This window comes from Talpa europaea (assembly GCF_964194135.1).
Source record: "Talpa europaea genome assembly, chromosome: 11".
NCBI lineage: Eukaryota > Metazoa > Chordata > Mammalia > Eulipotyphla > Talpidae > Talpa > Talpa europaea.
In genome coordinates this window covers 5,741,113-5,885,291 of record NC_140078.1, presented here as the reverse complement: position 1 = coordinate 5,885,291, position 144,179 = coordinate 5,741,113, and the positions used below count along the sequence as shown (strand labels likewise).

At 46.7% G+C, this 144,179-nt stretch overlaps 1 protein-coding gene across 4 annotated transcripts; it reads right to left on the bottom strand.

Moving 5' to 3' along the window:
* Positions 1-40,598: 40,598 nt before the first annotated feature.
* Positions 40,599-106,679, bottom strand: ZFP64 (ZFP64 zinc finger protein; the record flags this gene model as incomplete). Of its 4 annotated transcripts, XM_084247044.1 has the most annotated exons (9): positions 40,599-41,308; positions 42,516-42,767; positions 51,190-51,252; positions 51,409-51,564; positions 87,815-88,066; positions 91,161-91,223; positions 92,237-92,398; positions 103,542-103,781; positions 106,634-106,679. In XM_084247044.1, the coding sequence occupies 9 exons, from the start codon at positions 106,677-106,679 to the stop codon at positions 40,599-40,601; spliced, it is 1,944 nt and encodes a 647-aa protein (XP_084103170.1). The 4 variants fall into 4 exon arrangements, with proteins under 4 accessions (XP_084103170.1, XP_084103168.1, XP_084103169.1 ...); XM_084247042.1 differs by lacking the exons at positions 40,599-41,308; positions 42,516-42,767; positions 51,190-51,252; positions 51,409-51,564 and adding an exon at positions 80,443-81,722; XM_084247043.1 differs by lacking the exons at positions 40,599-41,308; positions 42,516-42,767; positions 51,190-51,252; positions 51,409-51,564 and adding an exon at positions 80,443-81,722 and having other exon boundaries at positions 103,542-103,775.
* Positions 106,680-144,179: the final 37,500 nt, after the last annotated feature.

Here is a 144,179-nt window from a genome sequence, read left to right as displayed (position 1 = left end):
TAGTTTTAGTAAGTCTTACAATTTTTAGATCAGATTTTAATTACACCAGCAACACATGAATCCCCTTTGTACAGTACAACATTCACACTTGAGACAGACAGAAAGCTACAAGATCTTGATCTTGACCCTAAACGCTGTTCTCATCTCCCTTTGGGATATGTGTGGCTGTCTGTTTGTTATACACAACCACAGGCCTTTAATTCCTGGCCTGGACATCCATATCTCTCTCTATATATTTTTTAAAGATTTATTTATTTATGCATATAAGAACTGGGGTACAGGCCAGAGATGCAGGGGGTGAGAGGATTCACCAGAGACAGAGTGGGGAGCAGAACAGGCAGATCTACCAAAATACACTGCTGAGGGGAGCAGCGGGGAGACAGAAGAGGTCTGCTGCTCCCGCCAGGGATCGAACTCATGCGGCAGAGGCTGCAGATTGCTTCATAGTGTGGTGCTTAACCCCTTGTGCCACCAGGGAGGCCCCATATCTATATATATATTTTTCCATATCTATATTTTTGACCACACTTTTAAATCCTTCCTAGAATCAGAAATGGGCACTTTAATACCTACTGCCTGATGGAGAAACTAGTAACACATTTCCAGGAGCTTCGAACACAAAGTATTAATGTACTGATTTATAAGAGCTTAGTACATAAAATCTAGCCAGCTGCACGCATCCAATTGGCAGGTGCACCCAAGAGAATCGCTTCTGCTTCTTTTGCAAGACACATTTTGAACATGACACTGAACAGCAACATGTTAGGGAACAATGTTGAAAATGACAATTCTCACCTCCAGCCTGAAAACTTAGATTTCTAAAAGTGTCTATGAAGGTTGGATGAAAATGTATTTTCCTAAAGCAGAGAGTCCCATCCACCTTTACGGCTCCCGGGGATAACATTTTGCATTATTTTGCTATTCTTCTCCCCTCCCTATTTATCAAACATATTGAAGAGAAGCTGGAGCTGCAATGAGATACTTCTCAACCATTGTGTATTAAGTTTCCCAGTGAAAAATAAAAAAGGCTCTCACTGGCTGATTTTTGTCTGGTGCATTTGGGGACGCTTCCCCGAGCTCATTATTTTTGCTGACTCTACATAGATTCTGCTGGTTTTTAAGTGACACTGGCACTTGTTAAGTTCCTGTTCCCTCCATGGAGACGTGATCAAGGATGTAAACCAGTCAAATGGAAATGCTTTTGATATTAAAAAAGCATCAGGAACCAGAATTCACATAAAAATATAAAGGTGGGGCCTCCCTGGTGGTGCAGCGGGGTGAGCGCCACGCTGTGAAGCTGTCCGCAGCCTCTGCAGTGAGGGTTCGACTCCCAGCTGACCAGGGAGAAACCCACATGGCTCGGCAACCTCTCCTGTCTTGCCCACTGTTCTCCTCAGCAGTGTCTTCGTTCCATCCGCCTGTTCTGTTCCCTGCTCTGTCTCTGGTGAATCCTCTCACCCTCCTGTGCCTCTGGCCTGTACCCCAGTTCTTTTATAAATAAATAAATTTTAAAAAGTCTACTCTTAAAAAAAATATATATATATATATATATAAAGGGGATGATTACCACAAATCTCTACCTGCCCATCTGTCCTGCACACCAGGCAAGGCTTTACAAGTATGAGCTCATTTCTTTCCAAAACAACCCTGTGAGGCAGGTGCTGCTATAGAAACGCCAGGGAAGGCCAAGTCCGAGCGCTGGGAGAACTGGACAGACCCACGCCCTCCTCTGGGAGAAGCTGACACTTCGGGGGGCAAATACAGATGAATTAACAAGAAAACAAACAAAACAAATCCTTTCAAAGGGCGACGCGTGCTATGAGGGTCGACTGTCACGGCAGGTACCTGCCATCCAAAGGTACGATTTCACTCCCTGATTCTCCCTCCACGCCTGTAATTGTGGGTTCTGACCCCTGAGATGGAGAGAGTGGTGCTGAGGGGGGCAGGGTCACACAGGTGACTGCAGGCTGAGTTCAAAATAGCACCTAGGAGCCTGGGACTTTCCCGTGCATCTTAATAAAAATACAGCCTAATCACTGCTGGAGCCTTCCCCCACCCCCATGGAAGACAGAATAAAGGAATTCTAACCCACCAATATCTTTGATATTTTTATCAAAGAGAAAGGGATCACTGAGGGTCAATCACTCCCTGGTGGTGCAAGGAGTTAAGACGCAACCTACGAAGCTCTCCACAGCCTCTGTAGCACGAGTTCGGTCCCCAGGCAGGGAGCTACCCACACGGTGCAGCAGACCTCTCCTGACTCGCCCGCTGCTCCCCTCAGCAGTGTATTTCAGTCAATCTGCCTGTTCTGTTCCCCACTCAGTCTCTGGTGAATCCTCTCACCCCCCACACCTCTGGCCTGGTACCCCAGTTCTTGTATCCATAAATAAATAAATCTTTTTAAAAAAATCACTAAACAATATTCACACACCTGTGTGCTGAGTTACAGGGATGGGACCGTCATCCTCTCTTATTTGTGGTTTTGTTTTCTGTGGTTTCAGTTACCCACGGTCAGCCTCAGTCTGACGAGATTGTGTACAATGACACATCAAGACAGAAAGAGAAAGACAGACAGGGGCCACATCGATATCACTCCTGTTACAGCAGATTATTCATTAGTCATCGCTGTGCTTCTCTTACTGAGTCTAATTAGTAAATTCAACTTGGTCATGTCTTTATATGCGCCCAGGGAAAAGCAGAGATCGGAGAGTCTCCATGGACTTGGCTTGGTACTAGCTGTGGTTTCAGGCAGGTCCCGGGGATAAGAGGAGACAACTGCTTAGTAACCTGGGCAGACACACAGACAGCCTAGAAGGAATGTGGGCAATGAACTGGAGAATAAAGAAATCGCACATAGAATCGCACCCATCGTAGTGTCTGATAAAGCAGACCCGCTCTTGGGTGGAAAATGACTCTGAGGGTGTGTGGCTGGGGAGGGTTTTTGTCAACAAAAACTTCTTAAAAGCAAAGTGGCAGCACATTCTAGGCTGGGGCGCACAGCCTGGCATCTTCCGGGGAAGCGAGCAGGGAGGCTAGGCCGAGGGAATGGGGCAGCTCTAAACCACCCGGACGCCCCCTAAGTACTTGGGAAGCTGTGGGAGGCATCTATAAAATCTAGCGAATGAAACTCGTGGTACAACACATAGTTGTGCAGGTGAAACCCCAAGACCTGGCCCCCCAGCATGTTCGGGGGGGACGGAGCAATCATGCAAATTAAACATCTGGGCAGCAGTCTCCCTCCTACCCCATCCCCGCCGGGGGTGACATCAGGCTTGTGCCCAAACCCCCCTTGTGGGCTATGCCTTCCCTGTCTGTCCCTGGGGTGCATCTGTGACGTCCATCTTACAGGGGCTCACGCATGCAAGCAAAAAAAGAAAAAAGTAAAAAGTAAAGAAAATTTTGGCAGTAGGGCAGAACATTAGGAATGTATCGGGTTGCTCAGAATTCAGCTTTTGTTGGTAAAGGACACTGTTTGAGGTGGAAATCAAATATTAGAAATCAAGACACTGAAAAGGGGAAACCTCCATTACATGTGACAGAGCCTCTGGGGAGATTTCCACGTGGGTTGCATGTCAGGGCACATGCTCTTTGGCTAGACCCACTGTGTAAATCCCCCACAAACTACTGGCTTCGTGGAAGCCAGGAACGGGAGACCCAGGGAGGACATTCCACTTTTTTCCCCTTTTTGTGCCTTTTAAATTCTGTAACATGACACTCTATGACCCCGTTCAAAACCACCCGGATGTTAGATAAATAAATACATTGACTAATCATGTTTTATCAGTTAAATAGGCTGAACTTTTAACTGGTAAGTTTTCTGCAATGTATCTAAAGTTGGTTAAACATTTCTTTTTTAGGTTTTGAAACACACTCTCCTAATGTCTTCTTGGCATTATAATACCACCATCGGATGCCTACTCAGCACAGCCTCGTTGCTAAATTCTTTTGTCCAACAAAAACTTCTTAAAAGCAAAGTGGGAAGAAAGCAAATAACACCCAAGTCAAACCCTCAGTTGATTATGCACCATGTCTAATCTATTATGTCCTTAATGGGTGTTTTTGTTGTTGTTTAGAGAGAGTATATGAAATCACACTGCGGGCGCACTGACTCGGAGTGATTTATTCGGGTGGGGGGTAGACCAGATGTTTGGGGTGGCTGATAACGCATGAAAAGCTGCATTCTTTGCTGTTTGTTTGCTCAGGGTGGGTTAGGAGATGATGATAAATATTAAGGTCCCACCTTAAGCTGCCTCACTGATATGCCTGTGACTGATCTTTTTTATCAGTTAGTTGAAAAAACACAAAGAAAGAAAATTAAATAATAAGGCCAACATGTGTGCATAGTTCAAGAAGTTAATTCAAATTTAGATTGCTCACTCACCCGCTGTGCCTTAAAACAAAAACCCCACGTGGCCATAGTGCAAACACACACACACACACGCTCACACTCACCATGCACACGCACACTCACACGCTCATACAGTCTAGCAGGAATGTTTCTGAAGTGCCACCATTGGGGCAGGGAATAAAAAAACACCACACTGTGGTCGTTTGGTTTGAGTAAGTCCTACAACGGCTATTTGTATATTTAAAAAATTCCAAATCTTATTCAATTAGATAAGTGAGCTCCCACAAAGGTGCAGAAACAAGTGAACCCCTTGTGTGGCTAATTTCAGAAATTTAAAGAAAACACCAATGCGGGAGTGTCACGGAGCATGCTTGGAAGGCAAAGGGCAGGCGGGGATGGCCTGGGCCTTGGCTTAGCTGCGCTCCTTGAATCTGGGTGATGCAACTGGATCACATTTCACTGTGCTGAGTCCCTGGAAACTGAGTTCGAAGACCCTGGCTCCCCAAGCTGGGGGTTTCATGGTGAAGGAATGAAGCCCCCACCCACTCTTAGGCTGGAGTCGGGGCGCTGCGTGGCTTGCTGTGGGCGTCTGCACCCGAGCAGGCCCTGGACATCACCAGTGACCTGAAATGAGACCATCTTTCTGGATTCAGAGGTAGTAGCTTCCCCACCCTTTTGAGTTGAACTTTTTGATTTCTAGTACCAGAAATAGAACACAGCGGGCAGAGCACCAGACTTGACCAAAGCCCGGCTCTCTGACTGCGGGCCTTCTGATGAAAGGTTCCCAAGAGACAAAGGGGCGGTATTGTGAGTGTGGGGTGGCCGCCTCGGGCAGCAGCCAGAGGCCCGGGTCACACAGATCACACTGTTTTTACTGTGGGGTGACCTGGCGCACTCTTTTGGATCCCGGGGGGCAGACCGGGTCCTCTTTGCCTCTTTGAATGAGCCGGAGGACTTTTCTGGCTCCAGGACTTGGCTGTCCGGGGCCCACTCGCCTCAAAGGCAGGACTGGGGCTGTGTCAACAGGACTAAAAATAGTCGAAAGGTGAAAGATTCAGTTAGTCAACACCTAGGGCTTGGTGGAGGGAGGGACATGCAGCCAGCACCTCAGCTCCAACAGGCTTCTCGTCTGAATGAATTCATTACTGTTATTTAAAAATCAACTGTCCTGCCAACCAGTCCCGCCGCGCTCTGGCCGCTGCGAAGGTCTTTACAGACTGACTCGGTCAGATCCTCCCAGACTTTTCTTGCCCCGTCTTAGCAAGGGAGGAACAGAGGCAGGAGGAGAGCTGCAAGCTGCTGGCCGCTGCCCGGCCTCCAGCCCACAGATGGATTTTATCTGACTTGCAAAGAATTTGAAAGTTTGGTAAATTCACCTGAAATTCAAGCTTCTGCCTTTTCTTGAAGAAAGTGTAAAGCTTGGGTGACTTTGGCCACATTTCTGCATGGAGACCGTGACTGGAGTGCAGGGTGAGGGGGGTTTGTGGGCAGATGACCACGGGGGTTCAGGGGAGACGCCTGTCGTTGCCAGCAGAGTTTGCTCCCCGTTACCCCCCACCCAGCCTCCAGGCATTTCTGACCTGTGCCTGAACCCTGAGCTCACTGGAGTCAGCGACTTCTGTGTTACAAAATGTTAGGATTTTATGGAAAGGGGCAGATCATTGATGGTGGTGGGAGGGAGGGTTGGGGAAGGAGAGAAGAAATAAAGTATCTTGAAATAATGACTGGGGGGCCTCCCCTGGTGGCGCAGCGGCTGGGCACTGTACTGGGCTGCGAAGCTGCCCGCAGCCTCTGCAGTGCCGGTTCGATCCCCGGCCACCGGCGAGGGTCCCACATGGCGCGCAGACCTCTCCTGCCGCCCGCTGCTCCCCTCAGCAGTGTACTTTGGTCCTTCTGCCTGCTCTGCTCCCCGCTCTGGCTCTGGTGAATTCTCTCACCCTCCTGCGCTCCTGACTGTACCCAGTGCTTGTATAAATGAATAAATAAATCTTTAAAAATAATAATAATAATGACTGGGGTCTCCAGGCTTAAAATGAGCTTTCCGGATGGCAAGGACAGAGTTAGAATGTTTTCCTTAGGAGAAAATAATGAGAAATGCCTTATCGTCGTCTACAGTAGACGCCTGGAGCTGAGCTGCCTAGGTTCAAACTCTCTGATTAGCAGCTGCAAGTGGTCCCTGGGCTCAGGTGTGAAGTGGAGCGAAGCGGGTGAGCCATCAGCGGAGCAGAGAAGCCCGCTTTGGGATTATCTTGCTGGCTGCCGCAGAGAGGTGGGGTGAAGTCCAGAGATCAGACCAACTGGTTTGGATCTCAGTGGCCCAGTCACCACTTGTGTGACCCCAAGAAAATCACTTCCACATGCCGAGCTTTAGTTCTTCTTCTGTGTGACGGGCACAGTGAATAGGCTCCTGAAAACTTAAGCCATTCGCAGCAACATGGATGGCGCTGGAAGGGATCATGCTCAGTGAAATAAGCCAGCAAGAAAAAGAAAAATACCGGATGGTTTCACTTATAGGTGGAATGTAGAGGATCCAAATAAGGGATCAGGGGGGACAAAAGTAATTATAATAAAGTGAACATCAAAATCAACAGGCAACTATAAACCAGAGACATTCTGCAGGGGAGAGAAGGGAGTAGGATCAAAACAGGGGTGGGAAGAGCACAGGGGACTGTGGTGATGGTACCCGGGTGAACTGGTGGTGGGGATTTCACAGGGCCTATAACCGAGAGGAGAAAGCACATTGTACAAAAATGAAGAATGATGTAAAAAATATATAAAATAAAAATTTAAAATAAATAATCAATCAATCAATAATAAGAAAATGCTCCTGAGACATGACTTAGCAGGCAGTCAAACCTACTGAAAACACCCAGTAAGTGCCATTGCCGAGCATCTCCATGGTCCTTTTTGTCTGGCTAACCATTTGCCATATTATTATCCCCCAAACAAATCAGAAAGCATGATTTAGGTAGAGACCAAGATAGATGTGCTAGATCCGTGAAGCTCGTTTCAGGGCCCTTTCCACGACTCTGGGAGTGTCTCAGAAACGTATTCACGCGTGCTGGGAAAGTCTGCAAACAGAAGATGTTTTTAGAGTCCTTTTTAGAAGAATCCCACCCTGCCCCCCAATCACAAAGGTTCAGGTCCCACAAGATCTAGCTCCGCCCTGGGCTGAGGAGGGCGTGGCCACCACAGGCTCCCAAGAACTGTTTTTCTTTGCCTGGCCTGGAACTCAAGGCCGAATGCGCTAGGTCTGGGACTCAAACCTCTGACTCCTGACTCTCCCCCTCGCTCCCCCGAGCCAGCTCCATCTGTAACATGAGAATCACTCAAGATGGTGCACCACCAACCGGTTAATTTTTTTAAACCATAACTGACCTTTGTCATAATGGGATTCTGCCTATAAAGTTGAAACAAGGCCTTATTCTCAGGCAGCTGCCTTTTTAACCACGGCTGAGAGACCCACTGGGTCATACCCTGCAGCTTGCTTACCTTCAGATACCCAGGGACAATGCCCTGAATGGGACAATAACTGCTACCGCTCAAGAGGATCCCAAACCAAGGGTGCCTAATCAGAAACACTGGAATGCGAGCTCGGTGGGGGCAGGAGCCCCGAGTAGGTGCTCGGTGAATAGTCAAGGGACTGGAATAGACCTTGAGCCGAGCAGAAACCACAAAGACCGTTCATTTCATCCCTTAGATCCAGACTCCACAGCCTCGGAACCTCTGAACCCGTTGCTTAAAATCAGGCCTCAGTTTCCCATCTGTAAAATGAGGAGTGTCATGTACATATCTTATATGAAACGACACACGCAAAGCTTTTAGCCGGTGCCTGGTACTCAGCACAGGCTCAGCAAACATCAGCTGTGGTACCCACCCCAACAGGAAGCGCCTGTTTCCCCATCTCTTGACAGCCTGCTCTAATGAGCCTGTAACCTGCGTAGGCCCGGCGTGTGGGTACATGTCCACCTATGTGTGCACACATGTTACCTACCGATTCTATTTCTCAACAGCCTTAGGTTCAGGTTTCTGGAGACTTTTGGTCCCATTTTGGTGACGTTTCATTTGGGAAGTAGTTATTTTTGCCAAGTGCTCACCCTTTCGGGCACAGTACTTTTCATGGTATTAAACCTCAATTATTCCTGCCTTTCTCTTCCCCCCATCGTGGAGCCTGGAGAGGCCTGCAGGGGACAGGACTCCCTGGATGGCTGTGGAGACAGGACTCCCTTTTGCTGGCTACAAGTTGGGTCTCTGGAACCAGAGGGAGCACACAGCTCTTCTTACAACGAAGTCGTTCATGCTCAAGACGAAACTGAATTCTACTTGGACAAGAGGTGCGCTTCTGTGCAAAAAGCGAAGAACAACACAGTGACTCCTGGTGGCCAGCTCTGACCTGTCCCAGGACCCCAGGGGCCATGGTCAGAGACCCACTCTGGTTAGAAGGGCGGCCACAAGGAGGCGGTATTCCCCCAGGTGTCCCGCATGCCACCCGGTGCACCTGAGCTGGGAGTGCCCACCCCACTGCTCCCATCTTGGGGCCAAGGGCTCCTCTCCCCCATGCAGGAAGTATTACGTTCTGTGTGCAAAAACCAAAACAGAAAAACAAAATCAAAGAATATGAAAAAGAGAAGACAGCAATGTGAAGATACGTATATACTTGACGATATAAATACATATTCCTATCTAGCTCCCTACCTGTCTATCCAACCATCTATCCCGCATGTACATCGCAGAAGCCAAGGGTTGCAAACAACTTCAGCGCCCATCAACAGACGCGATGAATAGAGAAGATGTGGCATATAAATGGAATACTATTCAGCTCTAAAGGTGATGAAACCTTGCCATTGGCAATAATAAGGACGGAACAAGAAGGCATTATGCTTAATGAAATAAGTCAAACAGAGCAAGACAAGCACCATATGATTTCACTCCTATGTGGCACATAAAGAAAGAAAACAAATGAATTAGCCAAATAAAACCAAACAAACTTCTAGACTATAAGACCAAAGTAGTGTCTACCAGAGAGAACAGGTAGGAGGCTGTATCCGGTAAAAGGCATTGGTTGTCTGGTGAAATATGGAATTGGGCTTTTGGTGATGAGCACAACGTAATACAGACAAATACTGATGTAGAATCGTGCACACCTGAAACCTATGTAAAGTGACAATGCAATGTTATTTCAATTAAAAAAACAAAACGGTGTACCAGAACCCACACTACCCCTTGCCTCACAGGATGCTGTGAAAAGGTGACTATGCATCTAAGATGCTGATTAAGATTATTAGCATGCATAGCACATGCTTGATAAATGTAAACTCCTATTACTGTCTTCATGGCTCATTTTTATCATCTGTGACGTGGGTCCAGGAAAGGATTGAATCCGGCCCTTTGTGTATGGTCCCCGTGCATGCGTGTCCCTGGTGCTCTGAATTATTATTCCTTGGGTGCTTGATCTGTTTGCCATCAGTTACATAAGTCACATCTGTGCCTGGGCGGGCGGGCGGGAGGGAGCCTCGGCTTCCTCAAGGTCCTGGCACATTCCTCTCCAGGATCAGCTACAGAACCTGCCTGTCCATTGCAAAATGAAATCGTGGCATCTCTTGTTCAGTCTTACAAAGAATTTCAAGAATGGCAACTGCGTGCGTCAACCAAGGTGGGCCCTTCCGAGCCTGGGTGCAGGGCACACGTCCCTGAGGCTGGCCCGTCCTCTCTCCTCTCCCAAGGTCACCTGGGCCGAGAGCTGGGCTTCAGGTCTCAGAGGATGCTTTTTATAAAGATCTCCTTCCCCGCCCCTTCCCACAAGTGCATTCTCCATTTTTTTCTAACTGATTCCAGAACTTTGGAATTCCATCTGACCCCTAAGGCTGCTCCTAATGCAATCAGGGGATACCAGATCCTGAGTCAGCCCCCAAATCAAAGCCTAGGACCAAACTTGGATAAATTACAGCTGCTCTAAAGAAGCCACCTTTCACCTTGTTCTCATGTTCCTTGGGTTAGTTGCCAGGACTCCGCGAAGCCAGCACATTTGCCATTGATAAACCCGGCTGGATAAGCAGCCCCAGAAAGTGACAGGTCCCAAATCGGGGGCTGAACACACTTTGAAACAGGCAGCACGCTTTTTAAAAGCACATGATGGTTTACAGTGGTGCAGCTAGGAGGGACATTTTCCCACAGGACATTATTTAATAAACTCACAAGTCCAAGGCTGTGCCTGAAGACGAACCTCAATGAAAAGCGAGGACCATCTCTGCTGGAGCCCCCTCTAGTCCTGAGTGAGGGAAACCAGCCCCGCCCCACTGTGGGGCCACCAACCGACTGCCTCCAGTGCCAGCCACGGCGGGGCCCTGCCAGGATTATCTCCCCTGGTTCTCCCAACCTCTCCAAGGCTAGGAAGTTGTTCGAGTTCATTTACAAAGGGGGTGAGCAGGTAGTCAACCTCCCGTGGGACCACAGACCATGTCCTCAGCCCAACAGAGAGAAATGTGGACCAGCAAGAGGGAGGAGGAACAGGGTGACAGCAGTCTGTGTGTCTTAGTGGCAGCTGTGCTAAGGCCTTTGCACCCATCACTACACCCCTGCCTGGTGATGGTTTGCAAGGAAGACACCCTGATTATTATCCCCTCCCGACAGGGGAGGAAGCTGAGGCCTGGGGAGGCTGTGTACAAAGGCTGCCTGAACTGTTGTCTTCGGCAGCTCAGGCTGCTACAGACTGAAGCTAAAGACTGGGCAGTGACTCAAAGAAGACATTTCGTGCTCATGGTTCTGGAGACCAGGATGTCCACGGGCGAGGTGCTGGCTTGCCTGGCATGTGAGAAGAGCCTTCTCCCTGCTGGGCAGACCGCTGCTTTTCTGACCTGCACATGGAGAGCAGAGAGTGAAGCCTGGTCACCTAGTCCCAAAGGCCTGGTCACCCAGTCCCAAAGGTCCCAGCTCCAAATACTGTCACACTGGGAATTAGGGTTTCAACATATAAACTGGGGAGGGGGTACACATGGGTTCCACAGCGACATCTAGAGCTTTTTTAAAAAAAGATTTATTTATTTATGCATACAAGAGCTGGGGTGTAGGCCAGCGGTAACGGAGGGTGAGAGGATTCACCAGAGACAGTGGGGAGCAGAACAGGCAGATCTACTGAAATCCACTGCTGAGGGGAGCAGCGGGTGAGACAGGAGAGGTCTGCTGCGCCATGTGGGTCAGCTCCCTGGCCAGGGATCTAACTCAGGCTGCAGTAGCTTGAGAGAGCTTCATAGTGCTGAGACTTTAACCCTTGTGCCACCAAGGAGGCCCTCATAGCTGCTTTAAATAGTTTTCAAATTAAAATTTTTTTAAAGAACTATCAAAGGAAAAAAAGACACCTTTGTCATCCCGTCCTCAGAGATGTCTGTCCTCACGTTCCCTGCAGCCTCCTGTGGGGCAGCCTGAAGGAGGAGGGATGGATCACATCCCTGCCGTGTTCACTGCAACCTTTTCTGGGGAGGAGATGCTGGCTCAGCATTCTGAGGCTGACAGCCAAGGGCGTGTGTGACTCTCCCACCCCAGCATCAGGCCACCTCTTTATCTTTTCTTGTGGTTTCAGGCTGTGGAGGCCTTGCACACCCTGTAGCTCCCACCATATTGTGCCATCTTGAGGATAAAAAGGAGTAAAAATTTAAAAATCAGCAGCATGATTCTCCATTGTTGCCAAGAAAATAAAGTCCTCTTTCCTGATTTCTAAAGCTCTAGGTGTCAGAGGGCCTTCCTGGTGGCATAGGGGTTAAAGACAGCTCTATAAGCAAGCCACTGCAGCACAAGTTCCATCCCCGGCCTGTCAGGGAGCTGACCCACATGGTGAGGCAGACCTCTGCTGCCTCGCCTGCTGCTCCCTCAGCAGTGTATTTCAGTAGATCTGCCTGTTTTGCTCCCCACTCTCTCTGGTGAATCCTCTTACCTCCCGCACCTCTGGCTTGCACCCCGAATTTTGTATGTAAGACCTTATGTTAACTGGTCCTCACCCCTACCCTCCTGTGGCTCCCATGTTCTCCCCAGACCTGAGTGTCCCAACATGATGGCCATGGCCACTGGTGGTGTCCACACTTGAGATGCGGCTGCTGCAACTGGATTTCTTTGCTCATGTCATTTTTATTTAAAGTGAAATTTCAAAACTGATACTACACTCAGTTACTAAAACCTTTTACAAAGATACGATTTGGATATAGATCTAGCCTTATTGCTGAAAACCTTATGAAATTTAAATTCAAATTACATTTTTTTTTCATGAAAATTAGGCCCAAATTGAACTTTATCTGTTATCATGAAACACAGATCAGGTTGCCACGCACTATATATATGGTCAAAATCTCATTTCTTATTCTTTCCAAAAATCGTTTTGAAATGATACTTTGGATCCACAGAATTAAATAAAAATCAAACATATTTTTTAAAAACTAGTCTCACCTGTCTGTTTTTAACCTTTTAAAATTTGGCTACTAGAAAATTAACATTACATATGGGAGTAAATATAACAAAAACATATTAAATAATTTAAAAGTGAATAAGCCCCGAATAAAAATAAATCCAAGGTAAGAAGCTTCAAAAACAAAAAAAAGATAAAAATTATACTAAAATTATAATAAAACAAAATCATGACAGAGAAAACAATTTATAATAATATAATCAATTATAATGACACCATTTATAATGAAACAAGACACATGAATCATTAACATAAAATCTTATTTCCACCTATTTCTCTTTATCTTTCAAACTCTGGCTACTAGAAAAAATGCAGCGCCAACTGGGGCATTTCAGCATCTTTGCACGGATGGCGCTGACCTAATTCTTCCCGGGACGGGCTCCTAATCAGATCTTTGCTTTAATCACCAGAATGAGGCCTGTCCTAGCAAACTTGGGCATCGCAGGCTCCTGCACAGTCAGCTCCAGGCCTTTGCCTTGTCTTACGTCCCTGCCACTTGGGAACTTCTTTGTTTTTCTCCACTCTGGACCCTAAACACAGCCATGCCCCTCTTAGCAACAGGGACAGGCTCGGAGCCACGCGATGGCAGGTACTTTTGTGACTGTGCAAGTCACTTTGTCATGATGTGTAGCCACACAAATCTCTGCAGAACAAGCTCCCAGGTGCGCGCCCTGACGCTGCTCAGGGTCCACCCGGGGGATGTGCCCCTAAGTGCTTTCTCAGTGGGGTTTTCTCTCTCGCTCAGGCCAGTCTGCTGCGCCCTGGAACAGCCTCGGGCCTCACTGGAAAAGCTTATAAATATGTGGCATCACCCACCCCGATCCTGTCTCCCGAACATTTCTGAGAATCTACAAGACACCTCACGCGTTTGCCCAGCCACCAGCCCTGGACCGGTTCCCTTGAGATCTGCCATGCAGAGACATCGGTTCCTATTGGGATTCCAGGCGCAATTCCATGCAATTATTTTTAATTTGTCACCCAGCCTTCCCAAGAGGTAAAATGCGAGGCGGCATGGCATGGAGGGAAGGACACAACCCGCATTCAGGCAGCTCGCCCGTGTGCCTGCAGCTTGATAAAAGATCACGGAGGAGCAGCACAAAAAATCAATCCATCATTCTTTTCTTGCTGGCTATTTTAAATATTTAGCTGAAATCGTCCTCATCTGGGTGTCAGCTGTTTTCTCTGCAAACACCCTGCGCCCCTGCGCTCACACACAATGCTGGGGGGCTGGGCCCCCAGCTGCAAGGCACCTTTTGTGCTTTCCATTTAAAGCCCCGGCTTGACAGTTCCCATGAACGTGGAGAGAAATATACAACTTGCGAGTTGAGAAAGCAGTTTTTACTCATAAAATCCTTTGATAGTTTAGCCATCTGGACAGAGTGAAGCCCCGCATAAAAGAGGCCCAAACAAGGTTAAAGGGCGGCGACCCGCAGGGTCAAGGGGTAGAGCGGAGCCTGCGCTCCTGGACGCCAGTAAAAGGGCGCCTGACAAATTATTGCGCATTCCATAGCTTTTTGCGTAAGTATTTGATTACAGTGGGCAGGAATGTTGTTGATATTTTCAAACTGAGTCAGCGAGCAGGGGTGGACGGAGCCCTGGTCACGCAGGCTGCTGGCGGCCGTCGGGTGCCCGCGCCCCCAGCCTCCCGGCCCACAGGCAGGCGCAGGCCGAGTGTTGGCTCCAGGGCCTTGGCGCAGCGCTGCGCGCACCCGAAGCCTCAGACCTGACCGGGGTGGAGGGGGGTTGAGGGAGATTGAGGGGGATTTTCCTTCCCCTTGGGTGCGAGGAGCGGGCAACCTGGAGAGGAAACGCATTGCGCTGCCCTGAAGTGCCAGGAAAGTTCCCCTGTTATTTTTTGGTGCTGTTTGGTAATAAAACAGGAAAGGAAGCTGCAGTACTTGGAACTCGGAGCCCTTTGCATTGGGACTGTCCACAGACTAAAGATAGTGGTGGCTTTGTTTCTTGGAGGGGGTCACAGATAGAAGGGAATTCGGGGTGATGAAGGGGCGCGCGCTCCAGGCCAGAAGCTGAGGCAGTTACGGGGTGGTGGGGCGTCCTTGGTGACCCCAGTGCGCTAAGCAGCGGCTCCTCCAACAGCTCGACCGTGCCAGGCGCATCCTCCGGTCCCTGCAAACTTTATGTGCGAACATGCTTCGTGGTGTGGTTTTGGACCCGACGGTCGCGATGCGCCAGCGGACAGTTCCTTCCTGCCCCGACACAGGCCCATGACAGGCTAGTGGGGGTGTTTGCCATCTTTTTCTGCACCACAGCACGGTGAGCCTCCTGACCCTGTGACATGGCTGGGGTGTGTGCCCAGGTTGTGGGGTGTGTGCCCAGGTTGTGCGGTGTGGCCTTGGGGACATAGGCATGGTCATCCCCCAAAGCAGCACAGAGAAACTCAGTCCCCCTCCACTGGGGGACCCGCGTGTCGCACTTCTAACACACCCCGATTCTTCCCCCAGCCTAGGTGATCCCGCTAACCTGAAGGGTGAGTAGGGCCTAGGGCGGGTAGGATTGGGGTGCATGCCCCCCCTTGCTGCTTTGCTCAAAACTAGTACTTCTCAAGGTTTTTGATCTCCAGACACCAACTTAGAAATAAAAAACAAAGAAAATTTTAAAAACTTTTGCTTATTGATTCATTAAAACAACTTCATAACATATTAATAAGCGTAAATCATTTTTATGAACTGTGTTACGAACAACAATGTCCTCAAGTCAATCAGGGATTTTGTTTTCACAGAGGCGGAGGGAAATGGTTGGAATAAGGGCCTTCCCTGCCACTGGTACCTGCCATGTGCCAGATAGAAAACAGCCTATTAATGCATCAGCTTATGCCGGGAGATAAGGTACATTTTTCATTCGCTTATATGCAATTCATTCAAAGCCCCTGCTGGACGGCTATTTGAACAAACAATGAGGTATGAGACACTCCAGTGATAGAAACACAAAGCAGAAGAAATTGTTATCCAACAAGAGAAATAGCTGGTTGGTGGGAGGAGTTTAGGCTCAACAAGTAAATAAAAAGCTATCACAAAATTTTTTCTAAAAGGTGCATTTAAGTTCTAGTTATAAAGAATCTCACTCTACTTTTCTATAGAGCCATGAGAAATGGAAAGCAGCTAAAACATCCAGCTATTGTCAAAATCAGGGAAGGCTTACAGTTAACAAGCTATAAGGTAATCATTGTAATCAGCATTTGCTTATTATCACTTATTTTATGCCAAAACTGCACCAGAGCTTTACAGATGTTAACCAAGGTAATCCCTACAATAGCCCTCTCATGTATACTCAGATAATTACCCTTTCCCCATTTTACAGAAGAGGAAACTGAGGTACAGAAAGGTAGTGCGCTCCAGCTCACCCAGGCTCTAAGTGGCAGAACTGGGATTTGAACACAGAATCCAAGCTTTGGCCCACTGACTCACTGACAAATGTTTGACTGAGTTCCTCTCATGCTTGCCAGTGTGTTCCAAGTGCTTGGGGTACCACCTTGTGGAATCAAATCCTAATCGGGGGGTAGATATTCAGATAATGAATAGCAGATAGAACAATCATTGACTTCATAACATATGCCAGAAGGGTATATGCTAAGGGGAAAAAAATCAAGCAATGTAAGGGGGATTCAGGGTCCAGTGGGGTGGAGGGTGTTTAAAATAGAGGGTCAGAACTGTTATTGGGAAAGTGACATCTGAAGGTGAGGCCACCCACAAGGATTCTTGCAGGAAGGCCACGAAGGCAGAGGGAACAGCCAGTGCGAAGAGTTTGAGACAGGAGGATGTCTGAGATTTCGGAAGAATGGCAAGGAGGCCAGTGTGGCTGGAGTAGCGCGGCTATGCGGGGAGAGCAATAAAAATGAACAGAACTTTAAGGTGGGTTGCGGGGAGAGGACTGGTTATCAGCAGGATCTCCAGGTTGCTGTGAAGACTTTGGCTTTGACTTTGAAAGAACTAAGAACTCGTGCGGTTTTTGAGATAAGGAGGGTTCCCTCTGCTCTAGGTTTTAACAGAATCTCCCCCTCCCCAGTGCAGAGTGAAAACTAGACTGCAGGGGCCAAGCATGGCACCAGAGACTGGAGGGATTTAATATGAGGAATGATGTTCACATTTGAGTACGAATGACTTTAGAATAGATATCGTATAGATGATGTATTACAGTCATGTCAACCATGACCTCCGGGGAAGCTAGGGAAAAGGCAGGCAGGACCTCTCTCTGCTCTCTGCAATGTCCCCTGAGTCTATAATTATTTACAAATAAAAAAATAGATTAAATAATATGCCTAAGATGATGCCACTTTCTGTTTTAAAAACACATGCGCAAAGAGTTAACACTGAAGTCCTGGGTGGTTTTTTCTGGGTGGTGGGATAAAGGGTAACATTTTCCATATATATTTTTTGACCAAGTTCACTTACTACTTCTGTAACTTAAAGAACAAGTTTTATAAAGATCAATTCAAACTCAGCCTCCCTGGTGGCACATGGGGTTAAGCACCACACTACGAAGTAATCCGCAGCCTCTGCAGCACGAGTTCCATCCCCGGCCAGCCAGGGAGCAACCCACATGGAGAGGCAGACCTCTCCCGTCTTGCCTGCCGCTCCCCTCAGCAGTGTATTTCGGTCAGTCTGCTTTTTCTGCTCCCCACTCTGTCTCTGGTGAATCTTCTTACTCCCCGAATTCCTGGCCTGTACCCCAGCTCTTGTATGCATAAAATAAATAAATCTTAAAAAAAAAGATCAATTCAAACTCAGGGTCTGCACACAGACGTCAGGAAATGAGCATGAGGTGGCTCAGGAGAAGGATGCTTTCCGCAGAGGCCGCCCCGAGAGTAAGTGATTTGACAGATCTAGAGCCTGACCTGACCCAGTGATGGCAACTTTGGACACCCCCCGATTTATGGGTGAGGCATTAGCACCCTGCGTCCAGCCCCCAGTCATCACATGTCATGCTCGCTGTGGAAGAGCCTGTCACCCCCCTGGTGGCTCCATTTGTCACCAGAAGCTGACATGTTTGGATAACACGCCAGCCCTCCCTCTGCTGCCCAGCGCCCCCGGCTCCCCGCCTGTCCTCCCTGGTTCGCAGCTTCCCCTCCAGCAGGTGAGCTGCTCGCAGGCAGAATGGGGTTTCTCTGGGGTCCCCTAAGACCGGTTGTGTAATCTGCCCCCAAAATGACTTTATCCTTTGCTTGTGCAGAGAGTGACAACTCACATTTGTCAGTCCTGCTAATTCTCTTTTTTTAGTGGTTAAAAATATCAGCTGTGTTTTGGATGCTCTGTGCAAGGGCCAGCATTTTACACAGATAATCACTCACTGCACAGTCCCACGAGCAGATCTGCACTTTCACAAAGGTGCTCCCTAAATCCTTGCTATTTTGGGTTACGACCCCCCATCCCTGACCGTCCAGCAATGCAAACAATGCAAGCTGCTGCCACCACAGCCCTGCAAGTGAGGAAAAGGAGACTCTGTACCCCTTTTGTGAAAGGCCCTTGGCCCTTCTTAACCATGATTTAATATAAATTTAGCTTGATGGTCCTCATTTGGGCTAGTTCTCTTAAGGCAGGCACTGGCTTTCAAAATTTGCCCTCAAGGCAATAACTAACTCCCCTGAGACCACAATGGGCCACTTGCCTTAGCGCTTCCTACTGACCACTGACCGGGGACCTCCCGAGCCGCGCCCCCCACCCCCCGCAGAGAGCCCCATGTGCTGCTTAACATTTCTTCCAAAGAAAGAGCTCTGGATATAATTTTCCCCTCTTTTCCCTCTCTCTCCCTCTTCCTCCTTCTTCTTTTTATCTGGCAAATAGGTACAGATCACCTTTTGTTCTAGAACATGTGCCAAGCAATGTAGTACAGTGATGAACAAGAAAAACATGGCCCTGGGCACGCCCCACCCCCAGCCTTCAGGGTCAGAAGCCATCCAGGATAGAGATGTGGGCAACTACTGGGTGCTGGCGCCCAAGAGGGATGTTCTCTGCAGGGCGAGAGGACAGCTGCACCCTCACCTGGACTTGAGAATGGGGCTGGCAGGGGGCCTTCCCCAAAGAAGTGTTTGTATTTTCTTTTTTTGCGTACAAGAACTGGGGTGCAGGCCAGGGCTGCAGGGGCTGCAGAGACAGAAGTGGGGAGCAGAACAGGTGGATCCACTGAAATACACTGCTGAGGGGGGGGCAGTGGCAAGTCAGGAGAGGTCTGCTGAGCCATGTGGGTAGCTCCCTGGCTGGGGATCAAATTCAGGCCACAGTGGTGACAGCACTGAGACTTAACCCCTGGGCCACCAGGGAGCCCTGAGTTTGTGTTTTCTGCATAAAAGTGTTAATATTTACTTTTACGTGCAAACGCTTGGAATTTCTAAGCCAAAGAGATCATGAAAACATCTGCCGATGATGTCAACAGACAAGGGTGACCTGGATTTAGGACCAACTCATGAAAGCAACAGAAAGAGCAGGGGAGGACCAAGGTGTCTGTGAACACAATCACAATGACAGGGGGAGCAAACAGGCCACACTGACTTGTGTCAGATCGGAGAAAATGCAGATTAACTTCATTAACATCGAGATGACGGGTCAGACAAATGACAGGTGCAGAAGGCTGTGGGCCAGTGTACCAGGGAGCCAGTGACATTTGGGGGCTGCTGTGGTTCTGCAGGCAGGCTCCTCCTGTAATGCCTGGGCCGCATCCACCCTTCCGGGTCGCATCCCCCCAGCAGTGGGCTCTGGGTCTGCAGGGGGAGGCCCCTAAGGGGCAGTCGTGATGGGGCAGGTGACTGTCTGATAGACGAGGTCAGGAGCCCACCCAAGCCGGGAGGAGGTCCTCTCCCCACAGCCTCATTTCCTGGGCTGGGTCTCCGGTCTGGCTGGCTTGATATTTGGGGACCGTCCTGGGCATGCAGGGATCTTAGGATTGACAGAGGCTGATGTGTGTGGTGCAGAGTGGGCTGGAAGGGTGTTAAGAGATGAGTTTGGGGGAGGTGGGCTGGGCCCAGTTCAGTGGACTTTATTCAAAGGGATGGGTTAGAATTTCATTCATTCTATGTGGGATAAGAATCCCTAAAGAACTTACATGCAGGGAGATCCTTTAAAAAAGTTCCCTCCAGAAAGAGAAAGAAAAATACTGGATAGTCTCACTCATAGCAAGAATTTAGAAAACCTAAATAAGGGACCAGGAAAAAGACTAATCATAATAAAGTAAAAATCAAAATCAACAAACCAGAGACACACTAGGGTGGGGAGGAGGCGGAATTAAGGTCAAAACAAGGGGGTGGGAATTGTATGGGGACGATAACCAAGATGAAAATGCATACATTGTGCAAAAATGAAAAATGATGTAAAAAAATAAAATAAAATAAAACCTATAAAGATGAAAAAAAAAAAAGCTCCCTCTGGGGATGGGTTGGGGCCTGAGAACAAAGGGAGAGGGAACCCCATGGGCAGCAGTGGAGGACGGTGGGGCCATGGGTGGTAACTTTGATCTGCAGAGGTGTGAGCCTAGGGGGTCTAGCTTCATCGCTCTTGGGTTGGGGGTTACCACACCACACCCACCACCAAACACCCACTGTCTTCTACCAACGTCCATGATCCCCGCCCCTTGCTTCAGGCCTCTTCTAAATAAGTCACACACATGCAAGCAACAAAACCAACAGTAAAATATCTCCAGTGTCAAAGCCACACAGGGTTGCCAGAGATCTCCTTTAAGACACCTTAGGGGATGAAGCCTTCCTAAAGGAATTCCCTTGCACAATCCAGTGTCTTCCCCGGGTTAGCCGTTGGCCACGATCTTCCCGGCTCCATTCTGAGCTCTGGTCTGAGCCCACAAATTACAGATTTCCCTGCTGCCCCTGCCTGTGGATATTTACCTGACTTACTTTTTGCTTCCTTGTGCCTCTTTTGGTATTTTCCAAGATTTTGACGCTACATGTGATTTTGGCATCTCAGGGTGGGAAAAAGCAATGGTCTTTAAAATTAGCATGATGACAAATAGGTCCCCACAAGAAGAGACAAAAAAGTCCTTCACAACAACCACAAAAGAAATAAAAGGCGACTTCTGCCTGCCTATTGAGACGGTGAGCCTTCTTTTCTTTCTTAGAAATATTAAGCTCCCAACAAGTAGATTAAAAACTTTACTCTCCATTAAATCCTAAAACAGTGAAAGTGAATGACCCAGCGCCACAGTGTCATATTTCCGGAGGGGACAATGATTATGAATGTCTCTTGGCTCTGCACGCTCCATTAAGCCCTGCTAGGAAGGCCACTTTCAAGCTCCCGAGACAATATCTTCTGGCCACAGTGCTCTTGAATAGACACTGGGATTTTAATTACATGGAGCCGAAAGTAATACTCTCTAGGGTTGGTTAAAAACCCTCTTCGGAAGTAAAGTTGGGGGTCATAAAAACGAGGGATGACTTCAGTTAGTCATTGTAACAGGTAGTGGGTTGTGTTTTAACTCCCTGGAATTCGGGCGCTTTTAGGAGGCGGGCGGGAGGGTGGGCGAGGCGGTTATGAATGGTTCCAGGGCCGTGCATTGGTCAATACCCTCGGAATTTACGGTGAGAAGGGACATAACGTCAGGATTAACCTTTGATGCGTTTTGAGTAAACCGCTCTCATTGTTTACCCAGCATACTCCTCATTCTTGTGGGAAATGTAAATATCTCACCAAAGTTGGGAAGAAGAACAAGAAAACAGTCTCGCGGCTCAGACTGACTTGCCTGGTCCAGCCCTGTGTCTCTTAACCAGGGTGGTTTTGTCTCCCAGGAGACATTTTTGCTTTTCACAACTGGGGGTGGCTGTGTGCTGCTGGCATCTAACGGGCCAAGGGTCAGGGGTGCTGCAACTATCCTACAATGCCCAGAGCCACCCCTCCCCCCAGCACGTTATCCAGCCCTGTGCCCCCAGCTGTGGCGAGGAAGACTGGCCCGGAGCTTGGTGGAGAGGTGTTCTGGAGGCCTCTCCGCTTCCATCCAACATGACAAGCGTACAGAGCAAGCCTTCCTTTGCAGGACAGGGTCTCGCCAGTGATCTGTTGCGGTGTTTGGGGTGCCATTAGAACCCAGAGCCACGAAGAGCCACACATACCGTGGGGTTCTCTTGGCAAGCAAGAAACATGTCATCTGTTACCACAACAGACAGCATGTACCCCATCACTTAGGAAACAGCAGAGAAGGCATGGAAAACAGGCCTAAGATGTTAGTTCTTCCTTTTGGTGGGAAGGGGTGTAGCAAAGTCAGAAGCTAAGTGGAAAGAAGTTTGGCCTGGTGGTGATCTCTTGAGCTGGAGCAGTTGGAATGGGGAGTGGGGGGAGCTGACAGTTCCCTCCTTAAAATTAAATGTCAAATATAGTTTATGTGTGCAGAAGGGCTGTAGCATGCATAAGGTTCTTGGGGGCTCTGAACCCCTATAAGATGAAGACCCGTACCACAAGAAGTTCCAAATACCACTTGCAGCTAAACATGCTTATTTTCTATTTTTGAACAAAGCCATGCTTGCGTGTGGTGAAAATAAAAATCAAGCTCTATGAATGTGTAACCGGATCAAGGCTGAATTGAGGAGATCCCAAATGCCTCGTGGGTACAATTTTTTTTTCTTGAAGATTTATTTATTTATTTATGCATACAAGAACTGGGGTACAGGCTAGAGGTGCGGAGGGTGAGGGGATTCACCAGAGACAGAGTGGGGAACAGAACAGGCAGACTGACCGAAATACACTGCTGAGGGGAGCAGCAGGCGCGGCAGGAGAGGTCTGCGTGCCATGTGGGTAGCTCCCTGGCTGGCTGGGAATCAAACTCGTGCTGCAGAGGCTGTGGATTGCTTCATAGTATGGTGCTTAGTCCCTTGCACCACCAGGGAGGCTCTCATGGGTACCACGCTTAAGTGGGTCACCCCGAAACTCAGTCCTTGAGATACATATGCTTGTAACACAATATTAAACAAACTCCAAATGAATAAAAATGGAAAAGTTCATGGGAAAGAAAATTCAGGATGAACAAAACATCACAATTTTAAATAAAAAACAGGGTCTGGATGACTGATTTTTCCTTTCGCCTCAAGCTCAGTGTGCTTGGGACGGGCATTGTTAGCCAGCAGGACGTTGAAGGTTTCTCGTGTTTTCTTCCAGAGATATATATTTTTTAAAGATTTATTTATTTATTTATTTATTTATTTATTTATTTATTTATTTATTTATTTATTTATACAAGCACTGGGTACAGTCAGAAGCGCAGGAGGGTGAGAAAATCCACCAGAGCCAGAGCGGGGAGCAGAGCAGGCAGAAGGACCAAAGTACACTGCTGAGGGGAGCAGCAGGCGGCAGGAGAGGTCTGCGCGCCATGTGGGACCCTCGCCAGCAGCTGGCGATCGAACCGGTGCTGCAGAGGCTCCGGGCAGCTTTGCAGCCCAGCACTCAACCGCTGTGACACCAGGGGAAGCCCTTCCAGAGAGATTCTACGTACCTGTAAGTGAATCCGTGTCCTCCACCACCCACCTGTGCTTTCCGGTACAGTGTCCACACCCTCCTATACCTCGAATTGTTCATTTCTGTGTCCGAGATTGTCGAATGGATCCGACACGTATGTCATAAATATGTTTCATATATATAATGATTCTAACCAACTACTTTATATAATTAATTTCCTTCTGCAAAGCACAGATTTTTCTGCCAAAATCCACTCCTCTAACTCCGGACACGACATTTATTTGCCAGGTCACATCATATAAAAACTCCTCCAGAGAACCACACTTAATTAGTTCTCTATTTTTCAAAACCAAGTAAATGCCTCCTTCTGTCCTTCCTCACAGGGGCTGGGAAAGCTTCTCGAAAGGCCTAGAATGACCTGGTGAGACTTCCAGGTAAGTTGAGTGTCCTGAAGGGGCTTGTCGACCTCCTCAAGTTACTGGGTCGCTGCTAATTAGTTTAGCGTATAAACCCTTCATATTCTCAAATTCCGTTTCCAAAGAAACAGGAGGCTTAAGTCGCCACAGATGCGAATGATGTCACCGAGAGGGACCCCAGGAGCTGCAGCCAGAAGCCACGCAGAGCAGGCGAGGCCTCTGCTAATAGAACTCAGCCGCACAAGAGCCACACAGCTCGTCCCTGGCCTCTAGTAAATTCTGAGGAAAACAGGTCCTTGCTTCCGTTCAAGCTTAAGCGAAAATAAATGGCACCATAAAGGCTGGAAATAGGTGTTTTGTCGGAAATTTGACCAGTATGTTGTCCAGGTTTTTTCCTTATGCTATTAGGCTGGCGATTTAATAAAACTTATTTGCTAAAAGCCTCTTTTCACTTTGCATTGCTTTTCTGCTGTCACACTCACTATCTGCAATAATTCAACACACATTTATGAAGGGGTTACTTTGTGCCTGGTCGCCTCCAGGCCTGCAGATACAGGATAAAAAAGCGAGAACCAGAAAAACCAAATCCTAAAATATGTTCCACAGGAAGACTCAGAGCCACCCGCACCAGGGATGATGGATTCCTCCACCTTTTTTCCTTCTCTGCGTGTGTTAACATGTTATATTTTACAGCGTGGGGATTCCCTGTGGTATCTGTACATAGAGATTCACAGATGGAGATTCTCAATGACATTGAGGAGGGAATCTCCCCCAAAATGATTTAAAAACACTTCCTGATTATCTTTAAATTTTACCCAATTATCCCTAAAATTGCTTAAACTGTGAGCCATGCTTTAAATTTAAAGAAATATTCTACCTTTGATGGTGACTTAATGTTGCACACTTATGTGATAACAATTGTCCTAGAGAGAAAATGATTCACATTTTAGGTCTGGTTAAAGACATTCTAAAGCATGCTTTTTAGGCGTGGCCCTGGAAGAAGGGGTGGTACACCCCCAAGTGGAGATGGGTGGGGGGCACTCAGACAAGTACTCAGCGGGTTCCATAGAGATGGGCTTAGTACCCAAGCCCAGCACAGGGGACAACACCCACAAAACCTGTACCCCTGCACCAAGCATCTGTACTCGAGGAAGCCCTCGCTGGAGGGTGACTGTCCCTGAGCCAGGTCCCTGCTCCACCCTGTAAGAGGGGACTATGGAACTTGAGGTCCCAGCCTTGGAGACTAAGCCAGATGGTGCATGTTAAAAAAAAAAGTTTGTAAATTTTGTAGTGTTTTTAAATCTTATTACTAGTCCATCTCCTGTTTTTAAAAAGATGGTCTCATATTATTTTGTTGTTGAAGTGAATTTCACATGACATAAAATCAACCCCTCGAAAAGGCTTTTTGTGCATCCACAAAGTTGCACAACCAACAAACTAAGTCACCATCACCCACATATAGATGTGTACACGACACCGACACCTTTGGGCCTGAGGGACGTCACTGCTTCATCCTCTAGTAACTGAGTGCCAGCCTCCCCAAGGACAGGAGGTTCCAGCTTGAACCTCCCAGTCTTGAAGCCAGTTAGCTCTTACGGGTTTCCGGTCTGTTTGCAATCTTGCCATGGACTTTCAAAGCTTTACATCCTCACTCAACAGATTGTGGTGGGTTTTCATTCATAGTCTTTTTGATACGTATCTGGTTTGCAGAGCAAGTGAAACATCAGTTTCTCTGATTCGGTGCACAGCCCCCAATAATTCAGGGAACAGTAGAAAATTTTCATTATGATCCAACTTGGTGATCACCACTCTCCACCTACCCCACCCCGCCCCCAAATACTTACTATCTTTACACAAACTGAAATTCTCCAGCAGTTGTCAGTCATTTGGTTTGGGTAGACTCACTGCTTTGGCTGACATTTTCTAGAAATGAAAGCAGGGTTCCATATTTAATCTCTAGAAAAATATATTGGAATATGGAAGCTCCTTTGCAGCCTTTTTGGTATCTGTCAATAAGCTATTCCTTCTTTTTCACGGCAAATAAGTAATTTGGGGTATTATTAGAAACAAAATAGGCATTTTTACAGAGCACACAAGAGGATTCCTTTTAGAAAAGAGGGCTCCTCAGGGACCAGCCCTGTTTCAATTTTCACATGGGTAGTTTTATAGATTCACAAATAAAAGAGAGAGACCTCGGCTGTTTGTGTGAAGCCACAAACAAGCCTCTAGTTTCCGTAAATGTCAGGCAGTTTGTGATCACACCAGCAGCAGCACCTGGTTCAAAGGGAGGCAAGAACTGGTTTAACAATGCAAGAATTTCCAAAAGTCCAAACGTCTCTGGCCATGCCGCTCCCACAAATGGAAATGGTATCAGATCAGCATCATAATTGATCCACCAGATTTCCACCCACAAAAAGGATGCGGTCATAAGAACACACAGCACCAGGGCCAACGGAGAAGTCTTCTGGCAAACTCTGCCCTCCCTCCACCCGCCGAGTGTGGGGACCGACATCCATTTCAGCATAATCGCTCCAGATACAATCAGGGTCGGTGGCGGCGTATGACATGCTCCCGAGAGCAGGGGACCAGCACATCTGTTTGAGATTGTGAACTGCTGAGAAATACCCAGGCAGAGTTCCCCCCATCATTCTTTGATTCTTCAAAAGCAAAGTCGTTTGAGGAGTCAAAGTATTTTGCCCCCGCCTGTCCCAAAAGGGGGGAGGGGAAGAAAAAGAAGGTGAAAATGAGGGAGAGGACGAGGGAAAAAATGGATACAGATAAAAGAAATGCAGCGAGCCATAAAGTCTGAGCTTTATTTTAACGGGGTTCCACAGCCCCGCTGTGCAGCCCGTAATCCATGCTGAGAGATGGGGCCCTGCTGGGTGGCTAATTAAAACAATTATAAATACAAAGAAGGTATCTAAGGCATCCCAAGAGCCAAACAAAGAGATAAAGCATGGAAGATGTCCATTGTCCACGCCGCAGCGCTGCTGGGGAAGCACAGCCTCCTTGGCGCGCTGACTCGGGGCTGGAGACCTGGGCGTCCTCCTGCTGCTGTCCTGTGGCCATCAAATATGTCAGGGATGGAGGCGAGGGGAGTTCCCGCCCAGGGGCGAGCAGACTTCATTTCCAGGTATGTTAGGAGAGAGGGTCTGAGTTTAAAAAATGAAATCCCCTGTGGGATTCTTGTGGGGATGGATACTTGGAAGAAGCTGACCACAGAAGAGCTCTTCAGACGGTTTTGCCCCAACTCAAAGGGGCGGAATGGAAGTCAGAGTAAGATGTGACCAGGCCGGTGCTAGCAAGTCCTGTGGGCCATTTTCAGGATGTTGAAAAAGCTGTGGGGGGGCTAGAGCGCGTTGTCAAGGTATTTTTTTTTTTTTTCCCCAAAACGAGGGTGCAGACTTGGATTTATTACCCAAAACAAATGGCAATCTTTCCTAATTTCTTAGTCGAAACATCCCCGGCCCAACACACCTCTCTGGCTTTTGCTGACTCCATAAAGGAAAGCGCACACTCATCATAAGCTGGAATTGCAAAATTAGTTCTCTGATGAGGACAAAGATTCCTCAAAGGTGTGAAACTGCAGCTACAGGCACGACCAGGAAAACACCCGCCGGCTTGGAGCCGTTCCCAGGGCGGGACCCAGAGCGTGCAAACCCGGGTCGAGGTGTGGGCAGCGCCTTGCGCCCCAGTTCTTTCACCAGAAGCAATCGCCCTTGCAGGGAGCCACCCCGGATGCCACCTGAGGGACCCGAGCCCAGACACTGCTCTGCAAATTTATCTGATCGCGCTGTGAGGGGCTGCAGCTTGGGGAGGCAAGCTGGCTGCCCTGGGGTGCAGGCGCGGGGGGGGGGGGGGGGGGGGAGCCCTGGGGAAGGTGGTGCCTCTGCTCTCAGGAGCGCAGTGCGCCCCAGAGTCTGCACTCGGGGGCGCTGGTGCTTTAGGACAAAGGACTCGAAAGCTCCGGGGCACCCAAGCCCCCCTCAACCGGAGCAGCTTCTTTCCCTACAGAGTCCTGAGGGTGCGAGGAGGGCGGTTAAGGCCGAGCGCCTCAGAACCTGCTGGGGGGCCAGAGGGGCACGGGATGGGGACCTAGAAGCATCCTTTCCCTTCTCTTCCCCTACCCCCCTGCTTTTCTTAGAAAGTGACAAATTCCCAAAGACTTTATTTTTGGGGGAGCACCATGGCCACCCTCTTTTATTTCTTTATGTTCTTTCTTCTCTTCCATCAAAAATCTGTCAGCTCAAGGTCCAAGCATCCCTCAGAAGAGGATTTGATCACATTTCCCCCTGGGATCAGAAGGTTGTCTCATGAGCACCTTTGCTGTTTTATGTACGTTTAAAAAAGATGATGTACCCCGAGTATTCACAGGAGGCGCAGAAACTCCTCTGGTCAGGAAGGGTCAGAAATGTTCTTGGTTTGAGCAAAACTCCAGGCAGAAGCAAAAGCGCCAAGAGGGGGCGATGATCAGATGTCACTTAAAATTTCGGGTGCAGGCAAAAGAGAAACTGATCCAGGGGCAGAAGGAGACACAGGGGCAGGGGTGTTCCCAGACAAGTGTGACCCCGCCCGCATAGGTGTCCTGGGGGCGAAAGGTCACAACTCAGGCTTAACAAAATTTAAGTAAAACACTGGATCCGCCTACTTTGACAAGTTTTACTTTCATCAGGACAGAAGCAAAGCGAGTCAAGTTATTGTTGAGGATTGAAAGTGAGAAAACTGTCAGAGATGAGAGAATCGTCTCCTCGACACACACACACAAGTTTGGGGGTTCTGTCGATTGTAGTATGAGCAGCAGGGCTCATTCATAAACATTATATTTCTGTCCCATAACACTACTTTTTGTTGCTTCCATTTGGGTAAAATCATAACATCACTGAATATGTATTTACTGTCACGTTCTTACATAATTTATGTTCTATTGGCCAAAGGTGAGGGAAATATTTTTGTAAAGAACCAGATTGTGTTTTAAGCATTGATCCCTCCAGGTACTTCCTCTCATCTCTGCTTTTTTGTTTGTTTTGTTTAAAAATATAAAACTAGGACCTCCCTGGTGGCACAGGGGTTAAAATTTCAGGGCTATCAAGCCATCCCCAGCCACTGCTGCATGAGTGCCATCCCTGGCCAGGGAGCTACCCACATGGCACCACAGACCTCTCCTGTCTCCCCGCTGCTCCCCTCAGCAGTGGATTTCTGTCAATCTGCCTGTTCTGTTCCCCGCTCTGTCTCTGGTGAATCCTCTCACCCCCCCGCACCTCTGGCCTGGACCCCAGTTCTTGCATGCATAAATAAATAAAATAAATCTTTAAAAAAATATACAAAACCATTCTTGACTCATAGGCTAAATATAGTCCTAGGCTATTAGATATAAAATCCTGCCATTTGCAACTTCTGCCATTGACAATAATCATCTAAAAGATGAAAAAAAATTATATTCATGTTCTAAAAACATGAACATATATTCTTTAAAAATCGAAACTTGGGCCTCCCTGGTGGCGCAGCGGTTGAGCGCTGGGTTGCGAAGCTGCCCGCAGCCTCTGCAGCGCTGGTTCGATCCCGGCTGCTCCCCGGCTACCAGACGAGGGTCCCACATGGCGCGCAGACCTCTCCTGCCACCCGCTGCTCCCCTCAGCAGTGTACTTCGGTCCTTCTGCCTGCTCTGCTCCCTTCTCTGGCTCTGGTGAATTCTCTCACCCTCCCGCGCTTCTGACTGTACCCAGTGCTTGTATAAATACATAAATTAATAAATAAATCTTAAAAAAAATCAAAACTTAAAACAGACTACTTCATGCATTTTCCTCTTAATATTTTTATTTTTTTTAATTTTTTTTTTTTTTATAGGGGCATGCTTTTATTTATTTGTTTGCTGGTTTGTTTGTTTGTTTTGTTTATACATGCACTGGGTACAGTCAGAAGCGCGGGAGGGTGAGAGAATTCACCAGAGCCAGAGCGGGGAGCAGAGCAGGCAGAAGGACCGAAGTACACTGCTGAGGGGAGCAGCGGGCGGCAGGAGAGGTCTGCGCGCCATGTGGGACCCTCCTCCGGTGACCGGGGAGCAGCCGGGGATCGAACCGGCGCCGCAGAGGCCGCGCGCAGTTTCGCAACCCAGCGCTCAACCGCTGCGCCACCGGGGAGGCCCTCCTCTTAATATTTTTAAGAGGACTGATATTTTTAAGAGGATTGATATTCTTAAGAGGGTTAATATGAATATTCTTAATATTCCTTAATATTCAAAATTACTTAAGATGAAAAGACAAAATACAAATATAACTGATATCAAGCTTTATATCAAAATTATTTCGACCAAAATAGAGTACATTTAACTTTAAAAATGTATATTTAATGATTTTATCTAATATTAATATTTATAGTTTTATAAACATAAACCCATTTTCAATTCCAGCACTCAATGGTCACTATGCTGCCATGCTAAGGATTTAAGCATGTTACATCCATGCAACATAGGAGCAGTTTTAGGAGAAATGTGGATCAACATCACAAATCCTCCTCAGCTGCCAAGTGCCACTGAGAGAACCACACCTTTGGGACAGCCACAGGGACAAGGAGGTGCAGGGAGGGGTGCAGGGTCCCGTGCATTGCCACTGGGAGAGAAGGATTTAGGGTTAAGCCAGTAGTCTTTGCGCCTCCCTGGGGACTCCCCCTGCTCACACCCTCTCTCCTGTGGGGCAGGGTGCGTCCGATGTTGCAGCAGGACAACCTCAAACAGTTCATTTTGGGTTTGCAGCCAGGACCACAGATGCGGAGAAGGGTTTCCTGGGGGCCTGAAGTGTTTGTCAGCTACCAGAGCGCTGCTTAGCAATTACTGACATGTAGGAAAGTGACCAGGTGATGCTGGACCATCTGCTTTTTTTTTTTTTTAGATTTGTTTTTATTTATTTATGCATACAAGAACTGCAGTGTAGGCTAGAGTTGTGGGGGGTGATTCACCAGAGACAGAGTGGGGAGCAAAACAGGTGAATCTGCTGAAATACACTGCTGAGGGGAGCAGTGGTTGAGACAGGAGAGTAGACCATCTGATTTCTCAAGAGAATGTCAAATTTGGGGTTTTCATGTAAAAATGGATATTGATAAATAATTCAAATTAGAAAACTGAAAGGCACATTTGTAAGGATCCTATCAGCTGAGATTTGTTCCCAGTGCCGTCAGCAGCCTCTGGTTGACTGCTTCTGCTTATTTTTGAAGCACCATCATGTATTCCTCATTTTGGATCACAATGAGAGCAATAAGGAGGGGTCAAAATGTGGAAGAGGAGGCAGAATATTACAAAAATATTACAAAAAAATAAGTGAAAGAATATTACAAAAATAAGTGAAATATTACAAAAGTAAGTGAAAGTCCTGCACTGATGTGTACACCAGGGTTACATGTATGGACATGTTGACTCAACAGAATATGGATGCAGCAAAATCCTGTTGATAAGGACAGAAGCTTCCATACTGGGACATGGACATTTGTTATTTGCTGGTAGTGTTTTTCTCTGCATCATATCATGGCCGAAGGGACTTAACCATCTGTCACCCTGGGTTTGGATGGCTGAGTTAAATTAGTAGTTGATTTTCAAGTATTGAACCAACCTTGAATTTCTAGAATAATCCAACTCAGTCATGATGGGTAGTGGGGATGTGACACCTTGATGAAACCTCAATCTCAGGCTCCTGTTCTTCTCTCTGGGCTTTAGACAGACACGAGCTTCCATATAAAGGGCATAATAACTCCCTGAGACTTGGAAATAAACACCAGGTCTTCTAGAGTATTTCTAGAATGTAACAATCTTCAATATTTCCTAGAATAATTTATAAAAGAATGTATGTCCTCACATGTCGTATGGTAGATATTGAAAATGTTTCCATATATTTAAATAGCTTGAAAGGATTTAGGATATTTTATTTGTTACATCATTTTTTCAAATACATAAATAAGTTGTTCTTTAATAGTTAAACTTTTATGTCACTATTTAAGGAGTTTTTCTTGTACTTCAATTCCACTTTCCCATGGAATTTTATGCTCATGTAATAGATTTTTTGGCTTAGAAGTCTTTTATTGATTCCCTTATAAAACTTCTCAGAAATTTATATGTCCATTAACATTTTTAGCTTCCTTTGATCAGAATTGAGCTCCAGCAAAATTGTTATTTTTATGTAATTGATGAAAACAAGGTAAATGTGCTATAAAGTCAGAATTACAGAGGCTGGTAATTGTTGGAGCTGGGTCATGGGTGCAGATAGGATCATTATGACTTAACTCCAAAGTATGTTTGACATTTTCCGTAATAAGATCTTTTAAAGTTGCATCAAATGATAAGTATGCCATAAAATCTGGATAAAAATTCCTAAACAAAAAGCCCGCAGAATTTCATTTGCAACATTTTAATGAGACAGGTGGTACTGGAAAGATCTCTTTTGTTGGTGCCAATTAAGTAGCAACCACTACAATAGGTTCTTATGTAACTTCAGGCTATCCTGGAGGGAGATGTGAATAAACACTTCTATGAACTTCCTCATGTCAACAGTGGTGGATCACATTCACATTCTGCACTCTACCTTTTGGTCCATGTACCTTCTCATCTGACCATGTCATATCAATGAATACATATATGTACATATATTACACATATAATACACACAATGCATGTCATATGGGTGTATATGTACACAAGCATAAGAACATTAAACGGTTTCTAATCTTTTTCCTTTACAATCAGTGATGGAACAAGTAACCCTTACCAAGCTTGTTTGCCCATCTCTGATTTTATCTTTGAAAAAAACAAAAAAGGCCATTTTTAAGAGAAAAAAAATGCCTCCATGCAACAGCTTAAGAAATACCTTTCATCAATTAAAAAACTGATCATATGTGCTATTTTTGGCCCACTTCCATGTGGGAACCTTGTCTCCTCCTTGCTTTTCTAATTTGAAATAGCCAGCTTCAGTGACCGAGTACAAATCTCAGTTCTCTGTATCATTTCTCAAATATTTAAGGGCAGCTGAGTTTTTCCTTTTTTTTTTTTTTTAAGATTTATTTTGTTTATGCATCCAAGAGCTGGAGTATAGGCTAGAGGTGGGTGTGTTGGGGGCGTGTATGAGAGAGGATTCACCAGAGACAGAGTGGGGAGCAGAACAGGTGGATCTACTGAAATACACTGCTGAGGGGAGCAGCGGGCAAGACAGGAGAGGTCTGCTGCGCCATGTGGGTCAGCTCCCTGGTCAGGCATTGAACTCGTGCTGCAGTGGCTGTGGATAGCTTGTTAGTGCTGTGTCTTAACCCCTTGCGCCATTAGGGAGGCCCTGAATTTCTCCTTTTGGAGAATATATATGATGTGCAGGTCCCAGACCAGGAGATGTGTCACATGAGATCTCCTATCTCATGGGGTTCTCACGACAACCCACAAAGTGGACACTGTTTATAAAAAACACTGAACCTCTGAGCGGTTAAGTCATTTGCCCAAAGCCACACAGCTGGTACGTGGTGGGGATGGAGATTTATTCCAAGCTCTGTGCGATTCCAGAGATTGATTTAGTCACTACTTCTGGAGCCTCACAACACATCCACACCACACAAGCCAACACTGTCCTGCACACTTTTAAAACTGCCTTTAGATTTATGGAAATGTTCTCCTAATTAACAAACTACGGAATAGCATCGGTATAACATGATGAACTAGACATTGTTTGTATTTCTCCAATTTTCCCATGAATACCCTTTTTTTCTGCCCTGGGATCCAATCCAGAACACGCTGCCTGTCAGGTTTTCTTTGACTTTTAATTGCAGCTTTCCTGTAGGTCTCAGCTCCCTGCTGCTTCTTGGGAGCAGAAATATTAAAGGACATTCCAGATCATCCTTGTGCCACAGCGGGTCAGCCACCCGGAGCCATGCTTCGTCGGCCTTGGTCTAATTTATTAAGGTTCTGGCTGTCGAAGAGAAGGGACGTTTCCAAGGCTCTGGAGTATCCGATGTGCTAATGAACGCTCCAAAGGCGGGAAGGTGGCTGCGTGTCTGTGAGTGTACGCGCGCGTGCGCACACATCAGCACCTTGTCACCTTGACTGCCGGGCGCTGGAGGAAGTGGGAGATTTGTTCGTAACACCAGGTCATTTCCTCCCTTTCCACCCTGACCTCCCAGTTCTTTCAGCAACTGCCAGCGGAAGCCGCGGCCAAGTCACTTAGTGACATCTTAAGGTGAAGCTGAGAATGACAGCGTGTGCAGCAAGGCGGACCTTCCAAACCCAGGGTCCCTGGATGGGTTGGTTGCCACAGAGAACTAGGGACAGTCTCCACGTTGAACGGACATCAGAAGATACATAAGAAAATTTTGCCGTCCATGGTTCTCGGTACCTACAATTCCTGATTTGTAATATTGTGTGTGTGTGTGAATGTGTGGCATTCATTTATTCATTCATTCATTTAACAAATATTTACTGAATGTCTGCAGTGCTCCAGGCACAATTTTAGGATCTAGATATAAGCAGTAAATGATGGCGTCCTATTCCCTGCCTTCAAAGAGCTGTGCGGACACAGGAAGCCGATAATCAATCATCAATCAACATAGTAAATAGGAAGTGAAATGTTAACCGATTGTGATAAGTGTTACATCGATTTCCTGAGTCTCTGAGCACTTCGTCTGCCAGGCGCTGTTATAAATCCTGGAGATGTAAGAAAAACAACCTCTTAACTTTGAGACAATAAGACAGATAAAAGGGAGACTATTTTAAATAGGGAAGTCAGGAAGGTTTTTCCAAGAGAATACCCTTTAATTAGGGATCTAGAAGATTAAAAAAGAATTAGCTGTGGGAAGGGGACCAAAAGAACATTCCAATTAAATGCAGCAGCACATGCAAGAGGCCTGAAGTAGAAAAGAAATCAGCTGGTTTGAGGACCAGAGAGAGACACGGGGAAGAGTGAGCAGTGAGGAGAGTAGTGGTGGTTAAGGAGCCAATTTTAGTCCATAGGAGGAGCTCCCTGGTGGTGCAGCTGTGTGGAGCTATCTGTAGCTACTGCAGCATGAGTTCGATCCCCGGCCAGGGAGCTACCCACATGGTGCAGCAGACCTCTCCTGACTCCCTGCTGCTCCCCTCAGCAGTGTATTTCAGTGGATCTTCCTGTTTTGCTCCCCACTCTGTCCCTGTCTCTGGTGAATCCTCTCACCCCCCCCACCCATGCCTCTGGCCTATACCCCAGCTCTTGTATACATAAATAAATCTTTAAAAAAATAAGGCTGAAATCTTTCAAAATTTATCATTACTCTTTAAATAAGAAATACAATTGCTTAAAAGGAATAACATCATATATTGATGTCTCTCTGGCTTCTCCCAATGTCTTGCACGATGCCAGGCTGAGGAAGTGCTTAGTATGTCTAAGCTGAGGGTACCACCTTCCCTGGGTGGTACCACCTTCCCTGCTGCTGGGCAGCAGCCTTTTAACGGTATTCTGGGTAATGCAATCTTCATCGTAGCTGTAGCATCATTGCCAACATGTTGGGGTAAGATCATAATAGTCAAAGTTTTGTTCTCCTACTACCATTTCCCCCCATGTAGATATGAATCCCATTCTACAGACCAGTAGTGCTGGGTGCCAGGAGACTCTGTTTTTAAAAAGGAAACCAACAAGCCCTATCTAATCTTCATGCCCTCTTAGGCCCTTTATCAGTGACAGTCATAACACACCTTTCCTGCTTTGAGGGAGGGAAGAAAGAATGGAGGGATAAGATCTGACATCCCTGGATTGCTGGGGAGCTCCCCAGTTTCCCAGGCCCAGAAAGGATTTTTTTTTTTTTTTTAGCAATTATGAAACTGAGCTACTTTGTAGCAATCCTGAATCTTTCCCCAAATAATTAAATGAGGTTTTGGAAATGAGAGCAGGAAGCATGGTGCTGCTGGATGCTACATAAGCATTTCTGCTTCCTTCCCTGCCTTTAAATATGTCGAGTTTAAGGAATCAATGGGGGCGGGTTGCTCCCTCTACCCCCCAGGCTCTCATTCATTCTCTGACATCGGAGCTTTGTCAGCTGCCGCAAATTTCCACCTCTTGGGCTGCCCTCAGAGTTCCTGAAAATCCGGCAAAGCCGAACATTTATCTTATTCCGTGCCCACCCCAAACCCTTTCCCTGACCACTGCTTTGTTCTGCTATCAAGAGTCACATTCAAATACAGGGATGGAAACAGTCTGGGAGGCTATTAGCAATGAAAGATAATCGATTGGAAATGGTTCCCTGCTGGGCGATTTTCAAGCCCAGTTATCACCCCAAATCTACGGTGCCAGCAGCTTCTGGTCATTTGAACATTGCCATCCAATTAGAACTTACAGCTCTGCTGAGCCCTGATTTATATACACACATTTAATCTTAAGTAAACCGATGGAATAAAGTTCTAAAATTCTTGGGGCAAAACGTCCAGACTTTTAAATGATTTCCCTTTTTGCTATTACTAGAGTAATTGTGAGCTAAATAAAGTGGAATTGTAGGCTTTACTTGTTCTAATGTAATATGCAATATGAGCTTCAGAAATTATTCCTAATAAAGTCAATCAATATGTAAGTTATGTAATTAGGATATCATGTCATTCATTCCAAAGTCACGTGTGATTTGGGGGTTAGGGAAACCGCTGCACGTGGCAGTAGGAGACAGATAATTGAGAAATGTTGGCAGTGGAGGCTCACTGACAAATACGCATTCTAATCAGCCAACTGTTGAGCAGGACTTACTGTGTGCCAGGCCCTGTTCTAGCTCTTCACATGACTAGAGGAATCTTCACCACTCCGTGACACAGGCAGCATGATCACTCCACTTTATGGATGAAAAAAAAGAGGTGTGGACCTATTTCTCTAAATCATTTACCAATGTTACCTCAATCAAGAAAAAGTAATTTCAAAAGGCAATGAGAAAAAGAGGCACAGAGGTCTTGACAGCACCAAGGTCATACAACGAAATGACAGAATTCACAGCAGACCCCCTGACCGAAGCCTCTGGGCTCTCGAGTCCCAGGTTACGGTCTGGGCTGATCTTTAGGAAGGAAGGACGCAGCCCAGCATTCTCTGCTGTTTCTCACCACAGCATCGCGAAGGGCACTCCCTTGGTTTGGAGAGGGAGGCCCCACTATCCAGGCGTTGCAATGGCTGGGCTGTAAGTTTTTGATTTTGCTTTTCTGCATTTTCTCCAGCAACCGCATCTTGCTTTTGTCATAGAAAACAAAGTCACCTTAACATGTCACCAGTTCTTGAAGTCAGACCACCTTCAGTACCAGACTGAGGCTCACCTGCCAGGCTATCATCCATGTGCCCTACTCCCAGCCACTCTGCCTCAGGAGGGTCGTCACATCAAACCACAGATGCAGAGGCAGCTTCAAAATGGTGCATAGTAGTGTGAATCACAGGGCAGACTCGAGCATCCAGGTCTGCATCCCCAGTGGAGCTCAGCACTCAGGGGATGGGATGTGCAAAGAGGCAGCAAACCAGACTGGCTCCCTCCACCCCCCAATGGGATGACAGCTGCCCTGGGAAGGAGGCAAGGAATCCTGGCTGGGGCAGGATGAAGAGGTGGCTTTTGAAACAGGTTTTAATGAAGTAAATTCCAACAGCGATGATGAAGTCCCATTATGTGTTCAGGGACCGTTGGTGTATTTACATGCTTTTCTTAAATTTATCTGCTGGCCAGTACACGGGGCACTTAAAATCCACTGCCCCCAATGTCATGGGTGTAAGGTCGAGGCCAGGGCAGAGATGGGTTTCAGGGGGGTAACTTGAAACTGCTGCCACCCGCATACTGGGAGCCGGCTCTGCCCGGTTTGCAATGGGCCCTGATAAGCAGCATTGAAAGAACAACCAGTTCTGAGAGAAAAAACTTCTTTGAAAAGCAACTTTGACTCCGCATTCTCCATCTCCCTCCAACGCCAGACCCTGCCCTATAAAAGCTTGCCCTTATCCCCCAACAGGTGAGACTGCTCCGAACTCAGTGGGGGTTGGCGAACCTCGCCCGGGAGCGCAATAAATTTCCTACCTGTGAGAAATTGGCCTGGCTCTCCTTTTCTTTATTGCACCAATCCTTTCAATGGGCATATAGGGAAGGGATCAGGAAGAACTCAGGGTGAACACTGCAGGGTCTCGGGCTGGGTTGTTTGGGTTCGAAGCCAGAACCCACCACTCATTGCCTACGTGACCCCAGGCAAGTGCTGTGGTCTCAGCTGACCTGTGTGTGAAACTCTGTCTCAGAAAGTTTCTTCACCTTCAAGCTTTATTTCCACCTTTGAACAAGAGGCAGGGACACAGGGAAGCAATCCCTCCACACACATCTCATCCAATAAGGCAAATATTTTCATAGTTTTCCCCAAACCTAATGTAATGCAAGAAGCCACCCTGAAGAAAATGTGAGAATTTTAAACATAAGATCCAGCCTGCCTCTCCCACGGCCCTGCCTGAATCCCAGGTCAGCTTCTCCGTCCTCAATGGCACCCAGGAGGAGTGAGTACACACAGGGGACACCCTTAGTAGAGGGCAGTGTGGAGGGAGGACTCTGGTCACCAAGTTGATGGGCACTTCAGGCAAGAAACTGTAGGAACAAATTCACACTCTATAATTCTTAGAAGGCAAGGACTCTTACAGAGATACAGAGATGCTGCTTTGATTTCCAGACTCTTCACTGGAAATCTTATAGCTGATCTCAATAAGGATCAAAAGCACCCATTTTCCCGTCTCCAGCATCTATGTTGCTGGAAGCACCACCTTCCTTGAACCAGTGCAGGAAGCTCAGTATTTCTCTTCCTGCAAGATCCCCACTGACCAATCGCCCTGTTGCTTGAGCTCAGGCCTCCACCATCATGGCCTGCTTTTTTGTAAATCAAGCTTTATTGGTGCAGTTTATTTACTGTTAAAACATCTAGAAAGTACACCGCCCCGTGGCCCAGGGCCTGCAAACATTGTTTCCCCGTGCAGATGTCAGGACGCCGCAGAGGCTGGTGGTGAATCTCGGCTTCTCTTGCACTGTGTCAGCTTCACTCTACAGCGGCTTCCCAGTTTTATTTGGGAACTTCCTGCACCTTAAGTCTCGTCTCCCAGCCGAGGTTAGCAGTGGGCGCCCTACTTCCTGAGCAATTTAAGTTGTACTGGAATATGAACACATTTGCTTTTCCTTAGTCTCTGGCTGCTTTTGGGCTAGAACTAGAGTAGTCCCTAAGGAGCAATAGCCCCCCAATGTAGCCTTGAATATTTAATATCTGGTGTGAAACTTTGTGCTGATCTTTGTTCAACAGGGATCTAAGATCCTTGAAGTCCATACAGCTGCTAAAAATGCCTCCTGACAAGGCGGCGATCTCTCCTGTTACCCCCAGGACTGTACCAACACAGGCACAAGACATTTGTACCAATTCCAGCTATGGGTTACCACTTGGAAGGTCAACAACCCTTTGGTACCAACCCAGAAATGTTGACAAGATGAATGATATAGGTAGGGGTGACACTAGGATCTGTACAACCCACAGGCACCCAGCAGCCAATTTCCTGATCAAAAGTGATACTTGCTGGGGCCTCCCTGGTGGTGCATGGTCTCAGCACTATGAAGCTATCGGCTGCAAGTTCGATCCCCGGCCAGGGAGCTGACCCACATGGCGCAGCAGACCTCTCCTGACTCGCCTGCTGCTCCCCTCAGCAGTGTATTTCAGTAGATCCGCCTGTTCTGCTTGCCACTCTTGTCTCTGGTGAATCTTGTCACCTCCCGCACCTCTGGCCTACACCCCTGCTCTTGTATACATAAATAAATCTTAAAGAAAAAAGTGATACTTGCAAAGCTGCAACTAATTCCATCACGGGTCTCTGCTTTCATTTTCACCTTGTCTTCTTACGACAAAGAGACCTAACAGTGTCATCACCCCCTGGAAGTCAACATTAAATGGAGTCAAATTTGTTCACACAGCAAAATACATGTTTTAAGGTAGGTGTCTCTGGCTATTTCTTCCATAAATGAAATACTCTCTTGTATATGATCTACAAAAAAATTTTCACTTCCTTTTCTAGCGTACCAAAACAATGAATCTCTGGAATCCATTTTAAAAGCACAGATACTTAGAATGTGTTGAGGGCACACAAGAATTTGTATTCAACAAACGATGTATTTGAAGAAAAGATGCCAAAGTAGAACAAACAAAGCCACTTGGGATAAATTATATCCCCACTGGCATTCCATTGCCTAAGTCTTGATCAACTAAAATGTACATTCACAAGAGGTGTGGGCTCTCATTTGTGTTTGTTGGCTCAGCAAACACCAATTCTTAGTGGGGTGAAGGCGCTGGCCTCCCACATCCCGTGTCCCAGAAGCCGGGGCGGGTGGGGACCCGGGTCCTGTTTGTGCAGAAATTTCACGACGTTGTTGCAGGCTGAGCCGGCGTTAGCTTAATCTTTGGCGCCACCTGCAGACCAAACCTGGCAGCACAGGCTCTAAACGCCCGACTCTGCAGGCAGGGATGGAGGCTCTGCAGGCAGGGACGGAGGAAACTCCCAGGCCGTGACCTGCGAGCGTCCCTCCTGTATCATTCCACAAACGAGCGCGCCTTCTTATCATAAGACAACAGATAAAAGGAACCACACAAAAATGTGTAAGACAAATGCTCTTCCCCCCACCCAGGTTTGCAACAGACCTTGTCGGTGCCCCCAGGCCCTGGGTGCGGGGAGCCCCCAATTTGGTGGGGTCTCCCCTGTGGCTTCATTCCAGCAGAGACGCTCAGTTTTGGAAATGGATGGGGTCCACAGGGAGCGATCCTTTCTGGATAAAGGGGTCGCCAAGGAAATCCCCGTCCTGCAAACCGGAGGGACTATGTCCCCTTGGAGACGGCTGTCCTGTGCCCTGTGCCTGTGGCCACCGCCCCAGAGGATGCACCAGGCGCAGCGCCCTGGAGGCGGCCACGAGTCCGGCCTGGCGCCTCCCCAGAGGGGCAGTAAGGTCATCTGCCCACAGTTCCCCACAGCGCCAGGGCTCCGGCTGAGCTAGAGGCACTGGCTGGGCTCCAGGGATGCCTCCAGCTGCCCCACGGAGATCAGGGGGCCCAGCTGCGCGGGGGCGCTGCTTTCGGGGGGGAAAGTGACCAGGTCCGAGTTCTTGCTCTCGCTCTGGTCACTGTGCTGCTTCTTATGGCAACGCAGAGAGTCGTCCCTGACGAAGGAGGCGCCGCAGATGTCACAGCGGAAGGCCCGCTGGGTCACAATTTTGGCCACGTGCTGGGAGCCTCCCTCCCGCGGCCCTTCTCTGCCCTGCGGGGCCCGGTTCTCCGTTTTGGCCTCGTCCTTGTGCACCTTGTCAATGTGCTTGGCCAGGCTGCTGGGCCGCTTGGTGTCGAAGCTGCAGAAGTCGCACTTGAACGGGCGGTCCTTGCAGTGCACCCGGCTGTGCACACGCAGCGCGGCTGCGCTGGAGCAGGAGTAGCTGCACTCCGGGCACTTCTCCGGGTGGTCGGCCTGGTGCAGCCGGCTGTGCTCCAGCAGGTCGGCGCGGTCCTGGCCCTGGAAGGTGCAGTGCAGGCACTTGAAGGTGTGCTTGATGCGGATGTGAGACTTGAGGTTCGCCTTCATGGTGCAGCGCACGTCACAGAACTCGCACTTGAAGGGCTTCTCCCCCGAGTGCACGATCATGTGCCTTTTCAAGTCCGAGCTGATTTTGAACTTGGCGCTACAGAGCCAGCACTGGAAGGGGGTGTCCCCTAGCAACGGAAGGTGCATTTCTATTAGAGCAGGCAGGCAAAACAGAAGGCACCCCCACACCCCAACATGCAGCAGAACACCCGCCTTGGCGACACTGCCCATGTCCTCCCAACAACCAACACCAGCTATATCTGACCCAGCCCTCACCAGCCCCTGAGTGGGCACTGCTACCCTCATTTTACAGATGGGGTAACTGAGGCTCTAAGTCAAGTAAGGATTTGAACCCAGGCATTGTGACACCCAAGTCCACCTATGAGGAGACACCTCAGGTTTGAATCTGAGCTCTTCACTTGACAGCACAACACTGAACAGGGAAGAAAGAGAGACGTGATTTAAGTGACTTACAACGGTTCCAAATCAAGCCAAGACAACATGGCGGCAGGGAACAAATAATGAAAAGCCACAGCCTTCTCGGCACCCTGGGAGGCACTTTTAGTTCTTCTGGAACTAAAATGGTCCCAAAGGGTGTTTTGTTCTTTTGGAAGCTACTGGTTTAAACAATGTCCGTTGACGACAAGCCGAGAATCTCACCCCATACCTCCATCGAAGTCCAGAGCTCCCAGCAGCCAGACACTGGGTGGAAAGGGCGGCTCCCCACTCCGCTTGCCTGCCCTGTGTCTGCTGCAGCGCAGCTTTCTTAGTTTCAAATGTCAGTATATTTCCAATTACTTGCCATCTTCTCGGTGAATTCATGGAATTCTCGTTTCGTGAACTTCCTCGTGAGCCTCCCAGCCCCGACCTGTCTGTGCCACGATGGGTGGGTTCTATCATTATTTCTCTCAAACAGGGAAGGAAAAGCTCTTGGCTAAGCTAATTGCTAGAACTAGAGGTTTGTGATTTGCAATTACGTGCTGCTGGTTTTGCAGTGGGCTTTGGAACTGAGGCAGGCAGTAGGGGTTTACGTTAAATGACCAAAACACCTAATTATGCATCAGACTTTTATTTGAGAATCAGCTTTTGCTTTTTGACTGCGGCAGTGGGGGCTCCTCCCCACCTGGGGGCTACACAGTCAAGTAGGAAAACCAGCTGTCAGACTTTCACCTTGTAGGGGAAGCTGCTGTCCTGACCAAAGGCAGCGCCAGTGCCCTGTGCCACCCCAGGCAAAGGTCTCGACTCACCCACCAGGGCACTTACGCTGTATGTGCTTGTGAGTTGACGGAGGCTAAGGGAGCAGAGGACACGAGGGCATGGGCGGCGCAGGCTCACCTGTGTGCGAGCGGAGGTGGACGGTGAGCTGGCTGGAGTTGCGGCTGGCATAGGGGCACAGCTGGCACTTGTACGGCCGCTCATCCGAGTGGATCCGCAGGTGCTTCTTGAGGCTGCTGCTGTCCACGGCCGCGTAGTCACACAGGTGGCACTTGTGGGGCTTCACGCTGGTGTGGCACCGCATGTGCATCGTCAGGTTGTCCTTCCGGCTGAAGCACTTGTCACAGAACTCACATTTGTGTGGTTTGTCGCCTTGAAACACACAAGGAGGATTCCAAGTTTTAGGGGCTTCCTCGACTAAGATGACTGCAGAGATGTGGCTGGGAAAGCAGCCCGGGCACACGGCCTGCCCCTCCTTCTGTCCAAATACCCAGAGGTAGAAAGAGACAGCAGCCTTTGGGAAGTGAGAAGGTGTGCCATTCATCGATGGCTCAGAAACGCTGACGAATCCTAAGGGACAGACTAGATCAAGGCAGACTGGTGGAGTAAGTCATCGGCCAAAGCCTTTTGGGAAAAATAGGAGGGTTACAGAGGGATTCGGGACTAGAGGGGGCAGGTGCAGCCATCTTGGAATAGTCTTCTAGCTCATTGTTGCATGAACCACTAAAAGAACATCAGGTCAATTCCGCCCCTCCCTTGTACCAAACAGCAACAGCGCGTGCCCCCAGGCTGCTGGGGAAGGAGGGGGCCTTATGCCAAGGAAATGCTGCTGCAAGGGCCCCAGGTAGCTAGAGATGCCTGGAGACAGAGAGCCCCCCCCCCCCCCCCCCCGCTCAGAACACCCACTCCAGGCAGTGTACTCCATCTCCCCTATTGAACTCCAGACTGATGATGTCCAAATAAAAATTCATCTACCTGATAATCGAATGCTGGGGCTAAGGCAGCACCAGGAAGGCATGTCCAAGCCAAGCACCTGAAGTTATCATAGCAAACGCGCAAATGGACATTATGGAAATGAAAGCTGTAGCGGTCAAAATCACACTTCCAGGAAGTACGCAGCCCAAGGGGAACCTAGCCTTGGAAGAGACATAGTCAGAGAGTCTCCCAGAACACTCACCAAAAGAAAAAAGGGAAAGCAAGAGGCAAGTTGGGGCATGGAGCTACTTCTAGCCATGCAGGACTGAGCAGAGAAAGTACTAGTTTGCAACACTAAAGCTGTGGTCCCCAGGTGGGCTGTCGAGAGGCAGGACAATTTCAGGAGCCTAAGAATGAAGAGATCTTATAACTAAGAAAAATGCACAGAACCTTCGAGACGACACGGGATGCTGGCAAGATTAGGACAGCAGTTCCCGAGTTCTATAGAAATTATTTTAATAGAATTTTACCCTTGAACTATCATTCCCTGGGAAAATAGTTGACAGCTGACTCAGGCTATCACATTTGAAACACACAACATCAGAGAGCAAGTGGGTAAGACACAACACAAGGAATAAAATGGAAGACTTATTCCCAATGCAGGAGAGAACCACCCACCAAAAAAAAAGGGTCACAGGATAAAAATCAAACGAAAAGCTAGCACAACAAGTGCATTAAATTCGCCTGTTAAGAACTTAAATTACATTTAAAAAAAGCTTAGGGCCTCCCCTGGTAGAGCAGCGGTTGAGCGCTGGGTTACGAAGCTGCCCGCAGCCTCTGCAGCGCCTGTTTGATCCTGGCTGCTGGCGAGGGTCCCACATGGCGCGCAGACCTCTCCTGCCACCGGCTGCTCCCCTCGGCAGTGTATTTCATCAGTCTGCCTGTTCTGCTCCCCGCTCTGGCTCTGGTGGATTCTCTCACCCTCCCGCGCTTCTGACTGTACCCAGTGCTTGTATAAATAAATAAATAAATCTAAAAAAATAATAAAAAATAAAAAAAGCTTAAAGTTTTTAAAATAAACAGATAAAAATGACAGTCACAAGTAAAAGCAGCAAAGTCAATTTTATGATTAGGTAAAACTGGAATCACGATGAAAAATTTTATACTGAAAAAGAGATGAAACTTACCAAGTAGATGTGAACTAAACTTTTCCGTGTTTTACAGAAGGGATTTTCAAAGACAGCTGGAAAGTTTCAGCACGTATTTTCAAACTTTTTTTGGTTCAAGAATCAAAACCAGATTATGGACACCCCAGAGATGGACAGTGAGGGCACTGTATGGCCAGGCCTTGAGCTTGTCGAGGTTTTCAGGTGAAAGTTCAGAGATTTAACTTCATTTTACTTATTTATTCATTTATTAAAGATTTATTTATTTATTTATACATGCACTGGGTACAGTCAGAAGCGCGGGAGGGTGAGAGAATTCACCAGAGCCAGAGCAGAGAGCAGAACAGGCAGACTGATGAAATACACTGTTGAGGGGAGCAGCGGGCGGCAGGAGAGGTCTGTTGTGCCATGTGGGACCCTCGCCTGGCGGCCGGGGATCGAACCGGCGCTGCAGAGGCTGCAGGCAGCCTCGCAACCCAGTGCTCAACCGCTGCGCCATCCAGGGAGGCCGATTTAACTTCATTTTAAATTAAAGGACGAAAGCAAGCAACGTGCAGCCTGAGAAAATGCAAGGAAGAAAGGAAGATCTTCAGAAACTAACGAACAAAAACAACACAGAAGGGAAGATATAAAATCACATCACTCTCAGGGTATTTGCTGTCCTCTTTCCCACGACGACAGCACCTCTGGATCCCTCACTTCAGGCTTGGACACGTACCTTGCTCTGCCCGTGAAATACGATCAAAACTGAGTCACCCCTGGGCAACTGCTTGGCGAGCTCACGTGTGTGGCACTCACATCGCCCATAACATTCTAGAACGGGGGTTCTTTACTTGGGGATTGAGATAAAATTTAGGGGGGAGGTCCAAAATCTTTATTGGAATTATATTTCGATTTCCACAACCTCTGAAATTTAGCATTTCTTCCAATTACAAAAGCAATCAACAACCCACATTTAGGGGACTCCCTGGTTTCCTAGGGATTAAGTCTCAGTGCTGTCACCACTAAGGCCTGAGTTCCATTCCCAGCCAGGGAGATGACCCACAGGGCACAGCAGACCTCTCCTGATTCTCCCGCTGCTCCCTTCAGCTGTGCGTTTCAGTCAGCCTGCCTGTTCTGTTCCCTGCTCTGTCTCTGGTGAATCCTCTTACCCCATGCACCTCTGGCCACGCCCTAGTTCTTCTATGCCAAAAACAAAACCAAAAACAAAACCAAAAAACCCCACACTTAGAAAGGTATTAGACCCTCATCCACACACAGGGGTCAAGTTCACGCCACATCACATCCTTCCTCCCTGGAGCTACTTCACAGTCTAGAAGGGTCACCAGGTCCTGACACAAAGGGCAGGGCTTCTCGTCACCACTGTGTGGCCTAGTCACTGGGTGAGGAGGGTCTCATTAAAAGGCAGATCTCTTAGTCTTGACAGAATTGACACCAGGTTGTCTAAGTACAATGTGATGATGTAACACACATATGTATTGAGAAACGATTATTATAATAAGGCTGTTTAATACCCACCACCTCTGATAATTGTGTGTGTGGTGGGAACAGTCAAGTCTCCTCCCATAGCTACTTTCAATTCTGTAACACACGATTGTTAATACCGCCCAGGACAGCCCTTAGATGCCAGGACCTGTTCTTGTAACTGGACCATTTGACCAACATCTCCCCACTTCCCAAGACGAGCTCACAGAAGTAACAAAACGCGGTGTCTGGTCCAGTGGGTCTGGGGTGAGGCCTGAGAACTTGCATTTCTAAGATGACCCCAGGTGAAGCTGGCATGTCTGGTCTTTAATCACACCTTGGGTTGCAAGGACTGGTGTACTAAAATATCACACTCTCAACATTTTGATAGCAAATGTCCTGAAATACTTTCTAAAAACATGCTTTTATTATATTCTAGAGCATTCTGGGACATGAGCTTCACAAAATTGCCAGGAGTCCTCAGCAGGGGACAGGTCGAGAGTGGCTTTATCGGGAGTGTCCAGACAGAGGCCACGCTGCCGGCTGGGCCAGGAGAGGTGACCAAAAAGTTCAGGGCTGGGACTGACCCTGGGGGACACAGAGCAGCCTTCAGGAACCCCGGAGATGGACACACAGCTTCACCTGTGCCGTTCCTCCCCTTTCTCTGAAAAAGTGCTGCGGGCTTGTTTAATCCAACTTTCAATGAACTGCCTAGTAGCAAAGGCAGTTTGCATGCCTAACTCCATGACTGATTAATCCCGACCACACCAAATGAAAAACCACAAGCCTGTAAGTTCACGTCACATCACATCCTTCCTCGTTTAGAAAGCTCATTTAGAAAGCCTGACGGCACAGGGTCATCTTGAAAAGACACTTGAAATTCAACCGCCATTCTTGATGGAGGAAAAAAGTTCAAAACCAGAGAAAAGACAAAACCATTAAACCCCACACCGACTGTATAAAGCTAGAAGAAACCTTTTGGATCTCTGGGGTCTCGACGCACAGATAATAACAGTGAAACGAAAGCATCCCCTTAGAGTCAGAAGGGACTGGTTTTCCTTCAGTGCTGGGCTTCCTCCCAAGGCCAAGATCAAGCAGAAAGCGAGACAGAGGAAAACACATTCGTAGGAGATACTGAGACAATCCCAAAGCATCAACTTGAACCCCCGGGACAAACAAGCTACGATGCCACCCCCTTGCTCCCCCACCCCAGTCTTCTCAAGATTAGCACCCCTGTCTCCCTGAAACGCGAGATGGGAAGGAAGGGAGTGGTGAAGGTCACATTAAATTTCAGTTGACGCATGGGATTTCGCGACTCACTATCTTAACACAGTACCTTCCCCCTAGCCCGACGAGGAAAACACGGCATTTGCACTTTATTGCTTCTGGGCTTTCCACGAGAGTATTAACATTTTATTTCTTAGGTGGCTGCCTGCTCAGATCCTTTCCACGGGCGTTAATTATCTTGATTTGTAGGCTCTGAAATTTCTGCCCTGTGTTGCAAGTTCCTTCTTGTGGGACACTTGTGATAAGCTCTAACTTTGATTTACTTGTATTTAATCTCTCTTCCCTTTTGTGGTCTGATGCCAACTGTTTTCTTCTCCCTCAACCAGTATCTATCTGTCTACATTTGCTAATGGTGACACTTTTTTTTAAATGTATTTTTGCATAGAAGAACTGCGGTGTAGGGCAGAGGTGTGGGGGTGAGAGACTCACCAGAGATAGAGTGGGGAACAGAACAGGCAGATCTACTGAAATACACTGCTGAGGGGAGCAGTGGGCGAGGTAGGAGAGGTCTGCTGTGCCATGTGGGTAGCTCCCTGGCCGGGGATTGAACCCAGGTCCTGGCAGTGATAGTGCTGAGACTTAACCCCTTGGCCACCAGGGAGGCCCCAGTGGTGAGACTTTAATACTGATCTTAATATATCGGAATTTGTGGAAAGGTGAGGTGAAGGCTTGAAGGCCTTTGCCCTAACAGGCCGAATGTCCCAGCCTATTACATTTGTCACCTGCTCACCTGGCCCACCTCCCCATGGCCTGAAAGCCTCCCCATTGGGTACTGAATGTGTGCACCCAGGTCTGCTTTATTCAGCTCCCTTCCAGTTCTGCTATCAGAATGTTTGACTGACAGCTACAGGGTATTTTAGGTTCCGATAAAGCAAGAGTTGGGGCTACTTTTGTGCTTTCACTCTTCTGAATGAACTTTATTATCCAGAAGGCAGGGGTCAGTGGTGGAGGCAGGGGTGAGAGGCAGGTCACCCGTCATCAGAAACACCAACAATGGGATTTATTCATCTTTTACTATAATGATTAGAAAACATGAAAGTCAAATATTCAAGGTATAAAAGGAGAAAGTAGTTGATATTTTTATATTTTTAAACCCTCTATCCAGAATGGACTGTGATTTTTCTTTTGGCTGAAGATTTTACATAGGAAAAACAGGAATAAAGTATTTCTATTCTACTCTTTCTCCTATGCCCCACTTATATTTTCTATTGTGTATTTAAAACTTGGTGTGTCCTGAATGGGAGGAAGAAAAAAAATGAGCATATTGAAAACACAACAGAGGTTTAGTCCAAGCGGAAGGCCTGATTTTCCCAGGCTTCTCCAATGGAATCACAGCTCATCTCCTACCTTCCCCCACCAGGTGCTCGGAAGCCTGCCTGGGGCTGCTCCAGACAATTCTGGCTGAGTCTACACAAGGCTTTTCATGACACTATGCAAATGTTTACCTTTTGCGTCTGTCATGAAATGCCAGCTCTGACGTTTGCACTGATGTGGGTGTGATGTTAGGCGGTCCTGCGCAGGGCTTCACCCCAGGGCCTGCATGCGCACCCTGGGAAAATTGCCAGTGATACAAAGAGATGTCCTGATATGCAGCAGGAACTACCACTTGGATTAGTTCTGCCCCTGCACGAGCCCTTCTAAAGTGCTGCTTGGTGAGGCCCGAGGACGCGCAAGGTACTGGGGTGCAGGCAGAGCGCACGGGCTCGGGGAGGAGGGCCCGCAGCAGCGCTGCTGGGAGAAAAGCCACTTAATCTGAGAACACCATTTAGACCTCAGTGGGGAAAGTGCCCCCCTTTTCTTAGTGCCCCCCCCCCCACCAGAATTGGTTATGGGGCAAACACTTTCTTGCAAATGATGTCATCTTGCCATTTCCAGGAAAGTCACCAAGTCTGTAACGCTGTCATTGGAGCTCTAATTTCAGAGCTCGCATCTACCATTCTGTGCCTGCAGTTCCCAGTGTTTAGAGTTTTCTGATGAGATCGATGTGAATGAAAGCGATTGTTTTCCTGTGGCATGATGACCCGGGCAACATTTAGAAGAAATACCTAAGGTGGCAAGCCAGGGTTTTGCAAATGACCAGTGTGATGTGTGAAGAACCAGGCTCGGGAGGAGCTTCTCAAAGTACAAACAGACCAACGGGTTTTAGTTAAGCAATTTGAAAAGTTGGTGGGTGCCATGGATCCCTGCAGCAGATCCAGAATCCCTGCAGCAACTAATCCAAGAGATTACCACTGGTTGTCTTTTGGTATAGTATGAGAGAAAAATATTATGTGGAAAGGCTGTCAGAACAGGTCCCACTTCCCATCACACCTAAAGCAGATTTACTTCATCTACTTCAAGGAAAACACATGGTCATGGGCGGAGGGAGACAGGCGTGGGATCCACCTAACCATGAAGCCAAGCACGTTGGCAAAGCCATAAATATTGCCTCTGGTTCCTGTTGTTTTTGAAAATTATTTCCCATAAAAATGTTAATATGGAAGAGGCTGTTACTTTTAAGTGACTATTTGAAAGTTTTGCTTTTAATTTTAACTGTCATAACTACAAAGTCTCCACGGGTCCTCAACTTTTAAATGCAAAAGTATCTGGAAATAGGGGTTTGAGAACCACTGCTTTACCTCTTTGGCAAAGGTCCAGCTCAAGTCCAACATACATACGTGGTCACCCCACCTCCTGCTCATGCCTGGGGTAGAGAAGCCATTTGGCTCATGGAGTAGTTCTCCCCTCCCCCTCGGTAATAAAACCTCCTCTTCGGGGCTGCACATGAGCACAGATTCACACCTCCTGTCCAGGGCTAAGAGTGGCCTGTGACCAACTTCTGGACACATGGGTGGGAACCCAAGCGAACTTCTAGGATATGCCTTGAAGTGGCAATGTGCCAGCTCAGACCATGCCAATGAGAGCTACAGCCTTGGGACATCAAAGCAACAAAGTAAGGGCCAGAGTCCCTGAAACCATGGGGTCGCCTGCCACCCCAGCCTGGACCACTTTATCATGGAAATATTTCCACTTTAAATCACCATTAGTTGGGTCTCACTATTCTGCTAATCACAGGGACGCTACCTCCGGCGCATGCCCCAGGAAAGGGATGCTCTGCATTGCTCCCATAAGACATAAGAGACAGGCCCCTGCCTTTCCCTCTCTAGGTCAACCATGGCTCCGACTGACACCCGCTAATTCTTCATTGTAGGGGCTGCCAGGAGCATAGGGCTTGGCAGCACTGTGGCCCCCACCCACCAGGTGGCAGCGGCACCATCAAGTGGTGTGACTCCTTGTAGCACCGGTCAGCACTTTGAAGTTGCCTCAACCTGCCCTGTCCTTAGGACCTCCATCCTTGTTCCAGAGGCTCCTGCAGCCTTCTCCTCCAAGGCTCAGGGGGGAGCCTAAAATTCCCTCACTTAGAGGCTTTTTGGGGAGCCATCCTTCCCAGGTGCTACTGCTATAGCAAGTTGTCCACTTCCAGCAGACTACTAACTGTCCAGGAAGCTGCCCACTTCATGATGAAGTGCAAGAATTTTACCTGGGCTTGTGGTTGTCCTGCTGGAAACTTTCCAGCAGCCCCTGCTTGAGGTACTCATGGCTAAGTTGTAGTCCAGGGAGGATGTTATATTAAAACAGCTGGTGACCCCAGCAAGTGACCTTCAAGAAGCTTATTTTGCTAATGTAAGATGACCAAGCCAGGGGGCCTCTGTGGAGCCCCCCAACATCCTCACATATCCAGCTTACACCCCCTCACGGCTGTGCTCTTGCCCTTCCCACTGTCTGGGAAGCGTCCTGCTCTTGTCTGGCCACTCTACTTAGCTACCTTGCAGGGTCCTTCTGGAAAGCCTTTCACCTCCAGCCTACACGGAATCCCCCAACTACAGGTTCTTCCTGCCATGGTCCCAGGCACCCTCGTAGACTAGCTTTCATGCGGCGCCATCCACCCACCTTAGGGGTGCGTGTGTATGTCCTTTACCTACCCGTGTGGATCCGCAGGTGGCGGTCGAGATCTTTCATGCCATGGACAGTTTTGAAGTGACAACCTACGAGATTAAAAAACAGCTCTTAAAAAATATATAACTTAAGAAGGAAGCGACTGTGATTCTGAAGTTCTGGTGAGTCCCCAGTGGGCTCCGGAGGCCACACGACAGCTAGACCCACAGGGGCGCTCGGGTCACAGTCATGGGCTGATGCTTTACCTGGGTAGCAACAGTTGAATGTCCTCTCTCCAAGGGTTGCTGTTGGTTCCCTGGATTCCGAGGAAGGAGCCGTGATGGGGGCTTTCTGGGTGTCACTGCCAGCCGTGGGGGGACAAGGTGGTTTTGGTTTTGGAACATCGTTATCGAGTTCTGAGGCTGAAAGCAAGACATGAAGAGTTAATTTCTCAAGTATCAACACCACGGTTCAGGCTTAGAGCAGGTTTGGGCTTGCTTGAACTTCCTTCACCATTTTGCAAGAAAAGAAAGTACATGACAGCCTTGTCCCACCCTAGACTCATTAACGTTCTCCTCTTACCAGAGGCTTCTGGGAAACGCAGGAGCCACGAACATGTGACACGATAGACGCAAAACGTGGCAGCCAGGCACCTCAAAGGACATAGAGATCTGCTTTGCAAAACAATGTCCCAACCCCATCACGTGCCAACATTTTTGTAAAATACAACAATTAGGAGAAAAGTAAACGAAGGCAAAAATGCAAGCTCAAATATTATGATGAGCTGATAAGAGCCGGAGGCCGTGGCAATGTCAAGCTGTTTTTATCTGCTCACTCCTGATTTCTGAGATTCTGTCTGTAGGGTAAGTGAAAAAGCAACAGGCTTTTCTGCCCTCCCACCATTAAGGTTGATGATGGATCCCTGCAGTCCTGAATGCATGCCTGATGGCGGGCCCCTGGAGTAGGGTGTGGGCATGCATCGATGGGATTCACCTGGGCTGAGAGACTGAGCTTATAAGGGCAGCATAATAGGGACGCCAGGGGAGCCAAGAGGAGAGCAGAACCACGAAAAGCAGAGAACCATGATAAGAACCATGATAAGAACCATGAGAGAAGCAGAGAGAAGCAGAGAGAAGCAGAGAGAACGCCAGAGAGCCAGAGTGAAGACTTGCTGGAGGCTGGGAGGCCTGCTAGCCTCCCGGCCCCCCAGTACCCCTGCCAGACTCCCAGCCTCCCAACACCCCTGCCTGCCATGTACCTGGTAGTCCCAATAAAAGCCTGAAAAGCCACCAAGGGCTCCAGGACTCTCTCCTCCTTCACCTGTCTGCTGGGATCATAGAGATCCTGTGCAGTGTCCTATCCTGCCGTTACACTCTCTCAATTCGGCAGCAGGTTGCAGACCATACTGCAAGCACCCCTGCTCTCCAGGACAAAAATGTAGTTGTCTCAACAAATAATTTGCAGATGGAAGGAAAAGGTGATTAAAGACTTGAGGTGGTCTGTAGTCCCAGGATTCTGTGTGGATCCTGACTTATGTATACTCACAAAGACACTTGGGTCAGTGAGAAGTATGAACATGACTTGAAAGTTTGATAGAAGGGCCTCCCCGGTGGTGCAGTGGGTTGAGTGCCGTGCTGTGAAGCTGTCTGCAGCCTCTACAGTGCGGGTTCGATCCGGGGCCATCAGTGAGAATCCCACATGGTACGGCAGACCTCTCTTGTCTGGCCCGCTGCTCCCTTCAGCAGTGTATTTCTGTCATCTGTCTGTTCTGCTCCCTGCTGTCTCTGGTGAATCCTCTCACCCTCCCATACAGGCCTCTGGCCTGTACCCCAGCTCTTGTAAAAAATAAATCTTTAAAAAAAAGAAAGTTTGATAGGAGATTTAAGATGTGGAAATGAAATTAGAGTTGTTAAACACACTCTCGGAGTGTAGGGATGGATTATTTATGACTTGTACATACGTCTGATTTGTTTCAAAATAATCCAGGGCAGGGGTGGGGAGGGTGAGAGTTGCACAGAAGATGCAAATTTGTGGAATAAGCTGATGGAATTAACTAAAGCTGAACAATGGGTAGGTGGGATTTTACTGTCTCAGTCTACTTTTACAGTAAGTTTCAACCAGCAAAAGTCCCATTTCTGTGGATTAAGTGGTCAGGTGATAACTTCATAGGTTCAATCTCATCACAAAGGTTTAAACATGTCTAATACAAAGACTAATTACTCTTAAAGAACTCTCATGTGGTTTATCTCCAAATACATTGAAGCTAAGGAAAGAGCAGCCTGACTAAGCCTGAAGTCTTAAGGTGAATTCCATTTTCTCTGACACTTCTCTTACCAGGAGTTGCGGTAAAGCACACTGCAGGGGCTTCATTTCTGGCCAGTGGGTGGTGGTGGGAGGTTTCCTTAGGTATGTGCTAGCTGTGTGACCATCCTCAAGTTACTTAACCTTTCTGAGCCTCAGTTTACTCATCCATAAAAAGGATAACAGGCCTACCCCAGAATTGGAGCATTAGAGTGAACATGTCAATTCTCAGTGCCCTGCCTGTGCTGGGAAAATGCTCACCAGCTGAGTGGAAAGGGTGGCAGCTGTACCATCCCAGCAATGGTGCTTGAGTTCCTTAACTGGGTCTGAACAATGGACTTAGTCCTGTGACGTTCAACTAATGTATTACCCCCAGGGGATATTGGGCAATGTCTGGGGACTCTGCTTATCATGATGCTGGATGCACATGTGTGCCTGAGTGACTTAAGCCCCCACACCATATCAGATTCACCTGAATTGTGGGTCCAAAGTATTTTCTCAGGCCTCACCGCAGACTTACTGACAATGAAAGCTAGATCGCAGGTACTTGCCTTTTTTGGAACATCCCAAGTGAGTCTCTAAGTCTTTGCTTCTCAGAGTGGCCCCAGAGCACTGACACTGGCCTGATCTGGGAGCTAGTTGGAACTGCTGTACCCTAGTCAGGCCCCATCCCGCCTATGGAATCGATCTGTTCTTTAACAAGATCCCCAGGTGATTCCTGTCACATTCAAGTTGGAGAAGCGCTACCCTGAGCCAGCGCTTCTCACCTGAGTGCATCAGATCACCTGGAGGGCTTAACTCACAGGTGGCTCAGGTCCCACCTCTCCAGCTCAGGTTCTGAGGCCTGGAGTGGAGCCAGTGTTTTTCATTTCTAATAAGTTCCCTGTTGATGCCGATGCTGCAGGTCTGGGGACCACACTTTGACAACTGCTCTGTGGGAAAGATAACTGGCTCTGAAGAGGTGACCCAGGTCGCAGGGCTGGAAGTTATCAGCTCATTAGAACCACCTTTGTCAGCTGTGAGTGTACAGTGCCCCACAGAGGAAGACACCCCTTGCACACTAATCCACATATTAAAAAAAGAAAACCACCCAATTCCCAGGCTATAATCCTACAGAAACCAAAGAAAACTGAAATTTTGCGAGAGGTTGAAGGATAGTGGCTTAGGGAACTGACAAGGAAGCAAGCTGGTAAGTTTCACATTCTGCTTCTATCATTTATAGAAGATAAGGATAAGTCACTTAACTTCCCTGTTGCTCAGTTTCCATGTCTGTATAATGGGGATTATGGTCCTAGCTCATAGATTTAGATAAAGTTCTTCTTGCATGTATGTAAAAGAACCTTTAACTATTTGTATTCACTGATGTGTCACATGTGAGCCACCAGATTCTCAGAGAGGGAAATGCATTTTGCAAAGCAGACCTGAAAACAGGCAGAAGTGTGACCTGTGAGCTGAAATGATAAGCAGGGGGCCAACACTCTAAGGGCCCCGGGGAAGAATGTGAGAGGCCTTCCCAAGGGACTGCACAAGGTTTGAAGTCCACTCTCCCCTGAAGGTGAGACCCTTCCAGTGTAAAAGCGGGGGTGCGCCATATTTGGTAGTAAAACCCAGCTTAGCAGCTTGGGCATTTTAACCCCAGAGAAACTCCTGATGTTCTTTTGTAACATGGTTTTCCTGTCCCCCCCCCCCCCCCCCGCCTCCCCCGCTCTGGTGGTGATGGAAATCTACCAGCTTGACCATACCCACTGTATTTCCTCTAAAAGCTATGAGTTGCAAAGCCATGTGCCAATTAAGAGTAGCCAAACTTAACCAAGGCGGGCCTCCTGCTAACCTGCAGGTCAGCATCCCAGAAGGACAGGCAAAGCCCTCCCTGCCTTCCGCTGGGTGGGCAATGATGCTGGGCAACAGAGCACCCCTCCGCATCTCCAAACCCCCCAACTCCTCAAGCTGCCCGGCAGCACCCTCTGCAGAAATAAAAAGTAGCCCAGGGCACACGCTTTAAAACACCAGGCTGGGGTTATCCAGGAGTTATCTTTTATAATCACGTCCTCCCAAAGAGTCAACAGCCCCAATTCTTCACTTATAGAGAATCCGGGGAGCCCCATTCCAGAAGACCCTTCTCTCTGTGACTTACCTATCTCCAACTTGGGCAAAGGGCAGTTAGGGTATTTTAGTTATGGTTTCATCCAACTAAGCTTTAAAAAAAAAAATGAACTACTCATTTAGGAGAGGCTCCCGCAGGCACTGCACCCCTGGCCCGGCTAGAGGGCTGAGTCTCCTGCTGCAGAACCGGGGAAAAGTCGACCAGAGTTAGGGGGAGAGCTTAGGGTAAGAAAAGTCTTCTCTCCTTCCCTGTGCTCAGAAAAAGGCGCCAGCTCTCCAGAAGAGGGGGAAGGAGGTCGAAGAAGTGCCCCAGAAAAAAACTACCTAATCAGAAGGGGCAGCACCTTAGAAATGCAGATTGCTCGACTCCTCCCCACCCCAGAGATTCCGAGGAGGGGGGGCGGCAACCCCAGGGCAGCCTGAGGAATTTAGCCAGTCAGCAAAGCTTCCTACCCGAGGCTCCTCGGAACTGGGGGCTCCCCCACGCGCCTGGGGAGAAGCACTGCCCGCAGGACACAGAAGTCCAGGGTCGCCCCGCCACCATCGCCCCCCTTCTAGCACCGCTGGGGTGAGCTGCTAAGTTGGACCGTGCAGCGCCCTGCTCAGCTCTCCCTCGGCCCCTCCACTTAGCTTCGCCTCATTTACTGTGAGAGGCAAAGTCCTTCCTGGAGCCCAGGAGGGCCCCATCCCCTCTCCGACGCCCCAGAACCCCGCCAGGACGCCCTTCCCGGGCGGTCTGCACCGCAGCCCCCTCGCAACCTTCAGTCTTCACTCGACGGGGCCCCCTCCCCGTACCCCACGGCTCCCGGCCCTGCTCTGTTTCCCCGAGCACTCACCCCTGCGCCCCGCACGCTCCAGCGCCCTATCTCGCGTGCCATCTCCCCGTCCCCGCCGGGCCGGCGCTCCAGGAGGGTCGGGGTTTTGTCCTGATTCCCCAAAGGCTGGCCCGGGCCTGGCACCAGCAACCCCTCAGTTTCCAGCTATCGCCCCCCTCGCCCCCCATGCCCAGCAGAGGTAGCGGGCGTGGGTCTCTGGACGCCCAGCTTCCAGGGGCGCAGCCCCAAAGAGGTGCCGGCGCAGGATGCCCGCGCGCCCCGAAGACAGGCGCCGGCGGCGCATCCTTCCCGCGCATCTGGGGGGCGAAGCGCGGCTGACCAGCGCCGGGGGGCGCGGGACTCGCAGGAATGCAGCGGGAGGCGCGCGGTGCACTCCAGGAGGTGCGCACGTAATTCACAAAGGCCGGGGGGCCAGGGCGCACAGGCCCCATCCTGAGGCCCGAGGCGCGCGCTGCCCGCGCCCGGGCACCCGCCCGCCCCAGCCTCGCACCCGAGAACCTGCCTCCGGGCCCCGGCGGGCGCCCCCGGCCACTCACCTGGCGCCCCCGCCGGCGCCCCGGCCGCCCCGGCCACGTCCCCGCGCGCGGGCGGCGGCACAGCGGAGTTGAGGTGCTGGGGCCTGGCCTGCTTGCGCCGCGACATGCCGCGGGGACCCGCGTCCCGGGGCGCCCCTCCGAGGGGCCTGCGTCGCCCAGCGAGTCCCGGAGTTGGGCGCTCACCCCCGCCCGGCCGGAGCGCGCACGTCCCGGCGCTTCTGCGCTCCCGCCGCGCGCGGCGATTTATCAGCAGCGCTGACGGCTGATTGGCCGCGAGCCAGGACCTCGCAGGTCGGTGCCAGCGAGGCCCGCGCCCCCGCAGCCCGCTCCCCCCGGGAGCCGCGTGCAAATGCAGACGCTCGGGCTCCACCCCGGCCCCGCCGAACCAGAATCTGCATTTTAACAAGCTCCCCAGGTGACTCGCATGCACATTAAAGTTTGAGAAACCGTGTCTGCATTTTAACGAGATCCCCAGGTGATTCGTTTGCCCATTAAAATTGCAGCAGCACAGCTCTCCTCCAGGGGCACCGCGCTCCGGAGTCACCGGGGAGCTCGTTAAAATGCAGATTCTGACTCGGCGGGTCTGGGGTGGGGCCTGAGCTTCTGTATTTCTAACGAGCTCCCAGGTGATCCGGCTGCAGCACAGACCAGGCTTCGGGGTTCTGACTTAAAGGGTCTGGACCCGGACCTGGGCGCCCGGGTTTTGGGTGGCATGTCTCCCCTCCAAAAAAAGAGCTCCCCAGGTTATCCTGATGCGCAGCCAAGGCTGATAAGCACGACCTCCAAGCGTGGTTCCCCACCTTGGCTGCAAAGTCGGATTTAAAATTTAAATCGGGGCCAGACGTTCTCCCACTGCCGGGCGGGGTCGGGATGCAGATTCCCGAGGACCCGCCTCGGGGCGCAGAGCCCGGGAATCGGGATTTTGGCCCCGCGCCCCTGGCTCTGGCGCCCCGGGTCTGAGACCACACAGGGGAGGCCTCGGGGCCCGCCGGGGCGCGGCCCCGCCCGGCAGGTGACTGAGGCGTGGTCCCGGGGGGGTTGAGCTAATTGGCGTTCGTGCTCAGACTGGCTGGGACCTTGGCGATACCCCAGGGGTTCCCCTCGCGCCCGGTGAACGACATCCAAGAGGGAGCAAGGAAGACACCTACATCCCCCAGGTGTTTACTGTCTTCAGGTTGAGGAGTTACTTAAGGCAGGGCTGTGCCCCAAGCTTGCCCGAACCTGAGAGTCACGTGGGAGCTCTTGTTTAAAAAACAAAACAAAACCGGGGTTCAGTTCAGAATGCGTGGGGCGGGGCCTGGGAATCTGTATCTTTACCAGCGTGGCGGGTGACTTATGCAGAGCGGCCTCTCAGCGTCGCCCCCTATGCCTGTGCGGTTACCCCTGGCAAACTCGAGGGAGGTGGGGGCTGCAAGAGAGGCACATTCATTTCTATGTCTCAAAAAGTGAGCTGGTTCCTGCAAACTTCCTGATTTTCAAGTTGTGAATTGATTTTAGGGCTGTTTAGGCAGTGCCCGATGAACTCATTCCAGGTTCAATTTGAGACCAAAGAAAGTTGGCAAACAACTTGTACAATTTTCTCTGGGATGGCCAGATGGACACACAGATGCACTTCTGCTTCACCTCCGTTTGGGATAAGTCGGAAGGATACTGGTTAAATCCGGGCCTTGGTTGCCTCTAGGGATCTCCAGTGGGTAGTGACATCCGATGCCACTTTCTGCTTGGGGTTTGTATTTGCTCTGTCCAGATACTATGTCTTTAGAGGCACACAAAGGAATGAATCAATCCTTAGTATATGACAGGTGTGCACTGCTCATCCATTCCTCAGCTATACTGGCTGCTAGCTTACTCCATTTATTATGAGATAATAAATATCATGGAGCCCACCACTCCAAATTAGGATCTTAATCATACCCTACATCTCTCATCTATCTCCCATTGGTACACCCCCCCCCCCAATAGCCATCAACTGAAACTCTACATAGATCACTCCTTTGCTGCTGCTTTTTTTTTTTTTTTTTAAAGATTTATTTATCTTATGCGTACACGAACTGGGGTACAGGCCAGAGATGCAGGGAAGTGAGAGGATTCACCAGAGACAGAGTGGGCAGACTGACTGAAATGCACTGCTGGGGGGAGCAGCGGGCGAGTCAGGAGAGGTCTGCTGCGTCATGTGGGTAGCTCCCTGGCCGGGATGGAGCTCATGCTGCAGTAGCTGCGGAAGCTTCATAGGTTGCGTCTTAACCCCTTGCGCCAATAGGGAGTTCCCTTTGCTTCTTTTTAGCGAGTTTTCTCCCACCTACATATATTCCTAGAAAAATATTAATTTTTAAAGAACTCAATAAAGGGTATTTTGTACTCTTTCAGGAACTCTCCCCTGCCCCTAACCAGGTATACTGCTAAAAACTTGCAATTGCTGTCACTATCGTTTGTCCTTTTTGATTGATGTATAGTACTCCACAATGTGAACATTGCACAGTCCTGCTGATGGGCACTCAGGCTATTTCCCAGCCTTTGCCATGTGAATAGTACAGCTATGACCTATGGTCTTTCTAAAAAATAACTGTTTCCTGAGTGCATGTATACCTGGGCTGGGCTGGTAGGTGACTGTCTGAATCGCCCCAGTGATGTAAGGATACCTGGAGAGGTAGCTGCTCGCACACACAGATTATCAAATGTCTCTATTTTTACCAATCAAATTTAGAAATAATATTTCACCATGGCGTTGATTTATATTTTGTCTGCTCATGTCATTTCAACAAAAAACAAAGTTGATATTATTCATATTTTCCACAAAGAGAATGATAGCAATGGATCAAATATGTTTCATTTAAAAAAATATTATTTTGATATATTGTGACTGTAGGGTTGGCCTCTCCTAAAATGGCCAGACAGGCTTTTCCCAAGATGTCCAGAGCAGGTTTTTCCCCTATACATGTCACCTTGGTATGTGGAGCTAAGGTCAGTGGAGGCTCCACGGGCCTCAGGAGGCACTGTTACCATAATCTTTTTTTTTTTTTTTTTTCTGTTACCATAATCTTAAAGAATGCAGATTACCCAGACTTAAGGATATCTCCAAAATATCAGAGAAACCTATCTAAGGCAGGACAAACATCTTCAGGCAAGGTTTTTGTCCTATGAAGTCACCCTTCCTTGTCATGTGAGACCCCCCTCTCTTCTCGATGCCCCAGACCTCTATCCTATCCCTTAGCTCGGGATATAAACCCCTGGTGTGTCCCATTTACTTTAGAATTTACAGTCATGTAATTTAATTTGGTCCCCCCCCCCCACCAATATGATGTTAATTTGTCTAGTCCAAAAGGGGTGGGTGGAGAATCTCCCCCTGTGCCCTCACATAAAACATTCACTCAAAGTTATGGCCCAAGGGCCTCCCTGGTAGCACAAGGTGTTAAAACTCAGCCTATGAAGCTATCCACGGCCACTGCAGCACGAGTTCGATCCCCGGACAGGGAGCTACCCACATGGCGCGGCAGACCTCTCCTGTCTCCCCACGGCTCCCCTCAGCAGTGTATTTCAGTCAGTCTGCCTAGTCTGTTCCCCACTCTGTCTCTGGTGAATCCTCTCACCCCCCCACATCTCTGGCTTATACCCCAGTTCTTGCATGCATAAATAAATAAATCTTAAAATAAAAAAAGTTATGGCCCAAGTAAAGTTTATGACCATGTTGAAAAATGGCTTCATTTCAAGGGATAATTGAAAAATTTAGAAAAACAAAGCTGTAGGAGATACAGATGTCATGAAAGCCAGGTATCACTGGCTGGGCTTCATAAATCATTGTTCTTCTTTTTAAATCTATTCACCATTCAAATTGCCTATTCCTTTTTTTTGAAAGTTAGCTTGTAAACTTTCATTTTCCCTGATGACCAACAGGGCTTTTGCCAGTCAGACTGAAGCTGTTTAAACAGATTAGAAATTTCTGTTGCTAAGTTGAAATACACACATAGAGCTTTCATAGGTTACTTCTCCTAGTTTTCAGCAACAAAATCACACAACTTGGGAATCGTGGCCGAACAATGCATTTCAAAGTACTCTCCATAGGCTCCATCTTTGAAAAACTAGATTCTACCTCATTCCTGACATGTCACCTTTATCCTGATTTTTTTTAGTGGTTGTTAGGTCATCTTTTCTTTTTTGCAGAAAATGTTAACAAATTTTCAACCGCCGTCACTTTGTAAAAGAAAATGGAGAATAAATCTAATTTTGATAACTACATGCCAAGGGTTAAACAATTCACTGCTGAATGACACAAGTCTTCTCTGCATTACCGTGTGTCTCTGTGCAAAGCAGCATAACAATCCCAAAGGCAGTATGATAACTAGCGCACTCTGGAGCCACCTTGACTGAGAATCCTGGCTCTGGGACCTAGACCTTAAGAAGCTGGCTCCATGGCCCAGTTTTCTCATCAAGAAAATGGCAAAGGGGCCTCCCCTGGTGGTGCAGGTGGTTGAGCGCTGGGCTGTGAAGCTGCCCGCAGCCTCTGCAGTGCTGGTTCAATCCCCAGCCACTGGGCAGGGATCCCACATGGCGCACAAACCTCTCCTGCCGCGCCCGCCGCTCCCCTCAGCAGTGTACTTCATCGGTCTGCCTGTTCTGTTCCCCGCTCTGGCTCTGGTCAATTCTCTCACCCTCCCGCGCTTCTGACTGTACCCAGTGCTTGTATAAATAAATAAATAAATAAATAAATAAATCTTTAAAAAAAAAAAAAAAAAAAAGAAAATGGCAAAGCTAAAAGAGCTAGGGGAATGAATTTACAAAGTGCACCACGCCACCTCTACTGCAGGGGTGGTATGCTCTGCGTGTTAGAATTATTAATTATAATAATAGGGTAAGTGTTGTCGTTATCTATAATAACAGCTAGCACATCTAGCATTGGTGGTTCCAATGAATGAGGCACAGATATCCTGCTTGACATGGAAAGAAACTGGCAGCAAACTAGCACAGGCTGACATTACTCAACCCCTCTGAGTTGCAGACTCCCCATGCTTTCCTACCGTTTCAATGCGCAATTTAATCTTACTCATTTAATATTATCCAAGTAATTGCTTTGTTTTTTTTTTTTTTAAGAGAAATAGATAAAAATAAGTTATAATTGTCTCTCTGATGATGCTGGGTCTCCTATGCATGTAAGCCCTGACCCGAGGCATGTTGTTCTGAGCTATCTCACGTCGATCATTTCCATGACTACTCTCCACTGTGGATACTGGAATGACCCAGTAAAGGGTTGTCCAGGCACAAACGATCCCCAAATGCAGTCTAAAGCCAGCAGGAGCAAATCTTATTTCTTCATCTGCCAGGAATTCATTGATTTGTTCAACTGAAAACAAATTTTTGAGTCTACAAAGTTGCTGGCTCTGTTCTAGGTGTGCTAGATGGAGCGTGATATCAGGGAAATCAGAAAAATAACAAAGGAATGCATGCACGCATGCCCAGGCCATCTCAGACAGGGATGAGGGCCACCAAGATGAGATGGGGGTTGGTGAGATGGAGAGTGACTGGTGGTCATAGGAGGTACCCAAGTTTGGCCAGAAGTGAACTTTGAGCTAAAACCTGAATATTATAGGCGGTCTCAGGAAGAACCACAGAGAAAGCATTCCTGGGACAGGAGACAATAGCAAATGCTCTAAGTAGATCAATGTTGGGTATTAGAAGCACAGTAATGAGATTCAGTGACTATAGGAAAACGTGGCTTATAGATGCTAAGACAAAAAGTCCAACCTTGCCTGTGATTAAAAATATACAAGTTAAAATTCAGTGAAATCCTGTTTTATAGCTGTTTAATTAGAAAAGATTAAACATACACTTGTGAGCATATGTTATGCCCCAGGTCTCCCTCCCCTGCACTGCACTTCTTAAACTTACCGTGGATGAGAATCACCAGGGGATCTTGTTAAAATGCAGATTCTGATTCCACTGTGTCTCGGGATTTAACCTGGATACAGATCACCTGGGACCTTGTTAGGAAGCAAATTCTGATTTCAGTGCTCCTCAAACTTTACTGTCGAGAACAATCTGGGATCTTATTAAATGCAGATTCTGGGCAACCAACGTATAAGAGGTGTTTCACTTCACTAATAATGAGGGAATGAATATTTAAACAACCATGAATCACCCCCCCCCCTTTTTTTAACCTATCAGATATATTAAAATGAAGAATCCTGATAACATCTGCTGATGACAAGCATGCAGGGAAATTGGTCTTCTAATGCATTGCTAGTGAATGTTTATGGCCACATTGGAGGGCAGTTTGGCAGGAAAGATCTAAGGGTACTTGCAGATGAGCCATCAGTTCTGCTTTCTGTCTCTTCTGCAGAGAAACATCTGCCCATGAGCAGAAGGGCAGAGGCGCCATGTCCAAGGACATTGGTTACAGCCCCATTGTCATAGCAAAAAAAATGAGAAACCACCTAAATGCCCAACAAAGGGAATGGTTAAGTGAACTTGAGGTTTAGCCATTCCATGGAATACCAGGCAGCAAATCAAAGGAATTAGCCAGACTGACATCGGCCAGCAGGGTTAGAACTCCAGAGGAACAGCATCAGAGAAGAAAAGCAAGTTCTGTACAGAGAGCTCAAGGCACATTCAGTTCCATATAAGGTTTCAATATGGTGGTGAAATATGAAAATCCAGAGAGAAAACACTGGAAGCAAACTACGCGTTCAACACACAGGCTACGTGTTGAAACAAAGTGGGGTGGAGGAAGAGCATGGGAGGAAAGATCGGAGAACCCAAGTTCTCCACGGGTGTAAGACAACATTCTCCTCAGTAAAATATGCTTTTAAACAAACAGGGAATGTACTCGCATTCTACTTTAGAGTTAAAAAGGTAAAGCAAACAACTCAGTCATAATGCTGTCATGCAATGCGATGAATTCGCTAGGATCGGCGCCCCCACCGACGTCCAGATGGACATTTTTCGAGATGTCCAGAACAGGTTTTCTCTACATGAGTCACCTTGGCATGTGGAGCTAAGGTCAGTGGAGGCCCCATGAGCCTCAGGAGAAACTGTTATCGTAACCTTAAAGAATACAGATTACCCACATTTAGGGCTAGCTCCAGAAGGGAACTTTTTTTAATCAGGGAAACCTGTCCTAAGGCAGGGCAAACATCTCAGGGCAAGGTTTTGTCCTTTGAAGTCACCCCTCCTTGTCATGTGAGACCCCCTCCTTCCCATCCCTTAGCTCGGGATATAAACCCCTGGTGTGTCCCATTTACTTTAGAATTTACAGTCACATGAATTCTCCAGACGTATGTAATTGAAGTTGGTCTTTTTCTCTTACTCATCTGTCTGAGCAGCCAGGGGTTGGGGGATTTCCCCGTGTCCACAGCACATGCACCATACACTCAAGCTTGTGAAAGCAAAGGACCGGGGAACTGGTAAGAGGAGCCGCCCCTGAAGAGGATGTGTGATGTGTCTCAGTGACGTGTGTCTTGCTACGGCCTCACAATTTGAAATCATAAAATTTGGCATGCATACAAGCATGCATAAATCATAGGCAAGTAATATAAGGAAGACAAAAACACCGTGTAACATGGTCTAGAACCTTCTTCATGTCAAAGAAACCCTTTCCATGCTTCTATCCACAAACTCACCCTCTGCCACCTTCTTCCACTAGTTCTAATTTTGGTTTTGGGTAACTGTTCTTAAAAATAGTTTCTTTACCTAAAGAAGATGTGCTGTGGCCTTGTCCCTCATTTGAATTGTCTGAGAGATTTTCCTTTACTTGCTTACGTTTGTGACATTCAACCTGTGGCTGCAGAAGTGAGCTGTTGCCCACTCTCGAGAGGCCTCTGTTGTAGGAATATTCCTTGCTTCGCCTGCACCTTCCCTGCCAATGGACAGTTCCCACTTTGGTAATTGTGAGCACAGGAGCTACGAACATTCTCGCACAAGTCTCCAGATTTGGACGTCTAAGTTTCTCTGTGCCCAGAATCTGCATTTAACAAGATCCCCAGGTTGTTCTTCAGCACATTGAAGTCTGAGATGCACTGAAGTCAAGACTCTTCTTAATAAGGCCCCGGAGTGATTTGTATTCCTGTTAAGTCTTGAGACACACTGGAATCAGAATCTGCATTTTAATAAGCTCCCCGTTGATTCTCACATCTAGTAAGTTGGAGAAGGGCAGCAGGGGGAGGAGGAGGCAGATCAGAGCATCTGCTCATATTCAACTTTCCTCGGAAATGCCAAAGTATTTTCCAACATGGATCTATCACCTTACATTCCCACCAGCACATGCAACCTTTAAAATTAAACGACAAAAAATACTAGTTAAAAAGTGACTAGGGGCCTCCCCTGGTGGCGCAGCGGTTGAGTGCTGGGCTGTGAAGCTGCCCACAGCCTCTGCAGCGCCAGTTCAATCCCCAGCCGCCGGCGAGGGTCCCACATGGCGTGCAGACCTCTCCTGCCGCCCGCTCCTCCCCTCGGCAGTGTACTTCGTCAGTCTGCCTGTTCTGCTTTCCACTCTGGCTCTGGTGAATTCTCTCACCCTCCCGCGCTTCTGACTGTACCCAGTGCCTGTATATATAAATAAATAAATCTTAAAAAAAAATTAAGTGACTAGGGGGACATCTTAGTTGATAAAGGAACAACCACACACAAACCCTGGCTTCTCCCCTCTTTTCCTTTCTGCTCCCACAGTCCAGGACTAGATTCTGAAATGCTGGCCAGGAGGAGGCAATGTGCAGGCAACAGTAGGGGTCTTTATTTACAGAGAAAACAAGCCTCCAATTCACCTGTTGGCTCCCATAGGATTGGCTGTTCCTGAACTGTAAAGGAATGTTCTCCAAGAACAGGAATTCTAAGCTTCCAGACCTGGGCAGGGTGTGGCGGGCCTGGAAAGGTAAGACAACCAATTCTTGAGAAAAATGAGTTTCTCCACCCTTCTGGCAACAGTGAAATCACACATACCCACTGTCATTTTCAGGGTCTTTTAATCTTTCCATGTCTCATGCCACACAGTCTCCCTTACTCTGGCATTTTCTATGAGGGCTGTCCAAAAGTCATTCCTCCGTTTAATAAGCATTGTCTGGGTTCCATCTGGTATGAGGCCCTATACTAATCTCCAGGAGTGCAACAAAAGCTTTTAAGAAAACTCACAGAGCAATGGCCAAGGGGGGCAGAAACAGGTAAACAGGCAGTTACAACACAGCATGATAAAGGCTCCCACAGCAGTCAGACAAAGCTTCCTGCAAGAGGCAGATTCATAGCCCCACCCATGTAGGATGAGTAGGTTTAGGTTGTCAAAGGCATGAGATGAGGAGGGTTCCAGGCAAAGGGAATCTTGCACAAAGACCAGGCAAGAGATGGCACTTTTGAGGAACCACCGTCTGGCTGGAGGTGGGCAAAGTGCAGGGGAAAAGGCTTCGCATGGCAAGGAGGATCTGATTGAACCATTCCTGCTTTTCCTTTCCTCTCTCTCCTTGTGAAATTTTGCACAAATCCGGAGGCAGATCCCTGGCTGGTTGGGGAAGTCACAGGGGCTCACCGAAATAGCTAAATGCTATTTTGAAAGATACGTGTATGCCCTCACCAAGGCTCCAGATCCTCCCAGATGTGTAATTTTGAACAAGCTCTGAATCTCCCTGAGCTTCTTCCTTTATCTGTAAAATGAAGCTAGTTCTATGTACCTTAGATGGTTTTTCTGAGTATTAAGAGGAATATATGTAAAGGGATGAGAAAACATGAACTAATCAAGAACATTAATTATCACTGGCAATATCCACTACTACCCTTGTACTACAATTAGTTAGAAACTATAATAACAACAAGTGTAAATGTTATTGAATACCTACATCGAGCTGGGCACGCGGGTGAAAGGGACAGAAGAGGTTATGTGGGAACACTTTCGGAAAGATTCAGCTACACTTTGAGATCCTAATGTGATCCTATCTTTGAGGTTCTGTTGCTTTGGCTTCGATTACAGAGGCCAAATAAAAGTGACTTAAATCAAATAGGAGGTTTATTTTCACTGGTTGATGCTTTGAGAGATCATGCAAAGACAGCTATTCGCTTAGCACCTTTCTGGCCTTGTACCAAAAACTTTGACCGAGGTCACAGATACGATGCTTGGCCTGGTGTGGAACGCACACCATTCCCCCACACAGGGGGTGAGGCAGCCCCTGTGGGAGCACATGGGCTGAAAGAGGGGGTGCAATGATGCCCAAGGGAAATCTCAGAGAAGGAGGTCATTAGCAGAGGAAGCTCAGCCATGGACATTTAAGGTTCCTCATAACCATGCCACCCCCTTGCTTTGGGGAACTAGTTCCGGTGTGGCTGCTAGTTACAGAAAAGCACTGAGGACCCGAAAGTGGGTGGGCGGCCAGGATGGGTGATTCCCAGCCCTCCCAAAGCCCGCTGACAGCACAGCGCTCTAGCAGTGAGCTTGGCTGCAGGGAGTCCCTGGGGGACTGACAGGCAGGACAGGAGGGAGAAGGCCTGCCCCTGTCAGTTTGCCGCACTGAGATGGTGCGGGTTGGGGTTGTCCAGGATCATGTCATCTGCCGTGTCCGGGACTCCATCTGCAGGAGGGAGTATGGCCAGCACAGGGTGGCAGAGACAAGCAGGCATGAAGAAAGAGGACACACGGGACAGCTTTCTCCCCAGCTAGGGCCCAGGTCCCTGGAGTAGCCCCAAGGCTGGTGTCTCTCCTAGATTTGGGGAACCACTCTAGCCAAGCAGGAAGCCTCCTCACTTCTGCTAGTTTTAGTGCCTTTTCTGTTCCTTGCAACCAAAAGAGGGGCTGAGGGGGAGAAAACCTGCAGTCAAGCTGGAGAGAAAGGCCAGAGAGGGATGCCCCTCCCTTCCCTGCATCAGGAGGGAGCACACACCTACGTCAGCCAAGAGGCATGACAAAGACACAGAAGAGAGGGTGGGTGCAGAACAGAAAGAAAACCAAACAGATAAGTGTGGAATATCAAGAACTCCCAGAACTAATAAACAGCAGCCCAGCGCCTGACCTCTGGCACGCTGCTGTCAACTTGCATTGCTTCAACTTGTACTGCTTTGCCGTGCACTGCCTTCATATATTTTTGTTATCAGCTGGGTCCTGCAGGCATTTGAGCCCTGGTTTAAAAGTCCTTTTAAGAATGAACAGTTTCGGGCCTCCCTGGTGGCACAAGGCCTTAAGCACAGCACCACCAAGCTATCCTCAGCCACTGCAGCATGAGTTCAATCCCCGGCCAGAGAGCTGACCCACATGGTGCAGCAGGCCTCTCCTTTCTCGCCAGCTGCTCCCCTCAGCAGTAGAGTTCAGTAGATTTGCCTGTTCTGTTCTCCACTCTGTCTGGTGAATCCTCTCACCCCTCGCCCCGCACCTCTGGCCTGTCCCCCGGTTCTTGTATGCGTAAATAAATCTTTAAAAAAAATTTACTGTAATGGACAGTAAGTGATAAAGCAAATACATGTTGGGAGAATCTTCATGGAAGGAATATGGGTGTTCAGGAAAAAATTCTTTCAACTTTGTTGTATATTTGATATTTTTACAGAAGAAAATATTTTAATTGTAAAAAGTTTCCCCTCTAGGATAAAAACAAAGGATTGTCCAGCCCCCAAACCCTGGGTGACGTACCCATCAGGTTTGCAAAAGGAAAGGCAGTGTCCAGTGTGTGGGTGGAGGGTGTGGGGTCTTTGTCCATAAACACACGAAGGTTTGTACTGTGAACCCATCTAAGATAACTTTCTAGATCAGGGCAAAGACTGAATCCAAACCAATGGTCCCATGTTGGCATAGCCCCAAGTTCTCCCCAGTGGGGAGAGCAGTGCTGGTGGGGACCACAGACCCAATGAGAGCCTTTCTCTTTGGGAGTCTGTCAACCCGAGTTCACTGAGGACAAGGGGCAGAAACAGTTGAACCAGAACAGGAGTTTATTGGCCATATGTGAGGGGGCAGAGAAAGTGGACTGGGGGTTCAGGCAAGAACAGTGGGGGGGCAGTAGGGAGCAATGGAAAGCAGAGAGCAGGGGGGACCAACAGGGAGCAGTGGGGGGAGAGTAGAGAGCAGCAGTGAGCAGGGGGAGCAGCTGGGAGCCTGACCAGACAGCAGCAACTATGGCCTGGGTGCCAGGTGGGACCACTTGCCTGGGCTGCTGCCAGGGAGAGCTGCCCCAATGAGGACTAGTGTGAGGTACTGAAGGTGTAACCGAAGCTACACACACACTGAGAAGGGAGCTCACCAGCGTTGCTGCTGTGTCTGGCTGTGTGAATTGCTGTCGCCTATGGGCTGGGTACTTCACATGTATTATTTTATTTACTCCTTCCTTGTAACACCCTAAGGTGGGCACTATTATTACCTCCGAGAAAATGAGGTTCAGGGAGAGTAGGTCACTTTCCAGGTCATATCTCTGGGAAACTGCAGAACTGGGATTCAAACCCAGTTCTTCCTGTCTGTGGACCCTCTTTTGTAAGCCCCACCCTCTATTGCCGTTAGTTCCAGGCCTCCATGCAGCTTCCACCTGGCAACCCAGGCTAGAGAGGCCTTTCAGGGACAGTTCCTGCCTGCTTAGAGGTAATCTGGGTGTCTGGCTGGCTACACTGGCTTAGGTTGCAAGACACTCTGTCAATAGGATGCTGGTTGCTAATTTGCAAGCAATTTTAATATGGAAAAAAATTAAGTTCTCATAGAACCTTCAGCATACTAATCTTTCAAATTATTCTGAACTCTGGGTATCTTTCTGAAGACACATACTTAGCTTATCTTTTTTTCTTTCTGAAGATTTAGCTCAAAAACGAAAGGACTGTTTTCCTTAGTCTCTTCGTAAAGTCTCCTAAAAGCTGAGGCATCCCCAGGACTTCTATTTCTTTCGTGCAGCTTCTCCTGGGAGATACTGACTCTCAGAAGCAATTGGGAAAGCGCCGCCGTGAACATGAGATGGATACACGGAGACTCTCAGGTCCTGGGGGCAGGGTGGGGAGTTGTCTGGAACTTTCCTTTCCCATAAAGGGAACTAGCCAGAAAATAAAGAAAAGCAAAAAAAAAAAAAAAAAAAAAAAAAAAGGGAAGCAAGACAAGACAGGAAGAAGAACCCTGCTAGCTACAGACAAATAATAATGCGAATACTTTTTTCATCGAACTTGTATTGAAAGTGGAATTGTAGGGGAGACATGATTTCATTCATTCAGATCAAAGTGGCACATGGGGTACTGCAATTCCATACGCGATCACAGTGGTGGGTGCCAACAATCATCCCCTGTACTAGTCAGTTTTTGCTGTGTGACAAACAACCTCAAAATCTCAGTGGCTTTCCACAGCCAATATTTCTTTCACTTTTTATAGGTCTGGAGTCCATTGTGACTCTGCTGGGTTTAGATCTAGGGCAGGGGTGAGGTCAGCTCCATGTGTCTGCTCATTTCTCCTGGGGCCCTCAGCTACCCAGGACATGTTCTTCTTGTGACACATCACAGAGAACAAGAGGATGACCTGGATTGTACGGGCACATCAAAAGCCCTGTTCCCATCAGGTTTTTCAACTAAATTCCACTGGTCAAAGCAAGTCACATGGCTTTGCCCCCAATCAGTGGGGCAAGGGGAATATATTTCATGGTACCAATGGGCAGGGGTGGCTGGTTATTATTCTACTAGGGACAGAGTGCTCACTTGGAAACAATAATATAACTGCCAGGAGCTACTAATATTGATACTAGGAATACAATCGCACAGCTCGAATAAAACAGATTGATAGAGACTGATAGATATGTCTATAATCTATAATAAATGTTTATCTAAAGCATCAGGTCTAAAACCCAAACTTTGATCAGCTTTGTGGCATGTGGTTTATTTTTCTTGAAAAACTGACCCTGTGAAATGCCTTGCGCTGCTGTGTTCTATCACCAGGATGAATCACTCGTCATTATTTTATAGTTTCCGAACTTGGTCTTCCACAGTAATAACAGCATTTTGGAAACTGATTTATACCTGCTCTCTAATCATAAATAATACCCCCACAATTGATAGTCTCATTGACAGGTGATTGGCACATACACACATAGGAATACTACGCAGCTATGAAGAAGATGCAAGCCTGCCATTTGCAACAAGGTGCATGAATCTAGAGGGTATCATGCTCAGTAAAAGATAAATAGCAATTGATTTCACTCATGTGGAAAATAAAGAAGCAAAACGAATGAACAAAGAAAACAAAATAAACTCTTAGACTACACAAAGAAAATGGTGCTTCCCAGAGGAAAGTGGAAAAAGGGGTGAGGAAAACTGGTGTGGCGATTGGTCAGAGGGGTCACTTGTAAGCACAAGGATGGAAACCAGACTTTTGGTGGTGAACATAGCGTAGTATATACAGATATTGATTTAGAACACTGCACACCTAAACCAACACAATACAAATATCTAAACCAATGCGACTACAATAAAAAATTAAAAATAGGGCCACTTTATTCTCAAAGGTGTTGCAGTTTGGATGAGGCATCGGATCGTCTTATAAATACAATGTGATATAAATGTGGGATTTCCTTTCCAGATACAAACAACCTTCCCAAGAGCTAACCTACATAATATTCTCTTTATCTGTTCCCTTCTAAAGAAATGTCCAGTTACATATGACCTCTCCCCCTCCAGACTTCGTGATGCTCACGTCTACTGTGGAATGCTCGGCGCTCAGTCTTCGTTCCCTGCTCGCGATTGTGTAACTCGTGTTTATCTTTAGATCCTCCCAAGGAGCCTTCCAATCTGGGTTATAGGGGATCCCTACTGTGCTTCTGTGTTCTCTGGTAGAGTGGGTACATGCTGTGACAAATGTTTGTCTGTTTGCCTAAGTGGACTGTCAGCCACACCTACCCACCCCCACCTACAATCAAGTTACCCTTTGGCAATTAGTATTTGCTGAAAGAATGTAGTTGCCATGATTGTTTTATTTATTATTATAAACTATGCAGATATACAAAAATATATAGAGAATACTGCCCACACCCCACTTTCTACCTGTTCCTCCTTTCCTTGCTCATTTTTCTCTGTCCACGTTAACCTCGGACACCCCACATTTCTGTTTTAGGGATGTTGCATTGCTGTTCACTCTGCCTAGAACTGTCTTCCTCTTGGTATCTACAAAGCTCCCTCCCTCCCTCATTCCAGACTTCTCATGGAGGTGTTCCCTAACTGCACCCCGGTCCCATATGAGATCTCCCCTCTTCACCCCTGAACTGTCCCCTCCTGAGGCATCGTATGGGTTATCTCTGTATCTGCATACTATTGCTGTCTAGTTTCCCAACAATAGTAGCCTTATAAGGACCCACTCTATTCATCATTACCTCCCAAAATTTCCAGAACTGCACATAGTAGGTGCTCAAGAAAACATAAAATGAATGCACGAGTTCAGTGAACACTTCCTAAGCATTTTTCCCAGGGGTTCGAGTGGTTACAATCCATCTCAGCTCTCCACAATTTTGTGAAGGAAACAAGAAAGAGACAATGGAATGGCTGACAGTGAGCCTCCTTGAGGCAGTAGCTTGATGGTGTGATCTGGACACAAAGAGCTCCGTGGGCCCTTGGAAAGATTTCCTCCCCGTGTCCAGAATGAATCCACCAAGGAACTGACCATATTATAACAGCTGGTGGTATCCAGAGCATTCGCCTTATAACCTCCCCTTTCAAAACACCCAAATCCAGTTTCAAAATTGAGTGAAGTTACCCTCAGGGATAGAAGATACTGGAAACACATAGCCTAAGTTAAGTGACCATAATTATGCATCAAGAACCACAAAATCAGCACAAAAAGATTATCTCCTAAAACAATTCTGTCAGCACTTTATAATAAACATTTTGGAAAAAAATCAAGAGATTGATTTAAGGAATATTCAAAAGTACAAATTATATAACTTTTCTGTCCAAAAAAAAATTTGATTATCCTAGGACACCATGTTTTAAGAATGCAGGTAAGGGCCTCCCCGGTGGCGCAGCGGTTGAGCGCTGGGTTGCGAAGCTGCCCGCGGCCTCTGCTGCGCCGGTTCGATCCCCGGCTGCTCCCCGGCCACCGGAGGAGGATCCCACATGGTGCGCAGACCTCTCCTGCCACCCGCTGCTCCCCTCAGCAGTGTACTTCAGTCCTTCTGCCTGCTCTGCTCCCCACTCTGGCTCTGGTGAATTCTCTCACCCTCCCGCGCTTCTGACTGTACCCAGTGCATGTATAAACAAAAAACAAACAAACAAATATAATAAATAAATAAATAAACATGCCTCTAAAAAAAAAAAAAAAAAAGCTTTAAAAAAAAAAAAAAGAATGCAGGTAAATATATCTTTGTGTGTTAAGACAAGATACATTGATAGGTGGGGGCAGGTGCGTTCTCTGGGGCCAAAGGATGCCCCTGCGGTACCAGAAGAAACCTCAGAACTTTCCTGTTGGTGATTTGAGAGTTGGTTGTGGGAGGTAGCAGTGAAGTGCTTGGCCATGCCTGGCACACAGTGGGTGTTCCACCAATACGAGCTTACTAAGAGGACACGGCAGCTCGTGCCTCCACCTTCCTGCTCATCATAAAATCAGGTGAAGACATGATATAAGGGTAGAAGTACGATGGTGAGCCATGAATGCTGTGATCTTTGGTTAAATCTGAAGGGGTGATGGTGATTTGGAAATTAACATATGAGAGACACTAGAAGGTGTAACCAGCAGCCTGGAAATGAAGTCACTGGTGTCTCAGTGAGCTCAGGACTTGGGGAAGGGGGTTGGATCAAGAGATGAGGGAGACTTCTTGATGGAAAGTTGGTGGGATTAATAATTCCATTCAATATACACTTATAAAAATAAGTGTAAAAGCTTGGAGAATAACTACTGGCAAATTGAAAACATATACAAGAGCTTTCAGAAAGAGAAGGAATATTATTAAATAAGATGTAAAGAATAATGCTAATTATAGTTACTAAGACAAATGCAAGAGATTTGAATTTTCCTACAAAAGACACAGAGAAGCTGATAAAGACAGACATTAAACAACAGGTCAGGCAGAGATAAGCCAGGCAAATGTAAAAAAATATAAACTAGGACTTAGAATATTATTATGAGATAAAGTGTAATTTAAGGTCAAAAGTTATTAAAGGGAAAGAACAAGAACATGATAAAGATTAAAAATTAAAACTGACAAAGAATATATAATAGCCACAAACTTATGTGCATCAAACAACACTTAGCAAAACATAAGAAAGCAGAATGGCCTGGTAATATAAGAGAAACTTAATGAAAAAACTCCCCTTAAGAGGTTTGAAAATATTTCTTTCAAAGTAGACAAAATATTTTTGTCGAAATAGGCAACAACTAAGAGGATTAGAAGAAACAAGAAAAGCCAACATGTTTGATTCCTAGATATTTACCAAACATTTACAAAAATGGGTCATATATATGGCCATCAAGAAAAGTAGTAAATTACAAAATGCATATATTCTACATGCATTCTCAGACCGAAACCAATAAATACCAGAAACCAAAAACCAATATATAGTTTCACAAATTGTAGCCATTTGAAAAATAACAAACCTTATACGATCCCTGGATGCCTCCCCCCACATCCCTGACCCATCAAACCTACCAACCCCCCCCCTAAAACTGAAAGAACAGAGTATCTAGAGTCCCATGAAAGAATCCATCATAGAAAGAACCTCGATGCTGTGGCTGTCTTGAAAAGTTTTGAAACACATTGAAAGGGGCAAAAAAGATGACTTGTTACACTGCCAGTTCCCAGCGTTACCTGAATCTATAGGGGTGAGCGCCTTTCTTTGTCCTGGAGGTATTTTACAACTTCTTAAGTTATAAAAAATATATAATAATGCAAATAACTTGCCCACAGGAATGCAAACACACTCTGCTTGCTGGAATGCAGCTGATTTTTGCCTGAAAACTACTGACCTGTGTTTGTGTCCCCCTGTAAGTGCATTTCAGCATTCCAGATATCCACGCAGGTAAGTGTTGGTTGAATCCCTGGGAGCTGTTATAACATCTTACTGGTTTCCTCATCAATTAATGAATTTTGTTTTATATTTATAGGATGGTCATGATTTTTTTTTTAAAAGATTTATTTATTTATGCATACACAAACTGGGGTACAGGCCAGAGGTGTGTGTGGGGCTGAAAGGATTCCCCAGAGACAGAGTGGGGAGCAGAACAGGCAGACTAACCGAAATACTCTGCTGAGGGGAACAGTGGGGAGACAGGAGAGGTCTGCTGTACATGTGGGTCAGCTCCCTGGCTGGGGATGGAACTCAAGCTGCAGTGACTGCTGATAGCTTCATTGTGCTGAGACTTAAGCCCCTGCGCCACCTGGAGGCCCTGATGTTAATCTTTTTGCTTGACCAGCCCAAGCAGAACTCAGAGGGCTGGGGAGACTCTTCTGCTGTGCCCTACAGCTCCAAATGACAAAATAGACAAATTCTTGGCAAACTAAGAAGACTATATTAAAAGAATATATTAAATATATTAAAAATTAAATAAATATATTAAAAAATTCACTGAGAGAGCTGATGGGCCAAAAATGCCCAAAATCTTAAAGTCATTTAAGGAGAATGCTAAATGGAATTACAGGTCTATAGACTTGAACGTTTAGATTTAAATGGAGGACTTTTTGTATAAAATTAAATTACTAAAATTGATCCATCCTATCAAACCTGACCGGATCCTATCAAATGGGAACATCTGGGAAGGAGGAACAATGCAAAGGGTATCAGCCCAGGTAATTCCTGACATAGCCAAACTATTGCTGGCCACTGGAAAGCAGCGAAGACCCCCCTGATTTATTTTCAAAGTAGCACAACCTAAAACAAAGAAGCAAAAATTAGAGTACAAAACACCCCCAAAACCAAATGAAACCAGAGATCAGTTCACATATGCACACATGCAGTTAAAATTTCCAGTAAACTATTACTAAATGAAGTCTAGCAATGTCATATTAAGAAAATAACCTAATTTGACCAAGAGGGTGAGTTTCAGAATGCAAAGTGAGCCAACAGGCTGTGTCCTATACCAAGTCACTGGACCAGTACATGTAAGCACAAAACTCAAATAGCTGTGTCATATTTGATAAACTTTAGGTAGCTACCTTGATAAAAATTCTAAATGAAAACTGAGTAGTAGAAAATGACTGGTTTTATAAAAATTACCACTCAAAAAAAACCCCAGCATATATTATATTAAACTGGGAATTTCAAAACTCAATCAAAGTAAAAGCAGAGACGCAACAGGATAACAGCAGTATCAACACACTTGGACATAGAAATATGTGGTATAACTCCTGGGAACTATCCAAAAGACACAAAAACATTAATTTGAAAGGAAACCTGCACTTCTATGTTCACTGCAGCACTATTTACAATAGCTTGGATATGGAAACAATCCAAATGCCCCAAAACAGATGACTGGGCAAGAAGACGTGGTGTGTGTATACACACACACACACACACACACACACACACACACACACCCAACAGAATACTATGCAGCCATCAAAAAGATAAATCCATGCCATTTTCAACAACATGGATGGAGCTGGAAGGGATTATGTTCAGTGAAATAAGTCAGAAAGAAAAAGAAAAATATCAGATGGTTTCACTTACAGGTGGAATATAGGGTCACTGAACAAAGGATGAGGAAAAGGCAAAATTTGCAGGCTGACCAAAGATCTGAGACATCTAGCAGGGGTGGGGAGAAAAAGGGTCAAAACCCAGGAGGGAGGAGCACAAGGGACTATGGTGATGGGCTACAGATGCGGTGGTGGTGGGAGGGGACCACACCTGAGGGGGAAAATCAAATATTGTACAAAATGAACAACGATGTGAGAAAATTTAAAAAAAAAAATATGTGGTATAATGTGTTGCTTAGGAAAAGATAAAACAACCTAGAAATGAGATGGTTATCTTTACCATCATAAATCATCTTTATCAGAGAACAAGAATTTCTAGTAAATGCTTATGCTCAGTTAATAAGAATTTTTGTTATGGCAGTTCAATGTAGATAAATCTATTAAATATTAAATATTAATACATAAATAAAATAATAAAAAATAAATAAATGTATTAAGTATTCTTTATAAATTCTTTATAAAAATTATTTTAAAATAGGAAAAAATTCTATTTATAATCACATAAAATTAAATAAAATTACAGAATAAGAAAATACAGATCTTATATAATAAAAATAGACTACATATGAAGAAAATTATATAATTTTGTTAAATGCTGTTTACAATTTTGGGTGGAAAATTTAACATTTTGGAAAAATTCTTTTGACAACCTCATTTGTCATACAGATGCAACTCCAATCAAAATCCTCAAAAGAAATTTTTTGGGGAGAGAGAAGGGGTAAAGTGATAGTTTATTTGGAATCAATGTGTAAGACTGACTAGGATGTCTGGAAAAGAACAGCTACAGGCTGGTGGTTTAAGTCTAAAGGAGCCCAGGACTCACTCTAATGCTAATATAATCAAATACAGGATGTTGGCAAAAGTGAAGAGACCACGTCCAAACAGATTCCAGAGGAGAGAGATCCGTGAACTTCACTGCAAGTCAAATGAACCTTTTGGTTTTGAGGAAAAGATTTTATTTAACAAATGGCCCTGCTCTAGGTGGACAACTCCTCTGTCTGCATGCATGCATATGGATTCTGGCTGCAGCAAACGTGCTAACTTTTGCAAACAAGCAGTGAAAATATTAAAGGAACTGGACTGTTTGATCTTAGGGAAGAGAAGCCTTTCCTGGAAATACAGGTGCTGCAAGTAAGCGGCCGAACTCACTGGAAGGAACGCTCCTCAAGGAGCGTCTACAAAGGACAGGAGGGGGGACCTCCGCGATCTTGGCAGATATGGGGTTCAGAGCCCCATGTTCCCACAACTCACATGGAATGAGGGAGCATGAGCTTAAAATTCAGAGAAGAGTAAATGCTGAGCTCAAGAGTCAAGTCATGAACTGCACACCCGCAGCCCGGACAACCTCACCCATCAGATTGACACACTTCTAAGGCTGAAGCTTGCTGGATCAGCTCTGAACAGGACCGATCTCAGAGATGCCATTTTGTGGTCGAAATGATGTATTTCGAGCCCCAGAAAACTCCTTGTACCTCTAATCTACAGGGAAAAAATAGCCCAGCTGCCTGGGAGGAATTACGTAGGCCACTGACTGCAGCAGTTTGCAAAAAAGAGCGAATATTCAAATATTCGGGAATAGGGAGAGCTTGGAATCAACACAGATATGGTCATACCTTAAAAAAAAGTCCAGGCAAAAAATAAGTTAGGGACAGCTGTGTTGACTCATGGGGAAGTTAATAGATGGAATAATAAGTGCAAATTGCAGAGAATGGACAGAGGGTGATCCAATTAATACAAAAATAGGAAAAAAGAGTCTGTTAATTTTTTAGATCATGAATGTGGTCTAAACATATATACTGACATTACTTACCTCCGGTGGGGTAAAAAAGGGCAGGAGGCTAGAGATTACTGGCCTGACTTTTGTACAACGCTGAGGGTAGTTTACTGCAAGGAACAAGGTTTGCTGTTGTAGTTTGTAACCAAAAAAATGCAAACATGCATGTGTGTATAAGCTTGTATGTGTGTGTGTGTGCACATGTATGTACGCAGGGCAGCAGCTGGGTAGAGAAATATATACCAAGAAATACAGAATCTGTAACTGCAGTGGGAAGCGTGACATACTGCATCTAAGAAAGACAAGAAGAAAGTCCATCAAAATGGCCACAACTACATTTTCCTCAAGAATGTAACGTGTCTCCCTTATAGCCTACCTGAAATATACATCACATTTACAATCATGGAAAAAAATTTCTAAAAGCTGCAAAAAGGGGCACTTGAGAAAAAGATACAGAAAACTAGATACAGAAAAAGATACAGAAAACTAGATACAGAAAAAGATTCAGAAAACTAGAAGTTTCCCAGCTAAAACCCAAGAGCTGAATGGTCCCCTGAAGCACCCCAAGCAATGATTCTAAAGCAATGAATTATTACAATGCTAACACAGTATGCTGGGAGTTTTTACTACTTTATACCAAACCATACTTAACAACCCATCATTAACCATTGCTAATACAAAAATAAAGAAATTCTGAGAACGAAAACATGGTGAGTTATGAAAATTGTGTTCAAATATTAAGGACCCAAGACAGAAAGGGATAAAACCCAGTTAAAACGCTCCATCTATCCCTCAGGGAAGCTGACTTTGCATTTTCAACAGGCAAACCCACCAGGCTCCCAGCATTCTATTTTGTAGGTTATTACCAAAAGCAAAAACCAAGGGAAGAAATAATAGCTTTATGTCAAAGTGAACTGATCTGTATGGCAATTTTGATTAAATAGGTTTGTGTTTTAGGGAAGAATATAAACCGTAAAATTCTGGTAAAAAATGGATCTGAGCATTCCCACACATTTTAAGTATGCTTTTCTGCAAGCATCCTCGCTGACAGTCTGTGAGAACATGTTTCATTCATTTATTCGGCATTTATTAGGCGCCCACCACGAAGTGAGGGTCAGGCTAGAGACTGGAAATCAGACTCCAGGCCCAGTTCAGGCTTTGGGCATAAACCCCCAGGCCATGCTAGCTTGCTCTCTGGCGCCACCTACTGTCCACACAGTGTTTCAACTTGAAACAATAAAACATGAATTTCTCTCTCAATAAAGTATCTACTTCCCCCATCTCAGGCTTTTGGACCCTAGGACTGCACATACATTACTATCTAAAATAATGCATTCTAGAAAACTGTCCGAAAGGTTAGTAAGCACGGTGTCCTATTTGCATCTAAACAGAACCGCCAGGTTTATCAGTTTCAAATGTTGAATTATTGGTTAAGAAAACCATAGTTGGACCAGGTCAGGCACGCACACATTTAATCTGATCGTGAAGGAGGTAAGACAATTGGATATCTACGACAGGATTAAAAACCTTTGCGTCTCCAAGTTCTCTTTAATTAGATGGTTATTCACACCCCCTGAACGCCAAATTACACCGACTCTAAAGAACCATTAACATTCAGCATATTTTATTCGTATTTATGAGGACACTATTCCTTTTTTGCATATTGGCCCTAAACATTTTTTTTTGGGGGGGAGGTGTCAAATCCATGTAAAGTATAAAAAATGATCCTTCATGCCAACAGCTTTGAGTGGGTGTTCTGAGCCCCCAGATTCTGCGTGGGTACTTCAGAATGGGAATTTAAGAGGCTTGGGAAGTACCATCTATGGCACAAATTTAATGAGTTGGAAAAACCCTTTATTAGAGTTGGGAAATCAAGTTGGAAACAAACAAATGTATTCATTACTTAATGCATTTAATTCCAACCCCTAATCGAAATCATCTTGATCACATCTAAGATTCCACCTCGGTTAGAACACGGCGATTCCGAGGTGGTCTCAGTTAGGACAGCATACAAAATTATAGGAAGCAGTATAAAATTGCAATTTATTACGAGGACGGGGCAGGATGGCTCACAACAAACAACTCTTTAAAACATTAAGAGCAAACCTCTGCCAGAATTCTCTTGGGACTTTCTGTCACTCTCCCCCTGTCTTTTGTTTGTGAGATGCTAGTCGGGTATGGAGTCCGCAGGACAGAGCAGGGCGGGGTGCGCGCCCCCCTGGATGATGGAGTAAGTCTGCTTGGGAAGTTCTTGCTGGGACGAGGGGGGGAAAATAGGGGGTGCCGTGGTGGTCACGGCGATGTTCTGGCCGCCGTCACTGACCACAGTCACCTCGGCAGTCCCCTCCTGAATCAATGCGTTAAGGCCTTCGAAGTCAGTGCAGGTGATACCCGAGCTGGTGATAAAAGTCTGGTTGCCGGGGGCTTCCTGGGGGCCGCTGGGGGCACTGGGGAGGAGAGTCTGGTGGAGGGCAGCCCCGTCCGTCTGGTCGTGAGTGGCCAGCAGGACGGTCGGCTGGCTCATCCCGCCCGCCTCGCTTGGACACCCCGAGGTGGGCGGGGGGGCGATCAGGTCCACCTGGCGCAGAATCTGCAGCCGGCTGTTCCCGGGAAGCCCCTCTGGGTTCTGTGCCCCCAACGTGGGGGGCACGAGGTTCACGGCGGCTGCCGCCTGGACGATGGTGTTGGCCTGCGGCACGTGGTGGCCCACGATGATCTTGACTCGCCCCTCGCTGAACTGGGGCACCTGGCTGGGCTGCAGGGGCACCTGCAGGTGTCCCACCGTGAGGGGCGCGGCCGGCTGCTTGCTGGGGTCCAGCTGAAACTGCAGGACCGTCACGTCTGAGGTCTTATTCTCGCTGTACTCACTGTGCTGCCGCTTGTGGCTGCGGAGCGAGTCCTCCCGCATGAACGACGCGTCGCAGCGGTCGCAGTGGAACGTCTTCTTGGCGTCCAGCTTGGCCACCTGGCGGCTGCTCTGCCGCCCGGCGTCTTTCCTCTCCAAGGCCTCAGTCTTGACCATGTCCCCGTGGAACTTCTTCATGTGCTTGCTCAGATTGCTGGGCTGCTTGGTGTCGAAGCTGCAGTAACTGCACTTGAACGGGCGCTCGGTGCAGTGGACACGCTCGTGGATGCGCAGGGCCGCCTTGCTGGAGCAAGAGTAGCTGCACTCCGAGCACTTCTCGGGGTGCTCCGACTGGTGCACCCGGCTGTGCTTGCGGAGGGTGGCCTTGCTGTCACCCAGGAAATCGCAATGCGGACACTTGAAGTTATTGCCACTGTGCTTGATGCGGATGTGCGACTTGAGGTTCCCCTTCATGGTGCAGCGGACATTGCAGAACTCGCACTTGAAAGGCTTCTCCCCCGAGTGCACGCGCATGTGCCTTTTCAAGTCCGAGCTGATTTTGAACTTGGCGCTACAGAGCCAGCACTGGAAGGGGGCGTCCCCTGTCAACACAAGGTGAGTTTCCATAAGAACAGGCAACAACCACAGCGGATCCCCCCGAAGCACACACCAGAAAATCGCTTAAACCAGGGCGCGCGCGTGGAGACCTTCTAACCGCAGCTCCCAGCAGCCCCTGGGAGGAAAAAAAACAGGGGTAGGGTGGGGTGGGGGGGGTAGGGTGGGGTGGGGGGCATGGGGTGGGGTGGGGGGAGTGGGGGTGTCTCCTCTTACCCCAAATCTAAACCTCCACCACCTTCACCAAACCCAGAAGAAAAACCGGAGGTGGAGGAGAGCTATTTAACTGCCCCCAATACAATCAGATTTGCAAATATATTCAGTTACAGTCTTTAAAATGATCCATCTACAGTTTGTATTGTTAACGTGCCTGCTCTGCTAGTTAATTGCTCACAGGTGTATGATTTTGCATGATCCGTTGATTTTGATTGGGTGACATGTTGTAATAGATTCAAAGACACATGTTCGAATCAGTCAGCTCCGTTCTCACTCATCAGAATATCCTTTTTACAATGACTGGAATGCCCAGCTTATGCTTCATGCAGATTTTTATTAATAAAGACGTGTTTATTGCACAAAATTTATTTATCCCACATTGCCAGCTGCGCTCTTTACTGGTGGAGTTACAAATCCAGCTGCTTGATTTTTAGAAAATTCGTATTTGCTGAAAGATGAGCAGGGATAAGTGAACTTGCAAACATCTGAATGGACATGATATTCCAAATTTATTTCCTCAAATGCCAAGTCCCAATCAGCTAAATCACGGAAAAGTCAGGCGAATGGATCATCTGCCCATTTCAACATTGTTTAAAGAAGCAAAGTAACAGCAGACTAAACATTCTTTGGTTGCGCTCATTTCACGCCCCCCAGTTCCCGAGGGGTTATTAGCCCCGTGACACGGTCCGAGAGACTACCTCACTTGCTTATGGTCACCCTGTGGGACGAGGCAGGGTACAGGCTGACTCCAGAGGTGCTGTTCTTAGATGCTAGGTGATTATTTGTACACGTGTGACCAATGTTAGCTTTTTTAGGCCATAGGCTCAAAGGCCTGGACTGTTTCCTGTTGTTTTGGCATAAGGTCTGTAATATCATCATAAATTGCTTGATCAATGCAATAATAAGTTTTAACCGGCCAAATCCGGCCCACACTCTCCCTTTGTAAATAAAGTTTTATTGGAACACAGCCACGTCCACTCAGTTACGTGTTGTTTATATACTGCCACCGTGAAGGGGAGCAATCGTGATAGATGTACAGGTCCCAGAGCTGGAAGTATTTACTATCTGGCCCTTTCCAGGAAAATTTCACTGACCTATGACCTCACAATGTGATTCTTAGACCTTCTTTACACCATTAATGGCCTTGATGGTATAAAGGGCGTTTAGTGAAACTCACAGACACTTTCTTGGAATAATGTTTAAACGCACAAAGTAAACTAAAATAAAAATTAATAGGAATGCAAAAGAAACCAATTGTAGTGAAATAGTTACCAAAAATATGAAAAGAGAAAATGAATGAGATGGCAACACATGTATTTTATTAAACTATTAAGTAACAGTAGCGGCGGGTCTAGTGACTATAATCCTTCTAAATAGAGAAAAGCATAAAAGATATTTTGATCTCAGGGCCTTCCTGGTGGTGCAAGGGGTTAAGTCTCTGTGCTAGCAAGCTATCAGCAGCCACTGCAGCACGAGTTGGATCCACAGCCAAGGAACTAACCCACATGGCACAACAGACCCCTCCTGGCTCACCTGCCACTCCCCTCAGCAGTGTATTTCAGTCAATTCGCCTGTTCTGCTCCCCATTCTGTCTCTGGTGAATCTTCTCACCCCCCATCCTGCACCCCAGGTCTTGTATGCATAAATAAAGTAAATCTTAAAAAAAGATATTTTGATCTCCTGCAGCAACTCTTTTTTTTTTTTTAAGATTTATTTGTTTATTTATACATACAAGCACTGGGTACAGTCAGAAGCGCGGGAGGGTGAGAGAATTCACCAAAGCCAGAGTGGGGAGCAGAGCAAGCAGAAGGACTGAAGTACACTGCTGAGGGGAGCAGCGGGCGGCAGGAGAGGTCTGCGCGCCATGTGGGACCCTCCTCCGGTGGCCGGGGAGCAGCCAGGGATCAAACTGGCACTGCAGAGGCTGCGGGCAGCTTGGCAACCCAGCGCTCAACCCCTGCGCCACCGGGGAGGCCCTGCAGCAACTCTTATGAAAAGACAGGTGACTTCCACCAGTGACAAGTCCACATACATTGTTATTAGATTGGTTGCCTGTTTTCACAGGTGAAGGGCACATCAAATTTCAGTACAGGTTAGTGAAAATGAAGATGTGACTTTTTCCCATCCAAGTTCAAAGATCTAAAGTCTATTTATGGATCCCTGGGTGGAGCTATCTGTAGACATAGAGTAAGGATCCCTACTCCAGAATGTTCTGCTAGCTTTTCCAGTTATATCCCTGCCCAAATGTGACACTCTTTTTGTTATTTTTTTTAAGACTAGTCAGCAGAGGTGAAAAACAGAAAAACCAAGAGCCAAATCTCACTTTTTGATGTGTAAGTCAAATCCCTAAGTTGTCTTTGTCTTTAACCACATACTTATTCTTAAAGCGAGGCCCATTTGCCAGGTGCAACCCCATTAAACTGTCAGCTCCAAAGCCAAGGACCACTGTCCTCTCTGTCCATGACCTCAGCCCACAGCATCAAGTCTGGAGATGGGACTTCAGGAATTTGGTAAGTGGACAAGTGTCTAATATATTGAAACTGGCAGATTCCTCTTGAATTCACGAGGCTACTGAGATGACTGACATTGTATAGACAAATTGAGGAAAGGGTAAAATAAAAACAAACCCCAGGAGTATTAAACAGTACAGGTGCCACAGATTTATGAAAGGAAAGTGAACACCCATAGAGACAGCGCTTAAATGGCACACGTTTTAATTTTTAACAAACACATTTTTTTCTAGACCAATTTAAAGTTGCTACTCTAAATGCTAAGTTTGTCCTAACGAGACAAAATGGTTCTGAACCACTTTCCTACATGGCTGTCCTGGACATTCTCCTAACTCAGGCTGGAGGAGATTTCTGAAGCAAATCAACTGCGCATCAGTCTACTAATGTCGTAACTTGCTGTCGGTTATAACAGTGTCCCCAAACCTCCAACTCCCATCTCTCCTGTAGCCACGCCCTCTGTCACCTGTGTGCTTACACTTGCTCTCCCAGCAAGGGCAAGGTAAGCTTCCCTGTCCCCCAACAACAGGCTCCACCATGTCATGGGATTTGGCCCAAGTAGTGGCTGGAGACAGACGTGTGCACTGGGGATTGCTTACGTGCACCTCACCATCCATTGCCAGAGAAGGCCTGGCCCGCTGGTCCCCGGAAGAGGAGGACAGAAATGTGGAGCAGAGCTGGACTGTTCCAGCCTGGGCCAGTGGCCGGCCAGCCCACAGGAGAGGGTTCTCAGATTTGTAAGTGAACACAGACAAGTTCAGCAGAGTAGCCCAGACAATCCCCAACTGACTCCCAACAGGTGAAGAGAAAAGATAAACTGTTGTGTCCACCAAGGTAGTATGACATTGCTGTTAGACTCCATTATTGTGACAATAAATACCTGATATTATCATCCAGAAATAGGGTGCTACCATAACAGAAAGCTAAAATACTGGCTTAGGGATTGTCTAGATGGTAGAGACTGGGTTGAGAGGCAGGTGAATGCTGGAAAGTGGCAAACATTCAGTAAAACTCACCTGCAATAACTGAGAAGATAGAAAATGTACCTAATGGATTTTGGACATGATCTGATTAATTCTAGGCACAGCAGTGGAAGTGTCCCATAAGATGCTTGTGATAGAGTATTACAAGAAAGAGACCAACACAAAAAAAGAGCTGGCTATTTTCTAAAGAGAATTTAGAGAGAGCACAGAACATCAGAACTATGCTGGGTTAGACCAAGAGTCTCATCTTCAGTCAGCAAAAGATTTTCAAAGGAAGAAAAAAACCTGGGCACAAAGATGGCATCCAGGGAACTGGTGACGGAGGGAAGACAATGTGGCAAGTGAGGGTGCAAATGTCTCTTTGTTAAAATCTCCATAAGAATGCATGTGGCATCAAGCAGGGTCTCTCACCTGGACAAGGAAGTTTAGGGTTTTCAAGAGCCTTCGTGAACAGGTAGCTGTTGAAAGTGCCTCTAAAGGGGCTTAGAAGAGAGGAGAGTCTCCCAAAGAATTGTGGGCATGCCTTTTGGCACACTGATACATAGGAAACCCACCAGGTTTTTAAGATAGTTCTACCAGAAAAGCTGGTCACCAGCCTAGACTACAACAAAAACCTAAAAAGATCCCCAACTTTCAATAAGCAGAAAGTAAGTTGAGAATGTTTCTCCAAGGGATATTTTCCAGTCCTTTCCAGAAGTGGCTAAGGAAGGAAGGTGATGGAAAGGATGTTTCAGTGGACAGAGTCAAGATCCAGGGAGCTGAGTAAAAGCCTAATCAAGACACATTCTCTGTCCCAACAGCGGGGTGACTTGGAAACACTTGTCCAGGGGGATTTCAGGAATCTGTGTGATGACCAACTACTTCCTATTCTTCCCCTTTTCTTGGATCTGGTAACAGATTTCATATACAAGATGATAAACTGGGATTGGGATTGATAAGGGTAAGATGAACCTCCTCTAACTCCACAAGGGGGGCAAAATGGCTGTGATGAAGTATCTCTGGAGTCCTGGTACCCAAAGTAAACACAATCTTTTATAAAACATAGGATGTATTTGAAACCAGAAGAAGGGATAGTGTCAGACCATGAATTTGTGTGCCTGAGATAAAAATATCCATCTAGGGCTAAAACGATTTACAATAATATGTATTCAAGTAACACGAGGTCCATTCTTCTCCTTGGACTAGTGGAATAGCAGGGTTATTGCAATTAATGATCTGGCTTCATGTCCCCACAGTACTTTGGGAGTATGGGAGCTTTTTTCATTTTTTTACTTTAAAAGTGTCTAGGTTAAAAGGCGGCACATCCTGACCCGATGGGGATCTTATGGTCCTGGACCCTAAGTCTGACCCTGTGATCAGGTAAGGAATGGACAAGGTAGGGCATGCACACATTTCTCATGTCAGAGAGATGTGAACCATGGTGGGGTAGGCTGTGGCTGCAAAAATGGCCCAGTTCTTTGAGAAGGAGTCAGATTCTTTGAGCAAGTATCAGAGCATAACGCTTCTCCAATCAGACCCCCTATAACAGCCCTGAGTACTTACTCCTCTTACTTGACCTTTGCCCTGTAACCTTAGGGTGACTTCCCATGGTGGGTGAGCTCTGCCCTAACCTTGGACACGAGGCTTAACCACATGACTTGCTTTAGCCAATGGGATCTTTGCAGACTCAATGCAACCAGGCTTGAAATGGGCTTCCCCAGGGGGCCGCTGGCATAAGAAAGACAAGCTGGGGCAGCCCTCTGGTACCAGAAGGAGGGGTATGAAGAGCTCTATGGATCCCAGCTAGGCTACCCCAGCCAGGGCCAGTGGACAGCAGCCTCCCCATACCAGTGAATAAGCCCAGCCTGGATCCAAGAACTGTCCAGCGAACCCCTCTGTGACCTGAAGTATGTGAGCCATAACTGCCTATTGCAATACGCCACAGAGGTTCTGTGGTGGTTGTTACATGGCATGTTTTACAGCAACAACTGACCATGACACTCACCCAGAGCAAAACACAATTTTGAGTTATCTGCTCTGCCAAGATTTTCAAACAGTCCCCTGCAGAACTAATGATAGCAGACTTTAAAAATGAGGGTTCTACCCAGCCACACCTTACGCAGTATGTATTAAAAATGCAGCGTTTGCATCCTTAGTTCCCCAAGCACACCTCCCCCAGGACCTACTTTGCTAATGGATAAGTTGTAAAGTTACGTAAAGATGCAAATACTTTGCGCAACGGCACCTCTGGGCAGGTAAAAAGCAAAACTGTAAACCACAGGGGACCCCAGGTCCCCAGTTCACTGACTGACGTTTGGACTAAATGCTTTCAGGTGCTTACGACGTCAGCACTGGGAGCCCCGAGCCCAGAGGCAGGGCAGTGTGCGGGCTCACCTGTGTGCGAGCGGAGGTGGACGGTGAGCTGGCTGGAGTTGCGGCTGGCGTAGGGGCAGATCTGGCACTTGAAGGGCCGCTCATCTGAGTGGATCCGCAGGTGCTTGTTGAGGCTGCTGCTGTCGGCCGCCGCGTAGTCGCACGTCTTGCACTTGTAGGGCTTCACGCCCGTGTGGCACCGCATGTGCGTCTTCAGTTTGTCCTTCCTGCTGAAGCACTTGCCGCAGACCTCACACTTGTGGGGCTTGTCGCCTTCAGACACACACCCACACGGCACCGAGATGAAAAAAGATGGAAAGAGAACAAGGCTGACTTCCTTCTGCTTTATGAGCAAAGCAACACAGAACCACAAAGGAGACTGAGAAAATCCCAGAAAGCCAGAGGGATGATTGACAAAGGGTTATTATCTTGGGAGAAGGGGGATTCCTTTAGCTGGACTTCTTGGTATTTTCTAAATTTTCCTGCCACAATTATGAAATTCTTACTGATTCAAAATAGAGGCCCGCAAAAACTAAAATTTTAATAGCTGGAGAAACAAAATGAGAAACTGTGCATTGTCTCTCTTGTCCATTCTCTTCCCTTTCGACAACAGACACACCCTAATACTCTGAACCCCTGAGTTTCAGGCTTGCAAGTGATTGACAAGCTGGAGACCACGTTGCTCAAGTCTCACTGGCAGTGTGGTGTGATTCTACCACCAAGCTCTCACCGATGCAGTGGCAGAGGAGGTACATGTGTCCCTTTTACTTGTTGTCTTTTCCCTGCATCCCGCCAGATGGAACCAAGACATGCCGGTGAGCTGGCAGGTGAGGGGAGCACGTGCAGATCAGGGTGACATAACATAATGTACTGTCTCATGTCAAAGCAAAGTCTATCCACCATACCCACATTTCTCTTATTATAGTTCAGACAGAGCCACCTACTGTTCTAGATCAGCTGCTGGTCTTGGATCACACAGACCCTCTGTCTGAGCAGGTGACCGGGTTGGTTTGTTACAGTGGCCGTCCTGGCTCGTTAACATACATATCTGCTCGTCACCTGTGGACAATTGCTATTTTCTTGATGCATATCTTTCCAATCTTTTCGTACCCATATGTATGCGCTCTAGGTTTTTTTTGGGGGGATTTGGGGTTACAAAATCCTCTGGTTTACACCAACTTGAACACTTATTTTCTGAAAGGTGCCACACCTTTGAACAACTTCACTGACCCCTCTCAGATTAGATTCCAGGACTGTCTTTCTTAGCCCAATACAACACTGCCTCCCCTTTGATGACTTTCTTGCACTTAAAATAATTTACACCATCTTATTATATCATAAAATACCACCATGTGATTTTTTTAGGATGAAAGACTTCCTTGTATGCATGTATATAAATTATTGAACCAATTCCTCATCAGGCCACTGAAAGAATCGAGCAGATGTTATATCCGGATGTGGCAATGTGTCCAAGAGTAATGAACAAAAGCTAGTTGCAGTGATCATACAAATAACCTCGACTTAAGAGACAGATAAAGTAATCAATTGTGCATGCTTTTAGCTCTGGTGCAGGCATGCCAGATTCTGAGAATGAGGCGCACTGGATGATCAGGGCTGGCCACGGCGGGCACGGATAAGGAGGTGGCAGCCAGTTAGGATTCTCACTTGTTAACTTCATATGTCAAATGTCATTTGGGCCCAACCTAGAGAGTTAGTGCTAAAATCAATCATTAGTCCAAGCTGATCATGATCAGCATAGATTAAGTGTCTTGGAATTAAGAATGCAGCTCAAAGTTTACCAAAACTTACAATTTTATTGTTAAAAACGCGAGTGGTCAAATATCAAACTCCAGGGACATTGCTCAGTGTTATCAGCTGCTGGACAGCTCCTGTGGCCGCCGTCAGTCCTGTGCCTGGGGTGAGGCCGGTGGTGTGCTCGGTGGGTCACCATCAGCTCTGCTGAAAGGCCGCCCTGTTCTTGCTGTGCCCTGGGGACCACATTGTCCTCTCTGAAAGTGACCGAGGTGAGGACACCTGCCAGTCCTCCCACTTGCTGTGATGGAGAGGCTGTGCTTCTGTAGAAACTACCCTCTGAGTCCAAGCTCCGTCCACTGTGCGTATATGAGGCTGCCTGAGATGTGCAGAAGTAGACGTAAGGGCATGACCTTCTCTTATATTTTTGGAACCCTTCTCCAGTCATCGTGAACAATCACTGCACTGTGCTCCCGAGATGATAAATATGCTGCACTTGGCAGATGAATGCCAACATTTGAAACCCACAAGGAGAGATTCATCGCTCTTGCGTCGGCCCTGCTTACCAATACTTGACACTTAATAACTTACTGTTCCAATAATTAAAATAAATCCAAATGACATGACATTGTGAGACTGATTGGATATGGCAGTGACCCCAGTGCAGTAAGGCAATCATTGCCCATCACCAAGAAATATAAGGAATAACCACTGGATATTTCCTCTTTCAAAGGCTGAGGCTAAATCATAACAATTAGTGAAGTTCAAGCCCAGTTTCATTGTGACCCCACCTTACACACATTTATACTCTGGTGGCATATGTCTGTATTGTGTGATTTATGAGCACTTTGCTAAAACTAGCCTAAAAGCAATTCCTGTTCCATGTAGGAAATCTGGGAAACATAAAAATAATATACTACAGAAAATTAAAATCACCAGAAGTAATCATGTTTTTCTTTTTCCACACATCAATCTTTTTCTCTTTTTAAAACATGTGTTAACTTAAAAAAAGGGGGGGCTTCTTGGGTGGCACAAGGGTTTAAGTCTCAGCACTATCAAGCTATTGGCAGTCACTGCAGCATGACTTTGATGCCAGGGAGCTACCCACATGGCACAGCAGACCTTCCTGTCTCGCCCCCTGCTCCCCTCAGCAGAGGATTTCAAACAATCTGCCTTTCTGCTCCCTATTCTGTCTCTGGTGAATCCTCTCACCCCTGCACCTCTGGTTTGTACCCCAGTTCTTGTATGCATAAATAAATACATCTTTAAAAAAATAAAATGTGTATTAAATTTTTCTTTCAAAATTGTAAAATACCTCACTGTATTCAATGATACAATAGAAGAAAAGTTACTTTTGGCAGATTCATTTTTAAATGACCACAGCAGTTTCCATCCTCAGGAAAGTCTGCTCACATCTGTTCAGCACTAGATTTTACTGCTTTAAACATCTCCCGCCAACATCACATGTAGAAACAGCAGCTTATTTTTATTTCTTTTGTTACTGTGTTTCCATGACAACCATGGAGGCTGTGTCACATCATGTGCCTGACTTGTCTGGATTGCTCCTGGCACAGAGGACCTGTTCTGGGGTAAGCGCCAGAGAAATGTCACTTACCAGTGTGAATTTTTAAGTGGCGCTCCATGTCTTTCATGCCATAAGCAGTCTTGAATTGGCAACCTGAAGCAAGCAAAGGAAGATTAATTACAAAGGGAAACATAGAAACTAGAGAAGAAGGAAACTCAGCAGAAACTCCTTGACCCAAACAATGAGAGTTTAAGTTGGCCCAGAGTAAAGGGACAGACAGCACGCACCAAGCAGAGATGATCCCAGCCTATTCTGTACAACCTCAGTCTCATTGCGAGGAAACATCAACAGGCTCAGATTGAGGCACGTTTTGCAAAATAATGGACCTGGATATTATTTTATTGAGGTCCCTAAAGACAAAGTTTAGGATCACAGAAACTAAAGAAACCAAATGCCATGTGTATCATGGACGACATCCTGGACCAGGGGAGGTGTTTTTCTTTTGATAAAGGGGACATTATCAAAAACGTTAAAATTATCAAATCAGTAGGTTTGATAATACATGTTAATTTCCTGAATTTTATTACAGTGTATATAAAGGAACTTCCTGGTTTCCAGGGGCTTTACACTAGGGTATTTAGAGGTAAAGGGACATCACATCTGCATCTTGATTTACAATGGCTTGGCCAAAAATAGATGTACAAGTGGAAAGAATAGCAAAGCTAATGTGGTAATGTAAATATATCAGAAATTGACATGAAGGGGCAGTAGAAATTTTGCGCCTGCCGTTTGTAACTTTGTGGTAATTTTGAAGTTACTTCCAGATAAAAAGGTTTTTTCTAAAAGTAAAGAATAATAATCTTTTTGGATGTCTTTCCAAGCTAAATTACAGGAAGAAAAATTCACGACAACCTGAAATTCTCATGAGGGCCAACTCAAAGGCTGATGAGGACACCTGTCTTAGAGCTTGCATAACTGGTGACCAGGGAGGACAGGCAAGGTCATATGTGATGACCTGGTCCCCGCCTCGTACCCCAGGGGCTCTGAGTTTTAAGCCAGGCAGTTTGGAGCACATGGAGGACCAGTTGTGGGGAACTCCAGAGTTGGGTCCTGGAACCTGTTCAATGTCACATCCTCGATAGCGTGGGGCCCGAGGCTGCCTTTACCTGGATAGCAGCAATTAAGCCTTTTCTGAGCAGGTGGGGCCGTGGGCTTTTTGGCACGTGACTTGGCGGGCAGAGAGATGACCGTGGCTGTTTGATTTTCATTGCTTTCCGTGGGGAGGTAAGTTTGATAACCGTGTTCAAAAACAAATTCTGGAGCTGAAACTAAAAGATAAAATGATTTATTCATTTTGTAACACCCAGTAGCTATTCCCTTTGGCTGCCTTCCTTTATAGGGAACACATATGCTAGATGGCTATCCAGTCCCCCTTGCTAACTGGGAGGGATCAGTGACTTGTTCTCCCCGACAAGGCATCGGAGATCATCCGCTGGAGCTGGTGGCCTCTGTGAAAGGTTCTCTCCCTTACTAAAAAGAAAAGTGGAGGCAGGAAGGAACGCAGCTGAGAAAAGCTCATTCTTCCTGAGCTGGTTGTCCCCATGTCCTGCCCCTGGACATTCTGGAATGAGGATGTGATGCCCGGACCTGTGGCAGTCATTTTATAACCATAAGGGAAAAAATGGAAAATGAGCTATCGAGACAGAGCTCTGAGACCCTCCAAATCCAGACTTACTAACTAAACAGGTAGGTTTTCAGTCAACTTTGCCCAAATGTGATAAACTTTATTACAAAATCCTAATGAGCAACCAAAATAGAAGTGATAGAAGGAACTCTGGGCAAAACAACAAGTACCCTCTAGAAACACAAGTACTCGTCACCATAAGCACTCCTAAAAAAACAAGCCAAACCAAACCAAAAGAAAATCTTTGTGCTCTCACTGAAGTTTGAGGAAAAAGTTTGAGGAAAATTTATGCATACAAGAACTGGTGTGTAGGCCAGAGGTGTGGGGGTTGAGAGGATTCACCAGAGGCAGAGTGGGGAGCAGAGCAAGTGGATCTACTGAGACAGGAGAGACAGGAGAAGTCTGCTGCACCGTGTGGGTCAGCTTCCTGGCCGGGGATCGAACTCGAGCTGCAGAGGGTACAGATAGCTTCACAGTGCTGAGACTTAACCCACTGTGCCACCAGGGAGGCCCCTGTTTTGATTCTCTTTAAAGAGCGGCTCCATCCAGCATGCATGTGCCTGGCTGTGCAGATAAGGATCTAGAGAATCGACCTCGGTGTCCCCCTGGGCAGCTGCCCTGGTCTCTGCCGATTCCGTCTTACATGTGACATTCACAGCTTATTAAACAGTCTGTATGAACAATGCAACACTTTCAATGGGAATGAGTCTATTAGACTTATTTGGACATTTGTTAAGAAGCCTGGGTTCCTGGTGCACCTCCATGGCCCCTCTGGCAATGACAGCATCGTCTGACACATGACAATGAACACCTGGGTGCTATCAGCATTTGGTACTTGTGAAAACTCAGGATTTCAACTTTTCTCAATGGAAATGTGCAGAATATTAGGCAGCTTATGTTTAAAGTTGTTTAAAGAGGCTGACAAACTGTCACACGACCTCCAATCCAAGTCTCTAATGCACGAGTCAACCACTTCTATCTCTTGGTGGATGTTCCCATTATTCTGTGGGAATTTAGCTATTGCTCCTGCTTTCATGTCTCAGTTCGGCTCTCAGTGAGTTCCCGCCAGCAGCATTGGACCCACCTGGGAACTTCTAAGAAGGCAGATTCTCAGACCTTACCTAGACCTACTGAATTAAAACACACACACACACACACACACACCACTACAGGATGGGTCCAACAACCTGTGTTAACAAGCCACCAGGTGACTACGGTGCAGGCTCAAGTCTGAGACCCGCTGGCACAGACAATGCTTTTCCATGCATGACATGGAAAAACTTAACACAGCTTGGGTCTCCCCGAGCGAATCCATCTTAGCTGTTGCTTTGCAAGAACTGCAGTGGTTCCTCTAGCGGTAAATATCCACTTCATTCATATCAAGGTGACCCTCTGCTACTGTCCCCAGGTATATTTTGGGCACACAGTTACTTTTATCTTCAACCTGAGTCATCATACTATGTCTTGGAAGAGATTTGGAACTGCACTTAATTGCAATGCAAGGAGTTCAAAAAATGCACATAGCTGTGCCAGGGTGACCCACGGTGGCCGACCATGGTCAAGCTTGTGCACACAGGGGCACAGCCAACTGAGGACATGTGCCTTCTCCTGGCCGACAGCAACCTCACTGATGCCGAGATGCACTTTCAGCTCAGCATGCTAAACTGTAGCTCCGAATTGAGATAGTCTGAGGCTCACCACAGTGTACCCGGCCCAGGTCGGCCTGTGTCCCGGTCAGAGAGTGAGCGGGGCGCACACAAACCCACACAATGTGTCCACTGACACCTCCAACCAGACAGCCACCCAGTCACTGTTAAGGGACCGGGTTTGCTTGTCTCCATCCCACAGGCACTTCTCATTCCGCTGGTTGTTTCCTGTGGCGTACAGGAGTTGGATGGAGTCATTTATCTCCTTTTGCCTCCCGAGCCTGTACCTCTGGTGTCTCACGGAGGCAGCAGGATGCAAGAGGAGTCAGGCACCGACGGCAGGGACCCTTGTGGGGTGGGGTAATTACCTATAGCATGAGTCATCCCAGCGTAGACCCCAAGTAGAAGGCTTCTAGGCCAGAAAGGGTTTACTCAGAGCTTAGGATCCTCAATAGAACAAAACAAAAGCAAACTCCTAGACTCTGACAACAGAATGGCCAGAGGGGCAGGGAGCAGGAGGCAGGGGCAGGGGAGGGGTTGAGGAGGTTCGTGTGGGGTGGACGGGCCTGGACATTGGGTGTGGGGTGATATAAATAGCTGCTGAGGTGAGAAACTGCACACCTGAGACCTGTACAATGCTGTAAACTAATGTCACTTCCATTTAAAAATAAGAAATAGAATCCAAAACCAGCTTAAATGTTCAACTATAATATATTACCTTTACTTGCAAATCCAAATATTCAACTTCTAAAAAAATGCTATGGAGCATTATGTATTTACGCTTTCAAAAGTAGCGATCCTGTACTCTCCGGCATTGATTTTTATGTTCCATTATCAGAAAAGTATGTGTTTTATGCTGCATGACAAAAAATATCAAGGAAGCTGGGTGGAATATACTAGATAGGGAATGATCTCCAAAAGACATTGAGAACCCCAAAGGGCCAGATATAGTAAAAAAAGGGAGGAAGGGATAATATGAATGTACGTGTATATATGTTCATTTGTATATGCATGAAACACCTGTGGAAGGACACACACACACACACACACACTCACACACACACACACACATGTCCATAGGCTTTTAAGTCCGATCTCCTTGAGCTTTAGCTTCCTCATAGGAGAACGGGGACAGTTTCTATTCCTGCCTCCCAGGGCTGTTGTGATCACTGAAAATCAGTGTTACTGCTATTGTCATCATTCACTCGCATATTCAGCAAATATTTATGAATCACCTACTGTGTGCCAGGCACTGTTCCAGGCACTAGAAACAGGATCTCGAGCCAAAGGGGCCCAAATCCTTGCCTTCAGGGCACGGAAGACCGTCATGGGGTGCAGACAATAAACAATGTAAATGTATACCAAGTCAGGGGGTGCTATGTGCTATGGAGAAAAACAAGGTAGGAAAAAGGTACCGGGTGAGCTGGGGGCATGTAGTTTTCAGTGTGGTGCTCTGAGAAGGCTGCAGTGAGGAGGTGACATTTGACTACAGAACGAGGAAACCCAAAATTTTTGCACGATGAGTACTTTGCTGCAGTTGTCTGGAATTCAGCAGCAACACTGGGGCATTGGGGATCCAGCGGCCTGGTCTGGTTGGAGACTCCAGGCTGATTTTATCGGGATCACCCTCTCTCTCACCTCCCTCACATGCTGCTCCTTTCCAGGATCCCCTGCAGGTGTCTCAGAGAGAGCCTCAGGTGGCTGCGACCCCTGAGGAGCAGGTGTCGCTGTGACCCTGCTGCTGGAGCATCACTCATCTGCCTCGTCTGTGAGTGATCCAGACCCACTTCTGTCTCCACTGCTCACTAGCCCTGGGGCCTTGACCAAGCCACTTCTCCGCTCTTCAGGGATTTTTTGGCCAGTAAAATGCGGGATGAGCAGTGACCCTAGAGCTTAGACTTTCGTGATGAGCCAAGTGCTACTCTGAGTGGAGGTGAAGGTGTCCTGCCGCACCTGAGTATGGAGATCAGATAAGGACCCGGGCTTCGGGGGCCCAGCACAAGCTCTGCTTGGCCTTTCGGGGTCACCTCTGAAAATACCCACTTGGAGCGGAGCCCAAGAAAAGTCAGTGGCTGGCCCCAAATCCCTCCTATGTAATTTGCCGCCACCCTGCTCTCTGTGCTGGGGATGTGGGTCCCTGGCCCCATCTATGGGATCCCTAAGTAATAAATCTGATCACTTTGTGTCCTGGAGTTGCACCTTCCGTCAACACCAGCCCTGGGGCTTTCACTTCCCCAGAAAATCTCCTCTTTAGCTTAAACTGTAGTCAAAGTCGGGGTGTGTTATAGGCAAACAAACAGTCCTGAGTAGAATCCACCAAACAAGAAAAAATCCCAGACTTCAGTGGGACAGAGCTTCACCCCCACACCCTGTTCTTCCTTCTCTGTCCCAACCACTCCTCCATTTATTCACCCAGATGGGTTGCGCTCCTTCTGCGAGCCAGATACTGCTGCTCAGAGAGCTCCATCCTCCCGTCCCCTCTCCTGGCGCTCCTGGCGCTTGGCTTCCCAAACCTGATCATGAACCCGATTTTGATGCAGAGACTGGGGTACAGTCTAGGTATCTTACAGCTATAATTTCCACATTTCCTAGGTAATTCTTTTGCACATCAGCTTTGAGAACTTCTGCTCTAGTTCATTCTAGCAGGGTGGAGGCAGGAGTGTGACTGCAGAGAGTCCTTGGGTTTGGGTCCCATGACAAAGCCCCCCTCCTCCCCTTGCTGGCCCAGTGGGCCGGGCATAGGAACAAGCATGTATCCCAAGCTTGGCCACCGGGATCTGGAGTTCCAGGGGGAGATGTATCATCTGATGAAGAGAAGCTGCCCCATCCCCATCTGTGATCGTGGTCGAGTCAGACTCAAGGCCTAAAGCAGACATTATCTTGTGGCCGCTAGTGGCAAGCACAAAGGACACAGAGCCCACCGCCACGGCCAGTTTCAACATGCAGAGAACTGGGAACCGACCCCGAGTCTGACCTGCCTGTTTCTCGCCCACGTCCAGCTCTGTGGTGTTAAAAGCAAAGGGACTGCCCTAATCCCTGCCTAGCAGTTCAGCTCCCAAGCACCCCACTCAGACCCACAGAGATGTTCCTCCCTAAGGGACTTTTCTGGGTGTCTGCATGTTTCATGGAAGTTTCAGGGGGTTCTTCCCAGAGGCACTGCAATGAGGACTTTACTAAGAGGTCACAAGGAGTCGTCCAGCTCAGCTTCTGTGGACAGGTAGTCTGGGCTGGAGACCCAATTCCATCCCTTCCTGGTTCTGTCATCTCCAACAAGATATAAAACCTACAGTGTGTTCTGATTGGATGGAGAGAGTAATTATTAGCCTCTGATTTGTGATAAACTTCAGAGAGTATATAGAAAGGGACTGGCACTTAATAAGCACAATAGGAATTAGCTACTACAACTATTACTCTTGCCAGGTCCTTCTGGCCAATGTTGTCTTACTAAGTCACTCTCAAGCTTGACAACCTTCAGCGGCTCCCTAGTCCCTCCAGGATAAAGGTCAGAGTTCCGACCACCTCTGCGCCATCTCTAGCCACTGTTTTCAGAGCTTGCCTGGAGCTTCTCCATCTCCAGCCACCACTAGGAAATGTCTCCTCACCATTTTCCTCCCCAAAACCAATGAGTCTTTCAAGACCTAATAGATATTTGATCTGACCATTTTTCCCCACTGGGACCAATCTACTCCATTATCTCTGTGCACAAGACGGCACTTGTCACAAGACGGTGGGTTTGTCTTACAACTGAATCCTCTTCCCGTCCCTGGTGGGTTTGGAATTCTCCGAGGACAAGTGTCTCCATCATCTCAACAGTTCCGAGGTTTCTGTCACTGGACTCACTGGACCCGATGTCAGGCCACAAGCTCTGTGCACATTAATGAATCCAGTCCTTGCAGGTGCCCTTCCCTGTACTCATTCAGGAGCCTTTTAATTGAGTGGCTATGATGTGTGGGGTCTGCATGGCAGGAAGCCAGGCTGGCTAGGTCTCTGCTTGCACAGAGCTCTCCAGTCTAGTAAGCAAACTCTAAGCCACTAATTTGGGGTCCACAGCCCCACTTAAACATTCAGATTCTTTTTTGAAGGCTTTGAAAATCAATGAGGTGTGCTGGGTCATTCCTATGCCTATGTCCTCTGGCTAGAGACCCCCAGGGACACACCTGTCATTTACTACTCTTTATAATGGGGAACCGTGGGGCATCTCAGTCAGAGGAACCAGAGAGAGCACAGAGGTTTGGGAAGGCTCAAGGAAGCCTGCATTGGAGACTGTTAGGAAGTGGGGGAACGTCTAAAATCTTAATAAATGTTATGGGACCACAGGAGGGTAACATTGTAATAGAAAAAGCAGCAGCTGTCACTCAGGCCAGAGGACAGGGATACTTGGGATCTCCTGGCCCAGGCAGGACAGGGGAGGCCTTGTATCTGTCCTGTTCTGCCACAGTCACACAGTGGCTCCGTCTCGTGATGACATTCTTGTTTGACAGACGCTTGGCAGAATGGTGTGGTCTACCTGGAGAGCCAGCCCAGCCCCCCACTACACCAACACCTGGCCGGTGGTGGCTCCTGGAGGTCCAGGTTGCTGTCCTTTCTCAGCTGGCTTCTCTTGGGCCCTCCTGCTCTCCATCCTCTGGTACCTGCTGTTGAACTCACTGCCTCTGCCTGACCCACCAGTACCTGAGTTCACGTCTCTGGCAACTAATGATGGCATATCACCGAATAATTAATTAATGACAACTGTGATATATGCTATATGGAAAGGTGGCATGAAACCTAATCTCAGGGCTGGGGGAGAGGGGAAATCACGGCCAGCTTCTAGTTGGAGGTGGCTTTTAACCTGGGACCTAAATAGTAGGAATTAACCAGAAGAAGTAGGAAAGATTATTCTAGGTCAAGCCACAAATCAGGTCCTGTACCATTTTCCCTGTGCTGTCTCACTTACTTTTCACAATCTCTTGATTTGCTTAAGTAATGAGAGCTCACACATACAGGTCTGAGTGTTTTCCATGCAGGAGCCCATGGAAGCCTGGACAACCTTCTGAGGTTCTATTATCACTCCCATTTACAGGAGGGGATAAGAGACACGGACATCTTAAGTTACCTGGTTAGCAAGTGGTGCTGCTAGAATTTGAATCCAGGCAGCCTGGCTCAGGACTCCGGACTCTTAACTGCCAGACCCCACAGTCTTTCTATTTATTCTTTTCCACATTTTAAACACGAGAGCCCAAGAGGTCTGGTAGTTTGCCACAGTCACGCACAGGGCTCCAAAGGTCCCATGTGGGCCTCACTCCAAATTAGGGCCTGACTTCAAAGCCTCATGCTATTTAGCCATGAACTTTAATGCTGACTTTTCCCCCAGCAGCATCAGTACCTAATTTTAAGTTCTTAAGTCAAACACCAAACAATAGGCAGTTTGCAAAGCTAATATGCAGAGAAAACAGTTCACTTTGCAGCCAGCTCTCACTGGAGACACCAGGAGACACCAGGCAGAAGAAGGGCTTGGCTTAATCAAGAGTTGAGAGCGATGAGTGAGTGTGGATGATGTCTGGGTGAGGGTATCTAGAGAACCGGCCAGTGTGGGGTCAGGCAGACTGCGGCCTTGGCAGTGAGTGATGCTCAGTGGAGACCCAGAACCCCCTGGGAGCTTGTTAAAAATTCAGATGCCTGAGCCCCAGAGACTCAAAGTGCAGAGAAGCAGGCCTGGTGCCGGGATCTGTAATACGGTGGAGGCAGGGTGGAGAGTGGGGGCCTGGCCCGCGGCAGGTCTGGGAACTGCCACTAGTGGAAAAGTGAAGCCCAATTTGGGAGGAGTTGGGCTGAGAAAATCAAACTAAATAGTATGAAAGAAAGGACAAAAAGCAGGTTTCCACTTGTCTGGCTGGAACATTCCAGAAAAGCAGCTGGGTCAGGCCGAGAAGCAGCATGCTGCAAGCCTCACCAGCCACCCCCACCTATCCATTGCTCTCTACATGAATAAAAGCGATTGTCATTTAAGTCCAGTGTCTCGGGCCCTTCACGTGGACCGTCCCACAGTCCTCACAAACTCCAGTGATTATTATATAGTTATCAGGCACCTCATTCTATTACCTAATAGTATCAGCTGTCATTTTACCCCATTTTACAGATGAGGAATATTAAGCCAAGAGAGGCAGTGACTTGACCACAGTCCAGGGCTGGGGGCAGAGACATGCAAGCCCCAGTGGAGCTCAGAGCTCCGCCCCAATGCCTGGGCTATGTGAGCTGGGCACCCGGGGGATGCCAGCTCCTCTCATCAGGAAACTTAGTCTTGAGATTGGGCTGGTGTCTGTCAGCCAGTGGGGTGGAAAGGTATTTCAGGTAGCAGGGAAATAGAAGGTGGAGGCTCAGAACCCAGAAAGATGCAACAGCCATAGATGGTGAGCCCGGGAACCTCATCACACAGGGCCTCATACAGGCTTCACACCAAGGGTGTGGGGCAACTGGGAGTTTGTTTTTTGAAGACATGGAATCATGCCCAGGCCTCAGGGAGAAGACCTCCAGGGCAAAAGCCAAAATGCCTAAGCCCTAGAACTGTCCTGTCCTTGGGGGATGTGGTTAAGTCTCATCCCATCTGCAGTTTCACTCTGTTCAACTGCAAGGGAAGGCTGTACTATGTCCACCTATAAGGGGAGCTTCAGTCTTAACATTTTCTTGGCAATTTCCTCTAAAATAAGGGTTAAGATATACTCAAGAGAAAGTGGGATAACCCCAAGGTACTTTTATTAAGGTTTGTGGGGTGATCAGTTAATTTTATTTCAAAGTTTTAAAAACTCAGCAGAAATATTTTGGATGCATTAAGGAAACCACCACAAACCTTTGCTTATTGTCAAATAAATCAAACAGACACCAAACAACAACTGATAAAGTGAAAGGCAGCACCCGACTTCAGAGGCTGTCTGCTCCCCAGCTCTGGGTAAACTATCTGATGCACACTGTCTGAGAATAAGATGTAAGATGCTTGTGGGCTCACTCAGGTTCATGTATATATTTTGTTTGCCCAACAAGATTTCTAAATGTGGGATATTTCACATTTTTCAGCTTCTCTGGAAAGCAAAATATCTAATTGATTGGATCTAAGAGTAGCTGTAGCTTTGAATGAGTCATTCACGTTTGCATCCTCCACTCACCACAGTCCCCACCATTCCTAATACTTGATGCACCGCCAGGTTCTCTTGAACATTACCTGTTCCTATTCTAGAAGTTTTCCTTGAATCTAATACGGCATATGCACACATGTGTATGCATTCTTACACTTACCTTGAGAACCTTCCTCTATTAGTACACAGCTCCCCTTTTCCAGGCAAGTCATATTCCATTGTCTGAATCCCTGATATCATTTATTTAATCTCCTCTTGACATATACAGATAAAAACTCCCCTTTTAATATATTGGGTTGTCATTAAAGTCATGACAAATTTTTGCATAGAAAATGTAGAAAAAATACATCATGACTTTTCCAACTGCTCAATATATTGCAAATAAATACCCTGTATATTTACTTATGGAGATTTGCTCATGAAGTTTTATAGAACAAATACCTAAAAGTATAGTTACAGGGTAAGTGTGCTCATATACACTTTAATTTGATTTGAAAGATTTTCAATTTAAGATTTTAAGTTTAAAAGAGATGGAAAGTTGCTCCGATTATATGAATTACATCGCCAGAAAATAAAAATGGTTCCCTCACCCCACGCCGTCCTATGATTTGTGTTTCCTTAATTACTCTGGCAACAGGGCATCTTTGGATGGTTAGTGAGCTCTTGTATAGCATCTCGTGCCCTTTGCTGACTTTTCTACTTGGTTCTTTTTCTCAACTGTTATTGACTTTAGGAGTTCTTTATATATGAAAGACACTAGGCCTTAGTTATATTTGTTGTAACATTTTTCTCAGTTGTTTGCTTGTCTTTGGACTTTTTTATATATTGTTTACTTTGGAAAAATTGTAATTTCATTTGCTACCACATACTTGATTCTTTTACTTTTGGGGGAAAGAGAGGGATCCACATCCTATCTTCTTTGGTAGGTACAGTATTAGAATATATATTTTAATTAAAAACTTGAATGTCTTCAGCTAAGAAATACATTCTCCATTTCCCCACAGGACCTAGCAGTGTCTGTACTAGCTCATTCAATGAGCTACATCGTATTCTAAAGTTATCTCTCTGGTCCCTTAAGACAGATTGGATAGGGCCTCCCCTGGTGGCACAGCGGTTGAGCACTGGGCTTCGAAGCTGCCTGCAGCCTCTGCAGCAGGGGTTCTATCCCCAGCCGCTGGTGAGGGTCCCACATGGCACGCAGACCTCTCCTGCTGTGCCCACTGCTCCCCTCAGCAGTGTATTTCATCAGTCTGCCTGCTCTGCTCCCGCTCTGGCTCTGGTGAATTCTCTCACCCTCCCGCGCTTCTGACTGTATCCAGTGCTTGTATAAATAAACAAATAAATAAATCTTTAAAAAAAAAAAAGATTAGATAGATCTTTGTGTGTGTGCACATGCACATGTATATATGTGTGTATGTGAATGCACACGTATATGTGTGTGTATGTGAGTGTGTGTCTACATCTCTCTGCGTGTATAGTATTTACCTTGGAAAACTAATGGTTTTGTGTATATTTAAGTTTGGATTCATCTGCAGTTTATTTTCAGTGGAGTGAGTGGACACAGCCCAGAGCAGTGATAAACTTTTCTGTTTTTCCAGCACAGGGGAGGGTTGGCACCAATGCCTGTTTGTAGGGTGAGTATCAAAAACTCATGCAGTTTGTCTGTTTACATGAGTCACCTAAATTCAAGGATCATACCCATGTCCCCCCACCCAAATAATCACCTTCTAAAAATTACAATGTATCTTCTGCAAGTCTTTTCTTCTTAGTGTAGAGGTTTTTGTTCCAGAAATCTTTTTTGGTCTGTTTTGTTTAACATATGACCACATTTATAACTGCTAACACACTGCTTTAGCCCAGCAGCTCCCAAACCTGGCCAGGCAGCTGGCTTCCCAGCGGAGCTTGTTAAAAATAATGAATCAACAACCCGAGGGGGTGGATCCAGGGAAACTATACTTTTAACAAGTTCCATGGAGGCGCTCAGGATAGAGCCCGGCCAGTGCCGACTGACGCCCCGCCCAGCCTGCAGTACCTGTGATGGTCTGGGTCTCCGAGGTGATGGTCCTGGTGGTGGTGTGCGTCTGGGTGGCAGGCACCGTTTCCTCCGACACAAACTGGACCGTGCTGGGGGTCGGCCCTGCGGTGCTACTCAGCTGGCAGCCACTTTGCTTGTGAGCAACAAAAGCATCCAGGTTGTTAAACTGCTGCTTGCAGATGCCGCAGATGTGGAGGTCAGGGGTCAGCTCCACCAGCACCGTGGTGCCACCTGGAACTCCATGGACGAAGGGAGAGTCACAGATTAATTCCAAACAACAGAAATCAGACCCCTGGTAGGAAAAAAGGATATGGTGGTGGGCGTGGCTGACTGCTGGCCCAATATCCATTGCGCTCCCCTCTCCCCCTTGCTGTTATGATCCCTTATACTCTGACCCAAGTGAGGACCATGATGCATTGTCCAGAGGGCGTCTCCTGGCCTTTTATGCAAGAATGTTCTTTGATGTATGGGGCTGCTGTGCACAAACACCAGCAACCCGTCTCCCACCCCAAGTGAAAGGTATGGTATTTCTCAGCTGTTATGAAAACTACCCATCCCTTCTAACTATGAGAACCACTAGTCTAAAATGTTTTTCCCTTACATACTTGGAAATCCCTCCAACACCATGCTGGAGGAACTACTGGGAAAAGTTTGGCTTTCAGGATAAAAAGGGAGCAGATATAGTTCTCACTGTCCTTCTCTTCCTCCGATCTTGAAGGTAGATGGGATGCCAGGGGCTTCTGCAGCCCTGTTGTAACTATGAGGAAAATGCCAGGATCCTTACGGATGCTGGTTCTTCCTTCACTGATTCCCTGAAGCAACTCTGGAGTCAACCAACTCTGGACTTCTCATAAGGCCAGAAGGGCTGGGTTTTGTTATTTAGAAACAAAATTCAATCTTAACTGATGGGGATGTTATTTCTCAATAGTAATGATACCAAGACTTATATTGTGTTAATATCTGCAAAGTTGGTATCATAGTCCCTGGTACTATATTAAAAAGTGCTACATAACTGTTAAAGAAATACAATTAATTAATATCTCTAACATGACTACCTTAATTTTTATTTTTAAAATTATATTTGCCTTAGTATAAAGAAATGTTTAAACAGAAAATTTAGAAGGGGAAAATAATCTTTCCACTATGTGTATCATAAATACCACAAAATATTTTTTCATTTGTTTTCTATACACTTAAAATTGTTTAAGATCATAAAGTATTAGAAAATCAATCTCCCCCCACAATATTGCATAAACATTAAGCTATATCACTAAAATCTCTTTACAAAGATAATTATTGAATACCAAGACATTATTCCATGTTATCCACACATTATAATCTTTTCTGTAACTTATTAGGTCTATTTTATTATTTCCTGTTTCCCCCTAGTCTAAATAAAAAGGAACTAGTGTCGTGCACAGATGGTTGTTCTACACGCCTCATATTTTATGAAAATTCATAAAATATTTACATTAAGTCCAATTTTTCCCAAGTCCAAGACAAGAGATCTCTGTGGAAATACAATTTGGTTGACTTGCTAAGGAGAGATACTGGGGGAGGGGGTTGCACTGCAATGTTACAAGCCTTTCTGCAGCCGCACCCCACTCCCACATCCGGAACCCCCAAACCTCCCAGTATGCTGAAATCAGTGGCTGGGAGAAATGAAGCCTTTTCTTCTCCCAAGGAGGTGCCCTGGGACCAGGAGGAAGACAGGCGCCCAGTCTCTCCATCCTCAATGGCCTCTGGGCATGGCTGGTGTGATGCCCGGGATGGAAGGTGGAAGGGTTCGGCAGCCCCCCATGGCCACTGGGATGACCTGGGCTGTCTTGAAATCTCACTCCGTAACTTAGCAACCGGGACGAGGGCTTGAGTTCTCATCCATAAAATGGGGAGACGTTTCCACTGTCTTGGGTGGTTGTGAGGATTAAATGAGTAGTGCTTTAAAAGGTTACCACCCAAAAAGTAAAAAAAAAAAAGAAAAAAATTAAAAAAAATCCCCCCAAACCCAAAAGGCCAGCGCAGGGGTCCCCACCCTTAGCAGGTTACCTAGTGGGGTGCAGCGACGCGCGGAGAGACCCCTCTGAAAGTCTGAGTCCCCTTCTGCGCAGGCAGAGAATGAACTGACACCACAGAAAAGAGGGGGTGCAGGTTCGTGTTCCGACCCCAAGAATTCCTCTGCCTCTGCCAACTTCTGGGAGCCGGTCTCAGCCCCAGACAAAGGGGCGGGGAAGGTATGTAAACCCACACCACTGAGCCCCGCTCGGGGGTACAGAGTCGGGGTGAAGGAGGGCTGGGGCTTGGGAACTCTGTGCCCATCCAAGGAACCCCAGCAAGCTGGAGACAATGTCTCCAAAATCAGCATCTGCAGGTACCCAGCCGGGCGCTGACTCCACGCAGGTACCTGCAAACCTGGGCTCCGCTTCCCGCGCCCCGGCCCGGCCCAGCTGGCCCGCGGGGTCCGCCCCGTCCCGCCCCCCTGATGGGTGGGCCCCGAGGGTTTTTATTTTTTCAAATCGGCGCTCGCGCTCCCAGGTGGCCGCGGCCGAGTCCCCGGACCACGCTTGGGGCAGCCGCGCCCCGGGCGGGCAGGTGGCGCGGCGGGGACACCTGGGTGGGCAGCGCGCGGCGCCCCTCGGGCCCCCCCTCCAGGTGGGCGCGGCGCGGTGGGCGCGCGGGCACCTCGGCCGGCCGGACCTCGTGCCAGCGGGACTCCCGAACTTGGAGGCTCCTGCGCCGCCGAGGCAGAAGTTTTCCCTTCCGCGCGGGGGCGTGACCCCCCCGAGCACCCCAAACTCCGCCTGGGGAGGCGGGGAGTGCCCCGCGGGTGGCGATTGTCTGAGCCGCGCGCCCTCCCCGCGCTCGCTCCCCGGGGGTGCGCAGGGGCGAGCGCGCCCCCCGCGCGGCGCCGGGTGGGGCCCCCCCTCCCCAGCCCACCCCGCGCCCCGCGCGCGGCGCGCCAGCCGCGGCCCCCGGTCAGCGGCTCGCGGCCGCCACCCCGATGTCGGGGCCCCGGGCCTGCTCGCCGCGCCGCGGACGCGCCTGGGCCCGGGCCCCGGAGCGCGCGCCGGGCCGGCGCCGCCGGGACTTACTCTGCACCGCGCCGGGGAAGCTCGCGCCCTCGCCGCTCGCGTTCATGGCCGCAGCCGGCCGGGGGCGCAGCGGGGCGCGGGGCTACATGGTGCGGGGACTTTTCCTTTTATTTTCCACACCCCCCGGCCGGCCTCCGCGGCTCGGGGCGGGAGGACGGATGTTCGGCGAGCGCCACTTCCGCTGCCTAGAGGGCGCTGGCCCGGCCCGGCCCGCTCCGCGCGGCGCTCCCCGGGGGCCGCGGGCCAATCCCGGGCGCGGGCCGCGGCGCGGGGGCCCCCGCGGCTCTGCATGCGCCCCCGCGCCCCCGCGGGCTGGGCGCGCCGGGGGAGCCCCCCCTGTGCGCACCTCGCGGGCCCGGCCGGGGCGCCCGGCCTCCCGGGCTCGCGCGTCTCTGCACCTGCAGGCCTGGGCGGCACCCCCGGGCGCGGGCGGCGGAGACCCGCGGGGAGCCGCGGGGGGTGGGTGTGCCCCGGGCGCCAGGCTCCGGTGCGCTGTCCCCGCAGCTCCGCGCCCCGCAAGTCGGGAGGGTGCGGGCGGGTCCCCTGCCCTGCTGGGGATCTGGGGGCCGGGATCACGTGCGCGGGGAGAGGCACCCCTGGCTTGGAAGGCCGAGCCCCGCCCCACGGGCTCGGGGTCGGCTAACTTGATTGTGCCTGAAGTCACTCCCTCCGCGCGCCCCGGTTTCTGATTCAGCAGATGTCGGGCGAGGCCCGAGAACGCGCGTTTCTAAGTTCCCAGGGAAAGTCCCTGCCCGGGTCCACAGGGGCTTCTCCTGCGCTGCCCTCCCGCGCCAGCCCCACACTCCAGCCTGCAGGCTCTTCTCGCTCCACCCGCACCCTCCGCACCCCTGCAGCCAATTCAAAGCCACATCGTGGAGAGGCCACCAGCCTGGCCACCCTAGGCTAGTTGTGGGAGGCTCCCTCCCCGCCGAAGGACAGCTCCCTGGCTCCCTCCAGCTTGATCCTTCTTCTTAGAGTATCTGGAATATCTGCATTATCTAGCCATCCGCCTATCAGCCATTATCTAGACGCCTCTCTCCATCCACCCACCCATCCATCCATCCATCCATCCATCCATCCATCCATCCATCCATCCTTCCATCCTCCCCATCTTACATCCCATGTTTCCAATAAATTAAAAAAAAAAAAATTCTTTGCTTGCTATGTCTATTCCCAGCGGCCTGGCCCGGTGTCTGGCACACAGTAGGTTCTCAGGAACTGTGGCTTGTGTCACTAATGGGGTTTCCCCTGCTGCTTCCTGCCAGGGTTTGTGCATCCTCCAGCAACTATCCAGCTGTGAGAGCTTGCAGTGCCAGCGGTGGGCGCACCTCCCGGGGGGCCCAGAGCCAGTGCTGCCCCGACAGCCTGGCTGGTGGCTGGACAAGCACTGAAACAGCACAGCAGCGGCAGGGCTCAGTGGTGATAAGGTGGGGAGGCCTCTCAAAGTCATGCTCGTGGCTGGGCGTGGTCGGTGAAGGGCTCGGCCCTGAGCAGGTAGTATTTGAGTGGGGAACAGTGTGTGTGGGGGTGATATTTGTCGATTCCAGCCCCAGGAATTGGCAGGAGAGAGCTAGCCAGGGCCCATGTTGCGCTGCAGGTTTCCTTCTGCCAGTCTCCAGCTTGGGCTACACCTGCCTCTTCTGCTCAAAGGCTGAGGCCCTCCTGCCTTGGGCTGTGTCTGCTCCTCCCTCTGCCTCTGGGATCGCTGAGGCTGACAGCTCTCCCCTGGGGCCAAAAGAAATGTCACCTTCTCTGGAGACTTCTCTGGCTTGGTGAAGCCTGGGTACTGGCTCCTCCACCATCTTCATGACACCCAGCCCTACCTAACGCCATCCAGAAGCCCCTGCAGCTTATTTTAAGGCTTGATAAATTTATTATTTTTTTTAGGACTGGGTAAATGTTTACCTGTGTGACCCCATCCCCCTTGCATCAAACACTGAGCGTTTCTAGCCTCGTGTGCCCTCCCAATCCTGGCAGCTCCAGTTCCTCAAGGCCAGAGATGTAACCACAACTGATATCGTGGCCACAGACGCCTTTGTGGAGATTATGTTTCATATTTAACCCAGGAGAAGAAGCAAATGCAAACAAATTCTTGAATCCCGTTCCAGACCTAGTGCCTCAGAATTTCCTTTAGGTCAAATCCCAGTAATTGCATCTGCTTCTCAAATGCCTCGGCTCTGCTTATCACCCTGTGGGTCTGGGCCTCACTGTTTGGTGGTTAAGTGCCTTGTCCTGAGTTAGATAATTCCAGGTACACACACACAGACACACACACACACACACACACACATGCTACTGCTCCCTCACTGTGACCAGCTGGGTGAACTTGAACAAGACATTCAACTATTCTATGCCCAGTTTTCTGTTAATTGGAGATAATAGTATCTACTACTATTTTTTCAGAAGAAACAGTCCTCTGAACCATGTATGAGGAGCTTAGAATAGTGGCTGACGCATATCCCTGCATTACCAATCCTGTTATTATTTTCTTATTTATACTATTATTTTTGTTATTTTAAAATTCATACTTGCTTATTATCTGTCTCTGCACTGGATGATAATCTCGAGGTGAGCATGGACCTGGCCTAGTTTATTCTGTCATTATCCCTGGAGCCTAGAACAGGGCCTGGCACGCAGGGCCTCACTGCTTATCAATATTTCCTGGTCTAATGGACGCATCTCTGTTCCCACCTTTGAATCCTTTGCGACCACACCCAGCCAGACCGTGTCTATAGCATACATAGATCACTGTGATGGCTTTTTCCCTGGTCTTAAATGTCCTTTTCCCATTTTTCTGTATTTGTTTCTATACTTGTTTTATTATAAGAGCATTACAAGTACTTGGCAAGAAACTGGGAAAAAATAGAGAAAGCATAAGGAAGAAAATAAAACCCATTTACAGTCTATTACTCAGAAACAACATTTTGATTGAAGGATATAGCTGGTCTTTTTTCTTTGTGTATGTAAGATATACATTATGTGAATATGTATGAATTAAATAAAATCTCTATGCATAAACACAGAAGTTGTACTCATATTTTATTAAAATGTGATTATAATTTTCATGCTTTTTAAATCTCCTTTTTTGGTAACCGTTATGATCATTATTAAAGAATAATTAAATTATACCTGGCTATCTGAGAGCCCACCAACCAGAGATAACCAGTAGCTAGAAATCTTTTTGTTTCATGTATTTCTGAAATTTTTAATAGATATATAATAAACGAACCACATGGACTGTAGCTATTTGTCCTTTTTTATTTTTAAAAAGGACAAACACAATTTCATGTGGTTCAAATCTATATACATTTAACATATTTATATTTTATTTCTGGTAGATTGTTGTGTACCCAACATTGGTTGTCTCAAATTTCCTTAGTACTATAATTTCTGATTTGCAACTGAGCACATGGAATCCTGAGAAAGACTTTCCCCAGCTCCTTTGTAACTGGACGTGGCTATATCACTAAGTCCAGAAGTCTGTCTGGGGAATTTCCTAAAAATAACTTATGCAATTTGCCCCCCCTCCTTTTTTTCCTCTCCTTCTTTCCTGTTTGGGATAAGGATGTGATGGCTGGTGCTCTAACTGCCATTTTGGGCTATGAGAATGAGGCTATATGTAGGCATGGTTGGTAGGTGAGCAGGAAGCAGCCTAAATCTCTGACTTTGAATGTGGAGTGGTCAACCATATTTTCTACTTCTGAACTTCATTACAAAAAATGCACTTTAAAAAATTTTAGCGGACCTCCCTGGTGGCTCAGCGGTTGAGCGCTGGGTTGCGAAGCTGCCCGCAGCCTCTGCAGCGCTGGTTCGATCCCCGGCTGCTCCCCGGCCACTAGAGGAGGGTCCCACATGGCGTGCAGACCTCTCCTGCTGTGCCCACTGCTCCCCTCAGCAGTGTATTTCGTCAGTCTGCCTGTTCTGTTCCCTGCTCTGGCTCTGGTGAATTCTCTCACCCTCCCGCGCTTCTGACTGTACCCAGTGCTTGTATAAATAAATAAATAAATAAATATCTTTAAAAAATATATAAAAAAAAATTTTAGCTACTGCTACTGATGTGTATGTGACAGATATGTATATGTGTGACTTTACCACATGCAGCTGAATCATATCCTAATCTCACAACACACTATGCATGCTGTTTCATAATTGGCTTTAATTTTGAAGCGCTTTTACAATTTGGTGGGTGCATTAGAATCTCCTGGGAAGTTGTTAAATGTCCAGATGCTCAAACCCAGTTGTGGAGGCTGCTTAGAAGGACTGACGTGATGCCTGGGGATCTGTCCATTTGACGAGCTCCCTGGGTGACTCTGATAAACTTGATGTTTGCAAACACTACTTCCCACTGTTCATTCTACTATCACGATTGCATTATCGGGTTGTTCACAATTTGTTTATTTTGCCACTGGATGCCATTAATAATTTTTTGTTATCATAAATAATATGCTCACTGCAGAGCTTTTTATTGGCTCAACCACACGTCATTTCCCTGCTAGCCATCTGAACAGCACTTCAGGACACTTGCAAATGCATTTGGAAGGGCTGCTGTTTCCCTTTCAGATCATTTTCTCATAGGGTGTCCTCCCAAATGAATTTCTTGATAGGAATCACATTTCTTTACAGGTTAACAGCTTTTGCTTAACTAGAATGCCCATGCTTTCTTCTGTTCATACATTTTTGATTTCTCATTTAATAGATACCATCTAATTTGGAAATAGCAAAGTTTCTGTGGGTTACAGACATATTGATATCCTACGCCATACTCTAAATCGAGATTCTAAAATAAAATCGACTCTGTTGCCAATGCTAAAAAGAGGATAGATTTCTCATAAATATTGGGATGTAAACTTTTTGGGGAAAAAGGGGAAAAGACAGAACAAAACTGTGTCTGAATTATCTTCTGGTTGATTGTGGCTGGGTCTCACAAGTCACTCCTTCAGGTGCAGCCTGATTTCTCTAGTTTTCCCCAGTGCCCACTTCTCCCTGGTACCTCCTGCTGTCAGGACTGAGTATCCGTCTTGGGCACTAAATCCATGTCCTAGTGCTCCATGTAGCTGAGCTTACCTAAAATTCCCGGTGTTTCTGGTAGAGAAAGGAATATGTCCTTCCCTATGACAAACATTTCTTTCAATGAAAAGTCTCAAGTCTGGAATGACTTGCATTACCTGGATTATGTTATTTAACCCTCAGAACAACACAGAGGCAGGTCCTTCCATTATGCTCTACGTGGTGATGAGGTTATGTGCTGAGAAATTGGCTTTTAGGTGCGTCTGTTATGGTTCACATCATAGTGTATAATTATAAGACCAAACACCCAGGCTGTCTGGCACCCCCTGCTGGGCCAACCTCACATACACAACCCAGTGTTGAGGGGAATTAAGTGACATGTGGTTACAGTATCACATTTTATAATTAAAAAAACCCAGAATCTCATAAAGTTTAAATAAATTTCTTCCAGTCAAAGGCCAGTAAATAACAATGTCAGGGATGCATCTTTGAGGACGAGTAACAGAAACTGAAAAAGAACCGAGTTTGCATAGGGTCGTAAGAGCAATCTGTTAAAATTATTTCCTTGCTTAAATAAGTTCTGGCAGGAGATTTCCAGATACTTTAACTATTAAATGAATACACGATTTTAAAATTCAGGTAGTCTGAATCATAGCAACAATAATGAGGTCACAGTCACTGGATAATTGTCATTATTTTGTGAGCAAAGATATTCTTCTTTTAACAAAACAGTTCATGTCAACTGGCTGAATTTTTTTCCCAACGTAAACTTTTTTTTTTTTAAAGATTTATTTATTTATGCATACAAGAGCTGGGGTACAGGCCAGAGATGCAGGGAAGTGAGAGGATTCACCAGAGACAGAGTGGGGAACAGAACAGGCAGACTGACTGAAATACACTGCTGAGGGGAGCAGCGGGGAGACAGGAGAGGTCTGCTGCGCCATGTGGGTACCTCCCTGGCCAGCTGGGGATTGAACTCATGCTGCAGAGGCTGCGGACACCTTCATAGTGTGGTGCTTAACCCCTTGTGCCACCAGGGAGGCCCCCCAACGTAAACATTTTAACAAATGTAGTTTGCCTCTAGCCATCCATTATAGTGTAGAAAAATGTAAGTTTTCTCTGGGCAGAAACTTTTGTTTACTTCCTAGTTGTACAGTTGCATCTAGAACAGTGCTTGATAAAAAGGGAGGGATGGACGGACAGATGGATGCATGGACAGACTGGTGGATGAGTGCGTCAAGGTTACTTTGGAAAATCAATACTAAAGCAAACCTTAGACTGTGACAGGAAAGCATTTTTCTTTTCTTTTTTTGTTTAGCACACACACATCCTGTGATATATCAGAAACTAGAAAAAAATTAGGTTTACTTAAATTTTATGGCTACGGTTATGAAATTTTTAATCCTCCTTAATTTGCTAGAGAAAGGCTAACGAGAAGAGCTAACCCCGGGCTTGGTGGTCTCAGAAGTGCTTGTGTCAGCAATTCTGCCACTCAAAGTTCCTCCAAAACACTACAGAATATTGTGGTCTCAGGTTTCACCTACCATAATGCGTAGCTTAATGACGTGGAAGTGTTCTGAGAAGTGCATTTTAGGCAATTTTGTCATTTTGCTAACATCCTAGCGTGCCCTCACACACTCAGCGGCGCCTGCACACCCAGGGACGCCTATTGGGACCACAGGGGAGGGGGCACCAGGAAGGACTGAAATGTCATTGGGGGCGTCACTGAACTGAGCTGGTGGACCGCCCTGGGTCTGTTCCCTGCCAATCCCTCTGTGGCCTCACCGGCTCAGCAATGAGATTTGATTCAGGAGCAGCCTGCCCTGTCTCTGCAACTTGGGCTCCTGCTGGGTTTGACTAATGGGTGGAGGGGAGAAGCCTGAGCATTTCTTCTCCCCATCTCTGTCTTGGAGGCCATGGCTATGTCTCCCCTCAGACCCCAGACTCCAGAAGGCACCCCAGCCTCCCAAGCTGTGACCTCAGCTTCTGCTAGGTGACTCTGGCCCCTTGTTCCTGAAAACTCCGCCTCCTCCCTTTGTTCCCTGCCTGCTCCCTGGGGAGCTAGGGTGGCTTCCAAGGCACTGATCCTGCACGGCCTCACTCCTAACCCCCTTGCTTTTGCAGCTTTCATCACCTGGGTATCAAATTCCCTGCATCCCTACATCCCAGCGTTGCCTCTTCTTCTGGTTGGGGCCTGACCAGCATATACAGCTGGATCAAGGTGTATAGGGTTTATAATCTTATTCTTGCTTTTCTGGACTCCTCAGGGGAATCTCAGCAGGAGCCAGCCTCAGCCCGGCCTGGCCCAGGGAACTTGCTGAAACTCACAAGCTCGGGCACCACCCCTGCACTGGAACAGAATCTCCGGGTGTGTGGTCCAGGCATGCAGAGGGCAGACGCGCCCTTGGGTGACTCGGGCAAGCACCTCCTCACTCCATCCCTGAAACCCAAGCTGAAATCTTGGAAGGGGACCAAGGGGGAAATTTATTCCCAAATTGATTCTCTAGCAATATTTAACAACTGCCTGCAATCCTTACATAAACACAGAGTCAAGGAAGAAACACTTGAAGGTTAAAATAAGTGTGAAAACCTTCTGTAATAGGATATAATCAAGACTCAGCCTGTCGGGCATTAAGTGATGATTACACAACCAATTATTTTGATGAGCGCTGGCACCGGCCGAGGGAGGCACACCTGCGTTTTCATCGTATATTCACTTTGATAATTTCATATGAGCAAGCATGCACAGGCTGACTTTTTCACTCTTTTATATAGTTAATGGATGAGTATGAAAATACTGTATAAAGGGTCTAAAGTGAAAAGTGGGTGCCCCTTCAGGATCCCCCAACCCTTCATTTCTTTTCAAGGAGTCAAATCCTATTACCAGTTTCTTGGGTGTTGTTCAGAACTGTGCTATCTATGAAAAAAAAGTTTACATATATTCCTCCTTTTCCCCCCAAATTATTATAATGCCAACAATTCTCTATGCCTTGTCTTTTTGCATAACAATGTATCTTGGAAAATATTGCATATATGTGAATCCAGATTTGCCTTATTGTTTAAGGAAGAGTTACATTTTGCATGGTATATACATGCACTAAAATTTGCTTAGATAATAATCCTTGTGGTTTTTTTTAAAGATTTATTTATTTATTTTTGCATAGATAGAACTGGGGTGCAGATCAGAGTTGAGGGGAGTGAGAGGATGAATCTGTCTCACCAGAGACAGAGTGGGGGACAGAACAGGTAGCTCTACTGAAATACACTGCTGAGGGGAGCAGCAGACAAGACAGGAGAGGTCTGCTGCACCATGTGGGCCAGATCCCTGGCTGGGAATTGAATTCGGACTCAGAACATCTCAGTGATAGCACTGAGACTTAACTCCTAGGCCACCAGGGAGGCCCTTAAATAATCCCTGTTAACGAGCATTTAGTTTGTGTCTAGCTTTTTGTTACTACAAACAAATCTGCAATGAAAATCTGTATCTGTACAGGAGAGAGGACATCTGTAGAAAAAGTTCCTAAAAAATTTGCTAAGAAAAAGGGTGTTGTACATTGAAAAATTTGAAGCTACCCACTGAGGGCTGTTCGGGGTCATTTCTTTATAAGGTTGATGACCAAAAAAAAAAAAAAAAATCCTGGCTGCCATTGAACCAAATGACATCATTCATTAACATTGAATGAAACTCGGTTATCGAGTTCTGGGTTGCTTAGATGTCACTTTGCTTAAAGCCAGTTTTCAAGAACTCGTTGTTGGCATTCAGGGAAGACTGACTGCACCCCTTAGGACTTCTATCAGCAACTGTTAGAACACCTGTTCCGGCATCCTAGCTCAGTGTTATCAAATTTCTAATCTTTGTCAACCTAATGGGTAAAAGTGTTATGCCACAGATTTAATTTGCATTTCTCTAATTATGACACAGGTCTGCATGTAAGCAAACAAAAGCAAACTCAACATCCATCTCTAACAGCACAGCCTCATGATGTCACAATCTTTGTAACTATTGACTCAGAATCGGTTAAGACATTATGCATAGATGGCAAAGGAGACAAAGATGTCCAATTTTGGAATGTCAAAGAACAAATCTGAAAGTCCATGTGAATTTCCCGGGGTCCCCAGTGTGTTCGAAGTTAGCATCTTTTGTGTTTTAAAATAGTTTTAACAGAAATGTAGAGATGAAATTCAAATCTGATATTTGCTGAGCTGTTGAAACTCCCTCAGTGACATGATCTGAAAAACACTCAGCTAGTTCTCACTTTTCGGAAAGGGAAATTAGGGCCTTTCTCTGCTTGCAAGAACCCAAAAACATTGGTGGAAATTGGAAAAACCCCTCCCCTTTTCATGACTTTTTAAAAAAAGATTTATTTATTCATTTATAAATAAATTGGGGTACAGGCCCAATGCGTGGAAGGGTGAGAGGAGTCACCAGAGACAGAGCGGGGAACAGAACAGGCAGACTGACGAAATACACTGCTGAGGGGAGCAGCGGGCGAGACACGAGAAGTCTGCCACGCCATGTGGGACCCTCGCCGGCTGGCGGGGATCAAACCGGTGCTGCAGAGGCTGCGGACAGCTTCACAGGGCGGAGCTCAACTGCCTGCGCCACCAGGGGAGGCCCTTCATGACTTTTTTGAATACTTTTTTTACCTTTTTATTTTGAAGTGGTTTAAGAATCCTAAGAAGTTGCAGACCTAGTAAAGTGGGGTGTTCTAGCACACTCCACAGCACACTGTGTTGGTAAGAGGTTGGTCTGTTGTAGTGAGGGTGCGTTTGGAGCGAGCATATCACCGGGAATTTTCCCAGGGCTGCCTCGAGGCCTGGGAGCTTTCATCCTCCCAGCAGAGGCTCAGGCCTGGGATACGCAGCTCCCGGACTGGTTACGATGCCACAGGAGACAAAATCGCTGTTTCCATGGAGGGGGTTGGTGTTCTGAGCTGGGGGGAGGAGCAGGAGCCGCCCATCAACTGACAGCTCTCGCTTGAATGTCTAGAGACAAGAATTATTTTGTATTGCTATCAGCTCTACAATCACAGGGTCTCACAGGCCCCCAGGGAATCAGATGACATCACCTGAGGGGAGCCCTCTCCTCTGAATTTCTCCATGGAAGCACACAGTTTTCCCTACACCAGATGCCAAAACTTTAGTGCTATTTCTCCATCCCCTGTTTTCTTTCCCTGAGTGAGTTTATGCACTAGAAAGACTCCCTGACGAATATTCAAATGTTGAACCAGGAGGTGGACTCTCCCAGACTCCGGACCGGCTGGCAACTTGATCTTGGACTTTCCAGCTTCCAGAACTGTGTGAAACAAACGTTTGCTGTGTACAAGCCCCTGTGCCGGGGAGGGATGGCAGGACAGTGGCTGCTGAGGTTGGGGAGGGTCGCTGGCAGGCTCTGCCTGCCTCTGGGTTGGGTTTGGCCCACCTGTTTTACCTTAACTTTTTCCTTGAACCTGCAGCTACACACACACACACACACACACACACTCACAAAGTCGCACTTAAATCAAGCCCGAATGATTCATCTCCCTGCGCAGGTCTGTGGTTCAGGCCCCTGCATCCCCGATGACAAGAGGCTGTCTCCAGACAAAGGATGCAGCAGCGAGGAAGGGCAGGAACAGGGGGCTTCAAATTCAGCTCTCCTAGATTCTCACTGGGGCCTCGACTCCCCAAATGTTAAGATTTTTACCCGCCTCTGTGTGCATGTTCATTTTGACATTCCCAACCAGAGACTGTCTTTCCAATTCCCCATTGAAAGGGTTCTGGCAACTTACGAGGAACCAGCCTTGTTAACACCCAGATTCCTGCCCTCTGGAGCTGTACGGTAAAGGTTGTGTGTGTGTGTGTGTGTGTGTCTCTCGAGTGACTATCAGTGGGTGGCCATTGGCACAGCAGCAAGTGGAAATAGCATGCTTCCGCCTGCTTTGGAGACTTTAGGGGCCCTGTGTGAAGTGCTTGAATAACTCACTGACTTCATAAGCCACTTAATAGGAAGCTCAAGGCCGAGGGAAAGCAAGCCTTTATCAGATGGGACTCACTTTTACGGTGTTTGAAATGCACTCAGGCCCCCAAACTCCTAGGAACATAAGGGAAATTCAACTCAAAGCATGAGAAACAAATGTGAGAAATGAAGATCTGTTGGGTCAGCGTTTATGTCCGAGCACAGGACATGAAAGATTCCCAGGACGACCTGAAGTCGGTGTTAATGAGGCCACTTTTCGAGGTGTCAAAAGTAGAAGGAAGTTCCCCAGCGAACCTCCCCGGCTTTAATCTCTCTCTCCCTGTGTTGCCAAGATGACTTGTTGGGGGAAACATCACAACTGACTGCCTTTTTAATTTTTACCAGCGATTTCACTGTTCACTTCATTTTTTTTGTTGGCAGCAATGTGACACATTTTTTTTTCCAAAAAACTTATTCAGCACTTCAAGGTGTCATTACTCTTTAGTCCTGTGTCCTAACATATTTGGCTCAAGTTAAAAAATAAAAAGAAGGACTGACTTTGTTCTGTGCACTTGGCTGACCAGGCGTGCAGTGAAACAGACAGAGCAGGGGGCAGACCTGACGCCCACAGTCGCAGCGAGGCTGCCTCCGGCTCCTGCCCAGGCCTGTTTCTTTCTTCTTCTTTTCTCACTGGCTTCCGACCTGGGAATGCTTAAAGAGACACACAGATCACTCAGTGTCGGGGTTTTCTTGGGTTGGGATGAGCATGGCCTCCCCTAAGACATGTCGATGCCCCAACCTCCCAGGGCCTGTGAACACCAGGCTGTGGAAACTGGGTCCTTGCAGATATAAGTCGGGGTGAGAGCGCCCGGGGCCAGGGCCGGCTCCTGAGCCACGTGACTGTTGCTGTAAGAAGAGAGGAGACACGCACAGGGAGGAGGCCACGGAGGACTAAGCAGATATTGGAAGGAAACGGCTAGAGACAAAGGCATCGCAGAGGACAGTGGCTAGGAAGAAGGGGGGGGGTGCTGCTCCCCAAGAGCCTCCAGAGAATAACTCAGCCTGCTGACACCTCGCTAGAACTGGGGGAGAATACATTTCCGTTGTGTCCAGCCATCCGGGGTTGTGGCACTTTGATAAATTCAGTTCATCAACCACCCACTGCCGACATTTCGGGCGGGCTGTGTGTTGTGGCTCTTTGCAGCCCCCCTGGCCTCGACCCACTGGGCACCCACAGCACCTCCCCACCTGTGACCATGAAAAGTGTCCGCAGACTTGTCAGTGTCTTGTGGCCGAGTGAATCACCCACTTGGGCGATGGTTTAGCGATCTTCTGTCCATTGAAATTGCGGCGCGTGGCCAGCAGCACGAATTGTTATTAACCTCATTCATTTTTTGGAACACTCTAGCTGCTGGCCATGCGTAAGGGGATGTTTGTTGCCCAAGCAGGTACCTCAAGTTCTGTGTGTCCCCCGAATGCTTCTTTCCTCTGGGGGCTGGGTGTACACGGGGACACTCTTCTGGGGACACAGGCCCTTCCAGGGCTGCTGAGCTCGGAACATCTCAGGGACAACTCAGGACAAATTGGATTTCTGGGCATAGAATATTGGCCCTGAATGTGTGCTTTGGGCTCCTGACGTTGGCAAAGTTTGGGGCGTATTTGCTTAGAAAATGGAAAACCACGTGTTTGCTTCTGTGCAACACAGATATTTAAGGGGAATTTGGGGTCATGATCACACTATTTTTTTCTTAATAAAATTTTATTGCTTGTCCATTGACCTACAACACTATTAAATTTGGGGGGTGCGTCTTCACCTCCCTATGTGTATAAGAGGTTGAACCCCCCAAGTTTAGGAATGGGGAAGCGGTTCACAGAGATACACCATTTATACTGATATTGTGGCCATACTCTGTGTCATGTTTTCCCTGACTTATATTTTCATTTACATGATCTTTTTTAAAAAAGATTTATTTATTTATGCATACAAGAACTGGGGTACAGGCCAGAGATGCAGGGGGTGAGAGGATTCACCAGAGACAGAGTGGGGAACAGAACAGGTGGATCTACTGAAATACACAGCTGAGGGGAGCAGCGGGTGAGACGGGAGAGGTCTGCTGTGCCATGTGAGTCACCTCCCTGGCTGGGGATCGAACTCGTGCTGCAGAGGCTGCAGATAGCTCCACAGTTCTCAGCTTAACCCCTTGCTCCACCATGGAGGCCCTATATGAACTTATTTTATTATTTATTTATTTATTTATCTTTATTTATTTATTTGTTTAGATTTATTTATTTATTTATACAAGCACTGGGCACAGTCAGAAGCGCGGGAGGGTGAGAGAATTCACCAGAGCCAGAGCAGGGAGCAGAGCAGGCAGAAGGACCGCAGTGCACTTGTGAGGGGAGCAGCGGGCGGCAGGAGAGGTCTGCGCGCCATGTGGGACCCTCCTCCAGTGGCCGGGGAGCAGCCGGGGATCGAACCGGCGCTGCAGAGGCCGTGGGCAGCTTCGCAACCCAGCGCTCAACCGCTGCACCACCGGGGAGGCCCTATATGAACTTTTTTTAAAAACAAAAATTCATTATAAGAAATAACATCGTGGCATCTCAGACTTGGTGATCTTTATTTTTAAGCTATAATAAATAAACATGAAACTAATAAAATGGTTTAGGTTTAGGAACATTCTGGTAAAAACCAATGTTTAGAAATCTTCCAGCGAAGGAATTCTGTTAAAAAAAGAGTCAATCATTCTCTGATATGTGTAATTATGTCTTTCCTTTTCTTCGATTTTATGAAGCTGTTTGAATTCCCTCAATGTGTTACTTTGACATTTAATGCAATGTTTATGCAACAATCATAAAAATTAATTGTCTTCCCTCTCAGAACTATTTAAAATCCTCATCCTTGGCCTGCCTTATTGACATGTGCCGTTAAAATATGACTATTTGACAATAATAATTTTACAACAATGAATAAATGTCATATTAATTAGATTAAAATAGTAATTTGTCTGCTTCCTTCCTAATACGTACAATTACTAATTTGGGGCGTATGTGCAGAAAATATTAAGTGTATTTTCAGAGCTGAGGTTCAACCTCTGGAGTGATGTTTACTTTTTCTTCTCAAATGTGTTAATGGGGAGTTTCCTTTTTTGTCCAGAGCTATTTACTTGGTGGTCAGTAAGTTTTAGGGAAATTATAGGCGATGTTTCAGGTTTCAAACCATGTTTCAGGAAGCGTCCATGGCACTATTACCAGAACTTTCTGTTTATAAAAACCTATTTTTTGGTGGGGGGGTGTGTGGGGAAGATTTGGCTGCCTTGAGAAGGACAGCACCATCTCCTAATTTTGTCTGCCTGCCAGGATATCTATGTGGCTAAAAATAGAAAACACTCTTGCTTCTTTTCAGTCTTTAAATGGTATTTTAAATATATATCCTCAGAGAGTTGTCCCCAATTTCAGTTCACATTTTTGGTGGCGCCCTCAGCCTTCAGCTCAGGTGCTCTGACTTTTCCTTGTAATTATTCATTGTTTAAACTTTTACATAAATCATTTTTAATATGTGAATTTTTGTGGAATTCCTTAATGGGAGATGGATTTGGTGAAAAGCATCGTGAATATAAATGGGGTTAGTGGATGTAAGTGGGGTTTGTGGGTATAAATGGGGTTTGTGGATAAAAGTGGGGGCAGCTTGGTATATTTGTGTAGCTGCCAGGTTCTGTCTATGGCAACACAGGCAGGTTTTTGTAAAAGATTTATTTATTTATGCATACAAGAACTTGGGTATAGGCCAGAGGTGTGGGATTCACCAGAGACAGAGCGGGGAACAGAACAGGCAGACTGACTGAGATACACTGCTGAGGGGAGCAGCGGGGAGACAGGAGAGGTCGGCTGCGCCGTGTGGGTAGCTCCCTGGCCAGGGATCGGACTCATGCTCAGTGGCTATGGATTTGTTTCATAGTGCGGCGTCTTAACCCCTTGCACCACCAGGGAGGCCCCCCCCCAGGCAGTTTTTCTATGACAGTTTCTCCAGTTTCAGGGACTGGGGGGCGGACAGGTGCTCCTTTTGCCCCCTCCCTCAGAGGGGTGTCCTCCCTAAGCACCAACTTGGCCCGTGGAATGGAGGGTGCAATGCTGTGGTGCTACTCAGCGCTGCTTTGCCAGTAAAGCAAGTCTGGGCCATCCATTCTGGGTGCTGAGATTATGGATAATTCTTTTACTCTCTTGTTCTAGTTGTCATATTTTTTTTCTGTTTTTCTATTTGTCACAATTTTTCTTGCACAAGTTATTGGAACAACATTTCTGTTTCCTGACCTGGAAAGGTAGCAAGTACATACTTCACAGGACTGTTAGGAAGTGTTCATGCATAAAAGCCTTGGAAAAGGTGATCCAGACAGGTATAATAATAATAATAATAATAATAATAATAATAATTTAATTATGTTGCCCCTTCTGGCTACATATTTCCCACTCTTGGTTTCGTAAGTAGTACAATGGGAATCACCTTTCTTTTAGGTTAAATTCTCTCTTTTTTTAACTTTTTAGTTTTCTTACATCACTGTTCATTTTTAAATAAATTTATTTTTTTATATATTTTACATTATTGTTCATTTATTTCTATTTTTATATATTTTAAAATATTTTATATATTTTTAAATATAAATATTTTTATATTTATTTAGGTGTATAAGAGCTGGGGTGCAGGCAAGAGATGCGGGGGGTGGTGAGAGGATTCACCAGAGACAGAGTGGGGAACAGGGCAGGCAGGCTGACTGAAATACACTGCTGAGGGGAGCAGCGGGCGAGACAGGAGAGGTCTGCTGCGCCATATGGGTTGCTCCCTGGCTGGCCGGGATCGAACTCATGCTGCAGTGGCTGCGGATTGCTTCATAGTGCTGTGCTTAACCCCTAGCGCCACCAGGGAGGCCCTATGGATCACATCTTCTTGATCTAGTCATTATCTATTTTGGTAGTTTCCAGGTTTTACCTATTACAATGTTGCAATAAACATAGGGGCATCTTTGTTGATTTTTGTACAATGTTTGATTTTTCCCCTTAGGTGTAGTCTCCACAAATCTCCCACCACCACAGCAGCCATGAACCCTCACCATAGGCCCTGGTGTTCTTCCTGCCCCTGTTTTGACCTGCTCCCTCCTCCTCCCCTGGGGATGTCTTAGGTTAAATTCTTAGAAGTGGAAACAAAGCATCAAGCACACAAGTGTTTGTAAAGCTCGGAACACACATGACAGAACTGCTCTTTGAGTCTGTGCCATCCTCCGCTGGCGTATCTTTTTTTTTTTTTTTTTAAAGATTTATCTATATATTCATACAAGAGCTGGAGTGCAGGGGCAGTGGGTGAGAGGATTCACCAGAGACAGAGTGGGGAACAGAACATTCAGACTGTCTGAAATACACTGCTGAGGGAGCAGCGGGAGAGACAGGAGAGGTCTGCTGCGCCATGTGGGTATCTCCCTGGCCGGGGATCAAACTCATGCTGCTGTGGCTGCCGATAGCTTCATAGTGCTGAGACATAACCCCTGGAGCCACCAGGGATGCCCAAGCAATATTCTTGTTATACAAATGCAACCAGCGATCTTTGAGTACTTACTTGTAAATGTCACCTCCCTATTTTTGCTGAAGTCGGCAAGAACAATTGGCCTGGAGAAACTTCCCTACATTCTAGGTAGGCCCGCCCACACTTTCAAAAGGACCACAGAGCTTTCCAGATCCTATTATAGGGATATACAAAAATTTATTAGCCATTTCCTATTGAGGGACAATTGTCTTCAATTTGTTAATGTTATAATTCCACATCTCTGTACATATATGTTTCTTTCATTTGTCTGTGGTAAATATCTCCGTGCTTAATTTTGGAATTGATGCCTTTAAAAATACTGATGCTGCTGATAAAACAAGATAGGGAAAGCTTGGAGACAACACAGTTTAATGTCTTCTCCCCCTGCCCCTTTCTGAGGTATTCCAGCATAAATAATAAATGTGCTTAATTAAAAACCCAAACTCACCAAACAAAAGAAGCCACTCCCCCTGCATTCAGTTGCAGATTCATTGATACAAATGTCCACAGAATCTCGTTTTTCCTGCCTTTGCTGTGAGCTTTAAATTTTCACTGTAACCTAAATCACCTCCAAAGGTTGGCTATGGTGTAATTGCCTGGGTATTTGGTGAGGATGTGTCCTATATGAAAAACAAACAAACACCTCCCCCACCCCCAACAAAATAGCTCTCTTGAAATTCCTCTCAGCAGGCACTGTTTAAATCACCAAAGATAAGAACACTGCTTGGATAAAAATGATTAAAAAATTTGATGGATTTGGGAGCTTGGTGCTCGGCTTAGCATTTGGTCATTTACCGTATAGTGTTGGATCAAAAATGCAAAAGAAAACCAACAGAGGAACTGTTAATGCTCCTTGGAATTTCTGCCTCCTCTCTGGCCTGGGCAGGAGGGAATTAGCGCTTAGAAGCTTGGAATGCTTTGCAACTTCTAGAAACCAAGTGGGAAAACCCGTGCTATATATTTTAATGCTGACATTCTCCTAGGGAAAAAAAAAAAAGGAAAGATTCTGAATACTTGGCTGTGATTCAGTGCCTAAACACTTCCTGGTGTTTTTCAGAACGCCCTGGAGACGCATCGATGCTTCTGTGCTGAAGGTGCCCACAGTTGCTGTGTACTTAACGCCAGTTTATCAAACTAACGAGCTGAAGGGTGATGCTATTTCCAGATCCAACCCCACTGGGGAGGGACAGAGAGAAAACAAAACCAAAACTCAGACACAAGAGTAATCCTAAGGGCCAGCTGGCCCCCAAATTTATTAACTCATACACACCAAATCTTACCCAGAGTAATATTCTTTGTGAGGATTTTACTCTACAAATCTTCCGCTAGCTCCCCAAGTCCAGGCTTTCTCAATAAAGCACAGAGGGCTTTACCCAGCTGCTGCTTACTGGTCTAGACTTAAAAAAGCAGCACTGCACGACTTTTTCCATGGAGATGATATTTTTAATAACTGCGGAATGGACAGAATGTGTGTTACTTTGTTTAGGTGCCTAAAAAGAATTAACAGGCAGGTGAGGAGGGTCTACAATTTGCTTAGAGGAACTTATTCTTTACTTTAGAATTTGAATGATGGGTAAGATTAGGGGAAAATAATGCATTTCTCTGTAATTTGTGTCATCCAAACAACCACTGTATTCGAAGCGAGATACAGTATCAGTAGATAATGAGAGAAGAAAATGGAACTTCTACAAACGTGTTTCTTAAAAGCTTTTGTTACCTATTATTTTCGAGCTGTGTAGGCGAAAATTAGACATATGTTGGATACACTTTTATTGATAGTAACAAATCATATAATTTAAAATGGTAAGTCCACCTTACAGGTTTGCCTTTTGCAATGCTGAATCATTTTGAAATTTACCTGGTGTTTAAACAAATTCTTCAAATAGTTGTCAATCAAACATTAAACAAGTTTTCTTACGGGTGACTTACTCCCGCTTGGCTTAAAGATTTAAAACATAACCAAATATGAAAATTCCAGTTGTAAGGCCTTTCTTTTTGCATTATAAATTTAGGTTCATTTTCTTCCTTTTGTTTTCTTTCTTCCTTTCGCGTTTTCCCTCTGCTTCCTCCCCTTTCTCTTGCTCATCCTCCTCGTAAAAACAGGTAAGAGACTCATCAATACAGGTAAGAGACTCTGTATTAATGTTATTGTTTGCTTATTTTAAAAACTTTCCTTTTGAAAAAGGAAAATATTGGATGGTTTCACTTATAGGAGGAACAGAGGGAAACCATACAAGGGGGCAGGAAAAAAAAAAAGATAAAACTAGCAGCAAACTATAAATCAGAGACATTCAGCAGGGGAGGGGGGGTGGAAATAGGAGGGACTTGCACAAGAGTCCATGGTGACAGTTCACGGGGGTCTTGATGGTAATTTTATGGGGATTACACCTGACAGGAGAAATCAAATACTGTACAAAAATGAACAACAATGTAAAAAATAGATATCTAAAAACAAACAAAAACTTTTCTTTTGGGCATATTTCCCTCTATCATTCGGATCCGTTTTAATCTATCCTGTGCTTTTTTCTTGTTTTATGGTAGAAAAAACAAACAGGCATCTACAAATAATCTGCTAATATTTATTAACCTTTGTATTTGTGCCCAAGAGGGGAATTTTTCCTGGAATGGCATTTTTAAAAAAGGAAGTTAAGCATTATGTATATCACTCTTGCATCCTTGGTTACATTTTTTAACTTTGAAAACATTGTTATTTACATTAATGTTTGAATTATTTCCTCTTGAGGAACTACCTGTGTGTGTGTGTGTGTGTTTTAAAGATTTATTTATTTTATTTATACAAGCACTGGGTACAGTCAGAAGCACAGGAGGGTGAGAAAATTCACCAGAGCCAGAGCGGGGAGCAGAGCAGGCAGACTGACGAAATACGCTGCTGAGGGGAGCAGCGGGTGGCAGGAGAGGTCTGTGCGCCATATGGGACCCCTCACTGGCGGCCAGGGATCGAACCGGCATTGCAGAGGCTGTGGGCAGCTTCGCAGCCCAGTGCTCAATCACTGAGCCACCAGGGGAGGCCCACTACCTGTGTATTTTTGCATAAGGGTCCAGCTTTCAATAAGTCACATTTTGTGAAATTGATGTTCTTGGACCTTTGGGCCACGATTCATTCTATTTTGTACCTAAACAAGGTCATTTCTTCGCCAACTAAATGATTTTGCCTCATCTGCCCCAGCCTATAGATTCTTTAAAAAGATGTGATCATCTAATCATGCATTTATATCATCAGTAATTTTATACGTGAGACATAAAGTCTGCAGATTTCCTCGTGCTCACCTATATACTTACTTATTTTTTGCTATCCATGGTTGATAGTTTGGGGAAGAGATTTTGGATTTAGTGTAATTTGAAACTTAAAGGCTAGGTTTGCAATCAAATATAGATATATTTGCTAGAATGCTGGAAACCAAAAGGGTGTGAGAAAGCTCTTCAGGGCACTGGGTGCTGTTTGTACCCCCACTTGAAATGTGTAGCGCGTGACTTCCTGCCAAGGATAAGAAAATTGGTTATATTGCCACTGCTCTGCATTTGCATGACCTTTTACAATGTAGTCCAGGCTTGTCCCCTGCAGCCTTTTTCCTCTCTGTTTAAACAGTGACCTAATTTCTTTTTTGGAAAATACCTTTTCCCCAGGAGCGCAGCCAAAGCGTTCTAACTTTCCATTATAGAGGTTCAGGGGGTTCCTTCTAGAAACATCTTATTATTCCAGTGGAGCGAGGGTGGGCAAGTGACTACCAGTCAGTCGATTGGACTGTCTCAGCCTGGACTTTGAATGGAGAGTGAAGTGACTGAGTGATGGCACGATGGCCCCAGGTCAGCGACCCTCACAGATACTCTGAGCTGGGTTCTGCCTTGGTTCCCCATCCTTGTCTGCATCCACATTTGCAACCTCCCCATACATTCTGGAGGCTCCCAGATGTCCTCCTAGTGAATTCCTTCTTTGCATTTGTGGTCAAAGCCAGTTGCTGCTGATTCCACCGAAGACCTCCGCCTGATGTCATGTACGTATCTCACCCACCAAACTGGAGTGGGAGTGAGGGGCATCAAACCCATTTTACAGACTGGGAACAGTGGGTCCAGAGGCTCAGTGACTTGCTCAGCATCTCTTAGCAAGCATGTGGCAGAGTCGTGGTTGCTTCAGAGCTGTGTCTTCAAAGCCAATTTTGATGTCCTTCAGTGGCAGAACATGCTTCCTATACCAAAGAGCCATGGGCTTGGCTCTTGGCCAATGACTGAAATTCCCTAGGCTTTACTCCCTCTTGTATGAGTGGGGATGACAATGTCATGTGCTCCCTTGCTGAGGACTCAGCTTTGATGATCTTGGAAAGCTTTTAGCACAGTGCTTAGCATCAATCTTGCTAAACAAACGTGCTGTGCTGCGTTAAAACATAACACCCAGGATATTGGGGTATTGTTTGGGGAAATACATTGAAAGTTCCTTAGGGGGAAAGTTGGGAGGGGCAGAAAAGTCTTTAGATCAAGAGCCCTTCTGGGGCTTCACGAGGATGTGTGAATGGGTTGCCAGCCTGTGTCTACACCACAAGGTTTCCCCCTGCATCCAGGAGCCACTGGGTCTGCACTTCTCTGCTTTGAGTTTTATTTTCTCTGATCATATGACAAACTGGGATCAGAAGAATGGCCCTGAAACCATGGCTGTGGACCACATGGGAAATGACTTTGGTGCCAAACTTCAAGTGACAGTGAATCACAGCAAGGAAATGATTGTCAATTCTCGGTCCTTTTAGAAGTGGGTGCAAAATCCTCTCCACCTGCTGCCTGCCCCATCTCCGCTCTTCTCTTCCAGAGTCACAGTCTCTGGAATGTAGTAATACTGTTTTCCTTAACTTTTATAGTTAAGGAAACTTTGGAAACCACCTACGTGCCCAGCAGCACATGGGTGGATTAAGAGGACGTGGCACATACATGTACGCAATGGAACCCCACTTAGTCATTAAAGATGAACTCTTGCCATTGTGACAACATGGATGGAATTGCAGGGGATGATGCTAAGTGAAATAGAAGAAGAAAAACAAATACTGGATGATTTCACTCATATGTGAACAATAAAAAATAAAGCAAGAGAACAGACAACACTGAACCAGAACAATCCCTGGAGTATGACTTCAAAACTGAGGTTACCAGAAGAGGAAGTTGAGGTAGTGGTAACAAAGAGGGCAGGGGTGGGCCTCCCTGGTGGCGCAAGGGGTTAAGAAGCAACCTATGAAGCTGTCCGCAGCCACTGCAGCACGAGTTCAATCCCTGGCCAGGGAGCTACCCACATGGCGCAGCAGACCTCTCCTGTCTCACCCGCTGCTCCCCTCAGCAGTGTATTTGAGTGGATCTGCCTGTTCTGTTTCCCACTCTGTTTCTGGTGAGTCCTCTCACCCCTCACACCTCTGGCCTGTATACCTGAGTGCTTGTATGCATAAATAAATAAATATTAAAAAAAAAAAAAACAAAGAGGGCAGAGGCCTCAGTGGACTCTGGGGGTTGCATTAGTGGTGCTTGGTGTTGGGTGTGCCATGATAACATACCTGAAGAGGTGTGAGCCTATACTCCTAAGTCACACACAGTGTTGTAAATTAAGGTTACCTCATTAAGCATAATTAAAATATATTTCCCCCTGCACTTGCGGGGTGTGTTATTTGGTGCGCCTAACAGGGACAAAATAATTAATGGTTGTATAAAGATCTCTAGTCCTGGGGGCTTTTCTGAAACACGCTGGGGCGGGCTTCCTCCAAACCTTCAGTTCTGCCTTGAGAAAGATTTAAATTTGGTTGTTGTTATTGTTCATCAGGTCACCAGGTGACAGCAGTTTTCTAATGTCGCTCAAAGAAGAGACATTTTTTAAAAGGGGCAAATGTGTCTCAATCTTCTGTTCATTTGGGATCATGCTCACATCCAAGGATTGCTAAACAAAGGAGGGAATTCTAAAAGCATTCAGTGAATAAGATTCCAAGCCTTGATGTGCTTTGAGAAGATAAAAATATTTTCAAGACTAAGCAATTGCGTTTATTTAATAGTTGAAAATAAGATGCAATTAAAAATGGCTTTAACAATGGATGCTTCAATTTGAAGCAATATATTCTAAGCCTAGTCTGTTCTATCTATAGCAGATCTAAGATGCAACATTTTCTGCAAATAGTTCCAATTCTGAGTATTTTGTATAAATACTGTATCCCACTAGAGGGTGCTATTTAGTCATATATTTATTCTTTTCTTTTTAAAAAATAATAAAATAAATGACTACAGGGCTATGAATTCTGATACAATTCTTGCTGAGCATGTTATGAAATTTTCTCCTAGACATTGTTTTATTTTCAGCTTATATGTGTGAAATTCCACCTTAAGAAGTATAACATGATCCTGAATCTTTCAATATATATAAAATCCCAATAGTATTATGGTGCCACAGAAGCAAAAGACATAAGTTTAAATTATTGTAATCCCATAGGTCTTTTGACTATTGTTTCTCTATATATTTTACTGCACAAAGAAAATTTATTGTAAATATTAATACCGTCTGCTCAGATCTTTTGTGAAGAGACAAAGAGGCAGTGGGGTGGGTAGGTGACTCTGCTGGTTTTACCAGCGTGATTTTCATTATCTAAGCCAATTTCCAGGGGGTTCTTTCCATTTGTCTTCCCAGATTTCAGTCTGTTTAGCCTTCATCATCTTAGCCCCCCCGGTAATCGTGGCCTACTTCTCTTTTCTCTCATTCTTGTTCTTAATTCTTTTCTCTTTGGACTTGAGCTTCTCAAATGACACGGTATGAGGTGCTGATGTCAAAACCACACCTTTATTTTTTTAAAGTTTTATTTTATTTATGCATACAAGAGCTGGGGTACAGGCCAGAGGTATGGGGGGGGAGAGGATTCACCAGAGACAGAGTGGGGAGCAGAACAGGCAGACTGACTGAAGTACACTGCTGAGGGGAGCAGCGGGCGAGTCAGGAGAGGTCTGCTGCGCCACGTGGGTTGCTCCCTGGCTGGCTGGGAATCGAACTTGTACTGCATAGGCTGCGGGCAGCTTCATAGGTTGTGTCTCAACCCCTTCACCACCACAGAGGCCCAAAACCAGACCTTTAAAAAGAAATGACTGTCCCCTGATGTTCAGAAAAGAAAAGTAAATTAATTAAAAGGAGTTTCACAACTGAAGTTATTCCACTGTGTTCATTTTTCTTAAACTGCTACAGTTGAAGGTGAGGGCTTAGTATGATGTTGATATAATGCAGACATGCAAAGTTTAGTTATTTAAACTTTAGTGAATTGATATCTTGGTGTTTACAAAAGGCTAGCTAAACACGTTTGGGAATTCGAACTTTGTCCTGAAAAGACTACTATTTCATGTTTATAATGACACCTGTAATATAGGTTCACATGCTTTAATAAAAAATTCAAACAGTATCCATTTCATCATACGCTTTTTTAAACATGGGTATAAACATCTAGTCCCTCTTTATCTCTTCCAGGGAATCCCCTTCCTGCTCCAGAAATAACCTGTTTGCACATCGATGTGTAGACTCCGAGAGCTCCTATCTACGTGTGTGGTTTGAAAAGAAACTCTGGGTGTGTTCTTTGCCCAGTGGAATCCCGGCCTGGACACTGCTTTCTCCTGGATACGGGGCATCTGGACTGTCCTTTAGGGCCACTGGAGACTAGTCCCGAGTCTAGATAGATGTTCTTTCATTTACTTAAGCAGAGATTGAGACTGAATCCAATTTGTGAAATATTTCAAGTTACCCTAATGAGTTCACTTTACGTCTCCTGTGCCCTGGAGGGGCCTGTGGACGGGATCTCTGGGTCACTGTATCGGTTTACATTTTTATAGTCAGTGATTCTACCCTATCATTCCCGGAGTCACCTAACTGCGCCCTGGGATAGAGTCCCAGCAGTTTCTGCGACGACCGCCCCAAGTTTGCGAGGAGAGGGGGCAGCCGCTGAGCCAGTGCCTGTGGATTTTATGAAAAATCTCAGCCGCTGGTTCCTGCAGGACGTGGCTTGGTGCAAGCAGATTCGAATTTCTTGGAGCAAAGTAACACTGGAGACCATTATTCCAACACGGTAAACTTTTCCTTGGTTAAAGGAAAATTGAGAATTCTGGGACTATTTGCTGGGTACCTTAATCAGGGTAAGCTGGGGTGTCAGTCATGGCTTGACATCCAGAAACTAGAGTCGTGCTCACAGAGGCAGCTGGGGCCGGGGGCTAAGAAGGGCACACAGCTCATCCTCATTTCAGGCCCACAAGCCAGAGAGATGGCAGCAGTCCGGAGGGCTCTGTGTGATGAGGGGCGGGGAGGGAGAAGCCAGGAAAAGGAGAGAGAGAGAGTTCACCCAGCTGAGGAGCCGGAAAGGCTCCCCAAGGAGGTGGCACTCCCGATGGGTCTTGAAAGGTGGGCAGAACCCACCAGGGCTGCTGGAGGGACAGAGGAGGGTAGCTGGGGTCGGCGGAACAGCATGAACTATTATTTAAAAATGAATTGCAGGGCCTCCCCTGGTGGCGCAGCGGTTTAGCGCTGGGCTGTGAGGCTGCCCGCAGCTTCTGCAGCGCCAGTTCGTTCCCCAGCCACCAGCGAGTGCCCCACAAAAAAACAATTAAATAAATAAAAATAAAAATGAATTGCATGCATATGTAGAAAATTTAGAAAACACGAAACACTGAAGAACGTCTCAGCCATTCAATCACTATAGAGACCGAAGACCGCCACCTCTGTAATGCTGAGTCTTTTTTCCAATGCATGTTTTGTAGCAATGGGGTCCATCCATCCAGCTCTGGGGGTTCTTAGGTGTTGGGCTCAGCTGACAAGAGTGGGGCAGAAGCCCTTCCCCACCGCTCTTCAGAGCTATCTGGGCAGGGCCTGCTGGCCTGTGACGGTCACTCACCAATGTCTAACACGATGAAGCTACATCCTCCTTCTTCAAGCTGAGCCTTTGGGTTGCACAACTGGCTGATCACCATTTCTGGGAGGCAGCACCCAGTGCAGCAAGGAAGTCAAACAAGTTGAACGTACCTATCAAAACAAGCTCACATCCTCCCTTCTCCACCTGTCAAGACATCAATCAGCACCATTAGGTGCTTTTTCTCCCCAGGGTTCCATCAATCTGGTGCAGGAATGGTGGGCAGGGATGGTTGGAAGGATTCCAGACTAAAAGGAAGAAGTTTTTATTCATTCATTAGGCAAATATTTAAAAATATTATCAGCACCAGAAGGACAGGGCGTGTGTCTGTTTTTGGCCGTTAGTCTTCCTTTCTGCAGAAAGTCACCCTCTCTCAAGAGTGGCTGCAATGTCTCCAAATTGTAGCAAGAGAGAAGACATATCAATTTTTGTTTGTAAATCAGAAAGAGTTTGGAGTTTCAGATTCTGCAACATATATTAAGTAATTTTTAATGGCATGTAGCAGGACCCGCAGGGGTTGACACACAGTAGGAAGAGAGCATTTCAGAGAGAGGTCTCAGCCTGTCTAAAATAGTTGAGGTATATTGGGTGGTGAGAGGGTGTCTGAGTTGCCTGACTTGGATGAAACAGATGGAAACTTCTGACCCAAAGGCATCGTAATAGATGGATTTGACCCTTAAAAACTGGAGGACCCTCCCCTTTTACTTAGACAGCTCAAACCCTTTCCATGTCCTTCCCAGCTGTGGCAGTGTCTGCGTGGTAATTCTCTGTCATCGGCCATAGAAGACTCGTCTTCCAGGTGCTTGGCCAGAGGCAGATCCGGAGGATCCTGAGGATCCTGGGAGTGATGGGGGACCCACTTTGGTGAGTGCGATGGGAGCGCCATCCAGCGCCTGGAGGCAGCAGCTGCAGGGCTTCTGAAGCAGTGTTTAAACACGACCTTCTGAGTGGTGCAAACTGCAGGGTCTGAATCTAGAGGGGCACCTTGGGTCCCCCACTGCTTTTCTGCTGGACCCCTGCGGGTATCCCTCCTGATGGAGAGGAGTCCAAACCCAGTTCTCTTTCCTTCTTGAAGCTTCTCTATCCACCAAATACCCTTCATTAAATTCCTCTTCCACTCAAGACAGCCCAGGATAGCCTCTGTTGCTCGCGCTCTGAATCCTGATATTTGGAGGTGCTCCTCTGAGGAGTGGTAGGAGAAGAGGCTGAGGTACTGGATGTGATTTGATGCCCAACAATCTGTATTGGGGCATTAGCTACAATAATACAATTTAACATTCTCAGCAACTCATGAAGGGATATAAAAACCCCATGCCAAAGGTGACGGAGCAAAAGGAGCGCTGACTTGGCAGCCTTTGGACATACTGTGTACTAGACAAATCTCGGTTTTTAAGTTACCAGCTTAGGTTTTTTTTTGCTTATTTTGAGTCAAAAGATCTCTTTTTTAAAAACATGGAGGCAAAACTCACATGGCATCACATTGGCCATTTTAAAATGAATTAGATTCAGTGACATTTAATACCTTGCAGTGCTGTGCAACTGCTACCTCCATCCAGTTCCAAAATATTTTTTTTTTAAAGATTTATTTATTTTTTTATACAAGCACTGGGTACAGTCAGAAGCACAGGAGGGTGAGAGAATTCACCAGAGCCAGAGCGGGGAGCAGAGCAGGCAGAAAGACCGAAGCACACTGCTGAGGGGAGCAGCGGGCGGCAGGAGAGGTCTGCGCGCCATGTGGGACCCTCCTTCGGTGGCCGGGGAACAGCCGGGGATTGAACCGGCGCTGCAGAGGCCGCGGGCAGCTTCGCAACCCAGTGCTCAACCGCTGCGCCACTGGGGAGGCCCAGTTCCAAAATATTTTTATCCTCTCCATACCAAAAGAAATTTTAGCTGACAGTGGCTCAGATTGATATTGTCTCACTGAATCCTCAGTAGTCCTAATTAAGTGGGTTTTGGTACCGGACATTTTCTGTCCAGCATGTATTCTTCCTTGCCCTTCCAAGGCTGGCCATAGAGTTTCCCTCTGGGGAACAATCCTCCTGCTGACTACTAATCATGTGAGTTGAGTAGGGTTGATCCCATCAAGACCCCATCAAGGGCATGTGGGCCACCAGACAACCAGAGAAATGGGTTTCACACCCCACCATCTGTCCAACGTTCTAATGGCTGGTGAGGGGTGTTCCATTTTTTCATTGATGCAACATATAAGCCAGAAACATGGAACCTGAGGGCCAAGGCTATATGTTTTGCCCAAGACCACCCAGTTTTGAACTCAAGTCATGCCCCTCCAAGGTTGGCCAATATAACCACTGGGAAATCACTTACCCACTTCTGTTCCTCGCTGGTTATGTCCAAAGACAGGAGTCAAACACCACCATTTTGTCAGTGAGTGAGAAGCTGGGATTCTCGTGGGTTCCAGGCTGAAAACACTTGTGGGACAGAGGCAAGAAGAAAGGAAATTTCCTGAACAGATTTCCCTGAACAGATTAATTTTGGGTCTTGGTATTTATAATTAGCTATTTTTGAGTTAGTTACAGCAACCTCTGTGGGTTATTTATTTGATCGCAATGCCTTCGAAGCAAACAGCTTCGATCTGGTTTCCCAGTGACCCAGGTGAACTGCATCATTAGGCAGTTGGTAGAGGTCTCCCTAATTACGACAATAAAAAGGAAAATCGGAGCCCCATCCCCTTCTCCAACATTCCCTGCCAAACATGCTTTGCAAGACCCTGGACTAGGTCACAAAAATGTGTCACTAACAAAACAGAGAAGAAGCAGAAGATCCTGGTGGAAACAGTTTTATTGAGTGCCTCTGCGACAAAAATATCTTCGAAGGGAGTTTTTATCAATTTTATTAAGCTACATTGTACACTTTTACATGACAAGCATATCAAGCACAATAGCATTTGAATTAGCAATCAAGTTTTAATAGTATTTGACACTTCCCCACCTTGTACTGGCAGAAGCTGTCTCTCTCAGGAGAGATGCCATGAGAGGAAAGTCAGCCTAAAAGAAGTGGGTGGCGTCCGCAGTTCATTTGCAGATTTGTAGGTTGCTGCATGGAACACATTTCCCCCTGTGGTCAGAACGGCCCTTGGTGCCCTGTGCCTCGGGGCCTGAATATGCATAGTTTCAATGAAGGGGCTTCGGTAACAAACCATAGCACAAATGCCAGTTAATTTAAGCCAAAGGGTATGTACGGGAGCTCTGAGCCAGTGGGGAGGTGGGGGGACCAGACTTTGAAGAGGTGGCCCCACAATGTTGCCCAGGAGCACCCACAGTCACAACCAGCATCTTGTTGTGAGCTGTCACCCCGAAGACCCCAAACTGGGGGCTCTTGTCCTCGGCCACCATGCTCTCACACTCTACGTCTTCCTTCAGTCACTGTGGTCAGTGTTACTGTCTAAACAGACCAGATGCTGATGACATCCCATAAGCCCTATAGTTACAAACTTGGCTCCTTTTCCTAGGATATAAGTTACTCGCATTTTTCTGTTTTCTTTAATTCCCCGTGCCCAGGCTGGCACATGTGGGTGCCCAAGAAATACTTTTCTTTGGAATGGATGGACAGATGTATGCATGGATGAACTCAGGCACAGCCTCTGGGGGGAGAGTCTAATGAGTTGCCCGTCTCCACCTGGATGGAATGAAGGCCAATAACTTTCCATGACCACCAATGAATTCCAGGAGATGTTTCTGGTGAGCATAGAAGGGCAATAGGCCCATATCTTAGCCCAGGAGCAAGGAACAGGTCCCACGAGCTTGTACTCAAAAGGAAGAAATTCTGCTAAAGAAAACCTCTCTTCCTTCAACAAATGGCCTGAGACTCTTGGCCCATAGGGGAGGGAGCCGTCCCCACCAGCATGTGAAGGAGCTGCCTCCATGAGACACACACGATGCTTTGGGTAATCAGAACCCACAGGAAGGGAGCTTTAGACTACAGGACTGGCTTCTTATGCCTACCAGCCTGTGAGAAGACAGTTGCTGGTGTTGAGTCAGGAGACCAAGAGGATCAGAATTTGCACTGGCATTTCTGGGGTGCCCTTGGCATCCCTGCACAGGACTCCTGTTCACACTTTGTCCTAAGGAAGAAGGAGGTGGATATGAGGAAGAGCGGAGCACTGTTTCCAAGGCCGCCTCCCCCTAACCACAGAAGGAGTGGTTTCCTAAGAGCTGCCCCAGGATTCCTGTCTTCTTATTTGGGAAATCTTAGGGCTCAGGACAAGAACCATTTTCCTTCCCAGTTAAGAGCTGGGTTTTGAGAAGACCCTGGGGTAGTGCTTTGGGGTGGTCCCCCAATGGTGTCTACTCAAGGTCGAACAGCGAGGAATGGACGAATTTAGTTAGATTGGGAGGTTTGTCAGGGGCCAAAGCTGGCTCTCTTAGGCACTAGGTCTCATTGTCTCTGGGAGGAAGTCTTTGTTTTCCTTTCCCTTGGTTTTCTTTTAAGGGCTCTCTGGGCAATGAGACCTAGGAGGTCAGAAACAACATGATTCTGCTGATGTAAAATGTCCAAAACAGGTAAATCTATAGAGTCAGAAAGTAGTTGTTGCTGGAAGTGACCTGGGGATTGCAAGGATGGTAGGCTAATGGGTTTGGGGCTTCTTTTTAGGGGGATGAAGATCTAATATTTGATAGTGGTGATGATGACCTCACTCTGAATATACTAAGAGTCACCGGATTACGTATTTTGAAATGGTGAATTTTTTGGTGTGTGAATTATAATAAGGCTGTTATTTTAAAAAGGTTAATGATAAACATATACCATAATTTTTATAACCCCTAGTATGAAGATTGTGTGAAGACAGGAGTCCTATGGTGCAGGGGATGCCAAGGGCATCCCAGAAATGCCAGTGCAAATCCCAATCATCTCGGTGTCCTGACTTGGTTACAAAAATAATGTAAAAGCTTCAAAAATCCAAGCGCCTAGCCCCTCCTGCCTTCCCCCTGTTCTCAGGCGTGTCCCCTGGATGAGCTGCCCAAGTTCCAGTCTCTGTTAACCTCCTTTGCCCTCCTTTCTCAGATCAGCACTCATTTTTCTCTTATTCCTCCTTAGTCTCCTTTCTAGGTATTTTTCCATATGTACTCACATATGAAAAACAATTTATTTCCCTCACACTCTCATGACCTCATTAAATTGCAAATTCCACAAGATAGTACTTGACATTATAGCTAATATTGCGTCTACGTAGTAGTTGCTCATGTGTTGCTAAGTGGAGGGCCTGGTTATAAAAATATTTGAAAAGGATTTCTAGAAGCTCCCTAGCAGTATTAAAGCTAGCTGCTTTAGGATGCAGATTCTCAACCCAGATTGCATGAAGCCTGGACAGCTTTTTTTTTTTTGAATGCTGGTGTCTGGGTTCATGCATTCCAGGGATTCTTGTTCCTTTGGAAAGGGATAGTTAGGTGTTGGCATTCTTTGGTGATTCTGATATGCATGCAGCGAGGACCAGAACAGGTTTTTTCCAATTGAGAGTGATTGTGTATCCTCTGCCCCTACATTAGGAAATATTGGAGACCATTTTGGTTTTCACAACTCGGGGAGAGGTGTGTGTGATACTGTCCTCTAGTGGGTGGAGGCCACAGATATGGCTAAATATCATAAAATACACAGGATGATCGGACAGTTTCTGCACGAACTACATGGCCCCAGGTGTCTGGAGTGCCTAGGTGGTGACACCCTGGTGAGTAAGAACCATGGAAATCTGGCCAACTGAATCATCAGACTTTGACTCTGGGCAGGTGGTGGGAGGCTGGAGGTGGAAACACATGAATGTTATATCCAGCTAGCCAAATAGGGAGTCACTGAGGGTCACAGCCCTGGTTCACTGTGACTGTGAGTTTGATCTCTGCCTGCATTCTGTGGATCCAGAACTCCTTTGTTGGTAAGCTCATCCAGAAAGAAAGACAGAAGTTAGGTTGTTAAAATTCTTGTTATTTTTACAGACATTTTACAGCTAAAAGCCATCATCTGTCAACCATGATGAGCAAATGCCTATTTGAGTTCAAATTGAAGAACTTTTGACAATTACCACGCATCTTTATTCCTTCAGCATGCTTTCAGAATTGCTGCTTTCATTATGGAGCGAAACTTGGACCATAGCTTCACACTCCGGAAAACAGCACATCATTATTTGTGATAAGGAGGGAAGAGAGATAACAACAAATATCTATAGACTCAGGAAAGAAGTCTTTGTCTTTGGGCCAAGTGAAGACCCAAGTTGAACATAGATCATGCGGGAGTCACTGAGCAACAAGTATCCCCCATACCTTGGGACAAATGTTGATTGGGTGGATTTTTGTTTGTTTGTTTAAAACCAGTCACTTGATATGTTCTCATAAGCTATGCGAGAGATTGCTATCGTGGATAATGAAAACAAAATGACAGGCGGATAAATTTAGTTGCTGTTTAAGAAATCTTGTAAGGTATTCTCAATAGTATAAAGATAAGGAAATCGCATAATTGAAAGAGCTGAAAACAGCATTAGCACTAGAGCATAGAAGAAGAGCAAGGAAATCAATTGCACAATGCAGAGAAGAAGTTCAGATAAGGCCAAGCGCCCTTCTATGAATAAAATTGTCCATATGGAAACCAGAATAGCTACCCCAGGGGTTTTCGACAGAGTCTGCAGCATGGCTAACTGTAAACGCTCTTGATGCCAGGCTATATGCCAGGCAAAAGTGATCTGAACCTTTGGGGTAGAGCTGGGTAGAAGCATGTTGGAAAACTCCCTAGGGATTTCCAATGGGCAGTCCTGTTTGAGACCCATTGGTAAGTAACCCCCTATTGGTAAGTCCCTTCCTAGTGTGGCGCAGGCCTGGCATCTTGGCTCATGTCATGCCCCGTTGTGTCTGAACTTTGAGGGACATAGAGATACTTTATTTAGAAAATATTTGTGGCAGTGGCACTGGGACAGCTGCTCTGTGGCAGCAAAGTCCAGTGGCAACAGAGGCTATGAATTTGATGATGTGAACAAGAGTGTCTTCTTAACTTGATGATGACATAACAAGAATGTCCATCTGGAGTGACCTTGAAGTGGCCCAGCTGATTTACTTCTCTTGGTTCCTGCTCATTTTTCCAGCCATGTTTTCTATTTTCTCTCCCTTTGGGGGACTTCCTGATAAAAATTTCATTTCTGCTAAGTTAGCCAGAGTTGGTCTCTGTTGCTTGCAGCCAAGAACCCTGGTGGATGTGCAAATTGAGTGCTTTTCTTAAAATTGACAGATTAAAAAAAAATGCCTGTTTTAGCTTTGCCCTAAGTTATGATATCCATGGGATTCCTTTAGATGCATTAGCTATATATTTTTTATATACATTAAATATACATACATTTTATATACATTAAATGCATACTTATTTGAAGTAGAAGTCTCTATACACTTAAAACAGTCTTGCATTCCATTACCTCGTGTCTTCCCTTTTAGGAAAGGCTGAGTCACTTTCAACATCTTCAGTTGAAACTTGCAAATGCAGGGGCAGAAGAGGCTCAGATGCAGCCCCTGGCGGTGGCGAGTAGAGCTGTTGTGCCCTGGTCCAGCTGAGGAGCAGTTCCCAGGGCGGTGTTGTTGGTTTGAGCATGGCAGCCACCTGGACAGATGCCATCTGCATTATAGGAAAAGACTCATCAATAGGGGTAGGCTGTGAATCAGGCAGGATGTGTTCAACTACAAGTGGCAAAAGGCAACACAAACCAACCTAAGTGAAAAAGGGGCTTTAATATTCAGAAAACTGGAATATCTAGGAATGAGATCCTGGCCAAGTCATTGCCGGATCCAGGGCTCAAACAGTGATGTCAGGACTTGGGTCAAGCCCCTGCTTCTCTCTCTCTCACCTTTCCCCCCCATGTTGGCCATCCTCAGATGGCCAGCTGGTAACCCAATAGTCTTGGGATTATTTGTCATGTTTGGAGATTTCTATCTTTATATAGTACAAGGAGTATCTCCCTCCTGTAGTTCCACCAACAGTCCTAAAAATTCTCATTGGTCAGGTGGAAGTGATGTGCCCATCTGTGGACCAGTTCCTGTGACTCTGGAGGGACCAGCCTACTCGAGGGGAGTGCCCACCATGGGTGGGCTGTGGTGAGGTCAATTCCTGTCGAAGCGCATGGACTGAGATCATCGCAGGTTCTGGGTTTGGGGGCAAGACATTTACATGTGCAAATACTCCTACCATGCTGGATTTCAGAGCCCCTGCATAATGTCATGTGGCTTGGGACATTGATAAATATTTAACAGTCAGCTTTTATGAGCTGTAAAGTTTGGGGAAAGGTGGCTGAGAGCCAAGGGGGAGGTAGTTTCCTCAAAGAGCTTCATCATTTAGTGGCAACATCAAAATAATTGGGGGCCTTGGGCAGGCAAGACCAACAGATGCCTCTGACAGAATATAGAGAAACGTCAATTTATACTACTAAAAACTCATTAAGTGTCTGTTATCACCAAATTGCTAGGAAGTAGGTTATAGAAGAGAATTCATTGATCTTTCACCAAATATTTATTTTCTAATGAGGACAGAACCTGTCTCAATTTTAGAACACAGAAATGAACTCACACCTAGCGTGGGAATTTGCCTTACAACAGGAGGTTGTGAAACAGACAATAACTGCTGTAATAGAGTAAATTGATGGTGGGGGCAGGCAACCTAAATGGCAAGGGGAGGGCCAGAAAAATTTCTTGGAGAAGGACTGATTTGTTCTGGCTCTGGGAGGATGAGTGGGAACTTGTTGAACTAATGGGACTAGGTGGGTGGGGCACGCCAGGCTGAGGGTGCAGCATTTCCCAAGTCATCAGGGTGTGAAATAACTCTAAATGGCTTCAAATGGATGTAGGAGGTAGGAAGGGGAAGGTTGTAGGCTGGTCTAGATCTTGTAAGATGTGTGAAGGGTTTGGCTTTCATCGTGATGGCATTGAGAGAGAAATTCAAAGATTTCAGGCAGGGAAGATTCACGATCAGGCATTTTAGAATGGTCTCTAGAACAGATGTGTGGAGGGCTGATTCAAGAGGAGGGAAATTGAAAGCAGTTTTCTGTAGGTGAGAGAAGGTGGGTGGAACAAGATTGTGGGAGAAAGTGAGGGGAACAAGGAGGTGGAATGAAAGCAACGTGTTGGCTGACTGTGTATGAAAGAGGTGGATCCAGGGAAATCATTACCATTTTGGCCTATGAGTAACTCTTGAGATGGACATATTTAGACATAGGAGAGAAACATTAAAACTATATGCCAAAGAAGCAAGGCCTTAAGATAAAGATCCCCTTGATTTAAAATCATAAACTAAAGCAATTGGTAGTCTGTAAAGAGAGATCAATGTATTAGTTGGCACAATTCAAAAAATACTTGGTGAAAGGGCCAGGATGGAATGGACTCTGGCTAGGAGAGGAGACATTGGCCAGAGTGAAGCCAAGATTGCAGCGCACACCATTGTCCGTGCCCCTCTTTCCTGTGTCCAGGGCTCAAATGATGATGTGGGATTCTAGCTTCCCTCCTCATTGACCTTTCTCTTTTCCTCTGGGATGGTTTTATTCCTACACAGGCCTGGACATTCCACCTTCAAAGGTTTCCATCTTTAAAAAAGTCTTTCAGAAAATATTTAAGATTTGAAATGGTATGATATGATAACTTAGTGTGGGACTTTTCTCCCTTACTGAGTGGGATAATTGATGGATTCTTGAAACTGGTGTTTTCAGTTTTGGGAAATTTTCTTGAGTCATTTCTTAAGTTATTTCCCTCCTGCTATTTTTGTTATTGTCTTCTAGAACTCCTCTTATTTGGATGTTGTATCTTTAACATTCTTCTTAATAGTTTCTCTCCACTGTCTCTTTTTCCTTTGCTCTCCTTTCTAAGTAGAAAGTAATTCTACATCATCTTTTAAACCATCTTTTGAATTTTTAATTGCTGTATTAATTTTATTTTAATTTAATTTTTATTTTAATTAATTTAATTAAACATTTAATTTTCCAAAGTGCATTATTTTTCTCTGAACTTCCTTTTCATCCATTGTATTGGTGAATGTATTTTTCAGTATTTGAGTATTCAGATATTTTAGTATTTTTTGACTTTTTTTCTTGCACACTTTGAGTCTTTGTTTCCTCAGAGTTCCTTTTCCACATTTTCTCATCTGAATTTTATTTTAGGAGTTTTGGTCAAATACATGCTGATGTTGAACGTCTACTTGTATTTTTTTTTTTTGAAATCTTTTATTTATTTATTTGTAAATAGATTGGTTTTATTTATTTATTTATTTTTTAACATAATAAATTTTATTTTTATATTCCCCCATACAATTGCAACCCCCCCATTCTGACCCCAATCCCTCCCCTCTCGCCCCCCACCCCCCAAAAACTGTCTCTGGTTCATAGATTTTTGTTGATTTTGATTTTCACTTTCTTATAGTTATTCATTTTCTGGTCCCATATTTAAGTTTTCTAGATTCCTGCTATGAGTGAGACCATCCGGTATTTTTCTTTTTCTTTTTGGCTTATTTCGCTGAGCATGATCCCTTCCAGCACCATCCATGTTGCTGCAAATTGCATGTGTTTATCTTTTTTGAATGCTGAGTAATATTCCATGGTATATATGTACCACATCTTCTTGATCCAGTCATCTATTTTTGGGCACATCAAAGACATCTTTACAGACACATCACCCAAAGCAGTGATAGTGAAGGCAAAGATAAACAGCTGGGACTACATCAAATTAAAGAGCTTCTGCACAGCAAAAGAGACAATAACAAAAACAAAGAGAAACCCCAACAACTGGGAGAACATTTTTGCATACAACACTAATGATAAAGGACTGATCACAAAAATCTGCAAAGAGCTGATGAGACTCAACAACAACAAAGAAAATAATCCAGTCAAAAAATGGGCAGAAGAGCTAAAAGGAAATTTCTCTGAAGAGGAAATGCAAATGGCCAACAGACATATGAAAAAATGTTCAACATCACTTGTCATCAGGGAAATGCAAATCAAAACTACCATGAGATACCATCTCACACCAGTGAGAATGGCACATATTAAAAAAGCTAGCAACAACAAATGTTGGCGAGGATGTGGAGAAAAAGGAACTCTCCTGCACTGCTGGTGGGAGTGCAAACTGGTCCAACCACTATGGAGAGCTGTGTGGAGATTTCTGGACCTACTAAACATAGAGCTTCCATAGGATCCAGCAATTCCACTCCTAGGTATTTACCCAAAGGACACAGAAACATCAATTCCAAAGAACACCTGCACCCCTATGTTTATAGCAGCACTATCTACTTGTATTTTTAGGTGAGGCACTAAAATCAGAATCAGTGCTTCAAGTTTGTATTGATCTTATTGACTGGCAGGGCTCTGAGTGGAGGACAATAAGTGATGACATGCTTGTACTATTGAAGGGCCTCCAAATGTCTGTGTTTTTGTCTCTTGAACAAACCAGTTTTTTTTTTTTTTTTTTTTTTTTTTTTAAGAGAGGAAACAGAGAATCTTCTTCTTGGGAGGAAGGTTAACCAGATAGCCAGGAGTTGTAGCTGGGCAGAGAGAGCAGGGTGAGAGTCTCTTTGAGGGTGTGCCCACTTGTGTCAGACTTGGCTCTCATGATCACCCTTTCTGTGCCAAAGCCTTTAAACTCACTGGTGCATCTGGTCTTGAAGCTTTCTGGGGTGGAGCTTGAATTGGCTTCATGTCAACTTACGACCACCCAGTTTTGGAGTGATGGAAAATACTGTAACTTCGGTTACTTACCACTTGTTCATCCTTTTGCCATCCTCAAATTTGGCTGACATATCTCTCCTGTAGTTGTCTATTCTCATCTGTCTCCTGTCTTTGTCCTTGCGAGTTTCTAACTCTTTAATCCCTTTACTACATTAGTGAGATTTTGAGGAGAGAAGATAAATGCATGAATTCAACCTACCATTTTTAACCAGAAGTCCCTTAATATACCTTTTACCCATTTTTAACATGTCCATCCATTCCACCTCTCTCTTCACAGCTGCTCCAGATTGATTGGACACCTTGATTGAGCTGACCTTTGAGTCTTCTCCTACTGAGCGTTTTACAAGGTCGGAATTCACAAGCACCAAGGTCAGTCTCCTAGGTATGCAATAATTTTAGCTTTAGAAGAACAGCCTGTTCCTCGTAATGTGGCTGGT